The sequence below is a fragment of the Nannospalax galili genome, unplaced genomic scaffold, assembly GCF_000622305.1.
Source record: "Nannospalax galili isolate Female #2095 unplaced genomic scaffold, S.galili_v1.0 scaffold61, whole genome shotgun sequence".
Classification (NCBI taxonomy): Eukaryota; Metazoa; Chordata; class Mammalia; order Rodentia; family Spalacidae; genus Nannospalax; species Nannospalax galili.
Genome location: NW_008345335.1, coordinates 49858 through 193776, shown reverse-complemented (window position 1 = coordinate 193776; position 143919 = coordinate 49858). Strand labels below are relative to the sequence as shown.

Below are 143919 nucleotides of genomic sequence, written 5' to 3'. Positions count from 1 at the left end.
AGTCAAAGTTTAATCTTAGAATATTTGTTTTCTTACCCAAGGCTTATCTACACAGCACATGATAAAAAAAGTACCAGACTGGTGGAACTAACCTTATTAGATATTTAACAGCCATAGTTTAAGGCCTATACTAATGTGGTCATAGAGACTTAAAGGAAAGTTTTTGCTCCTTGCCCTCCAAGGTTGACTAAGTTCCAGGGGACTATGGAACATCTCGAAAAATGTCCCGTAACTGTGGTGAGTCATGTGTCCTCTTGTTCAGGGAGGCCAAGGAGACCCCACGAGATGGACTTGAACCAGTGTCCGGTATACAAAGAAGAGGGTCAACTCAGAGGCAACATCTCATTCATGCTTCAAAGTGAAGCCAGACATGGTCAAGCAAGACCTTTGACTTATCTTCACATAGATGGAACTGGTAAAAGAAAGGAGTCAGGAGCCCTCCCAAGCCCATCTGACCCCTTAGGAACAGATCCTCAAATGACCTTAAGTGTAAAAATAAATTGATTTATTTGTGCCAATTGTATGGTGTTAAACACCCAAAAGGAAAGTATAACCAAAGAGTAAAGTCATCAGTATATTTCTTTAAGAGTTCAAGGGATTACACTTCCCAGACATTAGGCCTAAGTCTATATAAAAATTATTTAGCCAGGCGTGGTGGCACATGCTTTTAATCCCAGCACTTGGGAGGCAGAGGCAGGCAGATCTCTGTGAGTTCAAGGCTAGCGTGGTCTACATAGTGAGTTCCAGGACAGCTGGGGCTACAGGGAGACCCTGTCTCAAAAAGACCAAAAAAAAAAGTTTAGACAATTATTTCTTATTAATGATTTTGTTCCTAACCAGAAAGTGCTGCTCAGATGTAAGACTCCAAATTTTGGTCTCCAGTACTGTAGTGCCCACCTGTAGCTAAGGGAGACAACCAGCTATTGTTCTAAAATGATGGATAAATCTGTTTTCTCCCCCCTTCTAGAAGCCTGTGAGATGGAACTGATACTGATTCTAACCACTCCAACAGCTATTAAATTACCTGAAAGCAAATCCTGAATCCATCACTCTAGAGTCCAGCCGTGGAAGACAAAAGAAAAATGAGGAGGAACCCAATAGAGGGATGCTTTCTGAAGCCCTTGTCAAGAAACTCCAGTGGACTCTCATACAAACATTTGAAAATTGCCCCATTCTGACTTTTTTTCTAGCTCCCTGTCTAGAGCTTGTAATGCTAATTACTCTTGCCTTTACTTCTCCTTCACATCTCCTGTTCATGATTCAAAGACTTTCTTTTCCTCCTTGAGTTAAGAGTTACGCGATTTGGGAGTTTTTTAGGTATACCCGCTGAAAGGGTACTCTAATTGTCTCACCCTGCGTCCCTGTTCAGCATGGAAGAAGCCAGAGCGGTCGGTCTGCATTCTAATTCCCTATTGGCAATTTGGGTAACCTCTTTAGAGGATGGTGTGATCTTCAGAGGATGGTGTGATAAGAATAGGAGGTAGGAACTGGCTAGGCAGTTAGGGTGAAAAGATCCCAAAGAAAAGCAACCAGTTTCTTGGCTAAAACTCACAATGTCCTTGGGCCTCTTAGCAACCTACTCCATTCCAAAGGCCAAAAATGTCAAAAATATTTGGGAGATTTTATCTAATACTTAAAAGATTTTAGTGTTAACTCTTCAAAAGGGGGAATGTTAGAGTAGCCAAAAGCCCCATTAACAAAATTTTAAAAGGAGAAAAAGTACATGAAGCTATCAGAAAAAAAGTGATGGGGAGATATGGGAGGAGTTGGAGGGGAGGGAGTGGGCATAGTTTTTGGAAAGGAGGAACTGGGCATGGATTTGATCAAAACACCTTTTATGCATGTATGAAATTCTCAATAAATTATTTATTTGAAATAAAAAAAGAAACAGCAGGGTTGGGGCTGGAGAGATGGCTCGGCAGTTAAGAGCACTGGCAGCTCTTACAGAGGACTAAAGTTTGATTCCCAGCACCCTCATGGTGGCTAACAACCATTTGTAACTCCAGTTCCAGGGGATCCAATATCCTCTTCTGACCTCTGTAGGCACTGCACACACAGGTGCACCTACCTACATGCAGACAATACACTCATACACATAAAATAAAATAAAGAAAAGAAATAGCAGGGTTTTGGGGTTATGTTTTCTTTTTAGTATTTTTCTTGTTCTGTGCAGCTTTTTAAAAACTCTACAGTTAGGCCAGGCATAGTGGAACATGTCTATAATCCCAGCACTTTGGAGAGATCCTGAGTTGTAGGCCAACGTAGGACACATGGTGAAGCCCTGTCTCAAAACTCCATAATAATATTATATATATATTTATTAGATATTAAAATTTAAATCACAGTTTAGCTACATTATGATTTTATATTCAGGACCTTTTACTTGATGTTAATTTTTTTCCCATATTGACACTATAACTTTCATTTTCATTTTTTTGTGAGGAAGGGTGGTGGGTGGTGCTGAGGATTGAACCCAGGGCTCTGTACAGGTGCTCTTCCATTGAGCCATATCCTCAGACAACACTACCATTTTTAATGGCTGTTGTGTAAAAACCAAACCCTGTTATTGGCTAGGTAACTTAATCTGAATTTTTCAACATGGTAAGGGAGACATTTTCTTACATAATCCTCAAATTTCCAATTAAGTGTTTGAGAAAGAAAACTGCAGATGGAGCGAAGGAGGAAAAAAAGAATTCTCCCTAGCTAATTGCCCCAGAAAGGAATCATTAAGGCTCTAATTGGATCTGAACATGTAGCTCACTGATAAGAGTGTGCTTGCTTAGCTTTGTGAAGCCCCAGGTTCAACCTCCGGTACTAAAAGAAAGTTTTTTAAGAACCAAATTTTTCAGTGCTGTTTTTCCTTCAAGGGTATGGTATGGCTCATACCCAGGCTTCATCATAGTAGAGAAGCACTAGACTCTTGCGGTCAACAAATGTCACTAATCTTTTGTACTACTTATCTAAGCATCTTAAAGTTTTAAAATTATATAATGCTTTTTTGTATTACAATGACCCTTAAGATAACAGTTTGAAAATGACTCTGTATGAATCCTGGTGAGTTGGGAAGAGGTGAAGCATTCAGGAGTCACCCTCAGGCAGGGCTTGTGAGTTCAGGGTGCTCCACATTCTCTCTGTGTAATGCTTTTTATTCTCTTGGTAGATTGTTGATCCATTTCATGTATTTGTGGCAGCAAACAAAGCCATTCATCTCCACAAACTGGGAAAATGAAGACGGGAACTCTGCTGAAGTTACCTTCAACTTCTCCACAAACAACAGTGTAATAAGGAGTTTGCTCATTTTATTCCTGTCGGCTTTGTCGTCATAACATGTGTTCTTCAGTGTTGCACTGGAATTAGGCTCCTGCAAACCTTTTGGGAAGAAGTCACAACTTGTGAGGATAGAGGATTAGCACTGCCCTTTACCTGACAAATGAACTGTGGAGTCAGAATCCTGATCTGTAAAGGTTTAAACTAAGCGAAGCTTGTACAATCTGCCTTTACCATGTTGTGTGAAGCAGAAACATGATAAAACATGAGGTATAGATACATTTGGTGTCACACTCCATCAACTCCTTGAGCTGGGATATGAGTTTTTGGTGTACTCAGTCCCAGGAACTGGCTGGTACCTAGTGTGGGCACTTGTCTGTCCACTCACACTCCCAGGGCCTAGAAAGATTTGAGGTTTGAAATTGTCATAGAAATGCTTTGTTAAAAGTTATTGAGTTTGACTGGTATGGTGGCACATCTTTAATCCCAGCAGGGAGATCTTGGTAAGATCGAGTCCAACCTGGTCTACATAGCAAGCTCCAGGCCAGCTGGGGTTACAGGGAGATCCTATCTGAAAAAGAGACTCCCCACACACAAAAAAAGTTATTGAGTTGATGAATACAACCAGGAACTAGTCGTTGAAGGGAACATCAGAAATCCTGTGACATGACTTAAAGTACACTTAATTGGAAAGCGTATAAAATGCACTTAGGCTGGAGGAATGGCTCAGAAGTTAAGAGCACCAGCTGCTCTTACAGAGGACCTGGTTTGGTTCCTACATGGCGGCTAAGAACTGACCAAACTCCAGTTCCAGGAGATCTGACACCCTCTTCTGAACACTGCAGGCACTGGATGACATGAGTGCACTTATATACATGCAGACAATGCACTCATACACATAAAAATCACAAAATATTTTAAAAAATGCACTTAGTGTGGCAATGGAGTACATGTATCCAGAATAAGAGTTCCCACCTAATTATTTCTTAGATGTTATGAGATAATGAAGACACTATTCCTGCTCAAGTTCCAGAACTATGGCAAAAGAAGGAAATATGTTCATGAAGAGAAGCAGATAAAGAAGATCACACTTCAGCTGCCTTGAGAGAAACATTCTGAGCTTGACTTCCTGTCGGGGGAGTGGTAAGGAAGGCATTCATTATAGACAAGGAGTGCAGTTAAGAGTGGCTATGATGGGGCTTGCACTGTTAGACCTTTATATAACTTAGATTCTCAGAGGTTACCAATTGGAAAAAATTTACTTCTGAAAAAATTCCTTCTGCAAGTGGATGCCTTAGTAACCCAGACAGTCCCCCCACCCAGGTGAAATATTTTGTTCAGTTTTCTAGCCTTCTGGTGGGTGCAGAGCTCTCACTAGGGAGAAATGCGCTGCTTGCAGGAAGATTGTGTCAAATTTTTTAGAGGACAATGGATTAATTTTAATTATATGGCTATTTTTTAATTCTTAGGAGGATATATTTTCATTACAAATTTCTAATTACATTTGTCAGTTTGTTCACACGCATGCATGTGTGCGTGTGTGTGTGTGTGTGTGTGTGTGTGTGTGTATGCACTCATGCCACAGTGCGTGTGTGTAGGGCAAAAGACATCTTGTGGGAGTTGGTTTATTCCTTCTACTTTGTGGGTCCCAGGTACTGTGGTCATTAGATTTGGCAGCAAGCAACCTTTACCCACCGAGCCATTTTTCCAGTCCTGTATTTATTTAATTATATCATTATTACTATTATATCTTTTTTGAGACAGTGTCTCCCTGTAGCCCCAGCTGGTCTGGAACTCACTATGTAGACCAGGCTGGTCTTGAACTCACAGAGCTACCCCTGTCTCTGCCTCCCAAGTGCTGGGACTAAAGGTGTCTGCCACCATGCCCAGCCCTCCAGTTCTGTATTTTAAAACCATCCTTTTTCAAAATTTCTCAGATAACAAAATGTTGGGAAGTCAACGTTTCTAAATGAAATAACAGTCCTGATCCCCTGAGCCCAGACCAACTCAGTCCTTCAGTCTAGTTTCTTAGAGTCTTCACAGGCTGTCCCCACCCCCAACTTCCTGGGATTCCAGAGAACAGCCTTTCCTCCCTGGTAAGTCTGATTCCACCCACTGCACCTTGACTCCCCCACAACCCGAGCAAACCAATCTCCCCACCCCATACCCTGTTCTCCTTCTAGTCATAGGCGCAGCCCTGCTTTGCTCTTAGCACCCCAGATCTCTGGACTATCCTCTTAACTCTACTTGGCAGTGAACTTTCCAAATGGCACTGTGCCCATACTCCTACATTGGGGCCACCTAAAGTCCTTCTCACTGCTGCAAGGTTAGGATTCCTTGCCCTTTAGTAGGGGCCCATATCTTTGCAGATTGCCTGAGATAGCTTGAATTCAGCCTCTACCTAGCAAGTTTTCCAAATTGTGTTGTGCCTGCTGACTAGAGGGGCCCAGACCTTAGGAGAAAAACTGAGAGCATCTGATTCTCACCTGACTTGGACCTCTGCAAGAACTCTTGAGTAACTGGACTAGAGGCATCTGGTCCCTCCAATATAAAATCAATAGAGAGAACCCAAAGCCTAGACCAACCAGCTTTTCATACCCACTAAGAAAAGAACAAAGGCACATCAAATATACAAACAGAAACACACTTAAACTCAACAAAGAAAGGCTTGAGTCTCATACTAGAATCACAAACAACAAAAGAAATCCATATGAGAAAATCACAATGAAAAAAATAATATGATAAACCCTGAAAATATGTTTCCACCAAACACCAATAGTCCCATAGAGGAGTTCTATAACAAGGACTCTCTAGAGATAACCCAGGGCACAGAATTTAAAAGAACAATCATAAACATGATAAAAGAATTCAATGAATTTAAGGAATACAAGAAGAAATTAAATAACTAAAAGAAGATGGGGATAAACTTCTGACTGAATTCACAAAAGACATAGAAATATTGAAAACTCAGGCTGAAATGAAGAAGGAAGTGAACCACTCAATAAGCCAATTTGAAATGACAGGAGAAAGCCTCATCAATAAAATGAACGAAATGGAAAACAATATCAAGTCTGGATGAGGAAGCAGAATAATTGGACTGCTCAAGCAAAGATAATGAAATATTTAAGAAAACACAAGAATGGAATATGCAGGAAATTTGGGGCACCATGAAAAGATCAAATTTATGCACACAGCACAGAGGAAGGAGAAGAATCTCAGGATAATGGTATGGACATAGACCAGATCTTCAACAGGATTGTAGAAGAAAATTTCCCCAAATTAAAGAAAGACATGCCATACAAATACACACATGCACATAGAACACCAAATAGACAGGACCAGAAAAGAAACTCTCCATGGCATAGCATAGTAAAAACACTAAAAGTACAGAACAAAGAGAGAATACTGAAAGCTGCAAAAGAGGAACAAGAAGTCACATCTAAAAACCCATCAGAATTACAGATGACTTCTCAGTGGAAACTATGAAAGCCAGAAAACCTGGATCAAAGTATTCCCAGCTCTAAATGACTACAGATGCCAACCACAATACTTTATTCAGCAAAAAATGTCTATTACAATTGAAGGGAAAAGAAAAAATATTCTACAACATAAATAGGCTGAAAGAACTCATTTTCACAAAACCAGCCCTTTAGAGAGTTTTTGAAGCAATATAAAGAGCTGAAAAAAAGGAACGATTATATCCAAGGGGCAACAGAAAGAAACTAAATGAAGGTACAACTATAGAAACACAAAGTTAAACTAAGAATGGCAAACATAAATTAAAAGGATGGGAACCAATATACATCTTTCAATAATAACTTTAAATATCAATGGACTGAACTCCCCAGTCAAAAGACAGACTGGCTGAATGGATTAAGAAACAAAATTCATCTTTTTGTTGTCTGCAAGAAACTCATTTCACCTTCAGGGACAGACACTACTTTAAGGTGAAAGAATGAAAAAAAAAAATATTCCAAGCAAATGGCACTAAGAAACAAGCAGAAGTAGTAATTCTAACATTACAATCATGAACATATATGCACCAAACTCTGGTCCACCACACAGATTAATCCCAACTCACTAATAGTAGGGAACTTCAATACCCAACTGTCTCCATTAGACAGGTCAACTAGACCTGAATTAATTAACATCTGAATTAAACAATACCATACATCAAATGGACCTAACAGACAACTACTGAATATTCCACCTAAATACCAAAAAATATAGTTTCTATTCAGCACTCCATGGGACTGTCTCCAAAATCGACCACATACTGGGGCACAAAACAAACCTGAACAAATACAAAAAAAAAAAAAAATGAAGTAATTCCATGCATTCTATCAGCCCACAATGCAATAAAGCTTAAAAATAAACTCCTGAAGAAGCCCTATTAACTACATGACTTCATGGAGATTAAACAGCACACTCCTGAAAGACGAATGGGTCAAAGGAAAAATTAAGAAAGAAATAAAAGCATTCCTATAACTAAATGAAAAGTACAATACAACATAACAAAACCTGTGGGACACTTTAAAATCAGTCCTAAGAGGGAAGTTTATAGCTCTAAGTGTCTACATTAAAAAATTAGGAAGAGCCCAAATAAATTACTTAACATTGTAACTCAAGACTCTGGACAGGCAAGAACAAATGAAACCCAAACCCAGCAGAAGAGAAGAAATAACAAAAATGAGAGCAGAAATTAATGAAATAGAAACAAAGAAAACAACACAAAGAATCAATGAATCTAAGAGCTGGTTCTTTGAAAAGCTAAACAAGATAAACAGACCCTTAGTCCAGTTAGCCAAAAGAAAGAAAGAGCACCTCCAAATTAACAAAATCAGAGATGAAAGGGGCAACATCACAACAGACACCAAAAAGATCCAGAACATTATAAAAGAATACTTTAAAAACCTATACACTATTAAATTTAAGAACCTAAAAGAAACGGATGTGTATCTAAAATCATGGGAGTCAGCAAAGCTAAACTAAGAATAGATCACAGCTTAAATAGATTCATAACATACAAGGAAATTGAAACAGTGTTACAAAACCTCCCAACTTAAAAAGCCCAGGCCCAGATGGATTCACAGCAGAATTCTACAACCAGTATTTCTTAACATATTCAGAAAGATAGAAACAGAGGGGTAACTGAATTCCCAAATTCCTTCTATGAAGTCAGTATCACTCTAATACCCAAACCTGGTAAAGACACAACCAAAAAAGAAAACTAGTGACCCATATCCTTAATGAACAGAGATGCAAAAATTCTCAACAAAATGCTATCAAACTGCATATAGACACATATCAAAAAGATCATACACCATGATAAAGTCGGCTTTATTCCAGAGATTCAGGGATAGTTTAATATTCATAAGTCAATAAATGTCATAAATCATATAAATGGACTCAAAGACAAGACCCACATGTTCATCTCAATAGATGCAGAAAAGGCCTTCAACAAAATTCAATATGCATTCATGCTTAAAGTTCTAAAGGGAATGGGACTGGAGGAAACATTCCTCAACATAGTTAAAGCTATATATGACAAACTCATAGCCAACATCATTCTAAATGGAGAAAAACTGGAAGCACTCCTGTTAAAATCAGGGCCAGACAGGGCTGTCTACTATCTCTACTCCTTTTTAATACTGTGCTTGAAACTCTTGCTACAGCAATAAGAAAAGAGAAGGAAATTAAAGGAGACTAACTGGAAAAGAAGAGGTCAAATTATCCCCTTTTTCACATGATATGATACTATGCCTAAGAGATCTCAAACATTCTACCAGAAAACTCTTAAAACTGATCAACACTTTCAGTAAAGGGGCAGGTTACAAAATTAATTTACAAAAATCCATGGCCTTTCTCTATACCAATAACAAGCAATCAGAGAAAGATTACAGGGAAGCCTTCCCATTTGAATAGTCTAAAAAAATAACTTGGAACAAACCTGACTAAAGATATCAAAGATCTCTACAATGAAAATTTTAAATCTTTAAAGAAAGAGATTGAGGAAGACACCAGAAGATGGAAGGACCTCCCATGCTCATGTACTAGAAGAAGTAGTATTGTGAAAATGACCATCCTAACAAAAAGTAATATATAGATTCAGTGCAATCCCATTAAAATTCCCCATGACATACTTCAAAGAATTTGAAAAAAAATTCCTCCATCCTTAAATTCATATACAGAGGCACAAAAAAACACCAGATAGCCAAGGCAACCCTGAGCACAAAGAGCAACTATACCAGATCTCAAGGTATATTACAGAGCTATAGTCATAAAACAGCATGATACTGGCACAAAAATAGATACACAGATAAATGGAACACAACTGAAGACCCAAACCTGAGTACACACAATTTCAGCCACCTGAAATTTGAGAAAGGTGTCAAGAACACACAATGGAGGAAAGACAGCGTCTTCAACAAATGGTGCTGGCAAAACTGGATCTTCACCTGTAGAAGAATGAAACTAGATCCTTATCATTCACCTTGCACCAGTGTCGACTCCAAATGGATCAAGGATCTTAATATAAAACTGGAAACTCTGAAACTATTAGAAGAAAACATTGACAGTGACCTTTGGGATATAGGTGTAGGACAGGACTTTCTAAATTAGACACCAGTTGCTCAGGAATTAAGGTCAACAATCAACAAGTGGGGCCTCATTAAACTAAAAAGCTTCTGGACAGCAAAAGATACAATCAAGAAAGTGAAGAGAAAACTCACAGAGTGGGAAAAAATCTTCACCAGTGACACAGCTGACAGGTTTAACATCTAGAATATGTAAAGAACTCAAAAAACAAAGAACCAAGAAAACAAATGACTCAATTAAAAGATGGGCTAAAGATCTAAACAGAGTTCTCAAAGAAAGAAATAAAAATGCCTTAAGAAACATGCTAAAAAGTGTTCAACATCATTAATAATAAAGAAAATCCAAATTCATACTGGTTAAGATCAAGAGGGCAAATGATACCAAATGCTGGCAAGGAAGTGGAGCAAGGAGTAGCTCATTCACTGCTGGTGAGATTGAAAACTCATGCAACCCCTATGGAAAGCAGTGTGGAGAACTCTTACAAAACTAACAATGAACCTACCATATGACCCTGTTGTACCACTCCTTGGCATATACCCAAAGGACTTATCCTATTGCAAACATACAACCAAGTTTGTTGCTGCTCTTTTCACAATAGCTAAGAGACTGAAGCAACCGCAACCTAAGTGCCCCTCAACTGATGAGTAGTTAACAAAAGTGTGGTACATTTACACAATGGATTTCTCCCAGAAGTAAAGAAAAATGAAATGATGAAATTTGCAGGTAAATGGATGGAAAACTGTCATACTAAGTAGAGTAACACAGACTCAGAAAAACAAAAAACATATGTTCTCCCTCATTTCTGGATCTTAGCACTAAATACTTACAAGTTCATTCACTGCAAAATTGTACAACCCCTATGGAAAACGGTGTGGAGAACTCTTCAAAAATTAAAAATGAACCTACCATATGACCCTGTTGTACCACTCCTTGGCATATACCCAAAGGACTTATCCTATTGCAAACATACAACCAAGTTTGTTGCTGCTCTTTTCACAATAGCCAAGAGACTGAAGCAACCTAAGTGTCCCTCAACTGACCAGTGGTCAATGAAAATGTGGTATATTTGCACTGTGGAGATCTACTCAGCAGTAAAGAAAGATGAAATAATGACATTTTTCAGGTAAATGGATGGATCTATAAACTGTCATACTAAGTAGAGTAACACAGACTCAGAAAAACAAAAAACATATGTTCTCCCTCATTTCTGGATCTTAGCACTAAATACTTACAAGTGAGTACATCCTGATGGAACTGCAGGAACCAGGAAAATGGAAGAGAACCAGGGAGGTAAGGAAAAGAAGGAACCCAAGAGAGAAGTATAGTAGGAGACAGGTGTCAATAAGGGAGAAATGCATAAAAGGGGGTAGTTAAAGGGGAGGGGGAGAAGGAGGGCTATACAAAGAATTATGGGAATAAAGGGGAGGAAGTTGCTCAAGAGAAATGGGGCTATACCGTACAAAAATTATCAAGGGAACAATGGGGAAACTTTAAATGTCCCCATCGGAATGTGGGGAGGGAGAAGAGAGGAAGAGAAAGAGGAGACAAATGGTGACTAGCTTGTAGAAAACACCAGAGGGAATCATATTAGTCCAAAAACCTATCGAAAAATTACACATATAATACCCCTATGAGTCTGTAAGTATAGCTGAAGTCTACATAACAATAACTAAAAAATGCCAGACAGGAGAAACCTTCCTTTGAGCTGTTGGCCAGGGTAGTCCAAGAGATTCCCAAAATTACACAAGTTATCACCACAGTTCTTGATTGCCTCCCAGAACTTGATGGTAAGACCCTATTGCTGAAGATAGGACATACTTTGGACAGGATTTGGAGCAATGGAGACAGAACTGACCTGGAAGTCACTTCCCCTGAAGGCTAGCTCTCATAGCTTTGGAGAGCACTGATAAGGGAGAACATCAATCTATGGTTCAACCCCATCTTCAAGCCCTAAAAACCACATCAATGACCAGCACAGCAAATGACCCTGGTGCAGCAATGGCACTTTTATCTTGGGGGTAATCAACAGCTACCTAATTGGACTTAAAGCCCACTTAATGGGAGGAAACTCATGTGTGGTATTTATAGTAAACATAGACAAACACACATAGCTGGAAAGGTCATAGACCTTAGGGAAAATCCCAAGGCTCCCATATGTAATTTCAAATGTAATTTCTTACTATGTGCAAATCATGGATCCTTAAATTTACAGACAAATATTCCAGTCACCACCCATCAAAGTAGCTTCTTTTTCAACAGACAGAGATTATTACAGAATTACACCACTGATCACACATAGAAATTTTTCTGTGAATTGCCCAAGCCTAAGTTACACATCTAGGATGCGACCTCTGTACCTAAGACTCATGGAACATAGAACAAGGCATGAAGAGAACACTAATGCATCTTTCAACTCTCATCAATGAAGCTCCCTCATGCAAAAGAGGGTCAAGAACACAAAAGGCCACAAATGGACAAAATGCAGAGAATAAGAGCCTGCAGAGTGTGGGTCTTTGGACAGGATTCCTATATCGAGGTCCACCCAGCCAGAGCTCAGTGACCATTGCAGAAGAGGAGGTGGAATTATTGCAAGAGCCAGAGAGGAAGTGCATGACCATATGTAAATGGTCCCACAGATGCTTGGGACCCTTCTCATACAAACCTACAGCAATGTTGTCAGCATGCACAAGACCCATGCAAATTAAAGCAGAAAAAAATCCCAGAACAGAACTGTGGAAATGAACAGCGAGCCCCCTTCATTGAAGAATTATTGGCAGCTGATTACTGCTGGGTGAGAAAGAGCTGATCTTCTTGAAGGGAGGGGCTCTAGATAGGCTGACTAAACCCTAGTGGATGAACTTGCAATGAGGGACATCTCAGTACACTAACTGTATATAATAAGCCTTAACATAAATGATAGAATGTATGAACTCCAGTGTTGGGGGCGGGGTATGGGAGCAGGCCAAAGGAGGAGGGGGAAGGTGGTATAAAGATGATTTCATGTATGAAATACACAAAAATTCAATAAAAATTTCAATTATAAAAAATTCTTTTGTATCAGCCTGATAAGCCAGTTTAAATTCATGGATAGTTACCATGGATAGTCACAGAACTTTTGAGTTGTTCTTAACAAGCCAAGGAGAGCCCAACTTCAACAGACACTTCTCGATGTTCTGATATGCTGTAAGACATCTAGAGTAGTTCATGACTGAGCTATAATTAGAATCTACCTGACTGCCTAAAATAGACCTAGATGGGTTTCAGGACGTGTTTTCATTATCTGGGTTTTATATTCAATACTTTTGCCTTGAGACATATTGTAAGGGGAGGGTGATACTGAATTTAATATTCAGTGGGTGAATGTATTCTCTCTGCAGTCTTAAATGTTACAGTACAGCCAATGGTCATGCTTGGTAACTCAGCAACTCCTTGCAGGGCAGAAGAGAAGGAGTTAGCCCTAATCCAACTGTAGACTGCCTCCGAGAAAACCTGTTCTTCACCAGCAATGCCTCGGAAGTGCTGAAAACCCGGACATCATCTTCCTTTGGTCTCACTATGGAGCCCTGACCAGCCTGGAATTCACAGTGTAGACCACAGTGACCTCAAACTCAGAGATTCACTCTGCCTTCAGAGTGCTGGGATTAAAAGCATGTGCCACTACACCCAGCTGGTAATTTTTTGTATTTTTTTCTGCTTTTATTTTGTGGATATGTGGGTGTGCATGTGGCACGGAATGCATGTGTGTGCTGGTCAGAGGACAACTTGAAGGAGTTGGTTCTCTCCTTCTACTGTGTGGGTTCCAGGGTTCCAACTCAGGTTGTCAGGCTTGGTGGCAGGCACCTTTACCCATGGAATCATCCTGCCAGCCCCTCACTTTCCTTTGGATAGAAGGGGACTTGGAAAAAGAAAAGTGATCCCTGGTGCCCAGAAGCCGGCCCAACTCTGCTACCATGGAGTCATCATGCTGTCCAGTGCAGACTCAGCATTCTCAGCTGGCTAATGCTCTGACAAACACAAAAGTCTACAGAACACCAGCATCATACAAGGTCATTATGTAGTTATGAAGAACCAAGACAGAAACCAAGCCTGCTTTATAATCATGTCCATCAGACTGTCCAAAGCACAAAGTAATTAACTATCCCTTTATCTTGACTAACATGAATGATTGCTGCTCCCTTTCCAGTTATAGTGTTAGTGTCACTCTTGTCTTCTCTGAGATAAGACTTCTTAAGATACTCAGTGATAGAATCCACAGCAAAACCCTGCTTCCCTCACTCCATCAATCATCAAATACTCTTAAATGCTTGCTAACAGCTTCCTGCAGAGACAGCCCACAGTTCCCAGTGGCATGTGTTCTCCCTCATTGACAAGGCAGCAGATGAAGTTGTTCAACTGTGGATGTGCTCCTGGTAGTCTGTAACTGGAGGGTATTGTCCGACTGAGGGATGTGCAATAGCCATGTTCGTAAATCAGTTCTCATACAGTGTTCTCAACAGTAGGCTTTTAAATTAAATTTCTCTGGAGAGGGGTGAGTGGTAAATAGATATTGAATAATGTCCTAGGTAGAATTAACTGTGAACATGACACAGTTGAGAATCACCTGAAAAAAGGAGTCTCAGTAGAATAATTGTCTTTATCAGGTTGGTCTGGAGGCATGTCTATGACAGATATAGATTGATATTGATGTAGGATGGCCCAGCCCACCGTGGCCAGTACTACTTCCTGGACAGGTGGTCCTAGACTATATAAGGAAGCTAGCTGAGCAGGAGCTCATGACCAAGCCAGCAAACATCTTTGCTCCATGGTTCTGCCTTTGAGTTCCTGCTTGAGTTCTTTCCCTGATTCCCCCAGTAATAAACTCTGACCAGCTCATAAACCAAACAAACTCCTTCTTCCCCTAAGTTGCTTTTGGGCATGGTGTTTGTCACAGCAATAAAATTAAACTAGAACAGATAGGTATGGGCAGATATTTCAGAAGCATAGGAAGGCTTGGATTTTTGTTCTTGGGGGAGCACAGTCAAAGAAATTGCAACTGCAAACACTAATATCCATGGCACACCTAACTGTACTAATTCCTGCTCTGAGAATCTTGTAAGTTGGACCTTGAAACAACATGCTAAACAACATGAAGGCAGTCACAAAAGAGTGTGGAGTATATGCTCCACTGTTCAGAATTGGAAAATCAAAAAAGACAGAAAATGATTGTTGTTGCCAAAGGCTGTAAGGAAAGGGAAGAGGGTTGAGTTAGTGGATCCAGGGATTCTTTTGGGAGGAGGTGATAAATGTGTGATTATACAGCAGTCTGTAAATATACTAAAAACCATTGCTCTTTGTGCATATTTTATAGTATATAGATATTGCAAACTTTTTCTAAAGATTACAAATATTCATTTAATTTATTTAATACAAACTGACTTCATGAGATCAGTATTAGTACCACTATTTAATGGATAAAGATGTTTATTTGGGTGGAGTATCTCATATCTACAATCCTAGTCCTTTAGAGGCAGACAGCAGGAGGATTATAAACTTAAGGTCATCTTGGGCTACATAGAAAGGTCAAGGCCACGGTCTCAGCCACAGTGAGACCAGGACTCAAAATAACCAAGGGTTGGAGATGTAGCTCAGTGGTAGGATGCTTGCCTGGCATACAGAGGACCTAGAGTTTCATCCATAGTACCACAAACAAACCAAACACCAAACAAATAGAAAGAAACAACAGCCAAGAATTTGAAGTGCACTTAAAAAGTAAGGAAAGGAGTAATGGTCATTCTTTAAGAAAAATGTATAGGACGGTGTAAGTATAAATACTTGGGATAGGGACTAGAGAAATGGCTCAATAGTTAAGAGCACTTGCTGTTCTTGCAGAGGACCTGGATTCAGTTCCATAACCCACGTAGAGGACCCCCTATAACTCTAGTTCCGGGAGATCTGATGCTCTTGTCTGGCATCCATGGGTTACACACATAGTACACTTATTTACAAACAGGCACAGCACTCATACACATAAAATACAAATAAATAAAATTTATTAAAAGTATTTTGGGAGCCTGAGCAACCCCAATATCTCCAACTCCACATCCTGTTCCCCTTCTAGCCTTGGGCACAGGCTTGTTTTTGCTTTTTATGCCTCAGATCTCTGGAATACCCTCAGTCCAGACCCATCCACTGCAACCCAATCCCTTGCACTCAGAACAGTTCAATTTTCCAGTCTAGTTTATTAGACCCTTCATAGGCTGTCCCTACCCCGACTTTATGTTTGAACTCCTAAGACCAGTCTTTCTACCCTGGCTGTCTCCACTCCCATTGCCTTGGATTCCTGAGATCAGTCTTCTTCCCTGGCAAGTCTGTGATCCCTCCCATGGAGTCTTGATTCCCCTACAGCCTGAGTAACTCCAACTTCACCAAACCTACATCCTGTTCCCTTTCTAGCCTTGAGCACAATCCCACTTTTGTTCTTTGCATCCCAGATTTCTAGACTACCCTCCTAGCCCAGGCCCACCCATTGTCCTGATCCCCTGCACTCAGAACAGTTCAATTTGTCAGTCTAGACTGTTAGGCCCTTCACGGGCTATCCCTACCCTCATCTTGCCTTTGGATTCCTAAGACCAGCCTTCTACCCTGGCTGTTTCCACACCTCCTCACCTTGCCTTGGATTCCTGAGACCAGCCTCCTACCCTTTCTGCCTACTACTCTGACCTACCTACTACTAAGAGCAGTCTAATACCCTTTGAGAACCTGAAGCACACACTAACCAACGTGTCATATCGGAGCAAAAAGTAACCCAGTTATATCAAGAATATAAACAGAATCAAAACTCAAATAGAGGAAAAATAGGATTTCCTATCAGACCCATAACCAAAAAAAGACATAAATGTGCCCAAACGGCAAAGCAAAAACACACATAATATGAAAAAATAAGAGAATATGTTCCCAACAAAATCCACAATGATAATCATCCTGAGGAATCTCACAATGCAGAGTTTAAGAGAACAATTATGAACATGATCAAAGAACTTAAAAAAGACACAATCAAACGACTTAAAGAACTCAAAGAGGATAAGCATAAATTTATGACAGAAGCTCAAGAAAATACAAATATGTGGCTGAACGAAATAAAAAAAATTCAGGACTTGAAAAATGAGCTCACAAAGAGATCGAAATATTGAAGAAAACCCAAGCTGAAATGAAAATGTAATTGGAAAATTCAATAAGTCAATTTGAAATAACAGGAGAAAGTCTCACAAGTAGAATGAATGAAACAGAGGACAGAATATCAAGACTGAATGACAAAGTTGAAGAACTAGACTCCTCAAGCAGACTATGAAAAATTTTAAAAAAATATGCAGGAAACGTGGGATGCCATGAACAGAGCAAATCTATGCATCATAAGCATAAAGGGGAAGAATCTCTGGCCAACCACATTGACCAGATCTTCAACAGGATTATAGAAGAAAACTTCCCTAAATTAAGGAAAGACATACCTATACAGATACAAGAAGCACACAGAACACCAACTAGACATGACTCCTATGACATATCATAGTAAAAACATTAAATATACAGAACAAAGAGATGTTAGTGAAAGCTGCTAGAGAAGAACAATAAGCTATGTATAAAGGAAAACGTATCAGAATTACAGCTGGCTTTTCTTTTCTTTTTTTTTGTCTTTTTGAGACAAAGTCTCCCTGTAGCCCCCGCTGTCCTGGAACTCACTATGTAGACCAGGCTGGCCTTGAACTCACCCACCAAACCAGCAAAGGATCTAATATAGGACGGAGTAAATCCAAGAGGTTTACAGAAAGAAAACAAAGGAAGATATAATTACAGAAACACAAACTTGGACTGAGAAAACAAACCAATTAAAATGACAGTAACAATACACATCTTTCAATAATAACTCTAGACTTCACCAGGACTAGACATCTCTGCCCTACAGTAGGGACCTATATTTCAACAGACCTTCTGAGAATGCCTGGATCTGGTCTCCATGTGATAGTGCCCAACACCCTTCATTGAGACCACACGAAGCCCCTCCCACTTCACCAGGTCTAAACTCCCTGCCCTACAGTAGCATAGGGGCTGAGACCTTCGAAGACCACCTGAGAGTGTCTGGATTTGGCCTCCACTCCCTGCGAACCTCTTGCATCAGGACTACGTGTGGCCCTTCCAACTTCACCAGGACTAGATCTCTCTGCCCTACAGAAGGGTATGGGCTGAGACCTTAGCAGACCACCTGAGAGTGCCTGGATCCAGCCTGCACATGATGTTGACCTTACTCCAATTGTCCCATGCCCAATCCCCTGCATTAGGACCACCCCCATACACACACTCATACTTCATCAGGGCTAGACTTCTCTGCCTTACAGTAGGTGCTGAGACCTTAGCAGACTGCCTGAGAGTGCCTAAATCCGGCATCCCCTTAGCAAACTTCCCAAATTGTGCTGTGAGTGCCTGCTAGTAGGGTCTAGATGTTAGTAGACATCTAGAAGACTGAGTGTACCTGACTGGGGCCTGACTTGGGCCTCTGTGGGAGCTCCTGAGTAGCTGACCTGAAGCCATCAGTTCCCGCCAATATAAAATCTGAGACAACCTGAAACCTAGACCAACCAGCTTTACATACTTAATAGGAAAACAACCAAGGCATACCAATAATGCAAGCAGAAGCAGACTTTAACTCAACAAAGGAAGGCTTGAGTTTCATACCAGAATCACAAATAACAAAAGAAATCTACATGTCAAAATCACAATGGAAAAATAATAATACGGAAAAAAAAACCCAGTATTTTCCCACCAAACTCCACCAGTCCTATAGAAGTTTTCTATAAGAAGAACTCCTAGAAATAACCCAGGACACAGAATTTAAGTGAATAATCATAAACACGATCAAGAAATTCAAGGAATTTAAAGAATACAGAAAAAATAAAGAAAGAAATAAAAGAAGATAGGGATAAACTTCTGACTGAATTCACAAAAAGGCTAGAAATATTGAAGAAAACTCAGGCTGAAATGAAGGAGGAAGCGAGAAACTCAATAAGCCAATTTGAAACAATAGGAGAGGGCCTCACCACTAGAGTGAATGAAATGGAAAACAGAATATCAACAATGGATGATAAAGCTGAAGAACTGAACCATTCAAGCACAGAATGGGATGGAATATGCAGAAAATGTGGGACACCATGAAAAGACCAAATCTATGCATCATAGGTATAGAGGAAGGAGAAGAATTTCAGGCTAATGATACTGACCAGATCTTAAACAGAATTGTAGAGAGAATTTCCCCAAACTAAGGAAAGATATCCATATACAAATACAAGAAGCACATAGAACTCTAAATAGACAGGACCAGAAGAGAAACTCCCCACAGCATAAAGTAGTAAAAACATTAAATGTACAGAACAGAGAGAATACTGAAAACTGCAAAAGAAAAACAACTCACATACAAAGGAAAACCCATCATAATTACTCTTGACTTATCATTGAAAACCATTGAAAGCTAGAAAAGCCAGGACCAAAGTATTTCCAGTTCTAAATGAACATAGATGCCAACCCAGAAAACTTTACCTAGCAAAAGTGTCTATTTTAGTTGAAGGGGAAATAAAAATCTTCCACAACACAAATAGGCTTAAGGTATATATGTCCACAAAATCAGCCCTTCAATAAATACTCGAAGCAATACACAGAGAAAGAACAACTATACCCCAGGGGCAACAGAAAGAAACCAAATGAAGGTATAATTGTGTAAACACAAAATTAGACAAAGAATGCAAATGGTATTCAAAGTGATGGCAACCAATACACATCTTTCAATAATAACTTTAAGTATCAATGGACCGAACTCCCCAGTCAAAAGACACAGGCTAGTTGAATGGATTAAGAAACAAAATCCATCCTGTTGTAGTCTGCAAGAAACACATCTCATCTTCAAGGATAGACACTACCTCAAGGTGAAAGAATGGAAAAGAATATTCCAAGCAAATGGCACTTAGAAACAAGCAGGGGTTGCAATTCTAATATCTGACAAAGTAGACTTCAAACTAAAACTAATCAGAAGAGATAAAGAGAGTGACTTCCTTATTATCAATGGAACAATTAACCCAGAAGATATTATAAACATGAACACATATGCACAAAACTCTGGTGCACCAAATTTCATAAAACATACCCCACTGTCTCCATTAGACAGATCAATTAGACAAAGAATAAACAGAGAGACATCTGAATTACATGATCACATACATCAAATGGACTTAACATACATCTACTGAATAGTCTACCTAATTATCAAAGAATATACTTTCTATTCAGCACCTCATGAAACTTTCTCCAAAGTCGACCAGATACTGGGGCACACAACAAACCTCAACAGATACAAAAAAATTGAAATAATTCCATGCATTCTCTCAGACCACAGCACAATAAAGCTTAAAATCAACACTGGAAGAAGCCCTCATAACTACATGAACTCATGGAGATTAAACAACACACTTCTGAAGGATGAATGGATCAAAGGAGAAATTAAGAAAGAAATAAAAGTATTCCTGGAATTAAAAAAAAAGGAAAATACAATACAACAAAAAACATCTGGGACACTTTAAAAGCAGTCCTAAGAGAGAAGTTTATATCTCTAAGTGCCTACATTAAAAAGTCAAAAAAAGCAAATAAATGACTTAACATTGTGACTCAAGACTCTGGAAAGGCAAGAAAGAATGAAACCAAAAGCAGCAGATGAGGAGAAATAACAAAAATCAGAGCAGAAATTAATGAAATAAAACCAAAGAAAACAATACCAAGAATCAATGAATCTAAGATCTGGTTCTTTGAAAAGCTAAACAAGATAGACAGACTCTTAAGCCCAGTTAACCAAAAGAAAGAAAGAGCAAATCCAAATCAAGAAAATCAGAAATGAAAAGAGAAACATCATAGGAGACATCTAAAAGATCCAGAACATTATTAAAAACCTATACCCTATTAAATTCAAAAACCAGAAATAAATGGATGGATATCTAAAATCATGGGAACCACCAAGGTTAAATCAAGAAGAGATAAGCAGTTTAAACAGATTCATAACATATAAGGAAACTGAAACAATAATACAAAACCTCCTGACTAAAAAACAACCCAAGTCCAGATGGATTCATAGCAGAATTCTACCAGACATTCAGAGATCTACAACCAGTATTTCTTAACATATTTGCAAAGACAGAAACAGAGGGAGAACTCCCAGATTCATTCTATGAAGCCAGCATTACTCTGATTCCCAAACCAGGTAAAGACACAACCAAAAAAGAAAACTGTAGACCCATATTGTTAATGAACATAGATGCAAAAATTCCCAACAAAATATTTTCAAACCACATTCAGACACACATCAAAAACTCATTCACTATGATCAAGTAGGCTTTATTCCAGAGATGCAGAGGTGGTACAATATACACAAATCAATAAATGTCATAAAACATTTAAGTGGACTCAAAGACAAAAATCACATGGTCAGATCACCTCAATAGATTCAGAAAAAGCTTTTGACAAAATTCAGCATGCATTAATAGTAAAAGTTCTAAAAGGAATGGGACTGGAGGGAACATAAATCAACATAATGAAAGCTATATACAAGAAACCTACAGCCAACATTATTCTAAATGGAAAAAAAAAAAACTGGAATCATTCCCATCAAAATCAGGAACCAGACAAGGATGTACACTATCTTCACTCCTTTTCAATATAGTGCTTGAAATTATTGCTAGATCAATAAGAGAAGGAAATTGAAGAGTATGGATTGGAAAAGAAGAGGCCAAATTATCCCTTTTTGCAAATGATATGATACTATACCTAAGAGATACACAAAATTCCACCAGAATACTTCTAGAACTGGGTGACATTTTCAGTAAAGTGGCAGGTTGCAAAAGTAATCTATACAATTCAGTAGCCTTCTATATACCAATAAGAAACAATGAAAGAAAGGTGCGTGGAAACACTCCCATTCACAATAGCCTAAAAATATCTTGAAATAAACATGATCAGAAACATCAAAGCTTCTACAAAGAAAACAAAATCTTTCATTAAAAAAAAGAGATTGAGGAAGACACCAGGAGATGGAAGGACCTCCCATGCTCATGAATTGGAAGAATTCATATTGAAAATGACCATCCTACCAAAAACTTTTTATAGATTCAATGCAATGTCAATGAAAATCCCCTTGACATTTTTTTCACGGAATTAGATAAAACAATCTTAAAATTCATATGGAATCATAAAAGGCTCTGGATAGCCAAAGCAACCCTGAGCAACATTGGGGGGATTACTATACCAGATCTCAAACTATACTACAGATCTATACTCATAAAAACAGCATGGTACTGGCACAAAAACAAACACATAGATCAATGGAACAGAACTGAAGACTCATACATGAGTACATACAATTTCAGTCACCTGATATTTGACAAAGGTACCAAGAATACACAATGGAGGAAAGAGAGAATCTTCAAAAAATGGTGTTGGCAAAACTAGAAATCTGAAACTGTTAAAAGAAACTAGAAATCTGAAACTCTTTTACTCTTTTTTTTCCCTCTGTCCAAACATCATCTTATTTTTATCTGTTTTGCATATAAAATGCCCACATCTCAAGGACTGATTAGGAGCATCTCAACTTCTACACAGCTATTCTAGAAGGAATCTGTCACTGGACTCCTGGTGGGTAAAGTAACTACTGGTCACAGGCATTGTGCTCTTTTGACAAGCATACTCTGGCTCACCAAAGCCACTATATGCCCAAGTCCTCTCCTCTTCTTTCTTCAAGCCGCTGGCACAACTGGCAGGCAGGGCAGTGTTTCTCAAGAGCTCTCTAGCTGAGGACATGTGAGGGTCAGAGGAGTTGCTGCTGCTGTAGATCTGCTCCTCTGGGCACTTTCTCTCTGAGGTTTTTGTTCCTTCCAAAGCAGCCTAGAAGTTGTATGTATTCCTTTGCACCTTTAAGGATATCCACTTTGCTTGGCTTCCTACTCTGCAGTAGAAATGGCACCAGTGCCTTGAGCTTAGCAAAGCCATGGTTGAGATTTTTTTATCTGCTCTCACTCCTTGGTACTGGCCATGAGCCATTGCTCCAGCATCAGGTGCAGTTGTCCATGGAAGAGTATCCATCGAGGGCAGCCGCTTGTGCCGGCAGATGGCCACTAGTTGGGGTAGAGGTCTGAGCTGTGCCTGCAGCATCTCCTCCAGCACTGGGCCTGCAGAGTGACCAGGAAAGGCTCTGGGGATGCAGACACCTACTAGATATAGGTGTAGGTATTGGCAGTAACCTACAGAATATAGGTGTAGGAAAGGATTTTCTAAATTGGACACCAGTTGCTTAGGAATTAAGGTCAACAATCAACAAGTGGGACCTCATAAAACTAAAAAGCTTCAGGAGAGCAAAAGAGCCAATCAAGAAAGTGAAGAGAAAACTGACAGAGTAGGGAAAAATCTTCACCAGTGACACATCTAATAGAGGTTTAACTTCCAGAATATATAGACAACTAAAAAAACAAAGAACCAGGAAAACAAAGGACCCAAAAGATGGGTTAAAGATCTAAATAGAATTCTCAAAAGAAGATGGCTAAGATACATCTTAAAAAGTGTTCAACAACACTAGTAATTAGGGAACTGAAAATTAAAATCATCCTAAGATTTCATCATATCCTATTCAGAGTGGCTAAGATCAAGAGGACAAATGATACCAAATGCTGGCAAGGATGCTGAAAAAGGGGAATGCTCATTCACTGCTGCAACCCTTATGAAAAGCAATGTGGAGAACTCCTAAAAATCTAAAAATGAAGCTACCATATGATCCAGTTATACCACTCCTTGGCATATACCCAAAGGATTTATCTTATTGCAGAGATACTTGTACAACCATGTTTGTTGCTGCTCTTTTCACAATAGCCAAGAGACTGAAGCAACCTAAGTGCCCCATTCAGTTCACAGTGTCCATGCTGGGCAGCTCACAACCACCTATAACTCCAGCTCCAGGGGATCTGGTCTCCAAAGGCACCTGCACTCAGCTGTACCTATACCCCTCCACATGTACACATACGTACACACACTCATGCACAATTAAAAAAAATATTGAAAATGGAAAAGAACCAGGGAGAGAAAGAGAAAGAAGGAGTCTAAGAGAGAAGTATAGTAGGAGACAGGTGTCAATAAGGGAGAAATGCATAAAAAGGGGTAGTTAAAGGGGAGGGGGAGAAGGAGGGCTTTACAAAGAATTATGGGAATAAAGGGGAGGAAGTTGCTTAAGAGAAATGGGGCTATACCGTACAAAAATTATCAAGGGAACAATGGGGAAACTTTAAATGTCCCCTTCGGAATGGTGGGGAGGGAGAAGAGAGGAAGAGAAAGAGGAGACACAAATGGTACCTAGCTCATAGAAAACACGAAAGGGAATCATATTAGTCCAAAAACCTATCGAAAAATTACACATATAATACCCCTATATGAGTCTGTAAGTATAGCTGGAGTCTACATAACAATAACAAAAAACAGTGCCAGACAGGAGAAACCTTCCTTTGAGTTCTCGGCCAGGGTAGTCCAAGAGACTCCCAAAATTACACAAGTTATCACCACAGTTCTTGATTGCCTCCCAGAGCTTGATGGTAAGACCCTATTGCTGAAGATAGGACATACATTGGACACAGGATATGGAGAAATGGAGCTGGAACTGACCTGGAAGCTCAAGGGAAGTAGCTAGAACATCCTTCCCTTGAAGGCTAGCTCTCATAACTTTGGAGAGCACTAGGCAAACCCATGTAATGGTAGAAGGAAAGAATTGACTTCACAAAGTTGTTCTCTGACCTCCATACATATCCTGCACATAATAAATAAGTAAATAAATAAATAAATGTCATATTACAACATACTGGTCTGCTTATAACCTTAGAGTGACTCTGAGTTGGCCAGTTCGTTGTGTCAATTTGGCTAGACTATGACTGCTCTTCGCTTTTCAAACACTCATCTACACATTTCAGAGAAGCCAACCTACATACTCACAACCATTTAAATTGGTGCCTTGAAATTCAACTCTCTACATATGCATATATGTATATTATAAATATTAAATGTAGATACATACATAGGTAATGATGGAATTGCATGATCCATACATATATATATATGACACGTGTATGTATTTTCTGTTGGTTCTGCTTCTCTGGAGAACGGTGATCCAGTCTCTCTGTGTCATTGTCTTCTATTTGCCCCCATGGATCCACTCTTATTTCCATTTTTCTTTATTCCTGGGTGGTTTATCTAAGTGAACAAATATATCAACAAATGTCTGCCCACTGCTTTTGACCATGGAGGCCTCAGAGGGCATTAAAGGTAGGGCAGGGGGTAATCTCAGGCCAAAAAAGAACTTTTCTGGTTCTTTCATTTTGAGGTCACCTTGTACTGACTCCTGGGTTCTGGTAACTGCTTCCCTCACTTTCCTTTAAGGACAGGCACCTTGCCTGCTACTTGCTCTATGTTCCTGTATTATTGTGGCTTCCCGATCCTACTTGAACCATTCCTTATAAATAAACCCCTTTGATTCATTGTGAAAAAACTCTAAATATCAATGGCCTCAACTTCTCAGTAAAAAGTCACAGGCTAGTGGAATGGACTAAGAAAGAAAATCCAACGTTGTGTTGTCTTCAAGAAACTCATGTCAACTTCAAGCATAGATACTACCCTAGGGTTAAAGGAGGGAAAAAAATATGTCAAGCAAATAGCATTAAGAAGCAAGCAGCTGTTGCAATTCTAATATCTGACAAAATCGACTTCAGATTAAAGCTACTCAGAAGAGATAAAGAGGGTCACTTCATTCTAATTAAAGGAACAATTAACCAAGTAGATAATGCAATCATGAACACATATGCACCAAACTCTGGTGCACCCAAATTCATAAAAACAATACTACAGGACTTTAAGACATAGATTAACCCCGACTTAGTAGGGGACTTCATTACCCCAGCATTTCCAATGGACGGGTTTACAGGGCAAAGAATAAACAGAGACATCTGAACATCATAAATCAAATGGACCTAACAGACATCTACAGACTATTCCACCCAAGCACCAAAGAATACACTTTCTACTCAGCAGCCCATGCAAGTTTCTCTGAAATTGACCACATGCTGGGACACAAAATAAGCCTTAAGAAATAAAAAAATTGAAATAATTTCATGCCTTTTATCAGACCACAGTGCTTTTGTGCTGGATAGCTTTAGTCAACTTGACACACCTGGGTTGAGGGATCCTCAATTGGGGAATTTCCTCTTTTGGACTGGCCTGTGCATGTCTGAGGGGCATCTTCTTGATGAGCGGGAGGGCCCAGCCCACTGTGGGTATTGCATAAGAAAGCAGGATGAGCAGGGCCAGGAAGCAAACCAGTAAGCAGCATTCCTTCACGGTCTGTGCTCCAGCTCCTGCTTCCAGATTCCTGCCCTGAGTTCCTACCTTGGGCTCCTTGATGAACTATGACCTGGGAGATGTAAGCTGAATAAACCCTTTCCTCCCCATGTTAGTAGTGGTCAGAGTGTTTTGTCACAGCAATGGAGAATCACAGCAGGACCGCTATTAAGGTTATAGTCAACAACAAAAGAAGCTCTAGTAACTACACAAACTCATGGATATTAAACAACATACTCCTGAATAATAAATGAGTCAAAGAAGAGATTAAGAAAGAAATAAAAGTATTCCTGGAACTAAATGAAAAGGCCTATACAACACAACAGAACTGTTTGGATACCGTAAATGCAGTTTTGTGAGGGACATTTATAGCTCTAAGTGCCTACATTAAAAAAGCTGAAAAAGCACATATAAATGACCTAACAGTACAACTTAAGACTCTGGAAAGGCAAGAACAAAGAAATAACAAAAATCAGAGCAGAAATGAATGAAATAGAAACAGAGACAACAATACAATAATCAATGAATCCAAGAGCTGTTTCTTTGAAAAATTAAACAAAATGGACAAACCCTTAGCCCAGTTAACTAAAAGAAAGAACAAATACAAATTAATAAAATTTGAGATGAAAGGGGAAACATCACAACAGACACCAAAAATTCCAAACATTAAGGGAATATTTCCAAAACATACACTCTATAAGATTTGAAAATCTAAATGAAATGAATGAATTTCTAAATTCATGGAAACCACCAAAGTTAAACCAAGAAGATATTACGAGCTTAAACAGACCCATAACAAATAAGGATATATAAACAGGAATACAAAACACCCTGATTTAAAAAAAGCCCAGGCCCAGATTGATACACAGCAGAATTCTACCAGATATTCAAAGAAGATCTACAGCTAGTAGTTCTTAAATTATTCAAAAGGGAAGAAACAGGAAGAATTCCTAAACTCATTCTATGAAGCCAATACAACTCTAATACCAAAACCAGGCAAAAACACAACAAAGGAAGAAAACTATATGCTCATATCCTTAATGTATATAGATGCAAAGATTTTCAACAAAATACAAACTGCATACAGACACACAACAAAAACATCATCCACCATGATCAAGTTGGCTTTATTCCAGAGGTGCAGGAATGGTTCAATACACATAAGTCAATAAATGTAATAAAACATTTAAATGGACTTAAAGACAAAAATTATGTGATCAACTCAGTAGATGCAGAAAAGGCCTTGGACAAAATCCAACATACCTTCATGTTAAAAGTCCTAGAGGGACTTGGACTGGAGGGAACATACCTTAACATAATTAAAGCTATATATGACAAATCCATGGCCAACATCATTCTAAATGGAGAAAAACTGGAAGCATTCCCATCAGGAACCAGACAAGGATGTTCACTATCTCCACTCCTTTTCAATGTAGTGCTTGAAGCTCTTGCATGAGTGATAAGACAAGAGAAGGACACTAACGGACTACTAATTGAAATAGAAGAGGTCACATTATCACTATTTGCAGCTGATATATTATATATAAGAGATCCCAAAAATTCTACCAGAAAACTACTATAAATGATTAATACTTTCAGTAAAGTGGCAGGTTACGAAATCAACTTACAAAAATCAGTAGTCTTTCTACTATGGTTATATACCAATAACAAGCAATCAGAAAAGGCATTCAAAGAAAACCTACCATTCATAATAACCTCAAAAAATATTTATGGACAAATCTAATCAAAGACATTAAAGATCTCTTCAATGAAAATTTCAAATCTTTAAAGAAAGAGAGGAAGATAACAGGAGATGGAAGGACTTACTTTGTTCATGGACTGGTAAAGTTAATATTGTGAAAATGATCATCTTACCCAAAGCAATCTATAGATTCAATGCAATGCCAATCAAAATACCCATGACATTCTTCACAGAGCTAGAAAAACATCCTAAAATTCATATGGAATCACAAAAGATCCCGTATATACAAAGCAATCTTGGGCAATAAAGTCAATGCTAGGGGGAGGGAACCATTTTAGCAGATCTCAGATTATATTACAGAGCTATAGTCATAAAACAGCATGCTACTGGCACAAAAATAGACATGTAGATTAATAGAACACAATAGAAGACCCAAACATGAGTACATGTAATATCAGTCACCTGGTATTTGACAAAGGTGCAAAGAACACATGGAAGAACAAATGGCAGAACGACAGCATCTTCAATAAATGGTGCTGGCAAAATTGGTTCTCCACCTGTAAAAGAATGAAATTGGACCCTTATCTTTAACCCTGCACAGACGTCAACTCCAAATGGATCAAAGACCTCAATATAACACCCGAAACTTTGAAACTGCTAGAAGAAACCATAGGCAGTATCCTACGATATATAGGTGTAGGAAAGAACTTTCAAAATTGGACATCAGTTGCCCAGGCATTAAGGTCATCAGTCAACAAATGGGACCTCATTAAGCTAGAAAACGTCTGTACAACTAAGGAAACAATCAAGGAAATGAAGAGGAAACCCACTGAGTGGGAGAAAATCTTCACATACCACACATCCAACAGAGAATTAATATTCAGAATATACAAAAAACTCAACAAAACTCCAAGAAAATATAAAGATGGGGGCTATGGATGTGAACAGAGAGTTCTCAAATGAAGAAATAAAAATGGCTAAGAAGCCCCTTTAAAAATGCTCAACATTCTTAGTAGTTAGAAAAATGCAGATAAAACTGACTTTAAGATTCCATCTTACCCCAGTCAGGCTGCTAAGATCAAGAGAAGAAAAGACACCAAATGCTGGATAGGATGTGGAGAAAGGGGGACGCTCATTCACTGCTGGTGGGATTGCAAACTTGTGCAACCACTATGGAAAGTGGTGTGGAGAACTCTCAAAAATCTAAAAATGAATCTACCATATGATCTGGTTATACCACTCTGTGGCATATACTCAAAGGACTCATCCTACTATAGAGATATCTGTACATCCCATGTTTGTTGCTGCTCTTCTCACAACAGCTGGATGGAACTAGAGACTATTATACTAAGTGAAATAACACAAACTCAGGAAACAAGTGACTCACCACTCACGTTCTTCCTCATTTGCAGATCATAACACCAATCCTTCATAACCTTTATAATCCTGAGGTAGCTGCAGGAGCCAGGAAAATGGAAAGAAAATAGGGAGGTAAAGGGAAACAGAAACCCCAAAGAGATGGAGATTAGGGAACAGATGTTATCAGGGAGGAGGTGGGGAAAGTGGGTGTGTTTTCCTGGGAGGGAAGAGAAAGGGATGTGCAGGATTCATGGGGTGGGGGTGGAGGGAACTCTGGAGAGGGGAAGTGGGGGAGGTGGGTGTTATCTGAGGAAGGGTTGGGATAATGGGTGGGGCTTGCTCTGGGGAGATAGGAGGGAAGTTAGACATGGAGAGGACAGATGAACGGCTCATGGGTAGCATGGGAAAACAGAGGGCAATGTGTTGGCTTGGGAATCCCCTAAGAAAAGCACAATTGTGTCTGAACATTGGGGACTGTATGGCAAGTGCAGTTGCCAAACATGAGAAACCTTCCTTTGAGTGGTTGGTCAGAGTAGTCCAAGAGACCCTCAAAATAACAGAGGCTATTGCAGGAGCCCTTGGTTATCTCCCAGAACTCAGAAGTAAGACCCTAGACAGGTCATAATATGGATATAGGACTTGGAGCAATGGAGCTGGAACTGACCTGGAGGCCTTTTCCCTCAAGACTAACTCTCATAGTTCTAGAGGATACTATGTAAGCTGCTAAGGGAGAAAAAAAAATAAAATAAAAATCAATCAGTGGTCCAACCCAGTCCTAAAGGTGAATAAAGACAGTGACTGCCACAGTAGACTACCTCTATTGGGTGCAGTAGTGGCACTGTTATCTGAGGGGTAATCAACAGCTATCTAATAGGACTTTAAAACCACTCAATTGGAGTGAATTTATGGTTGGCACTGAAATTATAGCCAAATATACATGGCTGGAGTGGTCATAGATCTCAAAGAAAACCATATCTCTGTTATTTCTCTAGACAAATAAAAAATTTTAACATATCCTAAATATGGATTCTGATATTTACAGACAAATATACAGCACTCATCAAAGAAGTTTCTTTTTACAACAGATGGCAACTACTGCAGAGTTCCACACCTGGTCACAAACAGAGAATATACATCTGAGAGATGCCCACCCCTTGGTGATGTATCTACAGTGTATCCTCTACAACTAAGGCTCACAGAACATAATGGAACAGGGGGTGGAGAGAAAACTAGTGCATCCCTCAACTCTCACCAGTGAAGCTTCCTTATACCACAGAGTGTGATGCACACAGAAGGCCACAACTGGTCAAGTTTTAAATAAGAGACTGCAGAGTGTGTGTCCCTGAATAGGACTCCTATATTAAACTTCAACCACACATGGCTCAGTGACCATTGAAAAAGAGGGGGCAGAAAGAGTGTAAGAGCCAGAGTTGGGCCATGAACACACATGCCATCCTGGTCAGACAAGGGCCTGGAGTGGTGTGAGGGAAATGGGCAGTGGGCTGACCCTAAGCTGAAAATGGTTGGACATTAACTGCAGCTGGGTGAGGGAGAGTAGACCTTACTTGAGATCTTTGGATGGGCCGAGTAGACGCCAGTGGATGGACATGCACCAAAGGACATTAGGCAGAATGCTTCTCTGGATGGGATTTAGCATGTCTATCAGAATGGATGAGGCCTGGTGGGGCTTGGGCTTGGATGGTGGAGGGAGTCTTGATTTGATTGAGAACTGTTGTGTGAGGTGTGCAGGAGCTCAATAAAAAATGTTAAAAAATACTTTGGGCGGTTGGCCATCATGATGTGAAGAGAATTCCGTTGCCATAGCTTCTGTTTTAATTCTTCCTTTTGAAGTAGGAGGTAAGGTTGCATGCAGAAGGTATGTGTGGAAGGGTAGTAAGACAGCTGACTTTGAGATAAATGGGTCCATTTTATTTTATTGTCAAAGTATTTTATTCTTTGAAAGTTCCATACATTTATACAATGCATATTGATAATATCTATCTACCACTACTTCCTTCCAGCTCCTCCCCAGTGCCATCCCATCTTCCTATTCCACATTTTTAAAAAATTTTATTTTATTTATATTTGTTATTTTTATTTTGTGTATGAGTGTATTGCCTGCACATATGTGAGTGCATCTGTGTCATGCAATGCCTCGGAGGTCAGAAGAGGGCTTCAGATTCCCCTGGAACTGGAGTTAAGGATGGTTTGTAGCCGCCATGAGAGTGCTGGGAATCGAACCTGGGTCCTCTGCAAGAGCAGTCAGTGCTCTTAACTGCTGAGCCATCTCTCCAGCCCCATGTCTGGTTTTTTTAATGGGTATTTTTTAGAAGATTCAAGTCAGTCAAGCACGTGAAACAGCTAAGAAGTCGACTGTAAGGCTGTATCACACAGGTTGAAGTGACACTAACATATGGAGTTATTAGAGTCTCTCCATCAAGGCTTTGATTCCAACAGGTGGGAGGTAAAGGTGTTGATTTGATGCATTCACTGTGGGATGTTAGATGCGGCAAGGACAGATTTTACGGGTATAAGCAACACCTTGTTAGTGTGCTGGGACCAAGAGTGGAAGGAAGTGAGGCCGGGAAGAGGCTCCCAAATATAGAACACAGGACAAGAGGAGCGTGAGGACAGTGGTGAGGAGCAAGCTTAGCAGGAGCAAGTATGAGCATGTGTAAAGAATGGGAGAGTAGGGCCTGAGGAGCTGGCAAGTTCTAGGCCAGGGAGACTCTGCCTCAAGACACAAGGTGGACCGCACCTGAGGAGCAATAGCCAATCCTGCCCTTTACCTCTACATGCTCATGTGTGCAGAACCACCTATTCCTTCACACACAGAATGCAAGCGCGATTATGGAACAGTGGGGTGCGGGTGATCATTTAATATGGTAGCCCTCTAGGAGAAAAGTCCTGATTTGCAGGTCTTGCTGCTTTGCCATCATGCCTCGCTGACAAGACCCATTGAGTGCCCTGAGCCATGGAATGGCTGGAGAAAAGGGCCAGAGTCCAGACCAGTGGAGTTCAGACCCTCCTCTCCCTCCCTTACAGTTTTGCTCTTTTCCAGGGAGGCACCCTCATTTTTGCTATAACCCTAGTGCTGCATGTTCAGGCACTGAGTGAAGATCTGTCCAGCCCAGAAAACAAACACAACCCAAACTAAACCAAACCAAATGAGCTTGAGGAATTATTCTTCCCTTGGGGACGACTTTGCCTTTGGGCCCAGTGGAAATAAGAAACTCCAGGGAGAATTATAGTTAGGCATGTTTTCCAACTACTTTGCTTTTTAAAATTCACCTTTATTTTGTGAAGTGGCAGGAAATTTAGATCTTTCTTTTAACTAGATGTTTTGTTTCTTTCTTTGTATTTAAAACTAACTTGACTAGTTTTGTTGAACCCTAAGCAACTCCTTGAGTTTAAATATGTAAAAAAAATTTGAATGCTGACAAGATGGCTCAGTGGGTAAATGTCCCTGCCACCAAGTCTGATGACCTGAGTTCAATTCCAGGGACCCACATGATGGAATGCAAGAACTGACTCTCACAGTGTCCTCTGACCTCCACACATATGCCACTGTGCACACATCCCAACACACAGACACAAAATAAGTAAATAAAAATGCAATAAAATTATACAATTTATTATTATTATTATTATTATTATTATTATTATTAATTATTTGTGCATGATGCACTTGTGGCGGTGTGAGTTCCACTGCATGCAGGTGGAGGCCACAGGACAACTTTGTGGAATCAGTTCTCTTCTTCCAGCTTTACATGGACTCTGGGATCCAACTCAGGTGGTCAGGCTTGCACAGCGAGTGCTTCACCTGCTGAACCTTCTTGCCAGCCCAAATATATTTTTTCTTTAATTGATAACACTTCAGTCTTATTTAAAAGGTAAACATAGAATCCATCTGGGCTTATAATCCAACTACTTCCTCCTACAAAGTCTTTTATGATAACATTAACACCAACTTCACTGTTAACAACTGAAAATAACACAGAAACCAATACATGAGTAAGTACACTTTGTCATGCACAGAATACTACTCAGCAAAATAAATCATTAGTCGACAAAAATATAGGCTCCAGTCTTAGTACTTTTGCTTGACAAAAGGCCACACGAAGAGGCACTATTGTGTAAGTTCACATTTCTGTGTAGAATAGCAAACACATCTACGATGGCAAAGAAGATGAGCACTTGTGTGGAAAGACACGACGGGAAAGGTGGAAGGAAATGCCTGCCCAGAGGTGCGAGGGAACACCTGTGGTGACCAGTATATCCATTTTCATTTCAAAGCGTTATTTCTTGACGGTTTCAGCATGGATATATTTTGGTCATTTTCACTGTCATCCCCGTCCCAGTCTTCTCTTCCCAACAAATCCTCCCTCACATTTTCGTGACTTTTTCTTGTCGATTTGTTTTGCTTTTGTTTGTGACCCACTGAGATGGATTAGGGGCATGAGCATGGGTGGAGAAGAGTTACTTGGTGGAAGATATACAGTTTAACAGCTGGACCACTGAAGAAATCATGTTTAAGTCTTACACGATAAACTGAATTGCTGTCCTTGTACACAACATTTCATGTAGCGTTTGGCTTCAGAATCTTTGGTCTCCTGGTCTGTGAGGACTGTCCGTCCAGTCTTGTCGGTTGAGTGTAACTTGGCTCTTGCATAATTCAAGAATATGTACGCAGTAATTATAGGAATTTGTTCTTTTCATTTCCACAGGAGGGCACTGTTGACTTGCCTTTAGCCCTTGTCTGTCCTATAAACACATTTTTCTCATTCTGTCACTGACAGAGATCCATTTTTGGCTATGTTTAACTCCATGGCACCTGGAAATGGCAGGGGACAGTTTTTCATGGGAACCGAAGCCTGGTGCACATCTTTGCCTGGAGTAAAGAAATCACTACAACCTTCCCTCCAGCTCTTGTATGTTGCTTAAAAACAACTGAAACCTCCAATCTGATCCAAGCAATCCTTATGGTGCCCGGTTGCAGATGGTCAATGATGGTGTTACCTATTGACCCCACAGGGTTTTGCTGACCAATGATCTCAACGAGCAGCTTGGAGGATCACTGGGTAAATGCTAGGCAGGGTTCCTGAGACCTGGGAGATCTATGAGTAGATATATTCAGTGCAAATTCAGAGACACAACTGGCACCTATCCATGACTTCTGACATCTTTTCCCTTATCTGCTGTAAAGCCATATGGTGGGACATACATTAATGGGCAGATCACTTTCTTCTGAGGTACTGGATCTATAGATGGGTATTCACCCAGCTGCAGGATTTAACTTCCAAATGTTCTACCATGTCCTGTGTTATAATCACAGGAAAGGATGCATGTTATTTACTTTTCTGATCACTGTAACAAAGTACTTGCATCAAGTGGCTTATATAAATCAAGATTTTGGCTCATGACAGGATGGAGAAGGCAGGATGGGACTGTGAGGTGGTTGGTCACATTGGTTCCGCAGTGAAGGAAGCATAGGGATATGCGTGCTGTGATCAGCCTGGTTTCTTCTTTTAGATTTTTTTATTGAGTTTTATTTTTTTGTGTATGAGTTATGCCTACATGTATCTAAGTGCCCCTGTGTTGTGCAGCACCCTCGGAGGACAGAAGCTGTTGGATGCCCTAGAACTGGAGTTATGGATGGTTGTTAGCCTTCTTGTGAGTGCTGGGATTTGAACCTGTGTCCTCTGCAAGAGCAGCCACAGTGTTTTAACCATTGAGTCATCTCTGCAGTGCTTTCTCCTTTTTATGAAGTCAGGAATCCCAGAGCATAGAATGGTGCTGTCCACATTTAGGGTAGGTTCATTGTGTGTCGCCACAATTAATACAATTTAAAAACTCCCTCACTGATATACCCAGAGTTATGTCTCCCAGGTGATTCTAGACCTGTCAAGCTGACAGTCAGCGTTAAGCATCGCAGTATGCTTAATGAAATTCTTGGTGGTAGGCTTTTATCTTCACAATTAAATGAAGAGGAATCCATATATTTTGTTTGGAGATACACGTGCTAAATTTCCATATAACTGCCCACATCTGAAAGTATTTATCTCAGGACATCTCAGTCGTTACTGACTTTCAGGTTACATGAAACCTGCTTTGAGGTGGGCTAACATGCCACAGTAAAGTATGCAGACCATGGAAGCTTGCCACAGCAGGCTAGGAGAGACTGGGTCTGGACCACCAGAATGTCATATTATCTCTTTTACCTGTAAACTTAAACCCCTAACCAAATGTGTTCAATCCTGAATTCCAAAGAGCTCTAGGGCTAAGCCAAGAGAAACACTCTAAGATACTCTCTGACCAGAACATTTTGTAGCTTGCTAGGAGCAGTAGACTGACAATCACACCTGATGAGTCTGTTCTGAGCACCATGGTTCTGGTCTTGGCAAACTGGCTATGGAAGAATGCATAGGTGGGCTGGTCTCAGAGTGTGAGACTGTCTCATCCTGTGGGCACCTTGCCCAGATATTCTGACCATACTATGTTACTACTACCTGGCAGGCGAGTCTCTAAAGATGATCCAAATGAAGTCTGGCTGGCTTTATGCCTTATGGATTGTTTTAAAAATGCCATTTCTGCTATTTACAGCAGGGCCAAGTAAAGGATTCCTGAGCCACTGTGTACCCTTCAGATGGTCTTCTTGTGACAGAATGCAACTTTCGCATTCCCATTCATGTCATGCTTTGCTGGTGATGAGCATCTGTTGGGGTGCGGCACACAATATTGATCCTGTGCCTGTTTGTTCTGAACGGCATCCTGATAGCAACCTGTTATCTGCCTTCCTGGGGAATGGGAGCTTATTTGTGGCCTGATTTTGAAGGTTGTTCTAATCATTTGAGTATTTGAGCAGTCTATGTCAGACAAAAGTATTTATCAAGTATTTAGTGTTTGTCAGAAAATGCTACTTGCAAGTCATTAAGTTGTCCAGCAGAGGGACCCTCCTTTTGCTTAGAGAAGCATGGAGTCTGCAAAGAATTAGGCGACGCTCTGCTGGCTGGAGTGGAGAGAGCTGCAAAAGAGTGGAGCAAAGTGAGGCCAGAGAGGCAGACCTTTGGGAGAGCAGGCAGGCCAACAGGGCGAGCACAGATGATCTTACTGACTCCATTAAGGACTTGGGAGTGTTTTGTAAATGCAGTAGGACATAACTTCCATGTTTATTGGTCTTACTGGAAATATGCATTTAAAACATCTTTTACATATATTTGTATTTGCACACATGCATGTGTGTGTGTGTGTGTGTGTGTGTGTGTGTGTGTGTCTGTCTGTCTGTCTGTGTAGGCACACATACTATGGCACAATGTTAAGAGTCAGGCTGTTTTTTTCAGGTATTAATTGTAACGTTGGCATGGTAATACCACAGCATAACTTGTGGGAGTTGGTTCTTTCCTTGTGGAAACTGGTTCTTGGGACTGAACTCAGGTTGTCAGGATTGGTGGCAAGTGCCTTTCATTGAGCCAACTGCTGGCTGTGACAATATGTTTTTTTTAAATTTAGTATTTTTATTTTATCTGTATAAGTGTATTGTCTGCATGCATGTAAGTACACCTGTGTCATGCAATGCCCATGGAGGTCAGAAAAAGGCATAAGATCCCTGGGAACTGGGGTTACAGGCAGGCAGTTGTTAGTTGCCATGTGGGTGTTGGGAATCTAACCCAGGTCCTGTGCAAAAGCAGTCAGTGCTCTTAACCACTGAGCTGCATTTCCAGCCCCAACAATATGTTTTTACTGCAATGAAATTTGTATTTGGTTAGGAAAGAAATAATGGTATTTAAAATACAACTGACTTTTGTCATGTTGGGCAATGACACAATTTCAGGGAGGCTATTTTTACATTTGCATAAGAAAACGCTTCGATCTACCACCAGGTATTTTGAAATTAAGGAACTGGAACTTTGGTCTTATTTTAGAAGGGTCAAGGGAAAATAGAATGACAGAGCTTAATTGGCTTGCATAGCAAACAAGAAGGTACCTCCCCAAGGCTGTTTATCCAGAGCTGCGGTTGCTATATGGCAGGGCCTGCTCATTCTCAGCTTTACTGACCAACCAGAGTGGCTGTTCAAACTCAGAGTCCCATCTGTGGTATTTTATTTTTGTGTGTACGAGTGTATTGCCTGTATGTATGTAAGTGCACCTATGTTGTGCAATGCTGGCAGAGGTGAGAAGAGAGTCAAATTCTTTAGGAACTGGAGTTTTGGATATTGTTAGCCTCCATGTGGGTGCTGGGAACTGAACCTGGGTCCTCTATGAGAACAGCCAGCACTCTTAAATGCTGAGTCATCTCTCCAGCCCCCCATCTGTGGTATTTAAACCTTCGTTCCATATTCTCCCTGATGCCTGGAATCAATAAACTAAACTTTCACCAAACTGATAACTGTGAATGTTATTGTTGTCATTTGTATTTTTCTTGTCACTGGTAAGGCCAGACATTTATTCATAGGTTTAAAAGCCATTTTGTTTTATGATGTGTGATTAAAAAATAAATTAATTTGAGAAAGAGAGAGAGAGAGAGAGAGACAGAGAGAGAGAGAGAGAGAGAGAGAGAGAGAGAGAGAGAGAGAGAGAGAATATAAGCATGTATGTTGGGTGCATGCTTATGTGTGTGAGGCCTGAAAAGGGTGTTGAGTGTCTTCCTGTTTTACCTTCCGTCTATTCCTCTGAGGCAGGGTCTTTCTCTGAATCTGTGGCCCTTCCTGTTGATCTTCCTGTCTCTGCCCCTCTGGCTGGAGCTACAGAATATGTGGGGTGCTGGATCATTATATGGGTGCTGGGAGCTAAACTCTGGTCCTCCTGATTATGCTGAGTCCTTTTAACTGCTGCTTCATCTTTCAGTCCCTGATTTGTGATTTGCTTTTTAATTTTTCTATTGGATTTTTAAAACCAAATGTGGGGTATTTTTAATATAGCCCAGGTCTACGCTTTTGTTCGCTTTATCATCACAAATATCTTCCCTCAGACTGGAAGTATTTTTAAACTTTATCTGATGCTTTGTGTTTTGTATTTCAGGGAAGTGAAATTTATCAATATTTACCTGAATTGTTTTTGGTTTTTAAAATCTTGTTTAATGGGGCCGGGGAAATGGCACAGTTTGGCAAAGTGCTTGCTGTGCTAGCATGTAGACCTGAATTTGGATCTACAGCACAACATTAACAGCTGGGCATGGTGTCACATTTCTGTAACCCCAGTGCATTGGGGGATAGGTCCCTGGAACTCACTGGCTGGCCAATGGGCTCAAAAGGTGAACTCCAGGTCTGCCTGAGAAGGTGGAGAGCAATCTGTACATGCACACATGTGCAGGACATGATACACAATTCTAAATGGCCTAGAAGCAGGTGGGAGGACCACAAATTCAAGGCCAGCCTGGGCAACTTAAGAAGCACCTGCCTGAAAAAAAATTATGATACAAGAAATCTTACCACAAAGTAATATTTTCATATGTCTTTAAAACATTTTTTCACATTTGGACTTAAAACAATTTGAGTTTATTTCTTTATAAGTGTCAGATAAAGGTGTGATTCAACTTTTTATAAACATGGATAAGCAAATCTCAGCACCATCAATTGAACAAAGCTTTGATGACTTCTGCTTCGCAGTGTGATGGTTGTAACAAAATATCTGTCCCATTCCTTTAGCCTGTTTGTCTCTTCTTGCAACAATGCCTTGCAGTCTTACAGTCCCATTACCACACCCTTAAAATAAGTTTTTAAAACTGATTTTTATTCTTTGACAATTTCATACATGTATATAATGGATTTTGGTCATTTTCAACCTCCCCAATTACCCTCCCTCAGCCATCTCCCTAAAGCAAGTTTTAATAATTGATAGAGTTAGTTCTAATCTATTTCTTTCCAATTATCTTGTATATTAAAAAATATTTTATTAGCATGCATTAGTTATGCATAATATAATTCATCTAATGGTTTTGTACATTTATATATGTATATATAAGATGTATTTTGATCATATTTACCCTAGTACCTCTCTTTTCCCCTTCTTACTTCTATTGATCCATCCTCCTTTTCTCAGGTTCCTAACTAGCCCCCTTTTACTTTTATGTGCCCCTGTTTTATGACTACTGAGTCTCTCCCTTTCCCATGAATATTGATTTTCTTTGCTTCTTTTTTTCTGTCTTTTTTTAAAAAGATAGATTGTTGCAATAAATTCAGCCCAGGTTGGTCCTTAATTTGTGAGCCTCTTGTCTTAACCTCCTGAAATTTGGAAGTGTGTACCATCACACCTGGCTGTCTTACATACTCTTTACTTTTAGCTCTTTTTAATTTATTTCATAAATCATAAAAAGATTTTATTTTTATTTTGAATTACATGTACATGTGTGCATGTGTGTGTGTATGTGGGTACCCATGGAGGCCAGAAGAGGGCCTTAGATCCCTCGGAGCTGGAATTACAAGTGGCTGTAAGTCACTCTTTGTGGGTATAGGAAATGAGCTCTGGTCTTTAAGAGCAATATGCACACTTCACCTCTAAGCCACACAATACTATGTTAAATTCTTTCATTTACATTTTGAAATTGCCCTACACATTTTTCTTATACTAATATAAGAATTTTAAAGCCTCATTAAATAGATTGGACAGATTGTCTTCCATTATATGAAATACTTTGTCTAAAATGGAGACTAAATATGCAGTTTACAGTATCTTAGACAAATAGGTCTTGTCCACTTGAGTCTTTCTGAGTTGTGTCTTTCATGATAATCCACCAGTAGTAATTAAAGCTCGTTCTTAGGTTTCTGGAGGTTTTCTAGCAAATAATAGAAAGTGACTTTGGATACTGGATGCTCAGAAGCGTGGTGACTGTAGGACAACCACTTGCTCCAAACTGAAACATTCCCTGCTGGAAGGAGGAGGAACAATCACAAGATTGGGAAACTAAGGAAACTGAGAAGGCTAAGGAAGCTCAGAAAGTTACAAGTTTTGCAAGGCCCCTTCCCAAACGCTATTGCAGCAGTAAAATTGCTTAGGAGATTCTATTCAGTGGCACCTCCTGCAAGTTGAGGAGGGGTTGCATGGATGCAAGTTTTTGAGTTCTCATGTAAGCCGGGGGTGGGCTTTTTGGTCATGCAGCTTTGAATCCTCCATGTTTCCCTTAAGCCCATCACCTGTGCTCCCATAAGCAACCTGATAAATTCACAGGTTCGTTAAACTAGACTTGGGTGGAATCTTTTCTTTGGTTGATGTCTGAAAAAGCCAGTCTGGGGTGATCCTCAGGAAAAGTCATCCAACAGTGACTGGACTTGGGACTGACATATGAGATTGGGCCATGTTATGGGACAGAACCCTAAGCCTGTGGATTTGAACTAATTCTGAGTGGTTACTGAAATGCTTAGTCTTAACTATAGGACATTTCGTTGCTTTCTGGAAAACTGTAGGAAGAAAACCAAGCAATGTGAGGAGTTTGAAAAGTAGCTCAGAACTGTTGCAGCTTTCCTCTGGTTGTTTGTCAGTGATCCAACAGCTTCCCTACCTTTTAGCCTTTATTTCTTTTTAGGACTTTTTAAAATCAAAACAATAGAGTCAAATATTCTATGGAGCTTGTTATAAAAACTACTAACTCCTACTCCTCCATCCAGATGAAGCAAATTTAAATTCTTTTAGATGACCTTTTACTATTAATCTGCATCTCTTTAGTATATTCTGTTGGTTGTGTGTGTGTGTGTGTGTGTGTGTGTGTGTGTGTGTGTGTAGTGTAGCTGTTCATGTGGGTGTATACAGTGTATATTCAGGCTTGTATGTGTATAGAGGCCAGACTTCAATATCTCGTGTCTTCCTCAATTGCTTTCCAACTTAGTTATGGTACCTTCCCACAGTACTATCTACTTTATGTAGTCTACTCATAAATTTCTCAAAGCAACTGTGGAGGCTGACCTGGAAATTCCTTCATAAACACTTTCAAAGAATCTTTTCTATTAGAAATTACAGGTATGTGGGCACATCTATTTAGACGCACAGCTCAGCCCCTTATCAATTATAGGTGTGTGAGCACATCTAAATGGAGGCTCAGCCCCTTATTAATTACAGGTATGTGGGCACATTTACATGGATGCCCAGCCCAACCCAGACCATTAAAGATTACATGTGTATGGGAACATCTACAGGGATGCAGAGTCCAGCCAAGTCCCTTGTAAATTCCAGGTGTGTTGGCATCTCTATATGGATTCACAGTCAAGCCCAATCCTGCTCCTTATCAATTACAGGTCTGTGGGCACATCTACAGGGATGTCCAGCCTAGCCCAGCCTATCCCAGTCCTACCCTGCCCCTTATCAATTACAGGTGTGTGGGGACACCTACATGAATGTCCAGCCAGGACCAGTCCAGACCAGCACAGCCCAACCTAGCCCAACCCCTTATCAAGCACAGGTCTGTGTGCTCTTCTACAAGGATGCCCACTGCAGCCCAAACAAGTCCAGCTCATCCCACTCTGCCCCTTATCAATTACAGGTATGTGGGGACATATACATAGATGGCCATCCCTAGCCTGCCCAATCCCTTATTTATTTCAAGTGTGTGGGCACATCTACATGGATGCCCAGAGCAGCCCAAACCAGCCCAGTCCAGACCAGCCCCTTATCACTTACAGGTGCATGGGCAAATCTACATGGATGTCCAGTTCAATCCAGCCCAACTCAGTCCCTTAAAATGACACATGTATGGGAACATCTACAAGGATGCACAGCCCAGCCCAGGCCAGTCCCTTGTAACTTCTGGGTATGTCAGCACATCTATATGGATGCAGAGTCAAGCCCAACCCAGTCCCTTATCAATTACAGGTCTGTGGGCACATCTACATGAATGTCCAGCCTAGCCTAACCCATCCCATCCCAGCCCTGCTCCTTATCAATTTCAGGTGTGTGGGGACATCTACAAGAATGCCCAACCCAGCCAAGCCCAGTCCTGCCCCTTATGAATTACAGGTGTGTGGGGATATCTAAATGAATGCCCAGCCAAGGCCAGTCCAGCCCATCCCAGTCCTGCCCCTTATAACAGGTGTGTGGGGACATCTAAATGAATGCCCAGTCAAGGCCAGCCCAACCCATCCCAGCCAAGTCTCTTAGCAATTACAGGTGTGTGGGCACATCTACATGGATGCCTAGCTTAATCAATCCAACCCAACCCAGCCCAGGCCCTTGTCAGTTACAGGTGTGTGGGCACATCTACATGGACACCCAGTTCAGTTCTAGCCAATCCCAGTCCAGCCCCTTATCAATTACAGGATAATGGGCACATCTGCATGGATGCCCAGCTAAGGCCAGTCCTGCCAGCCCCTTATCAATTACAGGTATGTGGGCACATCTACATGAATGCCCAGTCTAACCCAGATTAGCCCAGCCCAGCCTATTGTCAGTTACAGGTTTGTGGTCATCTACACAGTTACATCTACACAGATGCTCGGTGAAGCCCAGTAAAGCCTAGCCCAGCCCCTCCCGACTCCTCCCAGCGTGGCCCAGTCCAGCCCAGCCCCTCAGTAACTACAGATGTGTTGGCACATCTACATGGATGCCCAGGCCAGGCCACCACAGCCCAGCTACTTAGAAACTATTTGTGTGAGGGCATATCTATGTGGATGCCAAATCCAGACCAGCCCAACACAACCCAGCTCAGCCCAGCCCAGACTATCCTCTTATTACCTACAGGTGTCTGGGCACATCTACATGGATGTCCCTCCCGACTTGGCCGTGCAACAACAAATCCAGCCCCATAGCAACTACTGGTATGTAGGCAAATCTATAATGATACCAAACCCAGCCTAGCTCAACCCAGCCCCTTACAAACTACAGGCATGTGGGCATATGTGCATGGATGCCCCCCCACCCTTCCATGCCAGCCCTGCCCAGCCCAGCCCAGCCCATCCCCTTAGCAATTACAGTTGTGCGTGAAGATCTCCAGCCCAGCCCTGCCCAGCCAGCCCAGCCCTGTAGCAACTATAGGTGTGTGGGCACATCTACATGGATTCCTAGCCCAGCTTAGCTCATCTGACCCCTTAGTAACTAGGGGTTCCTTCACATCTGCATGAATGTCAAGCTCATCTCAAGGAGTCTAGCTCATTCTTTAGCGACTGCAGATGGATAGTCACATCTACATGGATGCCCATCCCAGCCCAATGCACCCCATCCCAGCCCCGTCCCTCCCAGCTTTGTAGCAAATACAAGTATGTGGGTACATCTAAATGGATGCAAGGCAAATCCCAGGCCTACCCACCCAGTCTAACCCTGAGGCAATGATAGGTGTGTGGGGACATCTACATTGCGGCTCAGCCCAGCTCACTTCAGAACTCTAGCAACTACAAGTGTTTGGGCACATCTACATGGATGCAAAGACCAGCCCAATTCCCCCCTGCCATGTATCAGCTAAGTTGTGCTGGCATTTCTAAGTGGATGCCAGACCCCTCATGTCCCAAACCAGCCCAGTTCAACCCAGACCAGGTCCTTCAAATACAGGTGTGTGGGCACAACTACATGGATGCCCAGCCCAGACAAGTTCAGGCCCTGTTCAACTACAGGTGTGTGGGCACATCTACATTGCTTTGAAGTCCAGTCTAGTGCAGCCAAGCCCCTTAGCAGCTACAGGGGTTTGGGCACAACTACATGGATATCCATCCCAGCTCAGCACCTTAGCAACTATAGGCGTGTGTGCAGAGTGAAGCCCAGCCCAGCTGAGCCTTTTAGTAACTAGAGGTGAATAGACACATCTATATGGATTCCCAGCCCATCTCATCCTAGGACTTTAGCAACTACAGATGTTTGGGCACATCCACATGAATTCTCTGCTTGGACATGTCAGGCTAACCCAGAGCAGATTAGTCTTTACAAAGTACAGGTATGTGGGAACATCTAAATGAATGCCCAGCCCAGACCAATTCCTTAGCAATTACTGGTATGTGGTCATATATTCATGGATGCCCATTCCAGCCCAATCCAATCCAACTCAGCCAAACCTTTGCTCTTTGTAGCAATTATAGGTATGTGGGCACATCTAAATGGATGGGAGATCCAGCCCAGATCTTTAGGAACTACACATTTGGGTACATCTACATAAATTCCCAGCCCAGCCCCTCACCTTTGGAACAACAGGTGTGTGGGCACATCAACATGGATTCTCAGGCCATCCCAGCCCAGGCCCTTAGAAACTACAGGAGTCTGGTCATATCTACATGCTTGGCCATCCCAGCCCAGCACTTTCCCAAATACAGGCCTGTGGGTACATATACATGGAGGCCCAACCCAGCCCAATCCAGCCCAGACCTTGATCAATTACAGGTGTGTGGGCACATCTTCAGGGAATTCCATTCCTGTGTAGGACAGTCTAGCATAGCCCAGCACCTTAGCAAATGCGGGTTTGTGGGAACATCTACCTGGATGCCCAACCCATCCCATTCCATCCCATACCAACTATTTAGCAACTACAGATGTGCGGGCACATTTTCATGATGCACTGCCCCATTTAGCCTAGCTCCTTAGCAACTACACATATGTGGGCACATCTACAGGGTTGCCTTGCCCACCCCACCACAACCAGCTCTTATCAACTACAGTCACGTGTGCACAACTACAAGGATTCCCAGCCCAGTTCATACCATCCAAAGGCCCACTGAGTACAGTTCAGCCATGCCTAGCCCTTAGCAACTACACTTTGCTGGCGTATCTATGTTGATGCCCTCTCTATCCTGCCTTGTCAAGCACAGTACAGCCCACACCATGTATTTAGCAAATACAGGTGTGTGGGCACACAAATATGAATGCCTATCCCAGCCCAGGAAAGCCCTGCTACTTAGCAACTCTAGGTGTTTAGATACATCTACATGGATGCCCTACCCCAAACAGCTCATCCCCTTAGGGACTAAAGGTGTGTGGGTACATCTACATGGATTTGTAGCCCAGCCTAGCCCAGCCCACCTCTTAGCAACTAGGGGTTCCTTCACACATCTACATGGATGTCAAGCCCAGCTCAAATGATTCTAGTCCATCTCAGGCCAGCCCAGCAACAACTACAGGTGGGTAGCGTCTCTACATGGATGCTCATCCAAGCACAATCCACCCCATCCCAGCCCAGTCCTTCACAGCTTTGTAGGAACTACAACTGTGTGGGTATATCTAAATGAATGCAGGGCTCAGCCCAGGCCTACCCAGGCAGTCTACCCCTGAGGCAACTATAGGTGTGTGGGCACATCTACATTAAGGCCCAGCCCAGCTCAGTCCAGAACTCTAGCAACTACATGTGTTTGGGCACATCTACATGGATGCCCAGGACAGCCCAACCCCACCTTGCCCTGTATCAGGTAAGTTGTGCCAGCATTTCCAAGTGGATGCCAGCCCCCTCAAGTGCCCAACCAGCCCAGTTGATCCCAGACCAGGTCCTTCCACTAAAGGTGTGTGGGCACTCTACATGGATGCCCAACCCATCCCCTTAGGAACAACAGGAGTGTGGGCACATCTACATTGATTTGAAGTCCAGGCCAGGGCAGCCCAACCCCTTAGAAACTGCAGGGGTTTGGGCTCAACTACATGGATGCCCATCCCAGTCCAGTACCTTATCAATTACAGGTGTGTGTGTGCACATCTATACGGATGACCAGTGAAGCCCAGGCCAGCCCAAGCCTTTAGCAACTACAGGTGTTTAGACACATCATTATGGATTCCCAGCTCAGTCCATACCATCCTAGACCCTTAGCAACTACAGGTGTTTGGGCACATCCACATGGATGTCCTGCCTAAACATGCAAGGCAAGTCCAGATCAGATCAGCAAGTACAGGTGGTTGGGAACACCTAAATGAATGCCTATCCCAGCTCAGCCCCTTAGCCATTACAGGTGTGTGTGGTCACATCTTCATGGATGCCCATCCTAGCCCAGTCCAACCCAGCCCAGCCCAAAACTCCCAGCTTTGTAGCAACTACAGATATGTGGGCACATCTAAATGGGAGGGAGACCCAGCCCATCCCAGTCAAGCTCTTTAGTACCCACCCGAGTTTTTGCACATCTACATGAATGTTCAGCCCAGTCCCATCCCTTTAGAAACAAAGGTGTGTGGGCACATCAACATGGATTCTCAGCCCCGTCTAGCTCAGTCCTTTAGCAACAAAGGATTGTGGTCAGATCTACATGGATGGTCATCCCAGTGCAGCACTTTCCCAAATACAGGTGTGGGGGCACATATACATGGAGACCCAACCCAACCCAGCCCAGCCCAGCCCTTTAGCAACTACAGTTGTGTGGGCACATCTACATGATGCACTGACCCAAATGGCTGAGCTCCTTAGCAACTACAGCTGTGTGGGCACATCTACAGGGATGCTCCACCCACCCCATCAAGCAAAGCCCCTTATCAACTACAGTTGTGTGGGCACAACTACAAGGATTTCTAACCCAGCCCAGTTCATAAAATCCCAGCCCAGTTCAGCACATGCTAGCCTTACTGTAGCAACTATGCTTTTGCTGGCACGGTAGAGAGACATTCTGTCAAGGGAGTGGGCTGTTTATCTTTCTACAGTTGTAACATCTTACCAGGCCTACGATAGGGATGTAACTATTAACCGTAGGACTGGGGTGAGACATTTGTCTCTGGGAACTTTTAACTGAGAAGGAGTTCTCAGGTAGCATGGAGCAGGAACAGAGTCTAATTTGGTCTTAGGTAGTGGCTTGGGTAGTTTTATAGTCTGCTCAGTCAGGAGATTCTGTAAGAATTTTTGGAGACAACAATTAAGTGCAAGGAGAGGATGGGAAGATGAGCTGGTCAGTTCAGTCCTAATTTCAGGTGGCCAGGTCAATAGAGTTTATGGCTTCATCTTCTGGAGTCTTTCCTTCACTTTCCCAGGGTCAGCATGGCCATCTTTGCTGTGGGAGGCTCGGTTGAGTGGTCTGATATGTTTGAGTGGTGCCCTTTGGGGGAGGATTCATTTCCTGGAAAGACATAAGCATACCCTTGCCCCATTGTTAGTAGAGGAGCTGGAATTTTACTCCAGAGACCTGATTCAGGGTCCCTCAAAGCACCTGTGGCAAGGGCTGTGGGACAGTCAGTCCTTGACAGTGCTTGGCCATTGGAAAAATTCTTTGATCATCTCGTGTAAAAATATTTAAAGTTAATAAAGAGCTATGCAATAAGAAATGAAGATTCTGTGCTGTTATCTCAGGTATAGGTGATTCCGCCATTTTAATTTTATTTATTTTATCTTTGAGGCATTTGTGTTGTCTTTCTATTATTGCTTGTCCTGTGGGACTGCAAGGAACGCCAGTGATATGTGAAGTGCCCCAGTTTTGGGAAAATTGCTGAAAAATTTTCCTAGTATAAGGAGGCACATTATCTGTTTTTATTTGATGAGGTATCCCCCAAATTGAAAATGCTTGAATAAGATGTTTAATTACATCCTTAGTTGTCTCTCTTGTGTGTTCTGTGGCATTTAAAGGCAAGGAAAAAGTGTTTCCTATAAATATATTTAAGTTTTTTAAACTTAGTTATGTGGGTGACATTAGTCAGCCATGGGGCCCAAAGGAGGGAGAGGGGCACATTGAGGATATTGCTTAACTATTAATTTAGCTTTGTTCTTAGTAAGATGAGGATACAAGGCTTTTGTTGGTTGGTGAAGGAGTTGATGACTGCATAAAAGAGTTGTAACATTTGTTTGGTCAGGTTATCTGTTTGTTGATTTAAGGAAGCTAATGAACCAGGAAGTCCAATATGAGATGGTATATGAGTTACAAAGAAAGGATGTTCTGTTTGGCAAATCTTAGGAGATAAAAATAACATTCCAATAGGTTCTCCTGGTTTATGTTGTAAAAATGCTGTTTCTAATTTTGAGAGTGTCTGAGCAGCACATTTATAATCTATATAAATATTTAAAGGTTGAGGGAAGAGCTCTGGAGAACAGCATAAAGTTCTGAATATTGAGAAGTAGTAACAGGCATTTCAGTAGCAATTTTTCCTTTGTTAGTTCAATCTGTAAACAGATCATCTGCCCCTGGGCGAGGAGAATCTGAATAGTGGGATGTGGGGTGGGGAGAGTCATATCACATGCCTACCAACAGCAACAGACTGCTCCAGATTTAAACCAAGCTCACAAGTGAAACTGCTTTCTTTTGGATGGTTCCATCTGGTTCTAGGAGGCAAAACCTAGTCCTTGAGTTAAATTCTTTTGTTATGGGTAAAGGAAAACATTAAAGGCAACATTTGTATAATATAGAGAAACATAAAACAACATTCTTTAGTAGCTGTAGGTAACTAACACTTGTCTTCATCCATTTAATTCCAGACTGTGACTAGGTGTGTACCACAAGTCAGAGTAGGCTGAAAAAAAATTGCCTATAACAGTAATTATTAGAACAACAGCCTTGTATTTCTATAAACCTACTCAGACCTTTAACAAACTTGCTTAAACATTCCTATTATTCCTTCCATTCTGGAAATATCTAGCCATCTTAATCTTACTAACTTTAAACTTCCAACTCTTATCTTTTCTTAAAAATTTTTATTTTTTTCTCATTGATACCATGAGACATAACATTTATAGACAAACCTATAATTTGTTGTGAGAATTCACCAAGTAACCAATATTTAGTTTTTTTTATACCTACAGATAGACAAACAACCATTTTAAACATATTAGTACAAAATAAGCTTGGTAAAGGTATTTTATTAGTCAGGGTTCTCCAAAGAAACAGAACTGGTAGAATGAATATATATGTACAGAGATTTATCAGCTTAGCTCACAGGATAGAGTCTGAGTAGTCCAACAATGGCTGCACCACACTGCAGAGCCTGAGAATCCGTAGCCCCTCAGTCCACAAGGCTGGATGTCTCAGTAGTCGCAATCTGGCGCTGGAGGTCTGACGAATTCCAAAAGATCAGCTAGTCTTCAGTCCACAGCAGCAAGACAAACTCACCAGATCAGCTAGTCTTCAGTCTACAGCAGCAAGACGAACTCACCAACGAGAGGGAAGGCAAGTAGCAAGAAGCCTGGCGTTCTCCTCTGCCTTGGCCTTTTATACTTGCTGCCATCAGAAGGTAACACCCACATTTAGGGTGTGTCTTCCAACTTTAGATGATCCAATCAAGAAGATCTCTTTCATTTCAGTTAATCTCAGATCAAATCAAGTTGACACCCAGGATTAGCCATCACAGGTATAGACCTTGATGTATTTGTTTTTTGGCTATAAAAACATAATACTGGAAAAATAGTTAACATTTTCTTGGAGTAGAAGCAATCATTACTTAAAATTAATATATTTTTAAGCAGGAAGCACTATAATATAGAACAAGAATTAAGATAAGGATTCAAGACAAAATATATTGACTTGGAAAAAATACTTTTAGGTTAATTTAACAACTTTAGTTTGTATGAAGATTTTACTTAAGTCAGATTGATACCAAGTAAATTATTTTAAGGAATATAAATTTATGTAGACTATGTACAAACAAAATGGACACCTTAAAACCTTGAGGATAAACAACAAAAAATACTCAGCAAATAGAATTTTTACATAACCAGAGACCTAGAGATATGTCTAATAGATTTAAAATTGATTAGGGTACCCAAGTTTAAAAGGCCTTTGACTAAAAATTTGTACCTGTGTATTTTAATTAGGCATGCCAAAAATAAAACCAATGATTTTGTATGCAATAAAAAAGAATGAAAAAGGAAAAAATTGAAGTGGCCACATTTTAAAATTTTCTTGACATAAATGATATATGATATATGAGGACAATTATCATAGACACATATGACATAACTACATAAGACCTCAATACATGGAAACATAGAAATACATGACATAATTTTAACAACATAAAAATGATTGTCAGACATATATGACACAATTACATGAAAACTAGGTGCATAGCTGGAGTCATGAAGAAGGCCGTGGTTAGGCTTTAGAAGAGAGTGCCACATAGCATTATTTTACTAAAAGAATGTGGAATTTGAGTTAAAAGCATAAAATATAAGGGAATTAATTAATGTAACCCGTGTACACACTGGGGTGTGGATTGTAGAGTCTCAGGTGAACTTAACAGAGAACATAGTTTAGAGAGTTTTGGTTTTGGGTGATGGTAGGCAGGCCATGGAACAGGAAAATTTTAAGTGAAGGCAGGAGTCAAAGGGTGGGAGAGAATCCAATAAATAGAATGTAAGTTAAAGCTTGGAGGACTGCAGTTTCTCAGGAGACAGGAAACATGGAAATAAATGTGTGGTGAGCAGAAAAATTTAAAACTTTTTAAAATAAAGGCAATAAACAGCTGATTGAAATAAAACTAAAAGAGAGGAACTGCATTGGAAGGGAAAGGAAAATCCCATAAAATTCAGGTGTTAGGAATTGAATATGGGTCCTTTGTAAGGGCAGACAGTGCTCTTAATCATTAAGGCATTTCTCCAGCTAGAGCTGGAGAGGAAAAAAATCTCCAGATGGACCACAGAGCTGACAGAAGAGTCACAATCAGGCTTTTGCAGTTCTGAGGAAGGGCCTCTGCCATTGTAACTATGTGTCAGTGAGAGCAAAGGCAGAGAATTTGTCTAAAAGAGAAGAAGCGAATAAGGGGAACAAGAGCTGCAGGGGCATGCAGGCAGCTGTGAGGCTACCTACGGCAGCCGTGGCCTCCGCAGTGGTGGTGCCTCAGTGGGAGAGAGCTCAGGGCATGATCTGCTGTCCAGAATACAGCTTTGCTAGCCTGTTCCGGCACGTTATGGGGACCCTCTGGAGTGTCTCACACAAGAGGCTTGGAGGGTGGTGGAGGCAAAATAAATTGAGCCCTTGGAGAACAAGAGGCATGGGGGAGCTGAAGAAGGAGAGGTAAAGAGAGAGAGTGTGCTAAGAGATTCTACAGATGGAGACATGAGAGGAGGGGAATATTGGGGGGGGGTAATAATTCTTTAGCATGATCAGATGAAGGCAATCGACCAGCTGGTTTTCCTTGTTTGTGAAAGAGCTGTACATTTTTTTCTTACTTTTTTTCCATGTTTCTAAACTAATGGTTACTTCTTTCAGGAACCAGGGATTGCAATCCATTGTATTATTTAGAAAGGCCTTAATCTGAACTTCTCTGTAATTAATACCTCTTGATTTCTGCAAGCATTTAGAATTATCCATGATTACGCCTTACCTTCTAGACCAGCCATGGCAGGGGATCTGATTGGTTGAGGGGGTAGGATTGCATTGTCCTCAAAGAAGCTAAGGTCTGGAAGGGTTCCTGTTTCAGGAGCCAGTTGCAGAGACCCAAGTCTGTTTTGCTTAGCAGGGGAGCCTTGCCTCCATGATGGCAATACCAACTGGTGCAGAGTTCCAACTCTGGGGCTAGTGTTTCTTTACAGAAAGCCCTTTATTTAAAAACTCAGAAGGTTTTTATACATTAGAAGGAACTGGCAGTCAAATGGGGTTTGGCAGTTACGTACAAAGATTTAGGGCATAATAAGACAAGAAACAGGACATATAGCTTTTAGCTGGCACCAGCTAGGGGCTGCATGTAAAGCAGGATGATTGAATTTTTACTTAAGGTTACCAGTGCCTATGTGGTAATTTATTGGCCACAATGTTTTCTTTCTTAGGGCTACAAGCATAGTAAACTTTTAGCTTTTAGCCCAGGAGTAAACTTTTAACCTGGCCTAATCTTTTAGCTAATGATACCTGAGAGTTATTTGTTCAGAACAAGGAGGTGGGCTAAGGGCTGTTGACCAAGACACTTTCCCCCAGAGCAAGGAGCTTAAACTTTTGACCTAAGCACTTTTCTCCTGCTAGTCCTGCAGTTCTACAAGACAGGGATTTGATGGCTGCTCTTTTCAGTGCCTCTCCCTTCAGGAGAGATTGTATCCCGATCTTAAAATTTCAGATCCATTTCACTCTAAAACATACCATTTTTGTTTCCTACGTGGGTAGTCACATCATCACGGATGCCCATCCCAGCCCAACCCACCCCAGCCCAGTTCAGTCCAGTCCCTCCCAGCTTTGTAGCAACTACAAGTGTCTGGGTACATTTAAATGGATGCAAGGTCCAGCTCAGGCCTAACCACTCTGTCTAGCACTGAGGCAACTACAGGTGTGTGGGCACATCTACACTGAGGCACAGCCCAGCTCAGTTCAGAACTCTAGCAACACCAAGTGTTTGGGCACATCTACATGGATGCAAAGACCAGCCCAACTCCCCCCTGCCATGTATCAGCTAAGTTGTGTTGGCATTTCTAAGTGGATGCCAGGCCCCTCATGTCCCAAACCAGCCCAGTTCAACCCAGACCAGGTCCTTCAAATACAGGTGTGTGGGCACATCTACAAGGATGCCATACCGAGCCAAGCCCATCCCCTTAGGAACTACAGGTGTTTGGGAACATCTACATTGACTTGAAACACACCAGGGCAGCCAAGCCCATTAGCAACTGTATGGTTTTGGGCACAACAATGTGGCTTCCCATCCCAGTGCAGTACCTTAGCAATTATAGGTGAGTATGCACATCTATGTGGATGTCCAGTGAAGCCCAGCCCTGCCCAACCTTTAGCAAATACAGGTGTTTAGACAAAACTATATGGCTTTCCAGCCCAGCCCATCACTTCCTAGTCCCTGAGCAACTACAGATGTTTGGGCACTTCCACATGGATGCCTGCCTGGACATGCCAGGCCAGCCCAGACCAGGCCAGTCCTTAGCATGTACAGGTGTGTGGGCACACCTAAATGAATTCCAAGCACAGCCCAGCTCCTTAGCAACTACATCTGTGTGTCACATCTTCATGGATACCCATCCCTGCCCATTCCAAAACAGCTCAGCCCAACTATCCCAGCTTTATAGCAACTACAGGTATGTGGGCACATCTAAATGATGGGAGACCTGACCCAGCCCAGTCCAGCCCAGCCCAGACCTTAGGAAGAACAGGTGTGTGCGCACATCTACATGGTTGGTTATCCCAGCCTTGCACTTTCAAAATATATGCATGTAGACACATATAGAGGACCAACCAAGCCCAACCTAGCTCAGCCCCCTTTAGCAACTACAGGTGTGTGGGCACATCTACCTGGAATCTCATCACTGTCAAGGACAGTCCAGCACAGGCCAGAACATTAGCAAATGCAGGTGCGTGGGGACATCTACATGGATGCCCACCCCATTGCATCCCATCCCAACTACTTACTAACTACAGTTGTGTGGGCACATCTACATGGATGCACTACCCCAACTGGCCCAGCTCCTTAGCAGCTATAGGTGTGTGGGCATATCTACAGGGATATCCTGCCCACTACATCATGCCCAGCCCCTTATCAACTACAATTGTGTGGGCACAACTACAAGGATTCACAGCCCAGCACAGTTCATAGCATTCCAGCCCAGCTGAGCACAGCCCAGCCCTGCCTAGCCCTGTAAGCAACTACACATTTGCTGTCATATCTGTGTGGATGCCCCTCCCCACCCTGCCCTGGCAAGCACTGTACAGCCCATACCATGTACGTAGCAAATACAGGTGTGTGGGCACACAAACATGGACTCCTATTCCAGCCCAGGAATTCCCAGCCCTGTAGCAACTACAGGACTTTGGGCACATCTACATGGATGCCAAGCACAACGCAGCCTACCCCCTTAGGGACTACAGGTGTGTGGGCACATCTACATGGATTTGTAGCCCAGCTTATCCCATCCCACCCCTTAGCAACTAGGGGTTCCTTCACATCTACATGGATGCCTAGCCCAGCCCAACCACACCCTGTCATGCCCTGTATCAGCTAAATTGTGCTGGCATTTCCAAGTGGATGCCAGGACCCTCAAGTCTCTAACCAGCCAGTTCAACGCAGACCAGGTCCTTCAAATACAGGTGTGTGGGCACAACCACATGATTGCCCAGCACAAGGCAGCCCAGCCCCTTAGAAACTACAAGCGTTTGGGCACAACTGCATGGATGCCCAATATAGTCCACCATTTTAGCAACTACAGGTGTATGTGTACATCAATATGGATGCCCAATGAAGCCAAGCCCTGCCCTACCCTTTAGCAACTACAGGTGTTTAGACACATATATATGGATTCCCAGCCCAACCCCTCTCATCCTAGTCCCATACCAACTACAGATGTTTGGGGATATCCATATGGATGGCCAGCCCAGCCCAGCCCAGACCAGTGCTCAGCAAGTACATATTGAGGGCACGCCTAAATGAACACCCAGCACTGCACAGCCCCTTAGCAACTACAGCTGTGTGGTCACATCTTCATGGATGCCCATACTTGCTTAATTCAACATATCCCAGCCCAACCCTCCAAGCTTTGTAGCAACTACAGGTGTGTGGACACATCTACATGGAATCTCATCCCTTGCAGGACAGTCCAGCCTAGCCAAGCCCTTAGCAAAAGCAGGTGTGTGGGAACATCTACATGGATGCCAAACCCAACCCATATCATCCTACCTACTTAGCAACTACAGTGGTGTGGGAACATCTACATGGATGCATTACCCCAATTGGTCAAGCTTCTTAGCAACTACAGATGTGTGAGCACACACATCTACAGGGATGCCCTGCCACCCCATCATGCCCAGCCCCTTATCAACTACAGTTGTATGAGAATACTTAACAAAGAGTCACACCCCAACCCAGTACATACCATCCCAGCCTAGCCGAGCACAACCCAGTACCATCCAGCCCTTTAGCAACTACACTTTTGCTGGCATATCTATGTGGATGCTCCCCCCACCCTGCCCTGCCAAGCACAGTACAGCTCATAGCATGTACTTAGCAGACACAGGCATGTGGGCACACAAAAAGGGACACCTAACCCAGCCCAGCCCAGGAAATTCCAGCCCCTTAACAAGTACAGGAGTGTGGTCAAATTTACATGGATGGCCATCCCAGCTGAGCACTTCCTGAAATACAGGCCTGTGGGCACACATAGATGGAGACCTAACTGAGCCCAACCATGCCCAGCCCTTTACCAACTACAGGTGTGTAGGCACATCTACATGAAATCCCATCCCTGTCCAAGGCAATCCAGCTCAGCCAGCACTTTAGCAAATGCAGATATGTGGGAAAATCTATATGGATGCCCATCCCATCCCATCCCATCCCATCCCATCCCATCCCATCCCAACTACTTAGCAACTACAGTTGTGTGGGCACATCTACAGGGATGCTCCACTGACCCTATCTTGCCCAGCCCTTTATCAACTACAGTTGTGTGGTCACAATTACAAGAGTTCCCAGCAAGGCCCAGTTCATAACATCCCAGCCCTGCTGAGCAGAGCTCAGCCCCATCCCATCCCATCCCATCCCATCCCATCCCATCCCAACTACTTAGCAACTACAGTTGTGTGGGCACATCTACAGGGATGCTCCACTGACCCTATCTTGCCCAGCCCTTTATCAACTACAGTTGTGTGGTCACAATTACAAGAGTTCCCAGCAAGGCCCAGTTCATAACATCCCAGCCCTGCTGAGCAGAGCTCAGCCTGCCTGGCCCTGTAGCATCTACACTTTTGCTGGCATATCTATGTGGATGCCCTCACCCACCCTGCCCTACCAAGCACAGTACAGCCCATACCAAGTACTTAGCAAATATAGGTGTGTGGGCACACAAACATGGACACCTAGTCCAGCCTAGCCCAGGAAATCCCAGCCCCTTAGCAAGTACAGGTGTTTGTATACATCTACATGGATGCCTAGCCCAACCCAGCCTCACCCTGCCTTGTATCTGTTACATTGTGCTGGCATTTCTAAGTGAATGCCAGGCCCCTCAAGGCCCTAACATGTCCAGTTCAACCCAGACCAGGTCCTTCAAATACAGGTGTGTGAGCACATCTACATGGATGTCTAATTGAACCAAGCCCATCCCCTAATAAACTAAAGGTGTGTGTGCACATCTCACCTGAAGCTCAGTCCAGGTCAGTCCTTTAGCAACCCATCAACATGGGTTCTCAGCCCAGCCTCACTTAGACCTTTAGCAGCTTCATTGTGGTCAGATCTGCGTGGATGGCCATCCCAGCCCCACATGTTCCTAAATACAGGCCTGTGGGAATATATACATATAGGACCAACCCTGCCCAACCCAGCCAAGCCCTTTAGCAACTACAGGTGTGTGGGGACATCTACATGGAATCCCATCCATGTCCAGGACAGTCCAGCCCAGCCCTTTAGCAACTACAGGTGTGTGGGGACATCTACATGGAATCCCATCCATGTCCAGGACAGTCCAGCCCAGCCCTTTAGCAACTACAGGTGTGTGGGGACATCTACATGGAATCCCATCCATGTCTAGGACAGTCCAGCCCAGCACCTTAGAAAATGCAGGTGGGTGTAATCATATACATGGATGCCCATCCCATCCCATCCCATCCCACTACTTAGTAACTACAGTTATGTGGACACATCTACATTATCAACTAAAGTTGTTTGGGCACAACTACAAGGATTCACAGCCAGCCCAGTTCATACCATCCAAAACCCAGCTGAGCACAGCCAAGACCTGCTTAACCCCAGCAAAGCACAGGTACCTAGAATCTACAGTTGTGGGGCGCACCTACTTGGATGCCCAGCCCACCTGAACCAAGCCCATCCCTTTACAAACAGTATATGTGTGGTCACATCTACACAAATGCCCATCCCAGCCCAACCCCTCACCTTATGAACTAAGTGTAGGCACAGCTACACGGATTCCCAGCCCAGTCCAGCTGGATGCCTAGCCCTCCCATGCCAGATCAGCCAGCCCAAACCAAACCATACCAGCCCCTTTGAAAATACAGGTATGAGAGCACAGCTACATAGATGCCCAGCCCAGCCCAGCCCTTCCCTCATAGGAACTACAGGGGTATGGGCACGTCTGCATGGAATCTCAGTCCAGCCCAGCCCAGCCTTTTAGCAACTATAGGTGTGTGGTCACATCTACATGGATGCCTATCCCAGCCTAATCCAGCACAGCACAGCCCATTCCCTTCCAGCTTTATCAGAACTACAGGTATGTGGGCACAAATAAATGGATGCATGGCACAGCCCAGCACTGCCCAGGCAGCCCAACCTGTAACAACTACAGGAGTGTGGGCACAACTACATGGATGCCCATCATAGCCTAGCCTGTTAGCAACAAGTGTTTGGGCATATCTACATGGATGCCCAGCCCAGCCCAGCCCTTCACAACCTTATTGGACCTACAGTTGTGCTGGCACAGGGAAGTGGATACCATACCCTCCCTCAGCATACTTCCCCCAGATCAACCCAGCCAAGATGAGTTCCTTAGCAAATATAGGTGTCTGGGTATATCTACATGAATGTCCAGCCCAGCCCTGTGATCCAAGTACCTTAGCAACTACAGGCGTGTTGGCACAACTACATGAATGTCCTGCCCATCCCATCCCAGTGCCCCCCAGCCCCTTAGCAACTCAGGTGTGTGGGCATACCTATATGAATGTGAGGCCCTGCCCTGGCAGGGTAGGCCATTAGCAACTACAGGTGTGTGGGCACATCTACATGGATAGCCAGTCCAGCTAAATGCAGCAAGGCCCACCAAGCCCTGTAGCAACTATTGTTGTTCAGGTACAGCTGTGCAGATGCTTTGCCCCAAGAAGCCTTGCCTTACCCAGCCCAGTCAATCACAACTCTTAACAACTACAGGTATGTGGCCACATCTTAGGTGGATGACCAGCCCAGTCCAGTCCCTTCCCTTTGGGACCACAGGTGTGTGAGCACATCTACATGGATTCACAACTCAGCCCTGCCAAGCCTAGCCAAGCTGCTTAGCAACTAACAAGGATGCCCATCACACCTCAGCACCTTAGCAACTACAGGTGTGTGGTCACAGTTATATGGATTCCCTCCAATACCATCCTGTCCCAGATCCTTAGCAACTACATTTGTGTGGCTACAACCATGTGGATGCCCTACCCTGCCATGTTCACCAGGAAATCCCAGCACATCCCAGATCACCCCTTAGTAACTACAGGTATGAGTGCACACATATATGGATGCCCAGCCCAGCCAAATCCATCCCAACCAAGCTATTTAGCAACTACAGGTGTGTGGGCACAACTACATGGATGCCCAGCCAAGCCCAGCCCCTTAGCAACTACAGGTGTGTGGGCATGTCTACATGAATGTCCAACCCAGGGCAACTTCACCTTAGGAACTACATGTGTGTGGCCACATTTGAAGCTAAGCCCAGCCATGTCCCTTAGCAACTATAGGTGTGTGGGAACATCTACATGGATGGCTAGTCGAGCCTAACCCTACCCCTTAGGAACTACAGGTGGGTGGGCACACCTAAATGGATGCCAGCACAGCCCATGTGTTAAAGATTACTTCTAGGAGTTGGTGCTGGTTCCTGATACCTCCTCCCATTTTCCTTATAATGAAATGAGGTACGAATTCTCTAAAGTGCATATTGGGGAGCCAATGAGTTTACTGGGTTTCCATACAGATCCACGGTGAAAGGATTACCTACAGAAGTGTAGTCATGAATGGGATTCCCTGCTACATTATGGCAAGGATCCTGGAAAGTCCTGGAGACTTCCCAAGATAGGGAAGATCACCCCCTCTCTCTGGCTTTTCCTGTCCTTATCTTTGTCCGTCACCCATGTACCACTCAGGCCAGTAGGTTGGATGGAAAGCATGATTGATTCTTCCCCTCCCCTCCCCTCCTACAGAGCATCCGTAGTCAAGTTTGTTTGTGACAACTGAAGCTAGCAGGTGCCCAGCTCCTTAATAAATACAGGGGTGTGGGCACATCTATATAGATGCTCAGGCCAGCCCTTTAGCAACTACAGATGTTTGTGCACACATACATGAATTTCCAGCCCAGCACAAACCATCCCAGACCCCAAGTAACATGGCAATGTGTGGCCGCATCCACATGGATACCACACATTGCTATGTTAGGCTAGCCTGGCCCACACAGGCCAGAGCAGTTCTACAAATACAGGTGTCTGGGCACACCTAAATGGATGCCTAGTCCAACCAAGCCAAGTTCAGCCTCTTAAGAACTACATGTGAGTGGGCACATATACATGGATTCACAGCCCATCCAGCTCTGCCCAGCCAGCCTGGCCTCTTGGCAAGTACAGGTAAGTGGGCACATCTACTTGGATGGGAGGCCCATCCCTGCCCAGCCCTGCATATTAGCAACTACAGTTGTGCAGGCACATCTATATGGACGGGAGGCCCAGCCTTGCCCAGTGAGCCCAGCCCCTTAGCAAATTCAGGTGAGTGAGCACATCTACAGGGATGACCAGCCTAGCTGAGCCCAGCCCAACTGTACCCAACCCAGCCCCACCAAGCCCTGTAGCAACTTCATTTGTTCTGGCAGAGCTATGTAGACGTGATGCATTGCACAGCCCAGTCTAATCCAGACCAGACCTGACCAGGTCCTTAGCAAATACAGGTGTGTAGGCAAACCTACGTGGATGCCAAGCCTAGTCGAAACAAGCCCAACCCCTTCAGACTATAGGTGTGTGAGAACATCTACATGAATTCCCAGTCCCTCACCTTAGGAACTACAGGTGTGTAGACACATCTACATGGTTTTTCAGTCCAGCCCTGACCACACCCTTAGCAACTACAGGTGTGTGGACAAAATTACATGGATGTCCAACCCAGCCCAGCCCAGCAACTTTAGTAACAACAGATGTGGAGGCACATCTACATGGAGGCCCAGCCCAGCCTTTTAGCAACTACAGGTATGGGTGCACATCTACATGGATACCCATCCCAGCCCAGCCCAGCCCAATCCCTCTCCACTTTGTACTATCTACACGAGTGTGGGCACATCTAAATAGATTGGAGGCCCAGCCCAGCTCTGCCCACCAACCCAATCCTGAAGCAACTACAGGTATGTGGACATGTATATGGATAACCAGCCCAACTGAGGCCAGCCCTGTAGCAACTACATTTGTGCTGGCACAGATATTTGGATGCCCCACAACTCCTTGCCCATCCCATGGCAGACCAGACCAGGTCCTTAGAAAATACAGGTATGTGGGCACACCTACATGGATGTAAAGCCCAGACAAGCCCAGCCCCTTACAAACTATAAGTGTGGGCACATCTTCATGAATGCCAAGCCAAACCCAGTCTCTCACCTTAGGAACTACAAGCATGTGGGCACATCTACATGGATTTACAGCCCAGCCTGACCCAGTCCCTTAGCAACTACAGGGGTAGGGGCACATCTGCATGGATGACCATCACAGCCCAGCTCCCTAGCAACTACAGGTATGCATGCACATCAACATGGATGCCTAGCCAAACCCAGCTAAGCTCCTTATCTACCTGTGGTGTGGTGGCACATCTACATGTATGTCCCAGCCAGGCAACACAGCCTGCCCCTTAGGAACAACAGATGTGTGGGATCATCTATATGGATGCCCTGCTGTGCCACACTAGGAAAGCCCAGACCAGTCCCTCAGCAACTACAGGTACACACCTACTTTGTGCCCAGCCCAGTCTGTGCCAATAGGAACAGCAGGTGTGTGGGCACATCTACATGGTTTTGCAGCACAGACCAATCCAAACATCCTTTTAGAAACAACAGGGGTTTTGGCACATCTACATGATTGCTCATCCCATCCCATCACCTTAGCAACTATATTTGTATGGGCACATTTACATGGATGCAACACCAAGTGCTGCCCACCCAAGTCCCCAAGAAACTATAGGTGTGTTGGCACATATACCCTGGATGCTCTGCCCAGCCCCTTAATGAAAACATGTGTGGGCCTATCTATATGGATGCCCAGCACAGTCCATGTGCTAAAAATTACTTATGGGAGTTGGCACTGGTTCCTGACCCCTCCTCTCACTGTCCTTATAACAAACTGTTATAATTTCTAAAAAGTACTTTTTGTGGAACAAAAGAGTTTACTGGGTCCCCATACAGATCCATGGGAGATAGGGTTACTTACAAATGTGTAGGCACAATTGGGCTTCCCTGCTACATTGTGGCAGGGACCCTTTGACCTTCTGGCAGCTGCCCAGGATGGAGACGGTCACCCACCCCCCAGCTTATCCTGTCCCTATCCTTAGTCCCTCACCTATGTACCACTCAGGCCACGTGTTTGAATGGAAGGCATGACTGACTCTCTCTGCCCCTCACCTGCTACAGAGCATCCATAGTCAAGTTTATTCTTGACAATCTAAGATAGCAGGTAAAACTAACCTTGAGAAGGAGGCATCTGTCCATAACTTGCCAGTTTAGCTTGCCAGGTGGAGGACAAGTCCATACACCCCTTCCTCTGGCTCTTACACTCTTTCTGCCAGCCTCTTCTGCAAAAGTCCCTGAGCCTTGGAAGGGGTGACAGATTTGGGACAATCCTCCACTGTGGCCAGATACTAAACTCTTGGGCCTTTTCATCACTTGTTTGCAGGACATAGCTGTTGATCCATCTCAGTGGTATTTCTCCTACTACAAAGACAAATGAAAAGAAGCAGGAACATTTAAACAAACATTGACTGTTGTAATAACCTAACCTATGGATGTGAACACAACTTCTTGGCCTTTGTTTCTTCAGGTGTCCTTGATATCTCTCAAATAGGTTTCACAACTGTAAAATACTCAGAGGTTAACATTATATACTAAATAAAAAACAGACAAGGTGTAACACAGCATGGAAAGACTGTATCCATTTTGTATTGTTTCCTCTACAGATCCATGTTGGGTACAGTAGCATGGATAAGAGGCATTAACTTAGCTAGTTCTTTACTATATTGAAGAACTACAGGTGTGTGGGCACATCTACATAGATGCCCAGCCCAGCCCAGCCCCCTAGAAACTACAGTTGTGTGGGCACATCTACATGAAGGCCCAGGCCAACCTAGCTCATCTCCTTATCCCTACAGGTGTGTTGGCATATCTACATGGATTCGAAGCCCAGCCCCTTATGTACCTTGGAAGTTGCTCCAACCACCGTGACAACATGCTATAGTCCCACCATCTTCCCACACTCTGCAGAAGGAATCAAACCCTTTATGTCTCCTACCCAGTCAGTTGACCTTAGCTGCATGAAGGGGAGGGACTAAGAATATATAAGGTGAGAAAACCATGAGGCTGGTCTCTCCCCATTTTGTTTGGCTGTTGCGAAGCCACAGGATTTACATCTAGGTGTGGAGTTTTGAGCACAACTGTGAATCGGGAGGTGCTCACACTTCTGTAAGCAAACCAGCACCCCAAACTCAGTTAGGAAATTCAATAAACTTGTTAAGATTTTCCAAACTGGGCTTTTGGAGAATTCCTGCCTCAGGTTGTCATAAGAACAGTGGGAGGAGGGGATCAGCCACCACATGTGCCTTATTGCAAGAAATTTGACTTTACACCTTAGCAACTACATTTGAGTTGGCACAGCTATGTGGTTTCCTGCTCTGAAAAACACCAACCAGCCCAACCCAGAAGAGACTAGGTTCATAGCAAATATAAGTATGTGTGTAAACCTACAGAGATGCACAGCCAAGCCCAGCCCCTTAGCAAATACATGGGTGTCAGCATATCTACATGAATGCCAATCATAGCCCAGTAACTTAGCAAATATAGGTGTGTGGGCACATCTACATGGATGCCCAGTTCAGCCCAAGCCAGCCCAGTCCCTTAGCAACTACTGGTGTGAGCTCACATTTTCATGGATGCCCATCTAGGCCCAGTCCAACTGAGCCCAGAAAAGTTCTATCCAGCTTTGTAGGAAGTAGAATTGTGTGGGCACATCTATATTGATGTCTACCCCATTCCAGTCCAACCTCTTAGCAGCCACAGTTGTGTGGGAACATCTATATTATTGCCCAGCCCTTTAGCAACTACAGTGTTTGGGCACATATATATGGATTTTCAGCCCAGCCAAACCCATCCCAAACCCTGAGTAATAACAGATGTTTGGCCACATTTACTTAGATGCCCCTCATTGCCACACCATGACAGCATATCCACACAGACCAGACCATTTACTTAGCAAATACAGGTGTCTGGGCATACCTAAATGGATGCCCAGCCCAATCTAGCCAAGCTCAGCCCCTGAACAACTACATGTGTGTGGGCACATATACATGGATTCACAGACCATCCAGCCCTGTTCAGCTAGCCTAGCCCATTGGCAAGTACAGGTAGTGGGCACATTTACTTAGATGCTAGACACAGCCCTGCCCAGCTGAGAAGAGCCCTGCCCAGCCTACACCTCAGAAACTACAGGTGTATGGTCACGTCTACATGGATGTGAGGCCCAGCCTTGCCCAGTCAACCCAGCCCCTAAGCAATTACAGGAGAGTGAGTCTATCTACAGAGATGCACAGCCTAGCTGAGCCCAGCACAGCTGTCCCCAGCCCAGCACTGCCAAGCCCTGTATCAACTGCATTTGTTTGGCAGAGCTACGCAGATGCCCTTTCCTGCAATGCATTACACAGCCCAGTCTAGCCCAGATCAGATGATGTCCTTAGCAAATACAGAATGCCCAGCCCAGACAAGCCTCTCACCTTAGCAACTACAGGTGTGTGGACAGATCTACATGGATGCCCAACACAGCCCAGACCAGCAAGTTTAGTACCAACAGGTGTGTTGGCACATCTACATGGATTCTCATCCCAGTCCAGCACCTTAGCAACTATATTTGTGTGGGCACATCTACATGGATGCAACACCCAGCCCTTCCCAGCCAAGACCCTGAGAAACTACAGGTATGTTGGCACATCTACCTGGATGTGCTTCCCAGCTCCTCAATGAGTACATGATGTGGGCACATCTATATGTATGCCCAGCACAGCCCATGTGCTGAAAATCATTTCTGGGAGTTGGCACTAGTTCCTACCCTCTCCTCCCACTGTCCTTATAACAATCAGAGGTATAATTACTCCAAAGTGCTTTTTGGGGAACCAAAGAGTTTACTGGGTCTCCATACAGATATATGGGAGATGGGGTTATTTGCAAATGTGTAGACACGATTGGGCTTCCCTGCTACATTACAATAGGGACTTTTTGACCTACTGGCAGCTGCCCAAGATGGCAAAGTTCACCCCCATCTCAGGCTTTTCTTGTCCCTCACCTATGTACCACTCCCTCGGCTAACACTCCCCAGTCAATTCCCCACAGCAGGCCCTGCCCCTTGGAGGAACCAGGCTCCTTGGGATACACTCCACCCCTTTCTTCCAACTGTGCCAAACCCAGTCCAGCCAAACCCTGTAGAAACTACATTTTGTTCTGGTTGAGGTATGCAGATGCCCTCCCTCACGATGCATTGCACAGCCCAGTCTAGCCCAGACCAGATCTGACCAGGTCCTTAGCAAATACAGGTGTGTGGGCAAACCTACATGGAGGCCTAGACCACCCCAGCTCATCCCTTTACCCCTACAGGTGTGTGGGCATATCTACATGGATTTACAGCCTAACCCAGCCCCTTAGCAACTACATTTGTGTTGACACAGCTATGTTGATTCCTGCCCTTAAAAATACCAACCAGCCCAACCCAGAAGAGATGAGGCTCTTTGCAAATACAAGTGTGTGGTCAAACATGCAAGGATGCACAGCCAAGCCCAGACCCTTAGCAAATACATGGGTGTCAGCATATCTACATGAATGCCCATCACAGGCCAGTAACTTAGCAAATACAGGTGTGTGGGCACATCTACATGGATACCCAGAGGAGCCCAACCCTACTCTTTAGGAACTACAGGTGGGTGGGCACATGTACATTGATTCTCACCCAGCCCAGTGCTGCCCGGCCCCTTAATAAATACAGGGGTGTTGACACATCTATGGATGCATAGCCCAGCACTTTAGCAACTACAGGTGTTTGGGCCCATCTACAAGGATGCCCAGCCCAGCCAAGAGCATCCCACCCGAGTCCAGCCCAACCCAGCCCTGCCCAGCCCAACCCAACCAGCCCAGCCCCAGTAAGGAAAGGTGTTTGAGCCCACCTACATAGAAACCCAGCCCAGCCCAACCCAGACCAGACCAGTTCCTTAGCAACTAAAGTTATATGGATACATCTACCTGGATGCCCCACCCCTCCCCACCCAGTTTGTACTTGCTTAGTACCTTAGCAACTACAGTTGTGTGGTCAAAACTTCAGGGATATCACTTCAGGCTAGCTCTGCCCAGTCCTTTAGCAACTACAGCTCTATAGGCACACCTATATGGATTCCCCAATCAGTTCCATACCACAATACCCAGTCCAGGCTAGTCCAGCCCAACCCAGCCCAGCCAGGTGTTTGGGCACACCGACATAGATAAGTCTACCCAGCCCTGCCCAGCCCAGCCCAGCCCTTAGCAATACGGTTATGTGGTCACATCTACATGGATGCCCCCCTGACCCCACCCATTCCATACCTGCATACTACCTTAGAATCTACAGTTGTGTGGTAACAACATTAGGGATGTCCCAGTCAGGCCAGCTCTGCCCAGTCCCTTAGCAACTACAGCTGTATGGGCATGCTTATATGGATTCCCCACCTAGTCCTGCCCCACAATGCCCAGCCCAGCCCCTTAGTAACTGCAGGTATTTCAGCCCATCTACAAGGATACCCTGCCCAGCCTAGCCCCAGTCCAGCCCAGCCCCAATCTAGCCCCTTAGGAACAAGAGGTGTGTGGGCTCATCTACAAGGATGCCCAGTGCAGCCTAGCCCAGCCAAGTCCAGTCTAGCCTAGTCCAGCCCAACACAGACCAGCAAAGCCTCAGCAACAAAAGGTTTTGGGCACACCTACATATGTACTCAGCCCAGTGGAGCCCAGCCCCTTAGCAACTAAAGTTGTGTAGGCACATCTACCTTTATGTCCCACCCCGCAACACCCAGTCCATACCTGCATAGTACCTTAGCACTTACAGTTGTGTGATCACAAATTCAGGGATGTTCCAGCCAGGCCAGCTCTGCCCAGTCCCTTAGCAACTACAGCTGTATGGGCACACTTACATGGATTCTCCACCCAGTCCTGCCCCACAATGCCCAACCCAGCCCTGCCCAGCCTAGTCCTTTATTAACTACAGGTGTGGGGGCCCATCTACAAAGATGCAGAGCCAAGCCCAGTCCAGCCCAACCCATACCAAAGACAGTTGTTTGGGCACACCTACATAGATACCCAACCCAGTCCAGTCCAGCCCAGGCCAGCCCACCTCCTTAGCAACTACAGGTGTGTGGACCCATCTACATGGATGCCCAGGCCAGACCAGCCCAGACCAGCCTAGCCCCTTTGCAACTTCAGTAGTGTCAGCATATCTATATGAATCCCAAGCCCAGCCCAGCTCATCTCAGCCCAGAATACCCCCTTATCAATTAAAGTTCTGTGGTTACAACTACATGGATGCTGCATCCAACCCTGCCCACCCAGCCCAAGGCAGCCCACCTCTTTAGCAAAAACAGTTTTGTAGGCACATCTAATGGATACCCAGTGGAGGTCAGCAGACCCCAACCCAGCCAATTAGCAACTGCAAATGTGTGTGTGTGTATATGTACATGGATGCCCATCACAGCCCAGCCCAGCCACTTAACAACTACCTGTGTGGGGGCACATCTACATGGATGCCCAGCCCAATATAGCCCAGGACAGCCCCTTAGCAACTATAGCTGTGTGAGCACTTCTACATGGATGCCCAACCCAGCCCAGCCCATCTCAGCTCATCCACTAAACTACTGCAGATGTGTGTTAACATCTATTTGGAGGCCCAGCCCAGGCTAGCCCAGCCCCTCAGCAACTACAGGGGTGTGGGCACATTTGTATAGATATCCAGTGCAGCCCAGTCAAACCAACCCTGCCCAGACCCTTAGAAAGGACAGTTGCATGGACACACACAAATGACCATCCCATCCCAGTCTCTTAGGAACTACAGGTGTGTGTGTGCACAACTACAATGATGCCCAGTCCAGTCAAGTCCAGCCCCTTAGCAACTATAGGTGTTAGGGCACATCTACATTGATTTGATGTCCAGCCCAGGGCATCCCTGCCCCTTAGCAACTACAGGGGTTTGGGCAGGACCACATGGATGCCCATCCCAGTCCAGCACCTTAGCAACTACAGGTGTGTGTGCACATCTGTATGGATGCCCAGTAAAGCCCAGCCCAGCCCAGGCCTTTAGCAACTATAGGTGTTTAGACACATCTATATGGAGTCCCAGCCCATCCCATCTTATCCTAGGCCTTTAGCAACTATAGATGTTTGGGCACATCCACATGGATGCCCTGCCTGAACATGCCAGGTCAGCCCAGACCAGACTGACCCTTAGCAAGTACAGGTGTGTGGGCACACCTAAATGAATGCCCAGCCCAGTCCCTTAGCAACCTCAGCTGTGTGGTCACATCTTCCTGGATATTCTTCCCTGCAAATCCAACCCAGCCCAGCCCAACCCTCAAAGCTTTGTAGCAAATACAGTTATGGGGGCAAATCTAAATGCATGGGAGATCCAGCCCAGCCCAGCCCAGCCCCGACCTTTAACAACTACACGTTTTGGCACCTGTACTTGAATGCCCAGTCCAGCCCCTCACCTTGGGAACAACAGGTGTGTGGGCACATGAACATGGATTCTCAACCCAGCCCAGCCCTACCCCTTAGCATTACAAGAGTGTGGTCAGATCTACATGGATGTCCATCCCAGCTCAGAACTTTTCCAAACACTGTCCTGTGGCCACATACACATACACAAACTAAAGGTGTCCAGTTCAGCCCTGCCTGCCAACAGCACCATGAAGCAACTACAGGTCTGTGGACAAACTACATGGATGCCTAGACCACCAAACCCAGCCTTGTAGCAACTACAGCTGTGCTGGCACAGCTATTTGGATGCCCTACAATGCCTTGCCCATTCAACCCAGCTCAGACCCTTAGCAAATACAGGTGTGTGGGCTCAGCCACATGATGCCCAGCCCAGACAAACCCAGCCCAGACAAGCCCAGACCTTTAAAACTATATGAATGGGCACATCTACATGAATGCCCAGACCAACCTAGTCTCTCACCTTAGGAAATACCTGTGTGTGGTCACATCTACATGGATGACCACACAGTCCAGCCCATCCCCTTATGAACTACAGGTGTGTTGGCACATCTACATGGATTCACGGCCCAGCTCCACCAAGTCACTTAGCAAACAGAAGACTAGGGGCACATCTGCAGGGATGCCCATCCAAGCCCAGCACCTTAGAACTACAGGTATGTGTCCACATCTACATGGATGCCTACTCAGCCCAGCCAATCCCCTTATGAACTACAGGTGTGTGGGAATATCTACATGGAATCACAGCCCAGCCCAACCAAGTCCCTTAGCAACTACAGGGGTAGGGGTACATCTGCATGGAGCCCATCACAGCCCAGCACCTTAGCAACTACAGGTATGCAAATTGACATGGATGCCTAGCCAAGCCCAGCTTTGAAAGTACTAGTGGTGTATGGGCACATTTACATGTATGTTCCACCAAGGTGATCCAGCCTGCCCTTTGAATCAACAGATATGTGGGATCAAATCCATGGATGCCCCCACCCTGCCATACTAGGATAGCCTAGACCAGTCCCTTAGCAACTACAGGTACACTCATACATCATTGCCCAGCCCAGCCCGGCCACGCATCCCATCCACATAGGAACAAATATGTGTGGGCAAATGTACCCAGCTTTGCAGCCCAAACCAATCTGAACATCCACTTAGGAACTAGGGATGTAGGTACATGGATTCTCAACCCAGACCAGCACCTTAGCAAGTACAGGTGTGTGTTCGCATGTATATGGACTCCCTCCAATCCCATCCCATCTCAGACCCTTAGCAATTACATTTGTGTACCCACATGCACATAGATTCCCTGCCCTGCCATGTTCACCAGGCCAGCCCAGCACAGCCCATTTCAGCACCTTAGCAACTACAGGTATCTGTGGACATCTATATATCGATGCAAAGCCAGCCCAGCCCAACCCTGCCCAACTCAGCCCAGAACCTGAGCAGTGACAGATGTGTGGCTACACCCACATGGATGCCCCTTACTGCTAATCCAGGTCATCCCAGCCCACACAAGCCAGACCAGGTCCTTAGCAAATACAGGCGTCTGGGCCTTGCCAGTCTAGTTTGCCAGGTGGAGGACAAGTCCATACACCCCTTCTTCTGGCTCTTACATTCTTTCCGCCGGCCTCTTCCGCAAGAGTCCCTGAGCCTTGGAAGGGGTGACATAGATTTGGGACAATCCTCCACTGTGGCCAGATACTAAACTCTTGGGCCATTTCATCATCCATCTCAGTAGTATTTCTCCTACTATATACTATAAAGACAAAGGAAAAGAAGCAGGGACATTTAAAAGAACAATGTTGTAATAATCTAATCTATGGGTGTCCACACATATGCTTGGCCTTTGTTTCTTCAGGTGCACTTGATATCCCTCAAACAGGTTTCACAACTCTAAAACACTCAGAGGTTAATATTACATACTAAATAAAACATAGACAAGGTCTAACACAGCATGGAGACACTGTATCCATTTGTATTAATTGTATCCTCAACAGATCGATGTTGGCTAAAATGACATGAATAAGAGGCATTAACTTAGCTAGTTCTTTAGTATATTTAGGAATTACAGGTGTGTTGGCACATCTACATAGAAGCCCAGCCAAGCCCAGGCCCTTAGCAACTACAGGTATGTGGATACATCTACATGGATGCCCATCCCAGCTCATCCCAACCTATCCCAGCCCAGCACAGCCCATCAGCAAATACAGATGTGTGGGTACATCTACATAGATGTCCATTCCAGCCCACTTCAACCCCTAGCAGCTTTGTAGCAACTAAGTTGTGTAGGAAAAACTACATGAATGCTCACCCCAGCAAAGCACCTGTACCTTGAATTTACAGTTGTGTGGGCACACCTACTCGGATTCCCAGCCTACCTTAACTAAGCCCATGCCTTTACAAACAGTAGGTGTTTGGTCATATCTATATGAATGTCTATCCCTTCCCATCCCCTCACCTTATGAACTACAAGTGTGTGAGCACATCTACATGGAGGCCCAGCCCAGCCCAGCTGGATGACTAGCCCTGCTATGCCAGGCCAGCCAGCCCAAACCAGATGAGACCAGCCCCTTTGCAAATACAGGTATGAGAGGCACAGCTGCACAGATGCTCACCTGAGCCAAGCCCTTCCCCTGTAGGAACTGCAGGGGTACGGGCACATCAGCATGGAATCTCAGTCCAGTCCAGCCCAACCCAGCCCAGCCCAGCCCAGTCCTGCCTTTTAGCAACTACAGGTATGTGGGCACATCTACATGGGCATCCATCCCAGCCCATCCTAGTGGAGCCCATTTCCTTTCAGCTTTATCAGAATTGCGGGCATCTGGGCACAAATCAATGGATGCATGGCACAGCCCAGCACAGACCAGGCAACCAACTACAGGGATGTGGGCTCAACTACATGGATGTAACAACTATAGGGGTGTGGGCTCAACTTCATGGATGCCCATCCTAACCCAGCCTATTAGCACATCTACATGAATGCCCAGCTCAGACCAGCCCAGCCTCTCACAACCCTGTAGGACATATAGTTATGCAGGCACAGATAAGAGGAAACCATGCCCCCTAACTCCATCCCCCCAGCCCACCCCAGGCCAGATGAGGTCCTTAGCAATTATTGGTATGGGTACACCTACAGGAATGTCCAGCCCAGCGATCCAAGTACCTCAGCAACTACAGGTGTGTGGGCACATCTACACAGATGGTAGGGCATTCCTTGTCCAGTCAGCCTATTCCCATAGCAATTATAGGCAAGTAAGCACATCTACAGGGATGCCCAGCCCACCCAAGCCCTGACCTGGGATGCATTACACAGTCCAGTGTAGCCCAGACCAGACCTAACCAGTCCTTAGCAAATACAGGTGTGTGGGCAAAGCTACATGGATGCAAAGCCTAGTTGAACAAAGCCCAACACCTTACAAAATATAGGTGTGTGGGCACATCTACATCTACATGGAGGCCCCACCAAACCCAGCTCAGCCCTTTAACAACAACATGTATGGGGGCTCATCTACATGGATACCCATCCCAACCCAGTTCAGCTGAGCCCAACCCATTCCCTCTCAGCTTTGTAGTATCTAAAGGTGTATGGGCACATATAAATGGATTGGAGGCCTGCCTGCCAATCCCACACTGAAGCAACTACAGGTATATGGCAAACTACATGGATGCCCAGCCCAACTGAGTCAAGCTCTGCATCAACTGCAGTTGTGCTGTCAAAGCTATGTGGATGTCGCACAACACCTTGCCCATCCTAGCCCAGATCAGAGCAGGTCCTTAGCAAATACAAGTGTGTGGGCACATCTACATGAATGCCCACCCAGCCCAGCCCAGCCCAGCCCAGCCCATCCCCTTATGAACTACAGGTATGTGGGAACATATACATGGATTCACAGCCCAGCCCAACCAAGTCCCTTAGCAAGTACAGGGGTAGGGGCACATTTGCATGGATGCCCAATACACCCCAGCACATTAGCAACTACATATATATGTGTATATCAACATGGATGCCTCGCCCACCCCAGCCCAGCTTCTTATTTATTAGCAGTGTGTGGGCACATCTACATGTATGTTCCACCCAGGCAACTCAGCCTGCTCCTTTGGAACAACAGATGTGTGGGACCATCTCCATGGATGCCCCACCCTGCCACACTAGGACAGCCCAGACCAGTCCTTTAGCAACTACAGGTACACACCTATATGGTTGCCCAGCACAGGCCTGCCAATCCTGGCCCATCCCCATAGGAACAACATGTGTGTGGGCATATAACATGGATTTGCAGTCCAGACCAATTCAAACAAGCACTTAGAAACTACATGGGTGTTGGAACATCTACATGGATCCTCATCCCAGCCCAGCACCTTAGCAACTATATTTGTGTGGGCACATCTACATGGATGCAACACCCAGCCATGCCCAGCCAAGTCCCTGAGAAACTGGAGGTGTGTTGGCACATCTACCTGGATGTCCTGCCCACCCCCTTAATGAAAACATGGTGCTGGCACAGCTATATGGATGTCCTGTTCTACAACTCCCCACCCATCCCAGCCTAGCCAGACCAGGTCTTTAGCAAATGCAGATGTGTGGGCACACCTTCATGGATGCCCAACTCAGCCTCTTACAAACTATAGGAGTGTGGGTACATTTACATGGATACTCAGCCCAGCCCAGTCCATCCCTTTGGAACTACAGGTGTGTAGGCACATTTATGTAAATTTGCAGCCTAGCCCAGGCCAGCCCAGTCCAACCCAGCCCCTTAGCAACTATAAGAGTGTGGGTACATCTACATGGCTGCCCTTCCTAGCCCAGCCCCTGAGCAACTACAGGGGTGTGGGCACATCTACGTGGATTCAAAGCTCACTTCAGGCCAGCCCAGCCCCTGAGCAACTAAGGGGTTTGGGCACATCTACATTGGTGCCCATCCCAGTCCAGCACCTTAGAAACTACAGGTCTGTGGCACATCTACATGAATTCCCAGCCCAGCCCTTTAGCAACTAAAGGCATTTGGTCACATCTATATGGATTCCCATCCCAGCCCAGGCCGGCCCAGCCCAGACCCTTAGCAATTTCAGTTGTATAGGCACATATACATGGATTCTCCACCCTGGCATGTCAGGCCAGCCCAGATAAACCCAGCCCATTAGCAGCTACAGCTATTTGGGCACGTTTACATGGATATACACCCCAGCCCAGCCCAGCCCCTTAGCAACTAGAGTTGTATGGGAATATTTACACAGATGTGTTGGAGCTCAGTTCTGTAGAAGGTAAATCAAGGATAAGGCAGAGTCCAGCTGTCTCTTAAAAACAAGAGAATGTTTGGACATTGGCAGAACACCGCTTCCCAGAGTCAAGGGCAGAACACTGCCTTGGGATAGTAAGCATGATAGTGGATGGGCTTGTGTTTTCCTTTCTTCTGGACTGGAGCTCTGGGAAAGAGTTTACTTAGTAACAGAAAAGAAAAACCCATTACTTTGAACTTTGATTTATTTTTGCACACTGTATCCTTGGCTGACCATGCTCATTAGTTATAAAGAGCCACTCCTAGAATTAAACTTGCTTTTCTCCACCTGAGAGTTTGGTCCTTTGCCTTCATTTATTTTGCCATCCACCAGCAAACCTGAGCCTCTACAGAGATGCCTACTCCAGTCCAGCCCAGCCCCTTAGCAACCAGTCCAGCCCCTTATCAACTACATCTGTGTGGACACATCTACACGGATGCCCACCCCAGACCACCCCTAGTATCTTATCAGCTACAGGTATATGGGCACATCTACATGGATGCCCAACTCAGTCAACCCAAGCCAGGCCCAGCCTAGCCCAGCCCAGTCCAGTCCCTCCTAGCCTTGTAGCAACTACAGTTTTGTGTGCACATCTACATGGATGTGTATCCCACTCCAGAGCAGCCAGTTAGCAACTACAAGTGTTTGAGCAAATCTACATGGATGTGCAGCCAAGTCCAGCAAGCCTAGACCAGCTGCACCCAGCCCAGCCTTTCTCAGCCTGGTAGCAGCTACAGTTGTGCTGGTTCAGCTATTCAGATGCCCCGCCATGCATTTTCCCACTAGCCATGCCCAGCCCAGAGCAGGTCCTTAGCAAACACAGGTGTGTGGGAATACATACATGGACGACCAACCCAGCCCATCCAGGCTCAGCCTCTTACCAACTACAGGGGTGTTGGCCTATCTACCTGAATGCTCATCCCAGCCTTGTTCTGCCCCTTAGGGAAAAGAGGTGTGTGGGAGCATCTACGTGGATGCAAGACCAGCCCAGCCCAGCCCACCCAAATGCCTTACAAACTACAGGTGTGTGGGCACATCCACAGGGATGCCCCACTTATCCCAGTTCTGATCAGTTGCTAACAACTAATGTTGTGTGGGTACCTCTACATGGATATCCCACCCATTCCCTGTCTTCTCCTTAATGAAAACAGTTGTATGGGTACATCAACAAGGATGCCCTGCCCAGGCCAGCCCAGCCAAGTCCCTGAGAAATTACAGGTATTTGGGCACATCCTCATGGATGCCTACCCCAACCCAGTCCCAAAACTTAGCAACGACAGGTGTGTGGGCATATCTACATAGAGTCAAAGCAAAGCCCTGCTGAGCAAACACAGCCCCTTAGTAACTACAATTGTGGGCACATTTACATGCATATCCAGCCCAGGCTATCCCAAACCAACTGAGCCCAGGCCAATCTGGACCAGCCCAGCCCCAGCAGCAACAGGTGTTTGGGCATACCTACATAGATACTCGACACAACCCAGGCCAGCCCAGACCAGTCCCTTAGCAAGTAAAGTTGCATAGGTGCATCTAGATGGATGCCCCACCCTGCCCCACGCAGTCAGCACCTGCCTGGTACATTAGCAACTACAGTTGTGTGGTCACAATGTCAGGGATGTACCAGTCAGTACAGCTCTGCCCAGTCCCTTAGCGACTGTGGCTGCATGGGCATACCTATATGAATTCCCCATGCAGTCCCACCCCACAACACCCAGCCCAGTCCAGCCTAGTCCCTTAGTAACTACAGGTGGGTGGGGCCATTTACAAGGATGCCCAGCCCAGCCCCAGCAATGACAGGTGTTTGAGCACACCTACATGGATGCCTGCCCAGCCCAGTCCCTTAGCAACTAAAGTTGTATGGGCACATCTACATGGATGCCCCAGGCCGCCCCACCCAGTCTGTACCTGCAGGGTACCTTAGCAACTACAGTTGTGTGGTCACAACTTCAGGGATGCCCCAGTCAGGCCAGCTCTGCCCAGTCCATTAGCAACTGCAGCTGAATGGGCACACCTATATGGATTCCCCACTCAGTCCCACCATACAATGCCCAGCCCAGCCTAGCGTCTTAGTTACTACAGGTGTGTGGGCCCATCTTCAGGGATGTCCCAATCAGGCCAACTCTGCCCAGTCCCTTAGCAACTACAGCTGTATGGGCACACCTATATGGATTCCCTACCTAGTCCCACCCCACAAGGGCCAGCTCAGCCTAGCCCAGCCTAGCCCCTTAGTAACTACAGGTGTGTGGACCAAACTAAAAGGATGCCATGCCCAGCCTAGCCCAGCCAAGCCCCAGCAATGACAGGTGTTTAGGCACCCCTACATAGATACCCAGCCCAGTCCAGCTCCTTAGCAACTACAGGTTTGTGGGCCCATCTGTATGGATGCCCAGCCCAGCCGAGCCCAGCCCAACCCGTTAGCAACTTCAGTAGTGTCAGAATACCTACCTGGATCCCAAGCCCAGTTCATCTCATTCAGCCCAGCCTAGCCCCTTATCAATTACAATTCTGTGGGCACAGCTACATAGATGCCCCAGCCCAGCAAAAACAGTTTTGTGGGCACATCTACATAGATGATCAGTGGAGGCCAGCAGATCCCAACCCAGCTGATTAGCAACTGCAAATATGTGCACATATGTACATGGATGTTCATCACAGCCCAGCCACTTAACAACTACCTGTGTCAGGGAACACCTACATGGATGCCCAGCCCAACCTAGCCTAGCACAGCCCCTTAGCAACTATAGCTGTGTGGGCACTGCCCACCCGGCCCAGCACAGATCAGTCCCTTAGCAACTAAAGTTGTGTGGGCCCAGCTAAATGGATGCCCCACTCAACCTCACCCTGCCTGCACCTGCATAGTACCTTAGCAACTACAGTTGTATGGTCACAACTTCAGGGATGTCCCAATCAGGCCAGCTCTGTCTAGTCCCTTAGCAACTACAGCTGTATAGGCACACCTATATGGATTCCCCACCCAGTCCCAGCCCAGCCCCTTACTAACTACAGGTGTGTGGGCCCATCTACAAGGATGCCCAGCCCAGCCCAGTCCAGCCCCTTATCAAATACAGATGTGTGGGGACATCTACATGGATGTCGGCACCTCCTCACACCACCCCTCTGGTTGGATTGCTTAGTGTTTAAGAGGGCTTGCTGCTCTTGCAGTGGACCCAGCAGTACACTCTTACACATAGCAAAAAATAATAAATAAACTATTTTTTAAAGATTCTATTGTGCATAATATTCTTCTCTAAACAGTGGCTACAGAGATAAATAAATATGAATTATCATGTATAATCTTTAAACTTGGCTTGCAATGTTATTAAAAACATCCTTAAAAGAAAATAAGATCACATACAATCTTTTTCTACCAGGGTGACAAGGGTGTCATTAGGTAAAGTGCATGTTGGCATAAAGTTGAACATAATTTATATTTGAATTTTTGGCTAATGAAATGACATATGTTTTATTGTCTTGCAGTTATATTAATGAGCAATATTTAATTAAAAGCTAATTGACTATTCCAGGAGGCAATTATCTTGCAATAGAGATGCCACATATGACGGGGGAAGCAGGTGAGCCGAAAACAGAACTTGTGTAATTATTTCTCTAGGAGATGGAAGGAAGATCAGCACCTAGCGTTTGCCACCAAGAGAGGAATTTGTGAAGATTCTGCCCCCTACTGCACTGTGTCCTTCTTTGGACTTAATTCAGGCTTTCTCCATCAGGCAAGCCATGTACAAGTAAAGCAGACATAGGTGGTATTCATTAGTCCATAAAAGTTCTACAGACAACTTTTCAACCAACCCAGGAGAAATATCAACTGTGTATGACATGGCCTGTGTTTCACAGACACCTTTCCTATACATGATGGAAAACAAGTCAAACCAACCAAAAAACCAACAAAAATCCTTTTTAAAATCAGAAGTTAGAAGTAATTAGGCATAATCCACCACTTTACTTGATTAATTAAATAATTAAATGCTTTCTAGTCTAGGCTGGCCTCAACTCCCTATAATTGTAATTGAAGATGCTCTGTGTTCTAGCTTGCCTTCAGTTGCTATGACAAAACACTCTGCCCAATACCTACTTGGTGAGGAAAGTTTTTTTGGCTTACATCTCCTGGGTCACAATTCATCACTGAGGGAGCCCCAGGTTGGAACTCAGGGCAGGAACCTGGAGGCAGAAGCTGAAGCACACAGGCCATGGAGGAACGCTGCTTACTGACTTGGTTCCCTAGCCCATGCTCAATCTGTTTTCTTATAAATACAGGACCACCTGCTCAGGGGTGGCACCACCCACTATGGACTGGACCCTCTAACATTATTCAACAATCAAAATGCCCAACACAAATGACCATAGGCCAGTCCAATGGAGGTACTTTCCCAATAGAGGTTCCCTCTACCCAGGTGTGTCAGTTTGATAACTAAAGCTATCCAGGACACCAGGGAATTCCCAATCCTCCTGCCTCCATCTCTTAAGTGATTGCATGCACCACCAGGTCTAGTTTATGAGGTGCTGGGTACTGAACACGGGCTTCATGCATGCTATGCAATCACTTTGTTACTGAACTATTTTAATGATTATCCACAACTTAATGCAACTATATAGTCACACATATACTCACAATTCAGATTATTTCTTTTCAAAATTTTCCCGTGCCATCAACAGTGTTTTAAATTTATTTCTATTATTTGTAATTATGTGTATTTGTGTGCATCTCTGTGCAGGTATGTGCACATAAGTAAAGGTGTCCACAGAGACCAGAAGATGGTATCAGCTCTCCTGGAATTGGAGTTGGGCTATTGTGAACTGCTCAGTGTTGGTGCTGGTCACAGAACTCAAGTCCTATGCAAGACTAGCAAGTGCTCCTAATTGCTGAGCCATCTCTCCAGCCCACATCCTTTGTGCTTTGTAGTCAGTTTCTTCCCCAGCATCAAATAATTCTCAATGTTTTCTGTTGCCTCTGTTTTTGCTGCTTCTAGGATTTTATGCTAACAGAATCATATAGTAGTGACCCTTCTTCCATGGGGCCAGAGATTGGACCAAAGGCCTGAGCATGCTGGGCACGTGCTCTACCACTGAGCCATACTCTCAGACTATATGCTCAGAGTAGAGGCCCAGACTGAATAACAAAGTGAAAGCAAGCTAAGCACCAGCATTCATTTATTTTGCTTTCTACTGGTCATGCAATGTCATGATTGGCTGCCTCACACTCCTGCTGGCATGCCTTCCCTGCCATGACTATACCCATGAACTCTGAGCCCAAACAAACCCTTCCTTCTTTAAGTTGTGCTTGTCAGGGATTTTATCACAGCAATGAGCAAAATACAACTCCCAAACAGTGAGACACAGATTCCTCCCATTCCAGCAACCCACGCTGTGGTGCTCTGTTACAGCAGCCTGAGCTTATGAATACAGGTACTATTCTAGTCTCATTTCCAGTTGCTGTGATTAAATACCCCAATGACAACAACTTTAGGAGAGAAAGGGTTTCTTCAACTTATAATTTCAGATCACAGCCCATCACTGAGAGGAAGTCATGGCAGGAACTTGAAGCAGCTAGTCACATGCACAGTCGAAACCAGAAAGAAATGTATGAATGTATACATGCTTACCAGCCCCTTTCTACAGTCTAGGACCTAACCCAGGAATGGTGCCACTCACAATGGGCGATTTCCCACCTCATTAATGTAATCAAGACAATCCCCAACAAACGTGCCCACAGGCCAACCTGATCTAGAAAATAACTTGTAGGGGAATCTCTTCCAGGTGATTTCATATTGTGTCTAGCTGACAAATAAAACAAACCATTGCACCCAGACTTGCATTTCTCTGTCTGAAATTAAAGTGGGAAAGAGAGCTGTAGAGGGAGGAAGGAAGACAAGAGACTTAGACTAATAGGAACCACAGTGATCATTTTCAAGAGAGATCAAAGCACGTCAACTTTACCTGGAAATATGCTGGAAACAGAGCTTCTAGAATAGAATTGAGAAACCAGTAGTTAAGAAATTCTTTATGCTGTTCCAAGGCACATTAAGTACTTTGCATAATAAAGTGTTGAGAGAACTAGAAAGGAAGAAGAAAGATAAATAAGGTGGGCTGGCACAGAAGTTCCAGAGCTTCCCTGTGCTGGTTAGCTCTTGTCAAGTTGCTGCAAAGCAGTCACCTGGGAAGATGGAACCTTAATTAAAAAATTTCCTCCATTGGATTGGCCTGTGGTCACGTTGGTGGGGCATTGTCTTGACTGCTGGTTGATGCCCAGCCCTCTGCCTCCAGGTTTCTGCCTTGAGTTCTTATTCTGATTTCCCTCAAAGACAGACTATGACCTGGGAGATGTACAATCAAATAACTGCTTTCCTCCTTGAGTTGCTTTTGGTCATGGTGTTTGTTACGGCAACAGAAGAAGTGACTAGAGCACACCCAGAAGCAGTTAAGGTGTGGGAAGAAGTTCTGTGGCTGAGGTTCCAAAGTAAGGTCACTACTGCTTTCCAAGGTTTTGCCATTTTAAAATTGTTGGTGGTGATGCTGGTGGTGTGTATGTGTTATAAGTGACACTTATTGAACATGAGGACATGTGACCTGGATTTATTTATTGGTGTGGTGGTGGTGTGTGTGTGTGTGTGTGTGTGTGTGTGTTTGTTTGTTTATCTCTGCTTACATGTACCATGCCAGTGCTCATGTGGCTAGAAGGTGAAGTCAAGTGTGGTCTTCAGTTGCTCTCCACTGTTTGTTTTGAGCCAGGGCCCTCAATGAACCTGGAGCTCACAAATTCAGCTAGGCTGACTGGCCAGCAAGTTCCAGGGATCCTTCTGTCCTCACCCATCTAGCTGGACTTAAAGACCCACTCTAATGCCCAGTGTTTGTAATGTGAGCTCTGAGGATCCAAACTCAGGTGCTCATAATTGGATGGTAAGCACTTTACTGATAGATATCTCTCTAGTCCACCGAGCTTTCATTTTTTTAATGGTTTTGGTTTATTTGTTGGGTTTTTCACATTGTGGATTAAAATAAAATCCATGCAAAATCAGCTAGCCATTCTGCAAACTGTCCTCCTCAGCTATTAGCAACCTCAGCGACAGTCCTGGTCAGCAGCTGCATCTCTGAGCCTTTCTGATCTTTCCTTCTTTGCCTCTCCACCAAGCATCTGCCCCGGCCTGTGACACCATGGTTCAAGGATACCATGGTCAAGCCGCACAATATTTCCATCACCCTCCTCCATAAAATCAGAGCCTGGCAAAGTACTTGTCTTCTCAGTGTCTCTTGAGGCTAGAATAATTGTACAGATACTGTGGGAAAATCCTGGAACAAATCTAAAGGATTAGCTCTATCCTAAATTCTGATTTCTATATAGATTTCACTTCTCAATACCACCAATTCCATATTTGGACAATTATACTTATGAATTGTAGAACAAATAATCTATGTACATATAGCATATAAATCTAGGTCATGGAAGCCGACCCAGCACCAGGGGTGGTGGCATGCACTTGTAGTCCCAGTGCTGAGGAAGCAGTAACAGCATCACTGAAGCTCCCTGGCAAGTCAGTCTAGCTGAATCAGTAAGCCCCAGGTTCAGGTTTAATAATAACTTAGAGGTCCAATGAGATGGCTCAGTAAAGGCACTTGCTGCCAACCTTGATTATCTGAGTTTGATGCCCAGGACCAAATGGCAGAGAGAATGACTCCAAAAAGACTTTTATATTCATGCAGTGGTATATGCACAGACACAGACACAGACACAGACACAAACACACACACTGTAACCTGAAGTTCCTCCTTCTGACACTGTGATGCCAGCTATTGTCCTGCCTCCTTCCCATGCTTTAAGGAAGGAGTCAAGCAGGCAGAAGGCCATCACCTCCCCCACCTAATCAGCTACTTGAAGAAGTGGCACTGTCGCCATATTGAAACATGGGGAACAGAACAGAGGGGCTGCGAAAAGCTGGTGGAGACTGTTGGCAGAGACAGCGGGTGGGATACAGATGGCATATTCATTCCAAATATGGAAAAGGAAAAGCCCATGGGAATTCATGCCTTTGTAAGTCACCCCCCTCTAGGATGTCATAAACTATGCAAAACCCAAATAGAATGTGTTATGTTGGTTTTGTCAATCTGCCTCAGGACCGGGAGACTCTAGAGTTCTCAGAGGGCACTGGTGCGGGTCCCCCAAGAGCAAAAAGGGGAAAATTTGGCAAAATACACACATATACCTTTTTTCAAGCAAAAAAGTTGACTTATCCATGTGGTTACCTATCAAGGGATAGAACTAAAAACAGAGCCTCAACAGTATCTTGAAAATCTCTCTGGGTGGTTTTCAGTTTAGGATTAGAATGAAATTTGGAGCTTGAGTGGGGACTCACCTGCCTAGATTCAGAGTTAGGTGAAGTAGGAGACCGCAGTTGCTTTGAAATAATATGTGGACACATACTAGGGTTTTACTTACTTATTCAGTTAGTCACTTGAGTCAATGTGTAGCCCAAGCTGGTCTTGAATTCATGATCTTCATACCCCAGCCTGATGAATGCTAGGGTTATACACTCGTGACACCTTGTTTCAGGTAGAGTTTTATTCCTGGTGTGTGTGTGTGTGCGTGTGTGTGTGTCTTAGGAGCATGTATGAGCACCTATGCCTCAGGCATACAGAGACCAGAGTAGGATGCTGAGAATCTTCCTCATTTGCTCTTTACCCTAGTTTTTGAGACAGAATGTCTTACTGAATGATTTTGGCTAGGTTGTCCAGTCAGCAAGCTCCTGGGATCCCCTCTCCCTCTGTCTGCCCAATAATGTGGTTACAGGCACGCACAGTCATGCCCAGCTTTTTACATGGTACTGGGAATTCAAACTCAAGTCCTCATGTTTGCATAGCAAGTGCTTTTACCCATGGAGACATCATCCCAGCCCCCAGAGTAGTTTTATGCATTCTTTACACTGAATTTTTAGGGTCTTTGTCTTTTCTTCTTCCAGAGCACATGTGGCAGTTGAGCCTGGATTCTACTTATTTAAAGTCTTGGTGATTTTCCATTTTTAGTTTGCTAAATTCAGTTCTCATTTCTCGGTCTTTATTTCTCATAAGAAACCATAACAACAGACTATTTTAAACCTTTGGTTTTCTTTTCCATTTGCATATCATCTACAGAATGGTAAATGTATGTTAAGCCTGTTTTGTACTTCAAGTTGACAAAGTTAATCTGGGCTTAGCAGTGACCTTCATTGTTCTCCAATCAACCTCCTTTGGACCAGAATGTGGTTAAAGTCTAACATTGCTCAAACAGCTTGGCCACTTTATTCACAGTGTTTTTGATTTTAGGAGTCTTAATAATATTATTGTGTCAAACTTTGCATTTTTTTCATTAAATGCCAAAGAATCTCCAATTGTAGGGTAAGGAGATAGCTCAAGGCACTAAAGTGCTTGCTGTTCAAGCTTGAGGACCTGAAAGGGCCTATAACCCTAGTGCTGGTGAGGCAAAGACAGGTGGATCTCCAGAGCTTGATGGCCAGACAGTCTAATTAAGTGGTGAGCTCTGGATCCAGTGACACACTAGCTCAAAAACAAAAACAGAAAACAAGTCAGACACCGTGGTGCACACTTTTAAAGAAATTAAAAATTACAAAAAAGAAAAAAAATCCACCCTTTTGCCTCTTCTTATAAAGTGGCTCTCAGTCCACTTACTGCTTACTTTACCTGCTTCCCGGCCTTGAAAACATTTGTGAATTCCAGGGAGATTTTAATAAACACATTTCTCTAGTTAGTGCACAGTACACCAGGTATCTCTGACCTGTGAAGTACCTGCTACAAAACAATTGCCTGTTTTTGAAATGCTGGTGGATTGTCCAAAGAAATTTGCAGCTAAAACAGCATTCAGTATTTAATCTGGGGATAAAGTCAAGAATTAGGTAGAAAAGCTTGCAGAGCAGATTAGATTTGCAAGCTGTAAAGAAATGCCAGCTGGGCAAAGAAATAATGGAGTACTGAAATGTGACTTCTGACATTTCTTTTAGTCACAGGGATGAGCAATGAAAACATGATCCTCTTTGAGCGCCAGAGGAGCTTATAGTAAATTCCAAATATGAAAAAGGATGTGGTCTTTTTATTACTACTCTATCATTATCTCGCATTAACAGCCATAATTAGTCTGAGCTAGGCTATCATCCACTATTGAAATATCTGAAACTAATTAGACATGAGATATGTTACTGGAATGAGATCCGGAGACTGAAAATTTACACAAATGAGGCCTTCTGAAATGATGAACGCTAGTTGTAATAATATTTCTGGAATAAATCAAAGCAAGACAAAAGAGAAGGAAATCAGGAGGGTAGAAACCAGAATCCTCGAACTTCAGAGTCTGACCACCATACCATAAAATTAAACCACGGGAAAGGCCAGTACACTGTTCACAGGACCAGGGCACCCTGTGGTAGTACTATTGATGATTTAACATAAACCATAAGGAAGGTATGCTAGCTTTCCATCACTGTGACAAAATGCCGGAAATAACATCGAAGGAGAAAGATACACTTTGGCTCAGTCGCAGAGGTTTGGGCCAACCATGGTTACTTTGGAGCCTGTGGTGAAGCTGTCAGTCATAGTGGAAAATGTGGTGGAGTGAAACTGATTGCTTGTGGCAGCTGGGAAGGAAAAGAGCTGGGACTTGAATATCCTTTACAAGGTCTCACTCCAGTGGCTTACCTGAACATTCTTGGCTCCACTTCCTAAAGGTTCCAGTATCTCCTAACAGACCAGTGACCAAACCTTAACATCTGGACCACTCAGGGACACTTATTCAGACCATAGCAGGAGAAGACGGTCACAGCCCACATTTGATTTCAAGATTCTTACAATAGTTCCCGGAGAAGTTTGTAGAAATTCTTCATGGGACGTTATGTTAAATTTGTTCTGTAAAACACAATATAGGAAACACTTAAGAAATGCTTATGCTTGCTGTGCTTTAGGGTTTTAAGAGCTTTATCCTATAACCCCTCCTGTCCTGTGCTCCTACCAATAGCATTCAGTTGTTGTCACTACTACCTGCCCTCCTATCTCTGACCTTCCTTCTCTCCCTCCTTCCTCTTCTCACTGTTTTTGCCTCACTCCCAATATGCCAGTGGTTAAACAATGAACAAATATTCAGTCATAAAATCAAGGAGTTTAATTTACAAAGAAACATATAATTTAGCAAATCTAAAGAAATGCTAGTGATGAGTGCTCAACAAACCGTATTAGAAGCAAACCCATTGAAAGTTTACAGCCTGTTGTTTTATGAACTTTGTAGTCACTCAAACAATCACTTGAAAAGCAGAGTCAGCCCTCTGCATCTGTGGGTTGGGTGTCGGTGGCTCTTGTGAGATATGGATCATTTATTGTATGTCAAGAAATACTTAAATCTTTGCTTTTCTTATATGCTGACTAAGTAAATGATACTGTAGGCAGGGAAAGGACAGAAGTGGAGTGTATTTATTACTTTTTTCATTGCTGTGATAAAGTACCTGACAAAAACAACTTAAGAATGGATTTATTTTATCTTACAGTTCACGTATGCAGTCCATCATGTCAGGGAGGTCATGGAAGCAGGGGCTTAAAGCACCTGATTACATTATATCTGCAATCAGGAAGTGGAAAGAGATGAATGTTCATGCTAAGCTTACCTCCTTTTATTCAGTCCAGGACCACAGTCCACAAGAATGGTGTTGCCTATTGTTGGGCAGGGTGGGGGGGTGGAGGTGTCTTCCTTCCTTAATCAATTGTACCTAAAACTCTCTCACAGACATGCCCAGAGGTTTGTCTCATAGGTGATTCTAAATTCTGTCAAGTGTGACAATCAATATTAACCATCAAAGGGAGGAATATAAAAGCAGGAAACCATATATTCTAGAGACAGTGTGAGCTTTCAAAAGAGCAGTCACCTGTTGCCAACACCAGGACCCAGTGGATGCTCAAATGTGCTCTTGTCACTGTCTGTTGAGGACCTTTAATCAATAACAACCAGAGCCTCAGTTGACTTGATGCTTATCCAGCAGAATTGAAGTAATCTGTGGACCAGAACTTTCTCAGCACCCCATCCAACTTGCAGGGTATTGAGCCCCCAGCTCTTGAGGGGCATGGTATATTTATAAACTTTCTCTAGGGATTTGTGTTGGGATCCTGAATACCCAAAGTCTGGAGATGGCAAAACGGTAAATTCTCTCATTCTTTCAGGGTAGACTATACAAAGTCAGTTTCATACTTTTCAGTGAATCAAGAAAAAGATGGATTTTTCTCCATGGCAACCATGATTCTAAATTTCATAATAGCAACTTGAGCCACCTACTAGGATACTTTTTATTATTTTAGGTCTGGCTTCTTTATAATGCAAAACATCATTTGCATAAAGATTCCAGAAACAGGAGGGTAAGACCAAGTGTTAGATTGCTTTCCAGACAATAGAAGAAGCTGGAGGAAATGGAAACCATCTTTCTGTTCTTCAGGCAAGGGGAAATATAGGAAGGACCCAAAGAGAGAAGCGCTATTTATGTTGGAAAGGAAAAAGTCTTTAGGCACAGTACAAAATAAATTACTTATAAAAAAGTGACAAATATGGGCACATAAATATTTCTGCATGTTTTTAAAACACAAAACCAAAAGAAAAAGGATAAAATGAAAATATACCTGCAATATATATGATGGACAGAATAGATGTGCTTTCAAAAGGCACAACACATTAACAATGAAGAACCATTTTATTTAAATATGTTAGAATACACAAATTGTAATTTATAAAATGAATGTCTCAGGAAATAGGTATAGGAAAATGCTCAGCTTCCCTAACAAAATATTTTAAGGGGAGATTTTTAGTTTATAACTGAGGAAGATACACTATCTAGGAGTGGAAAGAATATTATAAAATGGAGTCTGGAACATGTAGGTTAACCCAACATTTCTGGAGGAAATTTTAATAATATAGGGGAAAAAGTAACATGTGCACCATTTTGAATTTATATTTGGAAATAATTATTAAGGCATACAGAATTATAGGACTAAGATTAGTCACATCACACCATTACTTACAGTAGGAAAAATTTGGAACCACTTTAAGTCTATAAATTAGTGCAAAAAGAAAATTCAGCTGGGCACCTTAATGAGACAGGTAGGGCTGCTAAGTAACACCCTGTCCCCCCCCAAAATTCATATTTTATGTATTCACATGAAAAAACAGTTTTTGACAAGTATTCATAGTTTTTTAGGTAAAATGATTTTGAAAATATTACATAAAGTGTTTATATCTCTAAGTGGGAAAAATATTTACTGACAACATTTGTGATTAAATGTTCGGTACTGGTTATCATTGAGTGGTGGCATAGGTTTTTATTTTTACTTCATCTATTTTTGTTTATATTTTACAAGATTTAGTTCTGTTCTGGCCACATGGGGGGTGCACAGCATTTGAGACAGAAGCAGAAGGAGCGACACCTCAAGGTCAGCCTCAGCTACATAACTAGTTTGAAGCCAGCTGGGGCTACTTGGATCCTATCTCAAAAAGCACAAAAGAAAAAGAAAGATCTTTGATATAAAATATGAGTATTATGATTAAGGAAAACAGAGTAAATAATGTTTGAAAAAGAATTAAGTGTAAAACACAAAATAAAATCAGAGCCAGAGAGAAATATTCATACATAAAATTTTATTTCATTTCTCTTGGATAAAAAGCTTTCAGTGCTTAGACTCAGAGGAGAAATACATTAATTTTGAATCTTGGCGATATTTTTCATTACAAAAATATGTAAAAACTGGATGGTGTGAGGAAATACCTGTAATCCTAAGATTTGGAAGGTGGAAGAGGTAGGCTCATGAGTTCAAGGCTAGTCTTAGCTACATAGTCAATTTGAGGCCACCTGGGCTACCTGAGTTCCTGTCTTAAAAACAAAAATGAATCAATCAATTAATTAATTAGTAATATGCAGCAAAATTTCAGCTGAATTAAAGAACAAAATTATAGAAGAACTGTAGTCTCAATATATTGTTCAAAATAATGCATAGTTTACAATGCAACACATATGCAGACAGGGTAGGAGCCTACGTTAGATAAATGTAAACTGCACAGGAAATGATTGGAATAAAATACAAAATACCATTCATACTAAATTTTCTGAATGGGTAGTGTTTATTAACTGTAGATAATTTCTTCTTTCACCTTCTCCATCTTTTCAATCATGTCTCAAAAAGCTGTATATCTGTAAGGAAAGGGTTAGCAGGAACTATGCATTTATTTTCTTATTTGATGGAGGGAGGCCTGGGGAAGAAAATTTTTTAAAAAGATGATGTAGTCAAATCCTCTTGTAAATGTGCTAATAGTAGAACTTCTGGAAAACACATTAATGATAGTTAATACTGGAAGATTACTTATCTATGGCGTGTTTAAAGCAAGAGAGTCTTGGCCTATCTAGAATTGATTATAGTAAATAAACCAGGAATCTATGGGTTTCTGGGCCATAACTTACTGGAAGATATAAACTATGTAATTACTAAAGTATAAAATAGTGACATTTTCTGATGAAGATAGATCACTTTTACATTAATGCTACCTGTATGAACCACATAAGACCTTGTAGATTGAATGTCAACCAGGACCCATGTGTTAATAGACACAACCTGAGGCCCAGGGACAGCTTGGTAGCTTCAAACTTTTCCTCTATCTGTGCCACATCATCACTTGGTATGATGGTTAATTTTCATTGTCATATTGACTGAATTAAGAATCGTCTTAGAAATAAACAGTGCATGTCTGTGAGGGAGTTTCTAGACAGTGTTAACAGGACTTGGAAGATCTACCCTAATTGTGGGCAGCACTATTCTATAGGCTTGTGTCTTGGACTTCATAAAAACTAGAAAAACTTTCAACTCTTTCTGCTTCCTGACTCTAGATGCAATGTGAGTGTCTGCCTCATGCTCTTGTCACTGTGTTGCCCCTGCTATGATGGAATGCACCCTGAAACTGGAGCCAAACTAAAACTTTTCCCTCTTAAGTCACCTTTGTCAGTTGTTTGGTCACAGCAATCAGGAGAGCTACTAAAATTTTAAAATCTTCAGATCTTGTGATTAGACAATCCAAACCTATATGTCAACTCATATTTTCTTTTTTTAAGTTTAAGAGAAATTTTATTGATTCATTGATTTCATACAATGAATTTGATTGTATTCAGACCTCTTCCCCCATCCCCACCCTCGCCCTACCACCAACCCTCACCCCCTATTTCATGCCTACTACTAGCAAATGAAAAAAACCACATCCATCTTATATAACACCTTGGAGCTGGGTGCCTGAGAAATCATATCTGGTTAGAGTGTCAGTGATCTGTAATTCTTACACAGATAACTCATATGAAAAATGTGACTAAAAGAACACAAAATGGTAAGAGAAAACAGAATCAACTCACTTAGCTTCTGAATTTATAAATGGCTTTAAGGGGTAAAAAGAAATACATTCTTCATAAGTATTATTGACAATTCCATTACCTACAGTATTACTATAATTACCAGAGTAGTACCATTATAGTCTCTAAAAATATCAATCCACCACAAACTTCCATTAAACCTAAACACAGATCTTCCTATCTGTCTTGGTTTCTTGTTCACTGTGATAAAATACCCTGTCAAAAGCAACTTAAGGGACAAAGGATTGATTTTTGGCTGACAGTTCTTGGGTAGCAGTAGGTCATGGTGGGGAATACATGGCAGCAGTCAGGGAAGTTTTGATGATAGGAACAGAAGGCTGATACTCAATTGACAGAGTGTGACTAGGAAGTGGGGCTGGGGTATAAAGCTTCAAGTCCTGCCCCCAGTGACCATTTCCTCCAGCAAGGCTCTGCCTTCTAAAGGTTCCAGAACAGCACCACCAGCTGGGAACCAGATGTGTAAACCCATGAGCCAATGGGGGACATTTCATAGTCAAACCACAGCTGGAAGGACTTTCCCTACATTCCTGGCAAGTAAGCCAGTTGAATCAGAAATTAGGAGCTAGTACATTGGGCATTTGGGCTATTTCCAGGGATGGAAACCTGTGTACACAATTTACTAATTCAATGACTTTGAAAATTCAAAGGGCATTTTCAAGCTTCAGCTTATTAATTTGTAAATTAGAGATAATTGTATCTTTTCCTCTTGCTGAAAATTATGAGAAATAAAAGTATATAGAGGCCAACATTCTGTCAGACTGAGTGGAGGTATAGCTATTAATTATTTCAATGAAGTCAGTGTTTGCTGAATGCTTAGCTAATCACTTTCTTGCTTTCACTGAGACAGGGTCTTCACAAACTCTCCATGTCTCTCTGTACCTTTCGACACAAAGTCTTTCTTCTGGCTAGTTGAAACTCTGTTGATTAAAGGGAAAATGAAGATATATAGGATATCAAAACATGTGCTGCAAGAGGAAGCTTCTCTGGTGAGAGTTGAAAGATGCATTAATCTGTGGGTATAAAAATAAGTCATTGGGTGTCAGTTTAACACTATGTTCAGCAGAATACTAGTACTAGGTTCTCCTCTATGGCCTGTGGCCTGTCTAGCCACAGGTTCTTGGCCTGTCTAGCCACAGGTTCTCAGCATTGGGTAAGGTCTCTGTCTTGTGGAGTGGCCTTAAATCCAATAAGAAGGTTGTTGGTTACTCCTGCAACATTTGTGCCACTATTGCACCAATCTTCACAGTTGGGTAAGTTTAAGGATTACCTTTCTTTGCCAGTAACATGCATCACACCTTCTAGCACTCTGAAAGCTAGGCAGTAAGGATATAGCCCTGATAACAGCACCAGGTATGGGCTCCATTTTGTGAAGTAGGTCTTATTGCCAAGTTCTGGCTGGTAACCAAGTGCAATGGCAATAGCCAATATTGTTTGAGGGTCTATGGGACCACCAGGGTCAAAACCTAAATGAGAGTGCCCATTACTGATATTGGACTTTCTATTTGCTAGCCCAGTAGGGCCATTGAATCCCTGTAATATGGAAAATACATTTAAAATCTTTTTATATTGTGTATGTATATATTTTAAGGAGCTTCTACAATAGTAGGTTTCTATAGCGTGGAGACCCACAGTTGGTCAATGTACAGAGAATGAGAATGCAGTGTGCTAAGCCTGGAATGGGACACCTGTATCATCCCTCTCCTTGCAAGGCTCAGGGATCATTGCAGAAGAGTGGGCAGAAAGATTGTAAGAGCTAGAGATGGTAGATGAATACAACGAAACTGTGTTGTCTGAACACTACAGAATAGTTGCACATATGAACACACAGGACTTGTGACAGCATGCAGAAGACCTGTGAAAACTTAAGCCAGACAAACACACAGCCAGAACCCCAATCCCTGGCTGAGGTTCTATTGGCAACTGACAGTTGCTGGGGAAAGGAGAGTCAGTTTTCTTTACTGGTGTGATGCCTGGTAGGTTGACCAGACTCCAAGGGAATAGACCCACTCCCAAGAGCATTTGGGGAACAGATTAGACTTAATAGGCCCTTTAAAAAAGAAAAATAACTATAGTGGACATGCACTCATTGGGTGGGGGAGTGGTAGAAAGTTAGAGGTGGAGATAGGGAAAGGGGTCTCAATGTGATCAAAATATATTACATTGCAGTGGTGCACGCCCAGCACTTGGGAGGCAGAGGCAGGTGGATCTTTGTGAGTTCGAGGCCAGCCTGGTCTACATAGTGAATTCCAGGACAGCTGGGGCTACAGGGAGACCCTGTCTCAAAAAGACAAAAAAAAAATTATACATTAATACATTAAATTCTCAAAGACTCACTAAATTAAAACAATTCTATTAAAAAATAAATATTCTCTTGTGGAATTGTGAAGAGGAGAGAGAGAGAGAGAGAGAGAGAGAGAGAGAGAGAGAGAGAGATTGAAAATTGACATTTGTGCTGATTGAATTTTTTTATTCTAGGAATGTCGTGTGACCTCAGAGAAATTTAGAACCAAGTTGAGATATCAGTTATAGATTTTGGTTACAAATTGACTTTCAACCTATTTAGTTATTATTTTACCTTTTTTAAGTGTTTTCAGATACTTCTATAATATCTGGAACTTTCCTGAGCTACCAGAGTGTTATTCAAATAATAGAGAAAAACCATGTCAGTACCATTTGGTGCCCACTGCTGCCAAAGAAAATTGCTCTATTTCTTTCTCAGTTCAGTGTCTTTATTTAATACTTGCTTGTCAACGCTGATAGGATTCTATGACCCTAATGCCTGTCTGCTAGCTTAAGAGTGACACTTCCCATTTCTATAAATCCTTTGACAGTAATAGAAATGACAACCTTTTATGGTTTCCACTTAAATGATTCCTCCTGTCTTGGAGATGTGCATCTTTAAGCAGTTAAAAAAACAAGGTAAATTTATTTCTCCTGTGTGTTAGGACATAAGACTGTGACATTGCATTGCTGGTTTTGCCCAGCTGTTTGACACATGTAAAATAGCATTTTTGTTTTTATTAGCATATATGAATGAGCTTCATTGTGGCATTTTCTTCTTGGTGTTGTGGCACACACCTTTAATCCCAGCACTTGGGAGGCAGAGGCAGGCAGATCTCTGTGATTTCGAGGCCAGCCTGGTCTACATAGTAAGTTCCAGGCCAGCTGGGGCTATAAGAAGACCCTATCTCAAAAAGACCAAAAAATTATTTTACTTATTTTTAATTAAGCTTCTGCATATGTGCCTGCATGTGGTATGTGCATGTGAGTGCAGGTCCCATGGAGGCCAGAAAAGAGCATCAGATCCCCTGGAGCTGGAGTGACAGGCAGCTATGAACAGCTGGACATGGGTGCTAGGAACTGAACTCCAGTCCTCTGGAAGAGCAGGAAGTGCTCTTAACTGCTAAGCCACCTCTTCAGCTCTTCATTATGGCATTTTCATATAAAGTATTTTGGTTATATTCAGTTCCTCATTACCCTTCCTTGCCCCCCACCCCTTTAATTTCTACTTATCTCTTTCCTCTTTCCAACTTGCCCTCCCTTCTACTGTCCAGCCTTTTTGTTTGGATGATCCATGATGAGTTTCACTGGGGTTGCTTACAGGAACATGGGCATGGCATTATTTACAGGAGCATGGACATCTTACCAGTGGTTACACCACTGAACAAAATGTCTCCCCCAGCCCCATTAGCAGTTATCTGCCAATAACCCCTCTTGGAGAGGTGAGAATAACTCTTTTTCTCCTACATAAGCTTTTTTCCTGGCAGCAGCTGGGCCTGCCTGCATTCTGTGTGGATGTCACGAAACCCCAGGCATTCAACAGTAATAACTCTGGAGTCACATTTCTTTTCAATGGATTCATCTCCTGAAATTCATCTTTCTAATTTCTGCTGCTCTGAATCCCAGCAGAGTTATGATGAGCTTAAGTGTTCATCAATTAATGTCAAAACTCAATGTAACACCTTCAAAATGGCCTTTGACAACCACTAGAATACGAAATGAATTTGCTAATGATCAGTTCCTGAGCAGAAAGAGTCTCAGGGATTTGTGACGATGCGACATTTAGGTTCAATTCATAAAATATGCATTGGTTTCTAAAATGAGAACTTAAAAAATATTGAGCACAGAGGAAAATGAGGGCACAAAGAACTGTCACATGACACAAGAACCCTGAATTTCTTATTCTTAAAGTTACAGCTTTTGAACTTCTTTTGGAGAAAACAGTTTTGGTACTTGGAGAGAAAATTCAGGGGCCCTTCTGAGATCTCAGCTCTCTTTGAAGTTGTATTTTTTAGTGTTTATTTTACTGTTTATGAAAGAAAACATGGGCATTTCCATTAGTCATAAGTGCCTCAGAACAGACCTAAATTGGTCATTTTAGTGGAAGGAGCTTATTTTCTACTTGGTGACAAAACAGCATTGTGTACACATTAATGTCTTGTGCTTGATGGCTGCTTTCATTACACCTACATTTCTAACTGACAGGGCCTCACAACTATCAGTTTAGGCCCAACCCACTGATGGGAGATCCCCCTGGCTCCAAGTAGAACTGCATGGCTCTCTGTCCTCTGTACAGGGAAGTATACAATTCTGTGTGTGTTCATGTGTGTATGCATGCACATGTGTGTATATGCATTTGAAGGCCTGAGGTCAAACTTCAGAGTCATTCTTCATTCATCATTCACCTTGTTTTCTTCTGTCAACAGTTTTTATTAGCATGTATTATTAATTAGAATATATTAATTATACATAATAATGCATTTCATTATGACAGTTTTGTAAGTGTATGTAGTGTATTAAGTTGATATTCACTTACCTCACATTCCACCTTGTTTTAAAAAATTCTTTACTTTTATTGTGTGTATATGAGTGAGTGTACATGGAATTTTGCCTGCATGTATGTGAACTCAAGCTCCACCTCTGCAAGAACAGCCTTCTTAAGTGCTGAGCCATCTCTTCAGCCCTATCCACCTTGCTTTTTGAGACAGCATCTCTCATTGGCCTGGAATTCTCCAAGTATGTTAGCCTGACTAACCAGCAAACCCTAGTGATCTGGTTTTCACTTTCCCAGTGCTGGGATTACAAGTGCTCACATTAGATGATTTAGATCAAAATAATGTCCTCACACATGCATAGCAAGCATTTTACTGACTGATCTATCTACCCAATGTGCTGTACTAAGTTCACTAAGCTCTGACCTCTTTGCAGTTAACGCACCATGGACTCTGATTCTAGATGTTATGATTAGCATCAGCTCTTTCTATGATGCACAATGTGCTGTCTGTCTGGAATGTCCTTTACTTTGCTGTCTTCCTTGAAAAGACTCCCCGTCTTGGGCAAATCTGGCTCTTTTCTCTCAGTGGTTTTGTTTGTAGCATTTATTCCTCTCTGTTATTTCCATATCTGACTTTACATTACTTTATCTTCAGTACCTAGAAAGTAAATTAGTGCAGAGCAAGAACTTAGTCTGTGCTTACTAATAAGTGAGAAGTGAGTGAATCCAAGAATGATTGGATGACGTGATCCATTGCTTCCCCACTCCCCACTTTATTCCTGGCCTCATGAAGACAATTTGGGTTCTCAAGGAGATAATAGAAATTCACAGAGTCTTATGGCATAAACAGCACTTAGAGTTTCACAGATTACTTCATGTCTCCAAATACCAGTAAACTGTACCAACCATGCCAGTTACAGCCAGGTCATGTGCTAAGTTTGGTGGTTGCTATCCAATTTGATTTTGGTTTAATTTGAAGACTTTCTGCTCTTATTTCCCCTTTCTTGTAACAAAGGCTTAAAAATGCCTCTACTGGGCTGTTCAGACAGTTCAGCTTGCAAAGGTACTTGGTGCCAGGAGAGGTCAACTACACAAATTGCACTCTGGTCTCCACATATGCACCATGGCACACAGGTACACCCCCTCCCCCAAATGTAATAAAAATGCCTCTACTTACAAAAAATTGAGCAACAGCTAGGTTCTCTAATTTCCCAGAGTGTCACATGGAATATAGCACCACATGTTGCTTCTGAGTAAGGGTCTCCACGGGCAGCTGACTTTGTGAGTCATGCTCTATTATACCAGCCTATGTCAGTTAAGGTCTCCCAGGAAGCAGGTGCCAAAAAGAGATTTATTAAGGAAACACTGAAGAATACTGAGGATGAAGAGGGTGCAAGCAGGAAGGGAGGTGGGAAAGGAGGAGGAATGAATAGGAAGAATATCAGGCTACAGGGCTGTGTTAAGAAAGCGCTGTCCAAAATCAGAGTCCTAGGGGTGAAGACACCATTAAAGGAGTCCTATGTCCCATAGCAGCAGGCTAGTACCCACAAAATATGGTGCTGCCAATAGCATGACCTCAGTACACACCCATTGGTGGGCCCAGGGGTGGTGGCTGCTCTCAGTCAACTGTGCTTCCTGCAGCAGGAGACCTGGGAGGTACATGTTTCTGCCTGGTACACAGACTAGAGGTGCTTTGTATATGTCATTTCATCTAATCTACATGTTGTACCTATGAAACGGATCAGTTGTCTTATTATCTCTGCCTTAGAAAGCATACAGAGGTTAAGGAAGTTACGTAAGATCCCAGATCTGATAAGTGAAAGGTCTGGGATTTGAATCCGATCCATCCACTCCAGAGAGTGAGAGTTTAATGACCTCATTACATTACCCTATAGTGTCTTGGGAGCATTACAATGCTTCTTTCCCATGCCTTACCCAACCCAGTGGCTAGATCAGCTTCTATTTAAAATTACTGATCTTATAGCACACACACAGCAGATTTCATTGACATTGTCATACACATATGCCATCATGTCCTGCTTCCGTTCTCCACAGCTTCCCCACATCCCTTCTCTCCCTCACTGGTTCCCTCCCTCACCCCAAATACTACACCTTCTGAGATTATGTCACACACACATACGTTATTAAAATAGGTTATACATAGTTAAATCTGAATGCTGTATATGAGAGAAAATGTGATATTTTGTCTTTCTCCCTTACCAACCTCTCTTTTTCCCCTCTCTGCTCCTTTTAAACCTCTTCCTCTCCCCTTATAGCTTCCCTTCTAGTTCTGTGTCACACACACACACACACACACACACACACACACACACACTCACACACTCAGTGATGTTTGTGTTTTTGACTCTGTCTTATTTCATTTAGCATGACAATCTCCATTTGTATCCATTTTCCTGAAAGTGACATAATTTCATTTCAGGCCTGAATACATTTTCATTGATATATGTACTTCACTTAGAAATATTTATTTTTAATTATTTATATGTGTGTATTGACTATTGATATGTGCATATGAATACAGGTATCAGAAGAAGCCAGAATAGGGCATCAAATTGTGGCAACCACAGGACCCCTTGGAACTAGAGATATGGGTGGTTATGAACAGCCTTATATGGGACTTCTTACTTCAGGGCTTCTGCGAGGATGGTACATGCTTTTAGTCTTTCCAGCTCCTATCTTGTCTTTTAATCCATTCATCTTCTTGGGCTTCCAGGCTGATTCTATGTCTTGGCTACTGTGACTAGTGCAGCAGTAAACATGGATACTTAAGTATTTCTGTGATAATGGGACTCAGATTCCCTCAAGTATCTATTCAGAAATGATACAGCTTTATTAGCTTCTTATTTTTTTCTTATCCCCTGAGGGGGTGCATCATTCCTGGAGGTACTGCAATACCAGGTTGATACATGGAGTGGATGGAGCAAGCTCCTATTCTGACTCCTAGTTACAAAATTCCGTTTAACATATTGTCCTCCGGTAGAGGATGTATTAGATATTAAACTGATAAGAACAGACACTACACTTAATCTTAGCCAAAAGGCTGAGAAGCGATTCAGCTTCTTATTTTATAACATACATAGTTGTGAACAAGCGTCAAGAAGTATTGCAGGGAGGTGGTTAGCCTTTACCTTAATAAGAAAAGCAAGAGGGAAGTAGAATAAGCCTCCCACGCTCCTATGTTTTCCAAAAGATACTTGACATCTACTCTGGCCTCCACATATACTCTTGCTCAAGCATTCCTTGTCTTAGCAATAAAGATAGCCTTTTCCTTGTTGGGTAAAGGAGGGCATTTCTCACATGAGGGTCTGATGACAAGCTTCAGGCAATAGAAGGTCAGAGAATCCTTTACACACATGCTAATTCTCAAATCCTTCCTCTTCAAATATTCAATATGCCAAGGTTCGTATCTGGGGGTACATGTCCCAAACCTTGTCAGTACTGCATTACCTGGTTTATCCAGTCAAGAGTGGATTTAATTTTCATCCCCGCTTTTCCATCAGTACTTCTCCTTGTCCTTTATATTTGATGATCAGCCTTTTGTTTGCCTAATGCACTTTATTCTCATATTCAGGAGGAAGGTGATATTTGCTCGTCTTCTTGCTCTATAATGTTATGGGCTGTTTGGTTTTTACTGTTTTCAAAATGGCATCGGGATTTATGGCATGATTCTCCTGGCTCAGTGAACCTTGTGTGTCCTGTTACTGGCAGTGCTCCATTGCCTGCAGTTTTGGAGGGAGCCAAGTCATGAGAATAATGGCAATAATGATTGCCTGGATATTCTAAGATAATCTACTAGATGTGAGGAGTTCTTCTTCTCTGAAGCCTTCTGTCTTAGTTACTTTCTCATTGATGTTACAAAATACCCTGAGAAAAGCAACCTAAGGGATGAAGGGTTTATTTTGGTTTATAGTTCTAGAGGAGTAGCTAGAGCTCCACTTTCCAAAGTTTCTGCAACCTTCCAAGCAGTGCCACCAGCTAGGGACCAAGTGTTCAAACAGGCGAGCCAATGGGACATTTCACATTCAAATCACAACACCTTTAGAAGGGAAGCATTCAGTGTGAAGCATACAGTGGGATAGATTCACTAGTGTGATTACTGAGGATGAATGTCCCATTGTTTCCATAGGCTTCCTTATTATTGGAACTTTGCAATTACATTTGTTCTTGGCTACAAGCTTGCCAATGTGGTTGAACGCTTGGTCTCCAGCTGTTGGCTGTTTTGGGAAGCTGTAGAACTGTTGGGAGATTGTGGCCAGCTGGAGGAAGTGGGCCTCGAGGGTTATAGCCAAGCCTTATTTTGTCCCCAGGAACTTCTGTTTCTTGGTCCATGGAAATGTGAGGAAGCAGCTCCACACTCCCACTGCCATATCATGATGGGCTATATATTGTCAGCTAAGATAAACCCTTCCTTTCTTACATTGCTTCTTGTGTATTTGGTCACAACAGTGAGAAAACTAATATGCCAGTTACTAGCTGCTCTGACAGGATTAATCTCTTTAAGCCTCAGTTTACCCCTTTTCTCTTTGGGAGTAAAGAAAGACCTTACCTTGGTCTCTGCCTCACTGCAGTGCTCTTACTCCCACAAGTTGCCTGATGGAAAACTTTGAGGCCTCAAAGAATACTTTGTCAGGGAGGGTTCCCCTTCTGTCTCTTCCTGTTTTATTCTTTCGGATCTTCTTAACATTTTTAAAGAGTCCTGCTGTTTCACAGTTGGCAATGACATCATATGAGTTTGTTTATTCACTATCAACCTCCCCTGCTAGGATGTAGAGTCCCTGAGGGTGTAGGTGGTGTGGGCTCTTAACACTTTGTGCTTAGCATCTCACACTGTGCCAAACAAGTCATCACTGTTCAATAACCATTTGTTCAACAAATGAGCTATTTAAAACACTACCCCAAACAGGGATGCACTTTATAAATGATAGTTGCCATTACTTCTGCACCCAAAGGAAGAAATCAAGACATTTAAAAGCTGTAGATTGAACACAGTTTCTTTTGGAGATTCAGATAAACTAGGAATATCATTTAGCATCTTCTTGTTCTATGTCTGGGTATTGTCTATTTCTTACTACCTACCTGAAGCTCCATGACACCACAGAAGGCTCTAAGATGCTTAGTAATTTCAGGCCCCAAGTATTTGACCGCTTTGTCTCAAATTGGTGGCGCTGTTTTAAGAGGCATGGTCATGCTGGAGAAAGCTCGTCACTGGAGGTCGGCTATAGCCTTGCCTACTTCCTGTTTCTCTCTCTGCTTCCTGTGCCTGCTTGAAGGTGAGTGTTCAGCCTTCTGCTCTGGCCTCCTCCTGCCATACCTTCCCTGCTTTGCTGGACTTTTATCCCTCTGGAACCATAAGCCAAATAAACTCATCCTTCTATAAATAGCCAGGGTCATAGTGTTTTATCGCAGCAACAAGAAAGTAACTGATACAGTAATAGTCTGCCTGTCTCAGTTTTTCATCATATATCCAGTATACTGGGTACTGGGTATCTTTTTATTTCCCTTGGTATGTGTGATGTATGTATATGATGTGTGGGTATATATGCCTACATGTGTGGAGGCCAGAGAAGGGTGTCAGATGTCCTGCTTCATAACTCTCTGCTTTATTCCCTTGAGACAGGGTCTCTCGCTGAACATGGGGGTAGGGTGACAGAAAGCAAGCCTCAGTGATCCTCCTGTCTCTGCCCCCAACAGCAACAGGATTACAGGCACACATCACCATGCCCAGCTTTACACATGGGTTCAAGGCACTTGAATTTAGGTCCTCATACTTGTACAGCGAGCCCTCTTACCAAATGAGCTATTTCCTCAGCCCCACAATGGGCATCTTGTGTGTTGATGGTGATAGACTGATCATCAAACTAATTTAGACCAAAAACTGAAAAGACAAATGAAATTTCTTGAGTGAAATTTGAAAGTTCTGTGCCAGCATGCTGTTCATTCTGTAAATGCTACTTGGGGAAAAGAAACAAGAAACAATTTCCTAAATATGTCTGCATCTTCTTCTCTTGCATCACATTCGTGTTTATCCTGCAATGATACAGGCCATATGCTAGACATGGAAACACTAGGAGTCTTTTGTTCCTTGTGATCATCATTTCGAGAGTCAGTTCACGCAAACCAAGGATCCTAACCTTATTTTCCTCTCTAAGGCAAAGCATAGTATTCTAGAGGAGACAATAAAATGGGGTGTTTGGGGGATACAGAGATGACTCAGTGGTCAAGAGCACTAGCTGTTTCTGGAGATGACCCAACTTAAGTTCCCAGCACCCACAAGACAGATAACACATGTCTGTAAGTGTAGTTCCAAGGAGGGATCCAAAGCCCTCTTCTGGTTTCCTACTGCATTGAATGACACAGGTACACTTGCAGATAAGATGTTTATATACAAAAAATAAAAATAAATTTAAAATGAAAATTGGTTTTTTATTTCTTCTAAAATCAAATTTGGTTTTCTCAAAGGTAAAATTTAATTTGAAGCCTAAGTCTCTTTTCTGGCCTCACACTGGAATCTTCTGAAGCCCAGTCACTTCTCCCTACATCGATATGAGCATACTGGTTCCATTAATGTTGGTTGGAACTCCAATTACACCATAGCTCAGATAGGTGGGTGGAGGCTCTGAATCACAACTCAAAGGCTTCACTCTCCTGTTGGCAGAATACAGGGAAAACCTCTGAATCTCTAAGGTCTTCAAAGGCCTTCCTTAACGGTGCTTTCTGCTGATTTGTCTACTCAATGTGAAGCTTTCCAATCCACTGTGTTCAAGGTGCTCCACTTTAGAACAGAAAAGAGTGAACAGAGGTCATCAGTTCCAACTCCCTCATTTTGTCCTGTGGATGGTGTAGTTCAGAGGGATTAACACCCTCCCAGAGTCACCTACTTGCCAATTCCCGACAGGACTGGAACAGCAGTGTAGAATATGCTCTCTGTTAGTTCTTTGTTGCTGTAGCAGATACCATGGACCCAGTAATTAAAACCAACTGTATGTATATCTTACAGTTCCAGAAGAGACTGGGAAGTTTCAGTGCTGGTGCTGGCATCTGGGGAGCCGCTCTTGCTGCTCCATGTTGTGGAATGTTGCCCTCTGAGTGTAGTTACAGAGTTGGAGACCACTGGGAAAAGACCGCTGAACCCAATTCAGATTTTAATCAGCCAAATTTATTGCTGCAGCAAGACCGACAGTCTCTAGAGGCAGGATAAGGGACTGCAGTGAAGCTGTGGGGAAAGAGGGTATTTTAAAGACAAAAACCACAAGCTGGTTCATTCCTGTGGTATTGGCAGTTGCAAGGACAGTGGGCTCATAATGACCCTTAAATGCAACAATATGCAAGTTTACGGAAGCCAAAAGAAGCAGTTGTTAGTCATTTTCTTAACAGATGTATAGAGACCTTGACAGTAAGGAGGTTTCTGATTATTATTTCAATATATTACCAAGAAAGACAAGATATTGTTTAGGTTATTTTCCCTTGGGTGGGCAAGAAACATAGATGCAATGTCTGGGTGGTCATATTCCTTTCTTTGGTAAGCTATTTTTTAAAAGGAAAACAAACTTCTGGAGGGAATTGACTTACTGGAACTAAGTTCAGACTTTGTGCTGGCTGCTTCTCTGATTTTTAAAGTCTAAGGTAGCTACTTCGTACACAGTGGAGTTGCTCTAATCATTACAGTGTAACAGTCATTAGCATCTTAATCACAGTGGCTGACTACCCACAAGAGATCTTCAATAAGATTGAGGCTATTTGCGTTCCCTCATAGAAGAAAGTGATAGCAGGGAAATCACGGCCCCTGCTTGAGGGTCTAAGTCTAATTCATAAAAGAATTTAAGAATAGACTCAAGTGGAATCTTTAGGGCAATTTAAGAAAAAATCCTCAGGGCAAGCAAGCTATAAATTTTAGCAGCCGCCTTAAGGAAGAGAATGGGGGGTGGGCGGGACAGGCATAAAGCCATGCTGGTTTAGAGCTGGCATGGAGGTCAGACATGTGGTAGACTAGCAACCACAAGGTGTGAGGGGGAAGGGAGGTTTAGAGAAAAAATAAAAAACCCCAAAATGCTGGGATAGCCCAAAATATTAGGAAAAGCATGGGTAGAAAAGAGATATAAAGAAAAAAAGAAAGATTATGATTTTCTGAAGAATTCAGAGAAGCATTTACATTTACAGAGAGCAGCTGCATTTCTGTGGCTGAATCCAGAAGCACTGCACTGGGGGTGGGGATGGAGTAGATTCTGGGCAGGAGAAGTTCACCATCTAATTAACACACTAGGTATTCCACCCATCTCTTTACCATATGTGAGTCAAATTCATTGCTGGGAGGTGCACATGGCATCTGATCCCCTCCTCCCATGGTCCAACCTGAGAAAAGAATTCTCCAAAACCCAGTTTGAAGAATCTTAAGTTTATTGGACTTGCTAACTGAGCTTGGGGTGCAGGTTTACTTACAGAAGAGTGAGTGCCCCCCCATTCACGACTGTGTTTGAAAGTCCACACCCAAACATAAATCCTGTGGTTCCTGACAGCCTGGCAAAATGGTGAGAGCCTGGCTTTGTGATTTTCCCAGGTTTTATATCCTTAGTCCCTCCCTTGCAAGCAGCTAAAGTCAACCGATTGGCCGGAAGAGGTAAGGGGAGTGACTCCATTGCAGAGCATGGGAAGGAGACCAGACCATGGCTCATCATCACAGGGTCAGAGGAACATCCTTATCAGACTCCACCCCTTCCTCTGGGCCTTACAAAACTTTCCACCAGCCTCTTCTGAGAATATCCCTGAGCCTTGGAAGGGGTGGGGGGACCTTTCTCCCATTGTGGTAGGGCACTGGACTCTTCAGGTCTCTGCAACATCTGTTTGTCATGGGCTCATGGCCTAATTTAGTGGGATTCTATCTACTATAAAAACACAGCAACTAAAAAGTAACTGCTATAATAGCTTATGGGTGAAAACATAAATGCTTGGGTGGTACTTTAGTAGGTGCATCACATCTATCTAAAAACACAATTGCAGTGGCTTCTCCACTGGGGCCTATAACCTCTCCTGCCACAGGGGAGTGGCCTGGTCTACAATATTAGATGTGTGTTTCATCCTTAGGAGTGGGCATTAGGTCCAATCAAAAATTAGACAAGCCACTATTGTACCAGCAGGAACATCTCCCATAGCATGTTGATAGTGAAACACTAAGGATCCTCTGTTGCTATCAATTCACCTTGGCACTCATACATGACACTGAGTTGGGTAATTCCATTAATAGTAGCCTTGCCCATCACTCTCTTTCAAGGAAAGCCTCTGGAAGTGTCCACACAAGTGAGAGCATATTTACACCCTTCACTGGCTGGCAGGGACCCTATATAATCTACTTGCTAGTCTCTCACAAGGGAAGCTGACTTGTGTACAAGTCCCATCATGGCATCTACCCTTTAGAGCCATAACTGGGAACATGTCTCACAGGCCTGGACAGCCTGTTTGATTGTCATCATATTATACTGGAATGCTGGAGGCTTTAGCTAGTCTCCATCCCATGTCAGCTCCCCTGTGGCCAGACTTGATATGAATCTAGTGAGTTGCTTCTAGGGGAACCTGAGGGCAAATAGCCCTCACCTTGGTAAGGGCATCAGCTTCCTGATTCCCGGAGGGACTCACTAGGCAGTGGGTGGCCACATGGTAAACTACCAGGGGCACTAACTTCTGCTGCATGTTTTTATACATGTCCTTCCACATTTGTTGTCCCCTTAGTGGTCGTCCCATCACCTACCAGTTTTCTTTCTTCCATTGGGCCATCCATAGGGTTAAGCCTTTGAACACAGCCCAACTGTCAGTACAAATTGTTACTGGCCAAAGCTCCCTCTTTATTACTATCCGCATAGCTCTTAATTCAGCCCATTGACCATGTTCTTCTTCTCCCCTCTCTAACCATATAGTGTCAGTGTTCATCTGTATTGCCACTGCTACCCATTCTTGTCTGGCACCCCTGCTAGTGCCATCGGTATACCAGGCATCAGCTGGAATTGAGGGAGCCCATTCTAGCAGGTCTTGCTGGAGGGTCAACTATAGGAGGTGGAGGGAGAGGCTCTGTGCCTTGAAATGACACTGGTCATAGTACTGCTTGCATGGCATTGGTGATCGGGCTTGCTGACACCATCCCTCACTGTTGCAAATATGCATGCCATCTTTGCAGTGTTTGGCTTTGGGCCACCCCTGACAGGGGCTTGGCTAACAGGCCCTCCACTCATCCTTTTATGGGATATGCAGTTTTACAATAATGGGGATGGGACCCATAATGGATTCCACCTGTTGCTGCAATGCTTTGTACATAGCCATCAGTTGCTGTGTATTGGGACTCTACCCCTTTCTGTGATTGGGATCAGAACACAATTGGGACCATGGATTGTTGTTGCCACAAGCCCCACACATAACCCTCCGGGCTCCTGGTGACTTCCAAGAGGAAGGGACATCTAGGTATTGGGGCACATATCTGCTTAGCTTGCCCAACCAGTATCTTGGCCTGCCCAAAATCCTCTTGGGCCTTTACATCCCAGTACTATGTAGCACCTCTTTTTATTAGATTGTACAGGGGACGGGTGACCTGAGCAAGGTGAGGTATAAAAATTCACCAATACCCTAGAAGTCCCCAAAATACCTATAACTTTAGCATTTATTGGTATGGGTTGTTGTAAGATTTTTTTCAACTGCCACACTGGGTATCATGTGAGTTCTGCCTGACCATAAAACTCCTAAGAATTTTACCTCTGTATTGCGCCCTTGTACCTTGTGTGGATTGATTTCCCATCCTTGCTCCTTCAGGTACACTTGCATGTTCCCCAAATGAGCTTCCAAATCTGTAAGGCAATCAGAAGTTAGCATTATGCCATCTATGTAGTGAAACCTCCTTACAGAAGGAGGGCAGGGTAACAGGGCCAGGTCCTGGGCCACCATCCCGTGACAAACCATGGGGCTGTGGAGGTAACCTTGGGGAAGCACTCTGAAAGTCCATTGTCATCCATTCCACATAAATACAAATTGATCTTGGGATTTGGCAGCTAGGGGAATACTAAAGAATGCATTAACAAGGTCTACTGCAGTGTGGAAGGACCCCATTTCCTACACCAGCTAATCAGTTAGCAGTGCAAAGTTGGGACACTAATATTGGAGACAGGAGCCATCTGGCTTCCTGATAGGCCAAATGGGGCCATTGAAAGGGCTCTGAGTGGATAACCTGTACCCTCTCTAGTTCCTGGATGGTTTCTGTAATTTCATCTCGACCCCCAGGCAGCTGGTACTGTTTGATAGTCACCACCCTCCATGGGGTGGGCAATTTGACTGGGTCCCATCTTGCCTACCCCCGAGTAACTGCCTTTACTATTCCCACCCTCATCCAAAACTCTCCCACAGTAGTATGTAGGGTGTGATCTAGTAGGGCATCCACCCCTAAAATATTCTCTCACAGGGCAAGGGAGAGATGCATACCTTGTACTCCTGGGGGGAGTACAAGGGAGCACAGAGGGATAATTGCCCACTCCCAGAATGAGTCTAGTCCCCTTTATATGTATAGTTTTATCCCCATACCCATCCACTGCTATCCATTGGCCCTGGTGTTTAGGGGGTTGCCATGAATTAATGTACACTTTGTCCCCATATCCACTAGGGCCTATGTGTTTTGTATATTAGTGGGGGACCAATAAATCTTTTTGACATGTGTCCTCTGGTCACCCAGTATGGCCATCACCTGTGGACAACCTTGGCCATCTCTTCAAGGCAGTGGCTGCGGCGGGGGGGGGGAGGTCCCATCCAATGAGGCTGCCTTCCATTGGAGTAGGGGGCACAGTTGGAGTTACCCCCACCTCCTGGTCCCCAGTTTCTCTTACTTCTGTGGTGAATTGCTGGTCAGGTCTTAAAGCCCTCCATAGGCTCACCAGTATAGCGTCTGGTTGCTTATCAATTTTGTCTGTAGCAACTCCTGCTCTGTGCAGATCCATCCACATCTTTGCTCAGGAGACACAGATCCACTTTCTAAGACTTTCTGGGCCCACCTATAAGTTACGGACTTCTCACAATTCCCATACACAAGCTCCATTCCGGTGGGAAGGTTGCTTGCCCTTCATAGCTAATAAAGCTATTTGCATCTGTTGAAGTCCATTTCTACTTCTTTATCATGTAGTCTTTTCATCCTGAATTTTAACACTGAGGATAGTCCCTTAACCTGGTCATTGATCCTTTCCAACTGGAATGTAAGTCTCTACACAGGCCAGAGGGGCTATTCTCTTGATCAGGAGTTTACCATTAATGGGCCTTTATTGCTGCTCTAACAAAAGAACTGGGGAGGGTCATTAGACCCTCACCTAACATTCTCTCCCAGCTCTATGAAATCCTGCCCAGCTGTACATGGTCTAAGGATGTGCTAGAGTACATAGAGAGGGTAGAAGGTTAACAGAAGGGGGAATTCCTGCTCTGCAGCTGTGGGGAAGTTCTCATCCATGCTGGGATGAGACTTTTTGGTAATGCAGCTGTTTTGCGATTATCTACCCTCCTGACTCTTGTAGGTAACCCATCTCCCATGCTTCTGTAAGTAATGACAATAAACTCATTGGTTAACTAAGCTAGACTTGAGTGGACTCATTCCTTTGGTTTGTTGATTTGTGCCTTATTTTGGATGAGTAGGCAGTTGTTCATGTCTTCCCAGGAAAAGTTAATACGATGCATCATAACATGGTAAAAGAATACCCATGGATACACACACACACACACACACACACACACAGAGAAAATTGGGTTTAATTTACCTTTTTTCTCTTGCTTAATCAAGACCATGCTAGATCACTTCTGTGAAAAGTGGCCCACTCTCATGATTTTGGCATTAATCTAGTCTGGAAAGCAGAAACTGCAGGACCTAATCACCTACCTCTGTTAACATGACGATGAAATTCCAACATGAGTTTTGGAAAGGACATTTATGCCACAGTATCACCTAATTTCAGAGTAAAAGTCATAGGGCACAGCACTGCTTTTCTAGTGAAGGCAAAGAGGTTGCCTTTGCTTTATTTTTAAAATTTCTTTTCTTTACATTGAGAGTTTGGAACCTGCAGAGAGGAATGTCTGTGTTACAATCCTTCACAGTTGTTAATTGCACATGGCAAGTCAGTCTTCCCAAAACAGCTCAACAAAGGTTTTTGCAAAATGACTGAAGCCCCTGTAAGCCAAAAAGCTGGGGAAAACAAAGTGGGCTAAACACTGTTTTTAATCAGACTGTGCTCATGTCCATATACAGATGACTTTGATCCTCCTCAAAAAGCTCTAATGAAAACTGCCAAGGAATTCCCTTAAGTTCTCATGTCCTTTATTCTGTTAAGAGAGTCTAGGAGAATCATCTAGAATGTCCACAAAGAGCTTACCCAGTTTCCTTCCTCAGGGAGCAGAATTTCTGAAAATTATTTTTCTTTCTTTACAACTATAAATTCATGTTGGGTTCCTTTTAGTGAGTGTGATAGATTCTATGCCAGTCAGCCAGCCACTGCCTTGGGCAAAGCCCTGTTATCTCCTTCCATTTACACCATTTCCACACACCCTGTCTCAAGCAAGCAGGCCTTTGACACACCACCTATATCTTACCCCTTTAAGGCAGAAACAAATCCTCTGTGTTCTTGCAAAATAGCATGCACACAGCATGTGGAGTCTTGGCTTGTTTAAAACATCAGAATTATATGGGAACAGTAAAGCTTCTGGAATATATTCAAGGGTTAGTTTCTTTTTTTCAAAAGTTTCATCAGAGGCAGCTAAGACTGTAGATAATCCCCCCTGGTAATTTGGAAGTCCCACACACTGAATTCCATGAATTATCTTCCATGGAGCCCTTAAAAGTTGAATCATAGTGCTGGGGAGATAGCTCAACTGGTAAAGTGCCTGCTGTGAGTTTGGATCCCCACAATCCACATAGAAACCTGAGTTTGGCAATGCAGGTCTGTAATCCCAGGGTTGGGGAGGTGAAGACTGGTTGAATCTTTGGAACTTATTGGCTAGTCGGCCCACCTGAATCAGTGAGCCCTAGGATTAATGAAAGCTTCTGTCTCAAAAAATGAGGTGTGCTGCAACTGAAGAAGGCACCAGACATCAACCTGTGGCCTCCACATGCATGCATACCTGTACATAAACACACATCAAAAACTTCTTTAAAAATTTAGAATTATACTCACCTTTTTTAGGTCCTTTGATTCTCACATGTCTCATGTGGTGTTTTGATGTGTAGGACATTAGCATTTTCACTTTTCAAACCCAATGTCTTATATCAAATAAAAGATGTGTTTCTCTTAACAGACATTTAAAATTCTTGCTCATAGCAGTATTCTGAAAGCCTAGATGAGGAAAGGCATTTTATTGCCTAAGCCTGATAAATAAAAGTTTAATACGGCCACTCTGGAACACTGTCTTGGCACCTATGGCCGTGAAAGGAGTTAAACAACGATTTATTCATTTTATTTGGTTAACATTAACATATCATCATCTATGCTGTCTCCCTAAATGTAAGCACCAGGCTGGTATTCTCTCTTGCAACACTTTTACACATCTTCTTGAATTACTTCGCAGCCTCTTTTTCTAGCCACCTGAACCCCAGATTGTCTAGACATATCCCACCATTGCCAAAACGCAATGTCTAGTCGATACTCATATGCCATATGCCTTCCTCTCAATGAGCAAGATGTGTATATAGGGCCAAACAAAACCCATTGCTTCTTGGTGAAGGAATGATTTTTGTTAGTGGACATAATTTGAACTAACGACTTTTAATTAACCCCAGCAAAACCATGCTCTTGGATCTGATGACTCGGGTGTCTCTTTGGCAACCTCAGTTTGGCACTCCACTGTGGTGGTTTGAATGATAATGCCCCCCATAGTAAAGTATTTGGACAGTTTGTCTCCAGTTGGTGGTGATGTTTTGGGAGGCTTTAGGAGTCCCAGCCATGCTGGAGGAAGCATATCACTGGAGGCGAGTTTTGAGAGTTCTTAAGCCTTGCTGGATTTCCAGTCTCCCTTTATATTCTGTACTGCTTGAATATGTGACTGCTTGGCTTGCTGCTCTCACCAAATTGCCACTATGCCTCCTGTGTCATTTTAGACTTTTATCCCTGGAACTGTAAGCTCAAGTAAAATTGTCCTTTTATAAATTGCCTTGGTCCCCCCTGGTGTTGGACTATCAACATACCAAACAAGATGTACCTGCTGGTGCAATAGTGGAGCTTCTAGTGTATATACAACCAGCAAATTTTCAATTGGATATAATGCCCACTCCTAGGGGTGGAACACACATCTGGTACTGTAGACTAGGCCAACCCCCTGTGGCATGAGAGAATATAGGCTCCAGTGGGAAGTCACTGCAATTGTTTTGTTAGATGTGTGTGATGCACCTGCTAAAGTACTGTCCAAGTATTTGTGTTTACACCCATAGATTGTTATTATAGCAGCCACTGTTTAGATGTTCTTGCTTCTTGATGTTTGTGTTTTTATGGTAGATGGAATCCCACTGAAATGGGCCAACAGCCCGTGGAAAACTGACGATGCAGAGACCCAAAAGTTCAGTGCCTTGCCACAATAGGAGGAAGATCATCCCACACCTACCACCCACTCCAAGGCTCAGGGACTTTTGTGGAAGAGGTTGGCAGAAAGAATGTAAGAGTCAGAGGAAGGAGTGAAGTGTTAATTGGAAGTGAACTCTGACCAGTATGCCAGCAAGCTATAGTCACACCTTCCCACACTCATCAAGGAATCAAAGGAGGAGTCAGTTACCCCCTCCCACCCATTCAGTCAACCTTAGCTACATGTGGGGGAGTGGCCAAGGATAGATAAGCTGAGAATGCCAGGAAGCACCTCTTTCACCATTTTCTGTGGCTGTTGGGAGGTCACAGGATCTATATTTGAGTGTGGACTTTCCAGTGCAGTGATAAATAGGGGATATCCACTCCTCTGTAAATAAACCCCCACCCTATGCTCTGTTAGAAAAAAAGAAAGAAAAGAAAATGATAGGTGTTTGGATAGAGAGATGAGAGGAATTTGACTAAACCACAAATGGATGGACTTGCACTGGGGAATGTCTGGGGACACTGACTTGACACTTGGGGACTTAACACCCAGGACAGAGTATATGGGTTCCAGTGGGGGGGGGGGCTATGAGAGGATGCTGGTGGGGACAGGGCTATAAAGATGATTCAGATTGTTTGAGATATTCTGCATGAAATACAACAAAATTTAATAAAAACAAAAAAATAAAATAAATTGTGCTGGGCGTGGTGGCCGCACGCCTTTAATCCCAGCACTCGGGATGCAGAGAGCGGAGGTCTGCGAGTTCAAGGCCAGCCTGGTCTACATAGTGAGTTCCAGGACAGCTGGGCCTATAGGGAGACCCTGTCTCAAAAAGACCAAATAAATAAATAAATAAATAAATAAATAAATAAATAAGTAAATTGCCTGGCCATGGTGTTTTATCACAGCAACAGAGAAGTAAGTAATATATCCACCAAAAAGACAATGAATGAGTGAGTGTGGATATGCTGGAGAACTAATACATGAAAGTGCTGCATTGGAAATGTGGAGACTGGGAAAGGATGCATGACCTTGGATAAATGAGACTAGGCATGAAAAGACCAGATGGTCTGTTAAGATTAAGGGTGAAGCTGAACTTGACCTTGTACTTCTCAAGAGAAACTGGAGGAATCATTTCAAATAAATTATGGGTGTGGCCTGACCAGGAGACAGAGTGGGAGAAACAGGGCTCCAGGGACAGATCCATCAGCATAGCGTGAGGAAACAGACAACTCCATCTGCACAGGTTGAGGGGACAAGAGAGAGCCGTTAGCACAGTTCTAGGAGACGACAATTCTAATAGATAGCTAGGGGAACTCATGTCCTCTGAGTTCAGGGACACTCTTAAAAACTTAAGAGTCAGTCAGTCTGTTGAGGTGAATACGATATTGGTGTAATAATAAACACTGCATCTTGGACTGTTAGGGTCTGCTTTATGCTTCTACCGATACCACACATCTTCAAGACAAAACGGTGTTTGGCTTAGAAAGTAATTTAGCATGGATTTTTCATCTTTATGTTCACTTCATTTCTTACCTCTTGCCAGTCTTTGCATTACTTCTAAGCAGGTATATTCAACCTGTAGTCTGTGGGCCACATGCATCCCAGGATAGCTATGAATGCAGTTTAACAATTTGAAGATGATGATGTCATATCACAATGTCAAAAGGATGGGCTTCTCTGTAGTCGAATGAATATTTAGAAATATATGTATTACAGAAAACAAATTGGATCACATTGTTATATTGTTAGAAGCATTTTGACAAAATTAAAATTACCCAAACTCCTCAGAGTGGTTTACAATGTTACTGGAATTTTGGGGTGATGCAGGAGAATTTGGGGTCCCCTCTTGGGATTCTTTGTCTCATCAATAAAATAATTTAAGAATGGACTCAAATGGAAGCTTGAGGACAATTTTATTAGAGTTTAAGAGAAAAAAACCCAGATAAAGTCATGGCTCAACCCAAACTTGAGGTTCAACTCTCCTGAAGCCAGTCTTCGAGGACCACAGCATCAGCACCAGCACCATGCCCATGACACTGGAATACTGGATCGTTCACAGTCTGTCTCACCCTGTCTGCCTGCTTCTGGAATAGGCAGACCCCAGCTATGAGGAGAAGAGGTATACTACAGGGGTTGCTCCTGACTATGACAGAAGTCAGTGGCTGAATGAAAAATTCAAGCTGGGCCTGGACTTTCCCAATCTGCCCTACTAAATTACATTGCCCATAAGCTTAGCCTGTGTGGGGAGACAGAAGAGGAGAAGATCCGTGTGGACATTCTGGAGAACCAGGTCATGGACATCCATATGCAGTGGCCATGGTTTATATGGGACAAGATCATCTTTGTGCATTTTCTTGCATATTTGTGTATATTCTTGAACTCAAGTGCCTGGACACGTTCCTAAACCTCAAGGACTTCTTGACCTGTTTTGAAGGTGTAAAGAAGATCTTTGAATACACGAAGACCAACTGCTTCTTCCCAACACCTATATTTTCAAAGACTGCCCACTGGAGTAACAAACAGGCCCCTGTCATGCTGGCATTCACAGGGAGTGAGTGCACCTGCTGCTCCAGGCCTTGGAGTACACCTGGCCTTGTGCATGGTGCCTCAGTCATCTGGCTGCCCTCTCTACTCCCTTCTCCACAAGGCTTTATCAGCTTCTCTCTCCTACCCAGGCCCTGCCTCAGTCATGCCTGTGTAACCTATATTTCCCCACTTTCTTTCAGCAAAGCACCTTCTTCCTCTTCTTTATCTGTGCCCTAAACCTAATTTCACAGTCCTTTTCTACGATTTGAGGAGTTGCCCTGAACTCACACTCCCTGGAATTGGACTAAAAGTCAATATTGTCTTGAGTGTCAGGCCTATTCCTAGTGTGGATGGGTCTCCATTGTAGGAGTTTCCCCAGCCCTGCCTGATCTCCAATAAAGCCTAATATATTAAAAACAAACAAACAAACAAACAACAAACAAAGAAAAACAACCCAGGGCAGGCAGGCAGATGCCAGGAGGAAAATGGAGGCGAGAAGGAGAAAAGCCATGCCGTTTAAGCTGGCGTGGAGCTGAGGCACATGGTAAGCTAGCAGTCACATGGACCGGAGAGGAGCTGTTGAGAAAGAACAAGGAAACCCAAAATGTTAGAGAAGCCCAAAACACTTGAAATGCATGCTTAGAAAAGAGACAGAAAGAAGAAAAAAGAAAAGGAGAGGTTGCAATTTTCTGAAGAATTTAGATTTACGAAGCTGCATGCCTGCTTCCCGGCAAGCTGCTGCATTAGGGGTGGGATTCTGGGAAAGAAAGGTATAGTGTCTCATTAGAGAACTAATTATTCTGCCTGTTTCTTTAGCATGGCTTAAGGTGAACCTGCATTTCTATGGGTGGTCCTGAGCCAGGTGGTTGGCTGCTGCAACTGGAATGTCAGGACTCCACTCAGGCTCTTATGGGGCTTTCTTGCTACTGTAACAATAGCAGTTCTCAGCTCTGTCTTTCCTCCAACTCTCCAACATTATTAAATTCTTCTTCCTTGCCTGCCACAGTTGCTTCTTTCTGTCCTTTAAACGTGTCAGTCCCTTCTTATTCTGAGTTCAGTTTTCTCAAATCCAATTCCTTTTGGCTAGGCATCTACTCTCTCACAGCACCTCACATGTACTGACTTCTTGTTCTTAAGATTTCTTCAGTGTTTATTCCTCAGAGAAAAGCAGTGGCAGAGATGGAATCCCCCCCACCCCATATTCATGTTTTTCTTCCACTGTGTAATTATTTCCAGTTAAGTGGCTGCCCATTCAGGACAACATTTCTCAAGTACCTTTGCATCTGAATGGAGTCACTTGACCTTGTGAACTAAAGGACTTAAATGGTACCCATGGTATAAAAGCCCTTTTGATTCTTGTCCATTGGCTGAAAACAAAGAATTTACTCTAAGTTTCTAGGATACAATAGAAACAGAAGATGGAAGAAATCTGGGTCCCTGAGTCACCGCTGCCTATTGAACAATGAGTTGAACTTTATGCAAGTGAGAAGTCTTTCTTACTGTGTTGTCACTGACATGATGTAGTTTATCTGTTACGACAGCTACCAAATTAGCTCAAACTAGAGGACAAGAATTCCCTCAACACTAAACTTGCCTAACCACCCCTTCACCTCTCCATTATTTCCAGTTTTGCTGTACTGTACACATTTCTTATAATACATGTCATATATTTGTTTATGTAAATTTCATTCTGTCCACAAGGCTATATATCTCATGTGGGGAGTAAAATTGCATCCTGGATCTAATAGTATGCCTGGCATGTTAACGGATATTTAATAAATATTAGTAGAATGAATTAAACATTAATGAATAAAAGAAAAGGCTTCAATGCAGTAATAAAGCCAAAAAATGTATAAAGAAATGGACATTGCTCATCTGGCTTAAGGGTGGATGCTTGAGAAGTTAGGATGCTGTAGAAGCAAAAGATGACCCATTCTGTGGTTGGTAAGTCATTGAGTATTTTGTTAACAGATGTAAGTGTGCACTGCCTGATGAACATAGAAGTTGTCCCTTTTTGGTTACTGTGACAAAATACCTGAGGAATTCAAATAAAAGGAGAAAAGATGTATTGTGGCTCATGGCTTCAGAGGTTTCAGTCCGTGGTCAGGTGGCTTCACTGCTTTTAGGTCTTTGTCAAGATATAAACATCCTTGTATAAGGGTGCGGTGAAGGAAAGATGCTTGCCTCATATATTAGTTACCTTTTTCCCCTCTGTGACAATCAACTTAAGAGAGGAAGGGCTTATTTTAGTTCATGATTTTAGGGGATAAAGTTCATCCTGCCTGGAAAGGCATGGTGGCAGGCAGCTCTCTGGAGGTGGGAGCCTGCAGCACCTGCTTGTGCAGCAGACCAGGAAGTAGAGCCAGATGAATGCTGGAATTCGGCTGGTTTCTCCTAATTCTGTCTGAAACCCCAGCCATGGGATAGTGCTGTTTATATTCAGGCTGGTCTTCCCTCAGCTAATCCTCTCTAGAAACCTTCTCAGACACACCCAAAGTAGACCTCAGGGGTACCCTGAACTTTCTTAACCCAATCAAGTTAATAAAAAAATCAACTGACATATGTCATGGCAATCAAGAAGCAGTGAGGGGAAAAGTGGGAGACAGGAAGGATCCAAAGACAAGATAAAGTCTTTGAAGACACACTCACATGATCTATTTCCTCTAACCAGTCGCCACTCCAGTCAGCACACTCAGCAATAGATGAAACTATTGAGGAAGTAGTGACCTCACAATCCAGCCATTGCTTGATAACTCCTCCTGCTTTTACCAAAGCTTCAACACATCTTCTGGAGGGAGGGGAACTTCATATTGAAACCACAACAGAAGCTAATACTATGCTTTTTTGTGAAGTCAACTGGCAAGGAGGCCAGGAGCCGGTAAGAAAGCTCAAATTTGTCTTCTCAGAAGATTTGGGAGGAATTTGTAGGAAGGCAGAGGAGGGGAGCTGCTTGTTGATTGGATGACAAGAAGGAAAAGTTTCAAGAGGAGAGTTTCACCTCTCAAAAGAGAGGTGAAGGTAGTAGGTCCTTATGCCTCTTCATAGGATACATGCCTTTTGGGAGACAGAGCTCTGCACAGAGGTTGCTGACCAGATAGTTCACTCTTTCCTCACAACTGCTGTGAGGAGCTGACAGGTCACACCTAGCTACAACCTTTCAGCCCACATGGATTTCACAAAGATCTAAGTCTTCTCCACCATCAATCCAGGAGCTGGGTTCCTTCCAATTAGCAAACCTCTAAATAGAGAAGAGCTACAGCAGGACACTAACTGCTGTCAGAATACAGGCCCTTAGTTCTCACAGAAGCCCTTTATTTAGAAATGTCTTTGGGACGTTACAGATCCTGCCTCACCTGGGAGTATAGAAAAATGATTTCTTAGTCTAGTTAGGTGATGCCTGTCTGACCTTGGACCCATTTCTTCTTGGCACAGCAATTTTATCCTCCCTACTCTCTCACAAAGGACCTTAAAAGAATAGACTCTGCTCTCCTTGGACATGCTGAGGCTTTTTCTTCAGATCCTACCTACTGTCCAGCTCTCTGGTAAATCCTTTGACTGAGGGTAATCCAACTCCATGCCTCTCTTGAACCCTGCTCCTCCCTAAAACCTAACAGTCTATTGTTAAAAAACTGGCTTTGAGGGCTGGAGAGATGGCTCAGTGGTTAAGAACACTGGCTGTCCCTGCACAAGACCCCAGTTCGAATCCTAACACCCACATGGCAGCTAACAAACTGTCCATAACTACAGTTCCAGGGGATTCGACAGTCTCTTCTGTCCTCCTCGGGCATTGCATGACATGGATACACTTACCTACATGCAGGTGATACACGCATGCACAGAAAATAAAAATAATAAATAAAATATTTTTAAAAATTGGCTTTGCATATTCTGGAGAATTTTCTTGAACAAAGAACACAGGTACTTTGTTGTTTAAGGAATTTATAGCCAGGTCTTGGCTGATTTTACTTATAAGCATATAAATGGTCATACCAGATGTAGAAACAACTAAAAATGACCACTGAATTCTTTGCTTATACTGTTTATACTATTTAAAATAGAATGTTCATGAATGCCCAGAGCTTTACAAATGGATCAGCATTTTTAAAATTAGTTATGCGAATAGTAAGTTAGCATACTCTTTTCTTTCCCCCCTCTACTATGTTGCTCGGGCTTGTCTGGAGCTTGTGGGCTCAAGTCATCCTCCTGCCTCAGCCTTTCAGGTATCTGGACTCCTGGCTAATGGCACCACAACCAACTACAAGAAAACTCTTAAATATATCTCTCCTATTGCTTATGGAAACAAAGCATTTGTGTCTGTCCAACCCAGAAGTTTTCGTACTTGGACTTGGTAGGCAAGCACTTTACTGACACAGCTATCTCCCCAGCTCTGTTTTTGCTCTTTAAATAGTCTCACTTGAGGCTGGAGGGATGATCAGTGGTTAAGAGCACAGGCTGCTCTTGCAGAGGACCCAGGTGTGATTCCCATCACCCACATGGAGGCTAACAATTGTTCTTAACTCCAATTCCAGGGGAAAATGACACCCTCTTCTGACCTCTGTGGGCACTGCATGACGTTGGTGCACTAACATACATGTAAGCAATACACTCATACACGTAAAATAAAAATAATAAATAAAATATATATAAAAAGTTAGATGGGGGTTGTGAGAAACCTACAAAGTGGTGTGCCATTGGGGGACCCTGTGGTGAAGGTCACAGTCCACCATGTCCGGAATGGAGGACTCCCTTTCTCAGCAGGGGCTTCTACTCTCTGCCTGACCTTATTTGGAACATGACCTGCAGGAGCTGCCCCTAGGTTTTTTCCTGTATGATAGTCAGGCATTGCACTACAGCCACCCCATCCCCCCTTCCCTTCCTACATGATAGGGTCCCTCTACCACATGCAAATAAAGCATACTATGAACCCCTATCAGGTGAAGCTTTGGCTGCCGTCTTCACCCTATATTTTCCCCCAACCCCTGCTGAATAAACGAGCTGTCTCACTGAAGCTGACTGCCCAGAGGGTTTTGCCACCCAAGGTCGTCCTGACCTTGCTCACAGCCTCTGCTCCCTTTGTTCTCGCAGATTGGTGGCCAACGACCCACAAGGGAGAGACCCACATTAATTTATTTATTTATTTATTTATTTATTATTGTTTTTGAGACAGGGTCGCACTGTAGCGAGACCCACATTTATTTATTTATTTATTTATTTATTTATTATTGTTTGTATCAGAGGATAAGTTGACCTCATCTTTAAAAAACGAAATGTCAACATATTTTGGTAAGGCCTCCAATTCTAATTAGGGCCAAGGTACAGTACCATATTAATCTATCTATCATCTATCATCTATCTACCTATCTATCATCTATCATCTATACCTATATCTATATCTATATCTACATCTATATATGTATAACATGGCTAGGAAGATAGCTCAGTTGGCAAAGTGCTTGCTTTACAAACAGGAGGACTTGAATTTGAACTCCAGAACCTATGTAAAAAAAGAAAAGATGGGCATGGTGGCATGTGCTTGTAAATCTCAGAATGGGGAGTCAGAGAGAGGCTGATCCCTGGGGCTCACTGAATAGACAGCTTAGCCTATTTGTGGCGCTCTGGGTCTCAGAAATACTCAAGGTTTTCCTCTGACCTCCATCCACCCACATACACATGTGTATGTGCACCCCTACATGTGTGTACCTGTGTACACATAAATAGGCTACACACACATAGACATATATGTAGGCTCCCTCTCCTCTGAGTATTTTCTTGTTTGACAACTGCTACCTTGTTGTTGAGTCCTGACTCTCTGTCCAGGGTTTTTTGTTATTGTTGTTGTTTCATTGATCACTCAGAAAGACTTCTTTTTTACTTTCAAATGTGCCCCGAAAAAAGCCCTATTTTTTCCTCCTTGCCTCTTCAAGCCATGGAGAAATGCTTGAGTCATGTCAGTCTCATAAACCTCAGCTCTGGCTCATCTGGGAGACAAATTGGACTTCACTGTCATTGCTGTGGAGAGTAAAATGCAGCTATTTTGTGTGTACTATAGGAGAAACCAGTTTGAATTAGATTAGTGAAAGACTATAATTAGAGATCATTCATAGAAAAACACCATCTTATTAATTAAAGCTTGCATAATGAATGGCAGAATCAGCACATAGTCTTTCATGTCTAGGCAGAGTGCTTCAAGAACTCCAAATGTTGGACTTGCATTCTGGGGTCCTCTGCAAAAATATAATAGCAAGTATTCTTAAGTGCTGAGGCCATATTTTCTATTTCTTGAAAGCTGAGTTTTAGCATATTGATAAAATAAGATATGAAAATCTTGAGGGGTTAAAGAAAAGAATGATAAATTTTATCCCAGAAACAATATCTTTTGTCAATTCTATGCCCTTTTCACCAATCTGTTACTTATATATTTCTGAATACATGGTCTTACCTTATACTAAGGACATACAGACATTGCTTCTAGTTGGAGAAGACAGAAAATGTGCTAATGTTTGAAATATCCATTGAAGTTTTGTAGGAGCAGATGGCTATAAATGTGTGATATTTGAACTTTAAAATTTCTTTGAGGAAACATACTTGTCTCAAGTGTCGAGAGACTAGAAATTTGTCTTAGGAAAATTGGTAGATATGTGACAATTTGAAGTTCAAGAACTACACAGATGAGGAATTAACCGTAATGTCGTTGCTATTTAACATATAAGGTAAACCACTTTGACCATCTCTTTAGACAAGCTTCGTAAATTTCCCCGGATATTAAAGTCCAAGATCCTAAATGCTCAAGGCAAAGAGTAAAATAACTGATATCGTTACATGGTTTCACAGGAAGCTGAGTAGATTATTAACATTCATAAGAAAATTTCCAAATTAATGACCTAGGGAGAATAATATTTGGGTTTAATGATTCTAACAAAAGCTATGTCTCTCATAATGAGTAAATAATGTCCATTTGACTTTTACCTTGTGGTGGGGCCAGGCTCCTGTGAAGATTTGTAAAGCAGTTAAAACCTTTGTAACCTTGGAAAAGAGCTATATGAAGTAGCCTTCTTATATTTGGCCTCAGTTTCTGAAACTTTATATAATCACATTTCATGTGGTAGGTGTCTTAGTTTCTCTTCTGCTGCTCTAATATATACTTTGACCAAAGGAAAGGATTTATGTAGTTTTCAGTTCTAGAGCCATAGAGTCCATTATGGGAGAGGAGGCATGGAGGCAGGCGCATGAGGCCAACTCATCCTATTGCACCAGCAGTCAGGAAGCAGAAAGAACAGGAAGTAGGGTCTGAGTACAAAACCTTAAGGTCTGGCCCCAGTGAAGTACTTCCTCCAGGAAGGCTCCACCTTCTGAAGGTTCCATAACCTTCCCAAACAACATCACCAGCTGGAGACCAAGTGTTCAAGCACATGAGCCTAAGGGGACATTTCACATTCAAACACAGCAGCTGCTTTTCATTTTGACTTGTGAATAATAAATCTGAATTTCTGAGTGAGGTGAAAAGTTCATGGGCGTGGTCACACACACCTTTAATTGCAGCACTCGGGAGGCTGAGGCTGGTGGATCTGCGTGAGATGGAGGCCAGCCTGGTGTATATAGCGAGTTCTGGACCAGCAAGGGCTATAAGGAGACCTTGTCTAAAAACAATAGCAACAATAACAACAACAAGAAGGACATTTTTTTTTTTTTTACTAAAAACTCTAAAAAGTCAAAAAAAGAGAGGAAAAGTTCATTCAACCAGTTGTTGAGTATAATAGGTACCTCCTCTTGTTGGAAGTCAGAGGATGATAGCAGGTGCCATTTTCCTCTCTCACTCTGCACCTTATTCCATTGAGACAGGGTCTCACCCTGAACCTGAAGCTAGACTGGTGGCTAACAAGCCCCAGGGTCCTCCTGTCTCCACTACCATGGCATTAGGGTTACAGGTATGCATGGCCATGACCACTTTCTTTTTTTACATGGGTGCTGGAATGGGAACTCCTAACTTCATACTTGCATAGCAAGCTCTCCTGCCTACTAAGTCATCTCTCCAGCCCCTTCCAAATGGGCTTCTTCACTTCTCTACACCCCAGCAATCAGATGAACCAAATCCAGTTTTTGGTGCTGCTGATAATGTTATTTGGACTGTGTTGGCTTTCTCCTTTGTCATTTTATTTGATAGACATGAGCTGAAGCACAGCTACAAATTATATTTAGTTTAATTGATATGCTTTCTTTCCAAATGAAAGTTCATCCTCCTCTCCATTACAACAGAGACTGGTGATTCCATGTTTTTGAACTCAATTATACCATAAAAGATAAACTTGTAGCAAGCAGATGAAGGCACAGAGATCCAGAAATTTGAATTACTTCATCAGTCCAGGTACTAGTGTAACTGGCTTAATGTATGTTCTAAGCTTGGTGTGTACAGTACATTTCTTGGTCTATTGCTTTAATTGCATTGGTATGTCCCTTGTCTTTGCTTCTCCTCTTCCTCCTTCCCCTCCTCCTTCTCCTCCCCGTCTCCCTCCTCCTCTTCTTCCTCCTCCTCCTCTTCCTCCTCCTCCTCTTCCTCTTCTTCCTCCTCTTCCTCCTTCTTCTTTTAAACAAGGTCTCCCTGGCCTCCTTATAGTCCCAACTGGCCTGGAACTTGACCAGGCTGGTCTCCGTCTCATAGAGATCTGCCTGCCTCTCCTGAGATTAAAGGTGTGTACCACCATGCTCTGCTCCAGTCTTTGCTTCTTAATCACATCTTGGACACCTGGAATTATTGAAACTCAATGCAGCCCAATTCTGATCTCATGTAACTCTCAACATGTCTGACCTATGTATAGGTGGGTTTGTAGTCGGAGGTGGTATGGACAGCTCTTTCACTTCTCATACCTACTCTGGTTGGGACAGTGGGGGAGAGAACAAGGAGTTTTGCACTTACTATCTTGTAATTCTTTCTTACATATTGGGTTTCCAGTCAATGATGGGCAGATGACTCTGTCTGTGTATAAATATGGAGGTGCTTTTCTCTTTTGGGATCTATATATAGGTTTTTCCAAGGCCTCTTCAGGAAGGTTTTGAAGCTGTACAGTTGCCTCTATTGGCAATGTGACTGGCGTCTCTTTGATTCTACTTCTCAGTTTCTACCTCCAACCAGTCTCCTGTCTTGTTAGAAGACAGCTCCTAGCTACCTTGCATTTGTGCCTGAACAACTGCCACCTCTGCCATGACAAAGGTGGGGAACCACAGCCTTTCCTCTGGGGCCCATTTTGTCCTGCACCTCTCTCCACATCTAGAACTCAAAGAGACGTTGAAGAGTTGAGGAGCAGGACTGTTTCATAAAATTGCCCCTTCCTGCAGTGCCCAGCTTCTCTGTGAAGTTTGCTTGTTCTCTATCTCCCTGTCAGTTGGCAATTTTAAGTTATTTTCTAGCTTATTCTCTATGAAATTGTCATTTTTATCTAAATAAAAACCAGCCAAATAGTGGCAGTTTCATAGCAGTCAACCTAATTATAATGTGGATTTGGACATTCTCCACTGTTATTCTGTTTAGTATTCCCTTAGGCAGTTTTGAGGAGAAGAATTGAGAGTTTATAGACAGAGCTACTAGGCAAAGTTGGTAAGCATCCTGGTTCTCAAAAGAAACTTCAACAGGAATGAACTAGTAAACTTCAGCAGTGGACAGAAATTTTAGGTTAAGGATAAAATTGATCAATTATTAACGATTTTGGTACATATTTGAAAATGTTTTCACTTTTTTCTTCTTTCCCTTAAAATCATTTTATTTATGATAATAATAGTGATGATGATGATGATTGTGTGTGTGTGTTGTGTGTGCATGGGTACATGTGTGCAGAAGTCAGAGGACAACGTTTTTTTTTTATAAATAAGGAAGAGTTTATATAGCTTAAAATACCAGGTTCCAGAAGGATTAGAGTCTGTCATGGTGGGGAGGCATAAGCAGAAGCAGAAAGCTAAGTGCTCACATCTTTAAGCAGGTACAGGAAGCACAGAGTGACTGAAATGTGGCAAGGTTCAAGAACCCTCAAAGCCCTCCCCGCAGTGACATGCTCACCCCAGCAAGGCCACACCTTCTAAGACCTCCCAAAACAGCACCACCAACTGGGGACAAAGTGTCCACATACTTGGAGCCTATGGGGGGCATTCTCATTCAAACCACCACATTCCACTCCCTGGCCCCTAGAGGTTCATGATCATATAAAATGCAGAATGTATTTAGTACACCTTCAAAAATTCTCATAATCTTTACAAGTTTCAATATTATTTGAAGTCCAAAGCCTCTTCTGAGACTCAAGGGTCAAAGGACAACTTTTGAGAGTCCTTCTTTCCTTCCACACGGGTTCTAGGGTTCAAAATCAGATCATCAGGCTTTCCTGGCAAGAACACTTACTCACAGAAACATCCTGCTGTACCCACTCTTTTCTTCTTTAGAATTAAAAGATTTTATATGCTATCCAGAAAATAATAATGATATAAGAAGTTGGGAAGTCTAATGTAGTTTTAAAATTTTATCAATTGTAGAATATTCTATTCAGTGAATTCAAACATAACGTCCTAGAATCACTTTGCCTGTTTCCTTCATGACTGTTGTTACCAGTCAGGGGCTGGGGATCTAGCTCAGTGGCAGTGTATGTGCTTAGCTGCCTAGCAAGCATGAGGCCACAAGGATGCTCAGCACTGTAAAGGAGACAGTGACACACACAAAACCCTGACCAAAACAAAGTGCCATTGTTTGCAGTGGCTGTGTGCACAGAAGCTTGGGTTTGTGGGATGTAAGTATTCTCATGAGACTGTTAGGGAAATTGAGCAGTTTCATGAGCTCTCTTGTACCCAGATGGAAGACAAAGAGTTTTAATTTTGTGCAGTCATCAGAGTAACATGCAGATAAGTATTGTATGACACTTTCCTGGGGAAATGTGAACAAACATCTACTTACCACAGATAGAAAACTGAAGACAGACCAAAGTAAGAATAGCACCAAAGTCTCACCTGGTGAAGCAATTTTATTGGGTTACTTACAGGAGTATGTGCAAGGGGTTACTTACAGGAGCAGAAATGATGCAAAGGCTGCTGCATCACCAGAAGTCTACCCCAATATGGGTGAGGGCTCCTGAAAGCTGGAATCCTGAACCTTACTGCCCAGTTTGTAGGCAGCTTGGCTGGTCACTTCTTCCAGGCGGCTTGAGCTTGTCTTTGTCTCCTAAGCTGTCTTTACTGCTTATGTAACCTTGAGCAGAGAGGCCTTGTGCATCTGGTCACTGTCAAGGACTTTTAGAGAGTCTTGAGTTGTTCACTTCCTGGGTCATTAAAAAGCCTCCTTTAGAACTTTCTGGGTCTTAAGGAGCTTTGGGGAAAATAGTTATGCAATAGTAAGGTAGTGAAAAAAGTATTGCAACATGTGGACAGTATTTTATACAATTTCATTTAGAAAAGTGTAAGAGAGACCAACTAACACTTCTCAACATGCTGGAGAAACCAGCAGCTGGGCTTGCTTATATTCAGTGTGAGATGTCTGGATGGGTTCTGGAGAGGTTCACACAGCTTCAAGGGACTCAAGATCAATACTCTTGCATTTGTAATTTGTAAGATTAAGAGGTTGAACCTTTACATCCGACTCATTGTGCAGTGAAGGGGACACCCTAAAGAGAGGAGCATAGGTAGCCACAAGCCTCCTCCTCAAAGAAAATGCACCATTGTACCCCTTTAGGTTGCTGGTGAGAGATTAACCAGTGGCCACATTTCTGCTACCACTTTTTTTTTTGCTGTGCATCACAAATCTTAAACACATTCCAGTGACCCAGTAACTCAAGTTCTAGAACTCAGTTTGTAAATATTTATGTCATCTTATTTGTATGCAAGGAAGTTCATCTCATAATTATTTATATAGAAGGACAATAATTTAGAAGCAATCTACTGTCTTCTAGTAAGCATTAGTTGATTATGGTACATGAAATATATTTGTGTGCTGAATGGCATAGGAGGTGCTCATATTAGGTGAAAACAAATCATGCGATTAAACCTTGCGTATATATTTACCCTCTACACTGAGGCACATGTAGGAAAAATATCCAAAGATTTTAAGAGCATTATGTCTACAGGAAGGATGAAAGCTAATTTATTTTTCATATTATGCCTTTGTTTCTATGGTTAATATTTTTGTTCAGAAAAATGAATATTATCAAAACCAAAATATAGTAAATTGCAGTGAGCTAGAATTTAATAGTAGCTGCTGTTCAAGGCTAGCTTATCATTTTTAATGAAAGCTCCTTTTGAACTCTCCATTTGCACTGTGGAAGAGACATCTGTTTCAGTGTCTGCTGGCAGCATTTTATCTGTACACATTTTCTCAGAGTACATGGCGTCTCCTTTGTAAGCTTAGTTCTGCCACGAACTCTCTTTTGATCTGAGGGAAGCAGCATTCATGCCGCTTAAGTAGGAACTCCAAATCACAACTCCAGTCCTTTAGGATCTGGTGATAGTTCTGTAGACACATTTCTTCATCTCTGCTTGTCTTGGTGTGTCTGCTGTCACACAGAACAAGGACAAAGAAACTAACATCATACAGCCATCCAGTCGACTTCATCTGAGTGCAGGTGTTTTCATTTGTCTTCCTCTCTAAACAAGAAGCAACAAGCACAGTCTCAGCATCTATGGGAAACAGTCCCAGACCTCTCTGTGGCACCCATCTGTGGGAATGCTAATGGCCGTTCTATAGTATTTGCTTGTAACACACATTCTCCCATATACTTTAATCAACTCTAGATTACTTATAAGGCCTCATGCAATGTAACTATGAAAATATTTATACTGCATTGTTTAGGAAATAATAGCCTGGGAAAAATATATGCATGTTTATTATGGATACAATTTTAAATTTTTTGATTCATAGCTAGTTGAAGATGCAGATATGAACCCACGAATGTGGAGAATTGACTACAGAAATCCATCCCCCTTTCAAACAAAATTTCTATAATGGAAGAAATGGTAGATCTGTTGAAGAAAATACAAAACAGAGGTGGAGAACACAAGGGCTAGGATGCCTTCTTTCATTATAGAAATATGTAGACTGTTTCAGTGTGTTTCTAACATGAAACAGAAAAACTCACTGTAGAGATTTTTCAAATGTTTTTAATTGAGAAGTTATGAGCTTTTTCCAGAAGGATGGTCAAACTTTATATGGGATTAGTTGAAAAGTGATTTATAATTTTTGAATATTGGTAATTTGCATCTGGTTGATCCATGGTGATTCTCAGGTAATGAGATTATCTCATCATCTGGAGACCTCATGCTCTCAGTCACCCTTGTTAAATTCAATTTCATGGCATTAGTTGTCATGTACGAAGGTTTACCACTAGATGGCACTTAAAACCCATCAGTCAGGAAAACCTCACCTGGGAGGCTAGAAGACCGGGAAGCCAGCTTGGAATTTTCAGAACAGTCTCTACTTGCAGAAAAAAGCAGTCTCAAGATTATGTTTTTAGACAATTGGAGGGCAAGATCCTTAAAAAGAACCTATAAATGATAGACTTTTTGTGTTTAATTTCCCTTTACCTAAATTGCTATTGATGAGCAGGATTTTAGTACTGAGGCAACAGGCTCCTGGGCTGATAAGCGTTTGGCAAATTATAAAGGGCTGTGTTCTGTCTGAAGAGGTTTGGAAGGAGCACAGGGAACCAACATGTAGGGTTTCAATTCCAGCTCAATTTTTGCTGTGTTGTCTGGCACCAACATATTCCTCTCTCCCTCCCTCCCTCCCTCCCTTCCCCCAATTTGATTTGTGTTCTGTCATATATAGGGGAAGAAGATCTGGTGTAACAGTTGATTTCAGGAACATGGCATAGTCAATCAATCTCACTGTATGTGGCCATCCAGTGTGGATGGAGTGACAGGTGGAGTTGGAGGAGTGGAAGGGTTCGTTTTTAGCCAAGGTGTTATGCAGCAGCATTAGATAAAGTCACAGTCATGTGAACAACAGCCAGACCTGCAGTGCTGGGTGCCAGACAGTGTGTGCAGCCTGACAGCGTGTGCAGTGAGAATGGAGAACAGAAAGATGCTGAATGGGCAGACAGGGTAAGGGATTTGCTCCACCCTCTACAGCCAGTGTGACCTTGGGAAAGTTGACACATCTCTGAGCCTCTGTTTCTTTATTTGAGCATAAAAAATTTTGTTGATGTGCTATCTGAAACCCTGACTAAAGTTGCATCAAAAAATAAATATAAATTTATGCCGTACTTAGTTATCTTACTTTGATGTGTCACAGCTGAGATTTTGTTATCCTCCGTGTTTTCTATGGCAGGCCGTGGAGGCTGAGAAAGCTGGTTAGTGTTCTGACTTCAAATCCAGACACTGTGTGTGTACATGCGTGTGTGTGTGCGTGCGTGCGTGCATGCGTGTGCTCGTGCGTGCGTGTACGAGTGTTAATGTATATGCGTGCAGGTGCACCACTTTCAGCCCTTTGATTTGTTAACGTGTCTGCTATTACTTCCTGTGGGCCGTGAGTATATTGGTTGCTTTTTCATTGCTGCAAGAAAACACCCCACAAAAGGCAACTTAAGCGAAGAAGGGCTTATTTTGGCCCACAGCTTAGGAAAGGATACAGTCAGCCCATCATGGTGGGGAAGGTATAGTGCAGAAGCCTGAGGTCACATTAACTCTGCCATCTGGAAGCAGAGAGTGAACAGGAAGTGAGGCTGGGGTATAAAACCGGAAGACTCACCCCCAGTGATCCACTTACTCAAGCAAGGCTCCACCTCCTAAAAGTTGCACAACCTCTCCAAACAGAGCCAACTGACAAACAATTGTCCAAACGCATGAGTCTGTGGGGGACACGTCACATTCAAACCACAGTAAGGAGGCACTAGAGTGAACCTCTGTCCATACAGAGAAGGAAGGAATCACCTGTGTGTGTGTGTGGGGGGGGGGGGGGCTCTTCTTTCTCGTTGTCTAATTCTGTCTTCTAAACTACTGTAGAATTTTATGTGATAGCTTCTAAAAACCTAAGACAGGGTTTCTTCACAGTAGCAAAATTGAGCTTTTGGGCCAGGGAGTTCTTTGTCATGGGGGAATCATCCCTCCCTGGGCTCTGTGCGTATCATGCCAGGGGCACCCTTAGATGTAAGCACCCCTAACGTCTGCAGGAACTGCTCAGTGACCCCAGCGACAGTACGGCTCTCAGCTGAGAATGACGGAGAAGAACCTAGGTGTGGCTAGCCGAGGGCAACCCGAAACCCAGAAAAGAGTCTGATTGCATGTATTTTCAGAAAAAGAGTGAAGGAGAGCACAAGCTTTCTCATTATCAACCGTCTTTGTACTAAGAAAGCAGATAGGGTTTCAGAGCTGGAAATCTCTTCAAAATTAAGTAGTGCTCATGGACATGAAATTTGTTTAGAATTTTCTCTTCTGGATGGAAAGTAAAAGGAGAAATCCCCCACATGGTTTCTGTATTTGAAGCATTCTCCAAAATAGCATTGTTTCTCTTGACAGTCATGATTTATTCACCCTTGGTGGCTTTTTTATTTTTATCCAGGTGACAAGACTTAAGTAGAGAAATATTGCCTGGTGCATATCGCATGAGCTAGAGATTCTCTAATATACCCATGGTTCATTGTAGATTCCCAAACAACTAGATGCCTTTTATCTCCTTTGGAACCTGTAGGACTTAAATAACATACCCCAAAGACTCCTTAGCTACTAGCCTCTTTAAGTTTCTGGCTAAATTTACAGGTGGGAGAGTACTTCCTTCCAAAGTGACTTCAAAAGAACATTTCTGTTGGATGAAAGCCAAAGCAAAACCAAGTCATACAAATCTGCTGTGTTTCCAAGTTGTGAGTGGAGAGAGAGGTAACCTTTCCACAGTTCTGTGTAAATTCCAGAAGGTTAGTCTGTCTGGACTCCATTGTAGCTTGACCTCCGTCCTCGGGGGACAAGAACTGACTTCCTGAAATCCCTTCTCAAACTGAAAATCCACTCTCTTGGCTCATTTGTTTACCTCTGCGACACTCGGTAAAAGAGCAGATTTCAAATGCTTAAGGTGGGCTGAGGCAGCCAGAGAGATCTCGGGGTCCCACAAGTAACCTCTCTCTAGGCGAGCAATGTGAAGTGCATTATTGAAAAAGGCTGGCAGCTCAAGGCACTGTTTGGCTTTCTACCTTGGCAACAGCAAGCAGCAAACTGTGGGGAAGTTTTCCCTTAATCTGCTGGCGCTTTCTACCCTAATGCAGTGCAATATGCAGACTGCGGCACACAGATCCCTAAGAGGTGAATAATTTACCTGAAGTGATTTCTCTGCTACCATGTTCTCAGGTGGCTTTGCCAACTGTGGAGAACATAGATACTCTGCTTTGACAGTCACCAATAGCCATTTTTCTCTAGGGGAGAATTAGCAGAAGGTACTTGGAGTATCCAGATGGAGGTTCTAAGTATCAGTTCAGGCCCAAGGCAAGTAAATCAGTCTCCTCTCTTGCTGCTGTTTAGTGAGTGGACTGAGAGCTCCAGCGGTGTCACTGAGAACCTGTTAGAAATGTGGAAACTTGGGTCACTTCAGACTTACTAAATCAGAATCCAGAGCTTGACAAGATGACCATGTGGTTCAAGTGATTCACATACATCCTTACATTTCAGAAGCAGGCTTTTAAAAATGGACTTCAACCTTGCTAGCTCTAGAATCACTTGGGGAGTTTGATGCCCAAGCTAACCCTGACTAGACCACTGGTTCTCAACTGGGAGCCATCCCCTCCTACACCAGTGGACATTTTGCAGTATCTGCAGACAACTTGACTTTCATAATTGTAGGAGAGCTTCTGAGATCTAGAAGATAGAAACCAGGATCCTGCCAAGCACCCTACAATACAGTGGAAAGCCCCTCACAACACAGAATCACCTAACCCAAAATGCCAACAGTTGCCACTATAGAGGGTCTGTGTTCTGGAACAATAAGATGAAAACTGCTAGAGGTTGAAACAAGCAGCAAGATGACTTGGCTTTAGCATATGAGGTAAGTGGAACTGTGGGGCCTGTCCAGTGTCTTGAGCTTTGGGAAAGGAGCACTGAGGGACAGGCAAATAGAGGGTGCTAGTTAGAATGAGCAAAATGGACCTTAAAGAAACAGATTCTAAATGTTTTTCTGGATCAAGCAGAGAACTTAAGGGTCTTTCTCAGTGCATTTATATGTGACTTTTCCTGGGGATACATGAAGAAAATCTTTCTGTCAGATAGAGAGGTCATCAACAGACCAAAGAAAGGGGAGTGTGAAGCACTGGTAAACCAGTGAGTTTTCTTGGGTTATTTATAGGACTATCCTGGTCATTGTTACTGTTAAGGTGATACTGGAGAGGGAAGGGGTCCTGTGAGCCGCATGATCCTCCCCACTCATCCGCGAGGGACTGTTAAGAGACCCAATTTGGTTTCAGTCCCGTGCTCGTCATCACAGCTGCTCTGCTACAAGATGGTGGTGTCATTTCCTACCTAGAGTAAATGACACTCATAACTTAGTGGCTTAAGGCAAATTCTGTCTATGACAGTTTTGCAGTATGAGTGGATTCAGCTGGATGGTCTTCACTTAGGGTCTTCCACAGGAGTGCCTTCAGGTGTCTGAGGCTGCAGTCTTCTGATGGCCTAGACATGCTAGACATCTGAGATAGCTCACTCACATGGTTGGCAGTTGATGGCTGGCTATTTGCTCTTAGCTTGGCTCAGATCTCGGCAGCCCTGCAGACTCTAAAACATACCCAGGACTGTCCTGTGTGCTTTGGAACTCTGTCAATGGACTATTAGGCTTCTAGAGACAGAAGTGTCACAGGAGCAAGTGCTCCAAGAGGCAGGAGTAGAAGCTCCCAGGCTTCTTATGATCCTATTGCAGGTCACTCTGTTTCACTTCTAGTATATTCTGTTATGGAGAGAAGCCTAAGGCACACTGAGACTCAAGGTTGAGATGCAGTCTCTCTCCCTTTTCTGTCCCTCCCTCCTGCCCTCTTGGACTGAGGGTGGAACCAGGGGCTTGTCTATGTCATACAAACCTCTTACCCAGGTTTCATCCCTTGATGGGAGAGAGACAGAAGAACACATGGGGTGGGAGGTGGTTGCTGAGGACATCTGCTATGATGTTCAGGAAATCAAGGAAAGGTTAGGGTAAGGCTACTTACTGCTCTACCATGTCTCAGATGTCTTGAATTTAGATATTTTATTTGTGTGTGTGTGTGTGTGTGTGTGTGTGTGTGTGTGTATGTGCTCATATGTATGTGTGTATATGGAGGCCAGAGGACAACAGTGGGTTTCTTGATGGCCTGGAACTTGCCAAGTAATCTAGGCTAAGGATGCACCTGTCTGCCTCATCAGTGCTGGGATTACAAGCACATATCAGCATTCTTGGCTTTTAAAAAAATGTGGGTCCTGGGGATCAAATTCAGGTCCTCATGCTTGCAAAGTACACACTTTACTGTCAGAACCATCTCCCAGCCCTGCAATGTAGAGTAAAGGCATCACCACCCACTAGTGGCGTGGGATTCTGATACTAGAGGAGGATACTTTGACGATGACAGTATTTTCTCACCTGCTCCAGGGTTAGCTGGGGAAAGCAGGAGCACCAAAGTGCAAATAAATAAGCAGAAGCTGCTTTCGTCAGGGCAGAAGTGAGTTAGTCATTTGTAATTTTCCTGAAACTGAGCTCTGGGAACAATGAAACTGGAAAGTCATAGTCACAGTGCACAGTGCATCATTTGTCACAGCAAGAATGGCTCTCTGGGCTGGAGAATGGCTCAGCACTTAAGACCACTGGCTGCTCTTGCAGAGGACTTGGGTTCGATTCTCAGCACCCCCATGGCGACTAACAACCTTCCATAACTCCAGTTCCACGGGATTCAATGCCCTCTTCTTACCTGCGTGAGCACTGTATAATATGTGTGCACTTATATACATGCAGGTAATGTACTCATACACATAAAAAATAAAAAATAATAAATAAAATATATTTAAAAAGAATGTATCTCTACACAGACAACCAGCACTCACAGTCTCTTTTTGAAAATTTGTTTTTATTGAATTTTTGTGTATTTCATGCAGAATATTTCAAACAATATTAGCCATCTTTATAGCCCTAGCCACACCAGCACCCTCCCATAGCCCCCGCCCACTGGAGCCCATATACTCTGTCATCTGTGTTAAGGCCCACTGTGTCAAGTCAGTGTCCCCAGATATTCCCCAGTGCAAGTCCATCCACTGAGGTCTAGTCAGCCTATCTAGAGTCCCTTGTTTTAGGAAGATCAGTTCTTCCTCACCCAGCAGTAATCAGTTGCCAACATTACTTCAGCTAATATTGGGGTCTCCTGTTCATTTCCCCAGTTCTATGCTGGGTTTTTGTCTGCCTGAGTTTGCATGGGACTTGTGTAAGCTAATGCCATTGCCATAGAATCATATGAGCAGGTTCCCAGGAACTTGTAGGACTCTGTTTCCAAATGGTAATGGACCTCCTCCTTGGCTCTTACAATCTTTCCAGTCCCTTTCCCGCAGTGGTCCCTGAGCCCTGGGTGTGTAATTTAGATATAGGAATCCTGTCCAAGGACCAGCATTCTGCAGACTCTTAATCTCTATGTTTTGGCCATGTGTGACCTTTTTTGTTCCTGGTCTTCTTTTGATGAGGGAACTTCATGAATGAGAACTGAGAGATTCGTTACTCCTGTTCTGTGTTCCGTGCACCTTAGGTATAGAGGTTGTATTGTAGATTTGTTGCTTAGGCCTGGGCAATTCATAGACAATATCTGTGTGTGATGAGTTGTGGTATTTGGTAATAGTCTCCGACTGGTGCAAAAGAAGCTTCTTTGATGAGTGGGGACTGGGATATTTGTCTGTAAATATAAGGATACATTTTTCACATAGTAAGAAATTATATTAGTCTAGGGGTGTGACAGTGTTGGGATTTTCTCTAAGATCTATGACCACTCCAGTCATGTGTATTTAGTTATGTTTACAGTACCACACTTGAGTTTCCTCCCATTGAATGGGCTTTTATTCCAATTAGGTAGCCTTTGATTGTCCCCAACATGAAAGTGCCACTACTACACCAGTGTCCTATGCTGTGCCGGCCATTGATGTGGTCATTTGGTCTTGAAGATGGTGTTGGACCATCAGTTGATGTTTTCCCTTGGTACCTTCATATTGCTCTCTAAAGTTATGAGAGCTAGCCTTCAGGTGAAGTGATTTCAGGTCAGTTCCAGCTCTATTGCTCCAAATCCTGTGCCCAAAGCATGTTCTGTCTTTAAAAGCAGGGTCTTACCTTCAAGTTCTGGGAAGCCATCAAGGTCTGTGGCAATAGCCTGTGTAATTTAGGGAATCTTTTGGACCACTCTGGCCAACAACTCACAGGTTTCTCCTGTCTGGCACTGTTTCTCATTATGTAGCCTTTATCTATACACATGGACTCAAGTAGAGATACTGTATGTATAATTGGTTATTAGATTGTTGGACTAATATGAGTCCCTCTGGTTTTTTAAAACTAGGTATTATTTACTTCCTTTCTCTCCCAGTCTAACCCTTCCACCATGGTGTCTCCATTTAACGTGTCCTTATTTTCCCCATTTCTCCCTTGATAACAGCAGTCTCCTATGGTCCCATCTCTCTTAAGCACTCTTATCACATTTCTACTGAACTGTGCACATAAATATAAGTGCTGTTATTTCTCTAACATGGCTGCCCATCAGTATTAGCTGGGGCCCCAGAAAAGTATGAATATCTGGGCTCTATACAACTGTCACAAAATTATCATCTTGTGGTTAATAGTCTTAGTTATGTGGTGTATTTTTCAAAATGTGTCAGAGTTTCTTTCAGTGGTCCAAAAATGGGGGGATCAATTTTTAGTGCTGCTGATGAATGTGAGGAGAAAATAAAGACATCTCACAACATGATGAATCCTTGAAACTCACCGAAGGTTATGGTTAAATTAAATAGTTAAAAAAGTTTATTCACATGGCCATTTGGTACATTTCACTGAGAAGTAATAACTGTATATACCTATGAGCTAGAGTATGGTCTTTTTCTTTTTTGTTTTTTTTTTTTTTTTGAGACAGGGTCTCTGTAGCCCCAGCTGGCCTGGCATTCACTATGTAGACTAGGCTAACCTTGATCTCACAGAGATTCACCAGCCTCTGCCTCCCAAGTGCTGGGATTAAAGGCATGTGCTACCATGACAGGCTTTAGAGTATGATGTTCTGATACATGTAGACAATGTGTAGTGAAAATGAATATGTTCTTTTTCGCTCTGGACTTTGCTCAGGAGCAAGTTTCCTACATGTTCTTTACTATCATGCTGTCTTCAAAGAGGTATTATCTAAACCCTGCTATATTAAGTAGCAGGGCATCTTTGACAGAAAAGAATTAACCAAAGCAGAGCATATTGATCAATGAGCTTGGGTGGAAGACGGAAGGACATTGTCAGAACCACAACTGATGAAGATTTAAAAGGTGAGGCTTAGCTCCAACTCTGTCACTAATTACTGGTGATACTTAGGATAGAAATTTGACTTCATAGATCACTCCTAAGAACTCTGAAACTTGGAACTGGACAAGATGAGGGCGACATAGCTCTGACTCACTCTATCCTATGTGAAATACTATCCACAGTTCCCAGAGGGAAAATGAGAGCTCGCAGTGTAAGCTGCTGGGACTCTCAGAAGTCCCTCCCTTGAGCTGGTGGGAGTGACATTCTTCTTGAAATAAATGGGAGACTTCTGTTCCTGTTATTCTGCCAATGAAAGGTTCTCAAATAGCTTTCCTCAATCAGTGCTCTCTTCAACTGCGACAGAAAGTCACAGAGTATCCTCTCATTTTGTAAAGACACAACTAATGAAAACACAAAATTTTTACTCCATGCAAAATTTCTTCTTTTCTTAGACTGCAGAGCATCTATGGAAAGTAGTGGTCCCATGAGAGTCATAAACAATCATGAGACATAAACTAAAAGAAGAAATGACTCTAGGTACAAGCTAATCATTTTATTTTGTTGCATACTGCAGATGTGCCACACACCATTTGAAGTCCATAGACATATTCTAATGCTGAAAAAGGTTTTTCTTAAGGCATGTTTGGTTGTTTTTATCACAACATGCAACATCCCATTTTCATTATCAGACTCAGAGTATCTAAAATTCTAAAAATATTTTTCGTTTGCATTTACACTCTGGAATAGGTAAAAGTATCCACTACCAGTGGGATATTAACCATAAAATGGAGCCAATAAAGCAGGATTGATAACTGGTAATACAAAATATTTAGTGTGGACCTAGTAAATAATTATGTTACTGATTGATAAAATAAATGAATGGGGTATCAGTGTAGGTGCCATTGGAAAGTATGAAGAGAACATGCTATACTTGGTTGGAAATGTTTGAGCTTTCTGAATTTTCCTCTTTAAGGACTCTTGCTCCTAGTTGCTTACTAAATCAGGCTTATCTGTGTGTCGTGGCTACTATTTGTTAAGCATTCTCTACTATTTGTCAAGCATTAGAGTTGCTCTTGCTGCAGCTTTGCCAGGGCCCCTGTTGTTATATCGCTACCTTTTCCTATTTCTTGCATGAGAAAACCGGAGCCCAGGGAAGCCAACTAATGGTCATGTGACAGGAAGCAGTGATGGAAGGATTAGACACCGACCCTTTTCTGAAGCCCCCAGTTCATCTTTTCACTTTTATTCCCCAAGATTGCACACCCAGGGATCCCATGGTCAGTACCAGGATAAACTGTCAACATCCCTGACAAAAACTCACTTGTATATTCTTCATATTTATATTGGTTTCCATCTAAAATAGCCATCAACTTCAGCAATATCCAGTGATTCAGTTTGTCATAGAGTCTTGTTCAATTATAGCCCCAGAGACAAAACTAAATATAACATGGCTATAGGAATTGGCTCAAATGATTATGGGGCCAAAAGATCCCATAAAAATCAGGTACACGGTTCAGTTTGAGTCAGAAGCTCCAAGGACCAGAAGCATTCTGAGAGCAAGAGAAGATGAATATATTAGCTCAGAGACAGAATATCTACTCTTTTGCTCTCTTTGGGGCATCAGCAGACTGGATGATGCCCACCCAAATTGAAGAGGGTTGTCTTCTTCACTGAGTTCATCAGTTCAAGTGCAAAGCTCTTCTGGAATTATCTTTATAGACATACCTACTGTATTTGTTAATTTTTTCCTTGCTGTGACAAAACAGCTGACAGAAATAAGTTGAGGGAGGAATAATTAATTTGCGCTCATAGTTTAGAAGGTTCACTCCATCATGGCTGGGGAAGCCAGGCTCTGCAGCTTGGTCCATGGTGGCAGGAGCACATGATGGTGGAACAGGAGACAGAGAATGTACTGGAGCCAGAAGCAAGCACAGACTTCAAAGTTCACCCTAACTGACTTACTTCTGTCAGCCAGGTCACATCTTTAAAAGGCTCCACAGCCTTTTAAAGCATCACAAGTCAGGGGCCAAGTTTTTAAAACATGAGCTTGAGGGGCAACATTTCAGATTCAAACCATAACACCCATAAAGGTGACTAAGCATCACTTCTATTTAGAGGAAAGATTTTTTTAATTAGGAAAAGCTTTCCAGCATGCCTTGTAACACACCTTCATATTTTATCTCTCCTGTCTATAGGTAGACCAGTGCTTGCCTCCATCAGAATTCTACAGGGAGTTGCTTCTCCTTGTTTTGTTTTGTTTTGTTTTTTTGAGGTTGTTGTTATTGACCCAATATGCTTGTGGCATTCAATATCAAAACCTTCCGTTTATTTTATGGTAGGTTGTAAATGCTATGCATCTAAGGAGGCACACTTGCAGAAAGAATAGAGTCATCATCGTGCTGTGCACTTGGGAAGGCGAAATTGCTGCAAGCTGCAGGAGAAATGGTTCATCTTGTACATCCAGGAGTCAGAGGCAGAAGCAGACTGAGCTGCAAGGGGAGGGCCATTAGAGCATATGCTCATGAATAATGAATCTGACTTTATGTCTATGCAAATAGGATACAGTGAGCTCAAAGCTAAAACTTGGTCTCATCATTTATTCACGGCCTCTTGTGCTCAGCACCTGGATAGTGTGTTGGCAAGGGACAGTAAGGGAACAAAGCCATCTGCTTGCTGTACTTGGGATGGAGAAGGTCCTACAAAGAAGCCAGTACTTGGGATGGTGTGTGCCATTTCATCACAAACGCTGAAGGTAAACAGAAGTGAATGAAATCCTGCAGGGAATGTATGTTCAGTCACTCAAACAGTGGATAAATGGGGCTGGCAGATAGCTTATCAGGTAAAAGCACTTGCCACACAAACCTGATGACCCACGTGTGAGCTCTGGAACCCACATAAAGAGCTGGATGCTTTGGTATGCATCTGCAATTCCAGCTTGACTTCAGCAAGTGGAGAGGCAGACAGAACTGTCTGAAAGCTTGACAGTCAGCAAGCCTGAAGAAGCAGAGTGGCAGAAGCAGCAGGAGAGACCCTACTTCAAAAACAAGGAGGGGCCCAGCAAGATAGCTCAACAGACATAAGCACTTGCTGCTAGATCTGGTGACAGGAGTTCAATTTCTGGTACCCCCATTGCAGGAGAGAACTGACTCCCCAAAGTTGGCCTCTGACTTTCACACATTGCCATTGTTATGCATGAGTGATCTGTCTCTGTCTCTGTCTCTGTCTCTGTCTCTGTCTCTCTCTCTCTCTCTCTCTCACACACACACACTAGAAACAGTAGATAAGCAAGAGTGATAGTAACTGCTAATGCTCAGGATAATGGGAAAAGACAGTTCAGGGGCTTTACACATTAATACTTGAAATTTGCATGGTACAGACAAAATGGTCAATTTCAGTCCTCTGGGAGAAGCGCTACATGTCCCGTTAGTCTTAAATTTACCTTTTATAATAAACAATGTATTTTTTGAATAAAAAAAATCAATAAAGTATTGCAGTTCTGGCAGGATGCAGAATTTGGATTACAAACATGTCTGGATTTATTTACTTATTGTTCACAGAGACAACCTTTCATTTCTGCCCCTTTGGTAAGTAGGGATTGCCCGTGGAAAAAGTTTAATGATAAAAAGACGCTTTCATGATTGATTAGAATTCCAGTGTCAATCCACAGCATTCAATAGGCCCAGGGCCCAGGAACTGTCCAGATAAACAGCTGCAGAAAATAAGATGGCTTTGGCTTGTTTTCACAAGCTCCAAGGAGAAAGATTTCATATTTCCTTCTGTTAGACAGTTATTTCCTAACACTGACAGTTGGGAGTCTTCCTTGCATTGCAGACAAATGTGAATTGATCTCAATATAATAATATGAAAAAAACCCACTCATGTCAGTGTTGAAAAATAGGAAACATTGTCACCCACATGCCAAAGGCTATGAGGGTTTTCTGCAGCACAACACTGAATTGAACCAAAAATGGAATAACGCGTGTCACCCTTGCTGCACATTGAAGTTGCCTGGAGAGCAATACAAAGACCAGATATCTGAGCCTCGCTCACCAGTTCTTTTGGGGTAACTAGTCTGGGGGGAAGCCTAGTTTAGTATTTAGAAGCTCCTCAGGGCTGTTGAGATGGCTTGGAGGAGAAGGGTACTTGCCATCAAGCCTGATGACCAGAGTTCAATACCTGGGATCCACGTGGTAAAAGGATCCACAAGCTGTCCTTTGACCTCCACATGCACTTTGTGGCATGTTCAGTCCCCTCCTTCTCCATCTGGGATCCAGTGCCCCAAAATACTTCATTAGTGGCGTCTTAGTTACTTGTTTTGTTGTTACAAATACCCTGACAAAAGCAACTTAAGGAAAGCTTTATTTTGGCTCACAGTTTGAGAGTACAGTCCATCGTGTTGGGGAACTCGTGGGGGCAAACACTTGTTGGTCAAGCACACAAAAATTGAAAAAAGTCACCTTGATTGAGTATTCACAGTGAGTGACATTTCCGTGGACAACCCTACCCTTCTCTCCAAACTTTGGCAACAGAATTAGAGGAGCCTCTTTCTGAGGTGGCAGCATTGTAGACTTTGTGGGCCCAGTGCGATGGATGATGGAAAATTTGTTTGCTGGGTGGATAAATGTGGTGGGAATCTAGAATGGCCTCCTGTGTTGGCAAGTGGATTTCTCATCAAGTGGATTTCACATCAGACCTGCAGCTACCACAGGTGGAAGGTGCCTGGGCCTCTGCTCCTTCAGCTCCCTGCCTGGCTACATCATGAAAAAGTCAATCTAAAGACCCAACAAGTGGCCTCTGTCCAGCAAACAAGAGGTATCTGAGATTTGCAAACACTGCATGTTTAATAAGCAAATAAAGGAAGTCTGCAAGCTCAGGATGTTGTTGTTCCTCTTGGCCCATGAAACTATCTGGCAGGTTCAGTTACTCTCAAACACTTCATGTGTTTTTCAAAGACGGGATGGATTGTGAGAAATGCACTGTTGAGTAATTTCCTTGTTTCTACTCCATACCTAGGATATACCTTGTACTTTGTTGCTTCTAAGTCCCAAACCTAAACAACAGGTTACTGTGCTGCTGTGGTTGCCAATTGTGGTTGCCATTGTCAGCACAATGCTACCTATTTGTGTGTGTGAGCATACAAATCATTGGAGAGATGGTACAGTGGTTAAGAGCACTGACTGCTCTTGCAGAGGACCCAGGTTCAATTCCCTGCACCCACACAGTGGCTAACAACTGTCCGTAACTCCAGTCCCAGGGGATTTGATGCCTTCTTCTGACCTCTGTGGGATTGGCATGACATTGGTGCACTTACATACATGTAGGCAATATGCTCATGCACATAAAAAAGTAATAAGAAAAAAATATTTTTAAAAAATAAGTTATAAAATGTAAAAATGTTAAACCTATGTAGGGTGCTTCCTGTTACTGAAGGTTTCAGGAGTAGAAGTTGCTCTGGGTGACTTAGCCAGTGAGTACTCAGTGACTATGAAGGTCTAGTTCAGAAGTCTGCACTGCTGTAGACAGTATGAGCATTGGACACTCAGGATACACTATTACAAAGCACACTTTTCTTTCTTCAGTAAAAGTTAACCTTAGCTCACTGTGTAAATTTTCCATTTTCATGTATGTGGTGTGTATGTGTGTGTACGCATGTTTGTATGTCTGTAGGTGCATATGTGTGTGTATGCGTTCCTGTGAAGGCCTGAGGCTGATGTCAGCAATGACCCCTAAGTGTTCTACTTTGTTCATTAAGGCAGAGTATCTCAAACAAACACAGAGCTCACTGGTTTGACTAGTTTTACTAGCCGGCTTGCTCTGGGGATTCTGGTCTCTGCCTCCTGAAGCTGGAATGATGGACCCTTCATTTACATAAATTTCTGGGGTTCTGAAACTTTGGTCTTCACACTTGTGCAGCAAGTGCTTAATCACTGTAACTTTTGAATAAATTTTAATTCTTCAAACTTTTTGACCCTTGTAATATCACCTAGCTTTAAACACATTAAACACTACAGAAATTTTATCTTTATAACTTCACTGGATAAGGTTGTTTGTTTTTAAAAACTATTTTGCTAGAAACTAAAAGCACAAGCACATTCTCCTGGGCCTCTGTGGGTTTGGAAACATCAGTATCACTGTCTTCTGCCTCCCTGAAAAGAAAACGCACCAGAGCCATCCCACTTCTGCTGGAGCTCCACCTGGGGAGCTGCCAGAGGCCCTTTCTGAGGAAGTGTCACTCTTTCTGAATTAAGTCCTGGGTAGTTTGTTTAAGTCTCCACCCCTCAGCCTCCCTTTGTCATCTTTTCTCCCCCGCCCCTTTCCTTTGTTCTAACAGAATTTTCTTGGTAAACTGATAACATACCACATTTTTCTCTGTTAATGCAAATCTTTGGCATTGGAGGTCTGTGTTTTCGAACTTTTTAGCAACCTGTTCAGGTCTGAAAAAACTTCTACTAAACTCTCCGTTGTGAATTTTGTTGGTAGTTCTTTGGTTTTTAGACATTTTCATTAATTTTAGTGGTGTGTGTGTGTGTGTGTGTGTGTGTGGCATCCCAGGGCATGTGTTTGGAGAACTTGTGGGAACTGGTTCTTTCCTTCCACCATGCAGGTCCTGGGGACTGAGTTCAGGTGTCTCAACTTGACTCTTCTTTTCTGTTTCCTTAGATCTCCTCTTCCTTGGCTTTTCCTTGGCGATGTGTTCATATGTAAACTCACAGTTAATTTCAATCTTCTCAGCATTCTGTTGTTGACCGAAAAACGTTATGTGGTACATGACTGACACAGGAACTTCTGTGATTGCTGAGAGCTCAGAAGGCAATCACCTCGCCCTGGATAAGTGTCGAGACCTCAGCTGAAGGCCTAACACCTAACATCTATGCTAGTGACTCTGTGGCCCTCACTCCCAGACCAAGAGGCAGGGGCAGGAAAAGACTTTTATGGCAAGCACAGCCAGGATCCAGTGTCCTCTTGACTTGATGGGCATTTGAGTGCACACAGTCTTCCTCAGGGCACTTTAGCCCATCCTCAGAGATGCCCCTCTGGGAGCACTCTGCTGTGTGCTTCTGACTAAGGATGGGCCTGTCCCCTTGCTGCGTGCTTACAAGTCTTCACATGAATCCTTGACCATTGAGGAGAGAGATTGTTACAGCTTCAGAGAAATCCTCTGAATTCCAACTCCCTCTTTAGCCACTTCAGGCTCATCAAAGTTTTAAAACTTTAGATAATTGTTATGGATTAAATCTGAAATGTTCTCACAAGCTCGTGTCTGAACACCCTTTTCCCAGCTGGTGGTGCTCTGTGGAGGCTGTGGAGCATTCAGGAGGTGAGGCCTAGAGGTCTGGAGGGGGAACTGAGTCTTTCCTGTCCCTGGTTCTGCTTCCTGGTCTCTGTTAGAAGCTACCTCCTCCTAGTCAACCACAATGCCTTCTCTGCCAGGCTGAACTGAAATCTTCCAGAAACCATGAGCCAATGAAACCTTTCCTGCCGTAAATTGTTTCTGACAGGTATTTTTATACTGATGATGTCAAAGTAACTAATACAGAGTGGGGTGGGCTAAGGTTTGACAATCTCCTTTACACACACCTACAAGTCCCATCCTGCTACGTGGTGAGACTCACTTCTCCACTTCTAGATTCATAGACATTCTGTCTTTGCAGCTCACAGGGCTCCTTACTCAGAAGGGTCCTGTGGGTGTATTAATGTTCTCCCATTACCATCTTGGACTGTATACAAAGCTGGGGGAAGGGGCTCTGTATTTTCACTCTGGACTGAGTCCAGCAAATTTCTTAGCTGACCCAGGTTGTCCCTATTCAGTTATGGGCTTTTGCTGAACCCCAAACAGCACCATTTTAGCCTCTTATTATACCCATTTCTGGGGAAAAGTTCAGGCCTGTGTAGAATTTTCACCTTTGAGGACGAGTGAACTGAAGACTAAATGCACATATAACAGTTTAGGGCCTATGAAGAGACTGAAGCTTCAAAGAATAGAGCTCTCGGGAGGCAGAGGAAGGGCACACTTGAAGAAAGATTGACACAGGAAGTGCAAGTAATTTAAAACAGCATCTGCTTGTCCTTTCAATGAAATTCAATTAAGCCCAGATTCTATGAAACATGAGATTAAAGATGAGATGAGACAAATAAATAGCAAAAGTAAGCTTGCTTCCAGGAAGGCAAAAATCAAGAAAGAAGCCAGATAGAAACAAGCCTGATGGCTTTGAAAAAAAAAAAAAAGAGTCAGAGAAGAAGCCCAACAGACTCTGAATAATTGCATCAGTCTTATGGAGAAGGAGCTCAAGAGTCTCCAAGCGCTGAGAAGAGCTGATGAGGTGGAAACTAGGGTGGCAGGGAGAGGCCATCGGGAGGACATTCCTTAAGGGGACTGCTGGCAAAGAAGCCATGTGTGTAAATGTGTGTAATTATATATATATATATATATATACACATACAATCAGGAGTTTCATTTAATATTTGCCTTTTCAGTGTGTGTTTATGATGTGTGTGTGGTATATAAACATGTGTGTTCATGGGTACACATGTCTGTGTGAATACACTCAGAGGCCAAAGGAGGACCCTGAAAGTCCTACTCTATCACTCTCTACTTTGTTCCCTTGAGACAGGTCTCTTATTGAACCTAGAGCCAGGTTGGAAGTGAGCGAGCTGCAGCAGTTCTCCTGTCTCCACCCTCCCTAGTGCCGGGGCTACAGGTAGATGTGCAGTCACGTTCAGCGTTGTATGTGGGTGCTGAGGATTTGAATTCAGGTATCCTGCTTCTGCAGCCAGTGCTCTTACCCACCAAGCTGTCTGCTGGCCCTGAGTTTTGTCTTTCTGAGTCTGATTGAAAGTATTTTGCTTAAAATTTTGTGGATTGGCTTTCTGGTCCTTTGACCTTGTGTTAGTCTCTCATCGTAAAGTAACCTCTTCTTTCTCTATTTAGGGCCTCTATGTTAGTGAGGAGAATAAAAACAGCCATAATGCTGTTTATAGCCACACTGATCAAGACTTTACGAAGTGCTTTCAGTTATATTTTATTTGAGCCTCTGAACAGTGCTATGGGCACATAGTATTAATAGAAGTCACAGGCCATCAGGTAGGAAGGTCGTGTGTTAAGGTCAGGGGCAGTGTTCACTCAAAGCTGCAAGCAGAGCTATATTTATGGAAACCAACTAGAAAAAAAAAACTGTCCTTGAGACTTTGGAGGTGGTTGGGACATTGGGTTTGGAGCTTTTGTCGGGCATCTCTATGACTGAGCCTGAATGGCAATAGATCATGACTTAACAGATGGATATTGAGGGGTTAGAAATGTAAATATAGCCCTAGAGCCCAGCAAAATAGACCAACAACCTGACTTGAAAAAGGAATCCTAGAGAGTGGAAAGATTTTAAGAGCTAGAGGTTGGGATGACCGGAGCAAAACCGTGTCTTCTGGACGTGACAGGGCCGAGCACTTCTGAATGCTCAGTGGCTGCTGTTGCCTGCTCAAGATCAAGCCAGTCCATATTCTACCATGGGGAGTATTATGGTTGAGGAGGAAGGAGAGTTAGTTTTCTTGGTGGGTGTGGGCCCCATAGGTTGACCACTCTTCAGGGGGTGGCCCCCATATCCATGCTTGTGGGCAACACAAATTAGACTTAGATTATAAAAAACAAAACAAAACATGAAGTTAAGAGGGGCTGGGGATTGGGGTGGGTAAGGAGGAGCTAAGGGAGGACTAGGAGATGAATATGATCAAAATATGCTGTATTCATGTATGAAATTCTCAAAGGAATTAAAAACAATATTACACTTAAAAAGAAAATGAGGGCTGGTGAGATGGCTCACTGGCAAAGGCCCTGTCACCAAATCTGATGAGCTGAGTTCAATACCTGGGTCCCACATGGTAGGAGAGAACTCACTCTTGCAAGTTGTCCTCCGACCTCCTTACTTGTGCCATAACATGTGTCCCCCTATACACACAGACATAAAATAAATAAATAAAATAATAAAATGACTCCTTCCCCAGTCTGAAATGTTGTCAACACTGCTTGAAGCTTTATGTGTCTAGTAAATAATGCGTTTCCTAATATATGAAAGTGGTTTTTTACAACCAAAGATTTATGTCCCTACATGGTATGGCTGATATGGAAGCCTGTTAGAAAGGTGAGCAGAAAAGAATAGGCCTTGTGTTTGAATAGAAAACCACAGAAGTAGTGACGTCAGATCCTATTCCCATAGATAAAATAGAGTTTGGACTCATCAAAGGGAAACATGACTGCAGAATTTTTACTGGGCCAAAGTCATGATGCCCTTAACAGTCATGGAATGTTCTAGTTCAGGAGTTCAGAAATGATAGAATGGTTGGCATTCTTATTTTCTTGCAGTAGCATACACAGTTTGTTTAGTACAAGTTTTTCTTGCTAATCTTAGACCCAGCCTCAGATCTTTTCAATGCATTATGTCAAGCATCCTCTGTCAATCCACCACACTTGTATCCTAATCTAGTTCAGCTTTCTATTTGTTCGTGTAAAGGTACTGAATCTCAGAAGGGTGATGTCACTTCAAGGTCACACCATCATTTAGAAAAAGACCCAGGCGTTGGTCTTTGAATTCTTAAATCGTATTTCTGTCATACCATATGAGAAGTCAAAATTGGAATAAATGCAATGATTTTAAGATTTTAGTTTAACACTATTCTTTATGGTTATGTCTGTACATATTCTATATGGATTGAGTTTTGTGTATGTGACTGTGTTGTGTAAATGTATATGTGTGTGTATATGTGTAACTAATCTTTACATATAGCATCATCTTTCTACATGAAAGAAAAGAGGAAAGAAAGAAAGAAAGAAAGAAGGAAAGAAAGAAAGAAAAGACCAGACTCCTCTCTCGGTCCACACTTCCCTTCTTTCAGTCTCCAAGAACTACTACATGTGCATTTTCTGAAAAGATTTTCTTCCTCCCTTCTGTCCTTTCTCCCGCCCCCTCTCTTCCTCTGTCTTTCCCTGTCTATCCCTTTTCTTTTGTGAGACAATCTTATGTAGTCCAGTCTGACTTGAACTTGCTATGTAACTGAGGATGACCTTGAGGTTCTGATCCTCCTGCCTCCACCTGAACCAGTGCTTGGATTACCATTATACCTGTTTTTGAAAAGATTTCTTGAAGTCCTTTTAGTTCAGGGCTTTATCATCTGTTA

General features: G+C 43.0%; 1 non-coding gene and 2 pseudogenes across 1 annotated transcript; 1 reads left to right on the top strand and 2 right to left on the bottom strand.

Moving 5' to 3' along the window:
- Positions 1-22527: 22527 nt before the first annotated feature.
- LOC103740906 lies at positions 22528-96740 on the bottom strand (annotated as a pseudogene).
- Positions 96119-96309, bottom strand: LOC115071801. Its single transcript, XR_003850877.1, has one exon. It is a non-coding gene; the product is annotated as a U2 spliceosomal RNA (small nuclear RNA).
- Positions 96741-110836: 14096 nt separating the features above from the next.
- LOC115071800 lies at positions 110837-111363 on the top strand (annotated as a pseudogene).
- Positions 111364-143919: the final 32556 nt, after the last annotated feature.